This window comes from Periplaneta americana, chromosome 16 (assembly GCF_040183065.1).
Source record: "Periplaneta americana isolate PAMFEO1 chromosome 16, P.americana_PAMFEO1_priV1, whole genome shotgun sequence".
In the NCBI taxonomy this organism is placed as follows: Eukaryota; Metazoa; Arthropoda; class Insecta; order Blattodea; family Blattidae; genus Periplaneta; species Periplaneta americana.
The window spans coordinates 167,388,620-167,532,798 of NC_091132.1; the positions used below are offsets into that span (position 1 = coordinate 167,388,620).

Genomic DNA, 144,179 nt, shown 5'->3' on the forward strand with positions numbered 1-144,179 from the left:
GTTAAGAGGGCTCTTGAATCTCAGGAGGAACCAATTATATTTTACAACAGCACAACATAATCTGCTTGGCTCATTGCCAAATTTTTTGCATTGCATTTAATGCATATGTATTTTAACACGATTCAATTGAGCATAGTTAAAATTTGGATTATAAAATAATGGAATGTTAAGCTAATATATTATTATTGCATAATAAATGAATACACTCTCGTTATTCGTTAATTCTCTGAGATAAACATTATTTTAAGAAATACAGGAGACGAATATACACAATAGCCTAACAAGTTTCCTGTGGATAAGAAGCTATTTTAATCTTACCTGTCATCTATTCACTCTGAAGTTACTGTAATAACATTATAACATTATGTCCATATAGAAAAACTACACTTTCCAATGGTGAAATAATAATTAATTACACAAATCGATTAATTTAGCTTCCGATATTACTTCATACAAACCCAGAAACATTCTCTGTAGGCTATGATTCATAGCTTTCGATTGTTGTTGTCCAATGCCCCTTATAGACGAAGTCATTTGTTCTTTATTTCATTACACCGCCTTAGATGGCAATTATTTTAATTTTAAAACTCATTTAACTCATTAAATATCAGTCCTATCAAAATTTTTCAAAGAATAAAACTTATCGGAAATGAAGGTTAAACAAATTTTTGTTATGTAACAGTTTTCACAAAAATCAATAATAAGCGAGATATTTCGATTTATTTAATTCAGGTCCCTCTTATAACCCCCCTTTTAAATAATGCATTTTGAATGCCATATAACCCAAAATCTAAGTTACAACGAACTTAATTGATATTCCAGTTTTCATCGAAATCCGTTCAGCCATTATCGCGTGAAAAACTAACAAACATACAGACAGACAGACATACAAACAAAAATTTCAAAAAAAGCGATTTTCGGTTTCAGGGTTGTGAATTATATATGTTAGGTCCAATTATTTTTGGAAAATAAAAAATTACCAGAAAAATTTCGTCTACAGATTTATTATTAGTATTAGTATAGATTCAACCATCACTAACCGAGTGTATAAGATCTCGCGCTCAAGAGAGGTGGAGTTCGGGGTTTGAGATGGCTTACAAACCACAAGTAATTCTAAATAAGTTATTCAATATAGAGTATTGTGCACTACATAGAACTGTTACGTATTAATTATACATTACCATAGCTCACATAAATACGTAATTAAGCATGAAGAATATGTTATGTTACTGAATAATTAATACTTAATATGTGCCGCGTGTATATTTGTAAAATTACTCCTCTCTGGCTTTCATTCTTTCATAAAAAGCGCAACACAAAATCAGTCATGAAATTTCAGTACAGTACCTCCAAACAGCATTAAATTTAACTGCAGTACATACAGCCAATTATTAGTGTCGATATTATATAATTTTACGTGCGTAAGCATCTGTTTAGTCCTACCTTATATGCATTTTTGTGACCTGTCCTCGATTCACTCATGAGCTTCTGTAATGACATAAAGCCTACGTCACTCTAAAGGAACTACATTTTCCAATGCTGAAAGAATTATTTAAATCTATTAAATAGTTCCTAGAGATTGCCTCATACAAACACACAAACATTCTCTCTTTGTAATATATTTAGTATATTATAAACACAAATCATATCATATCCGTATATTAATCCGATTGTTGTCAAAGGACTCCAAGGCCACATTAAATAAATGCAGAGTCATTTGTTTTATCTTCATTACTCGTGTTTTAATCTGCCTGGCCATGATATAAAAAGCATTGTTATTTGAAAACTGAAATAGATCTCCACGTGATATTGCAGAAATCCTGGACGGAAATATTATGTACATCTTAGTAATATCTGTTCTATCAAAATTTTGCATAGAATAAAAGTTATAGGAAATGGTTTTTAAAGAAACTTTCATTATGTAATATTTTAATAAAAATCAATAATAAGTGAGATATTTCGATTTATTTAATTCAGGCCCACTTATAGCCCCGCTTTTATATACAGTATTTTAAATTATATATAGCCTCTACTCTTAGTAACAATGAACTTAATTTCTATTCCAATTTTCATATAAATCTGTTCAGCCGTTATCGCCTGAAAATGTAACAAACATCTAGCCTGACAGAGATAAAACAAAAATTAAAAAAAAAAAGCGATTTTTGGTTTCAGGATGGATAATTATACATGTTAACACCAATTACTTCTGGAAAATCGAAAATTACCATAAAAATGTTGGATACAGATTTATTAGTATAGATGAACGCTTATCTATTGCAATTATAAAAAGAATTGTATTGGTCAAAACTTTTTTGAGCAGTGTACACAATTCCGAGGAAACGGATAATGTAAAATTAAAACTAACACTTATTGCAAACGTCTAAATATAAAAAAACTGTATAGCCAATGTTATAAATATTTATTTTGTTAGAACATTTGGCAACCAACACTGAAGTTTAGGATTTAACAAATTTCTTAGAATTCAAAATTACAAATGTCAGACGTTGTTCTACAATATGAAGGGGTGAGAATGAGAAAGTCCCAAATCATACCTTTAATAAAATCATATACAGTGTGAATTCATGTCTTACACATGTGGAGAAACTATCAGTAAAATATTGTGAAAATTACTCCACTAATGAACGTAGCAATACGGAGGAAAAATAATGATAACGCAACTAATCGCACTGTACTCTTAAACATTTAATACTCGCTCTTATAAAATGCCAGTGTCAATTAGGACTATATCATTCTTATCAATTCACATATAATATGAAAAAAATATGTTATCAATCTTCTTCAGCTATCCTGTTTCGAAGAATAAATTCCGATGTATCTTTGCATGTGTGCATAAATTTTCCTCTCTCCATAGATAATTTATACATACAGTGCTGACAAATTATCTGTAGCCTGACTGTAGGCGTATATGCCTAATTAGGTTTGCTTTAAGTGTGAAAAATTTTCCACAGTAATCACACTTCTAAGTCCCTTCGTCTGTGTGAAAGAAAGAATGTGCTTTCAAATGTGAAGATTTGGAAAAACGATTTCTGCATTCATCGCATTTAAATGGTTTCTCACCTGTGGGTACGGGAATGATCATTCAGATTACCCGATATTGAGAAAGACATTGGACTGACATTACATGTGTATAGTTTCTCTATCATGTGACTCGTGACTGCAGCTTCAACGGCGCCACCTGTGTGAAACAATTTTCACATTGATCACATTTGAATGGCTTTCCCTCTGTGTGAATGTGGGAGTGATATTTTAGAATTGCGCATTTTGTGATAAAGATTTTCCACACATGTCGCATCTCAAATACTCTTCCCTCTATGTATGCGAGAGTGGTTTTTTAGAATCCCACTTCTCGAGAAACACGTTCCACAGACATTGCATTTGAATGGCTTCTCCCCTGTGTGAATGCGGAAGTGATATTTGAGGCTTCCAGATTGTTTGTAAGACTTTCCACACATGTCACATTTGAAGGGCGTCTCCCCTGTATGTGTGCGGGAGTGAATTTGTAGATTCCCTGATCCTGAGAAACACTTTCCACAGGCTTCGCATTTGAATGGCTTGTCACCGGTGTGAATGCGGGAGTGAACTTTTAGGTTTGCGGATTGTTTGAAAGATTTTCCACAAATGTCACATTTGAAGGGCCTCTCTCCGGTATGAATGTGGGAGTGATATTTCAGGCTTGCGGATTGTATAAAAGAGTTTCCACACATGTTACATTTGAATGGCCTCTCTCTAGTATGTATGCGGCAGTGAGTTTTTAGACTCCCTCTTCCAGCCAAATACTTTCCACAAACATCACATTTGAAAGGCCTCTCCCCAGTGTGAATGCTGGAGTGATATTTCAGGCTAGCGGAATTAGAGAAACATTTTCCACACAATTCGCATTCGAATGGCCTCTCCCCGGTGTGAATGCGGGTGTGATAATTTAGGCTTGCATACTGTGAGAAGCATTTTCCACACATTTCGCATTTGAAAGGCCTCTCGCCGGTGTGAATGCGGGAGTGATGTTTCAGGCTTGTCATCTGCGAGAAAGTTTTTCCACACAAGTCGCATTTGAAAGGCCTTTCCCCTGTATGCTTGCGAGAGTGAATTTTTAGAGTCGTTGATCCTGAGCAACACTTTCCACAGGCATCACATCTGAATGGTGTATCACCTGTGTGAATTCCGGAATGACTTTTAAGACTTGCCAATTGTGAGAAGGATTTTCCACATGGATCGCATTTCAAAGGTTTCTCCCCAGTGTGTATGAGGGAATGACTTTTTAAATCTCGCGATCTTGAGAAACACTTTCCACAGATATCGCATATCAGTGACTTTTTCAAGATATGAGTCTGTAAATGACGTTTCAGAGATTGAGCCGTTGCAAAAACCTCATTACAGATGCTACACTTATTAGACTCATGGCTTAAGTTACTAGCAAATGAACTGTCAAGGTTGTAGCTGCAACACTGTGTTAATTCGTCTTCATTACGAGAAATTACGTCGCATTCTGGTGATCGGCTCTTTTTAACATTACTTGCATTGCTGAAATGAAAATTTAACAGTCTTAACAACTGGTAAACTCAAAATAAATGGACATTCATATAAAGACAGAGAAATCGAATCAATCGTAATTGAATGCTAAGTATTAAAAGTATATTTCCGATTTTGACTCTTTGCTATATAGAATGAAATATAGAATTGGAGTGAGCCACAGAAACGATGATCATCGCATGCCACTCTGTTTGCGGTTCTGAATAGTAAGATTTACAATACTACAGTGGCTGTAAAACGGAATATAGTTGTACTTGAATGTAACATAAATGAATATAGCAATAAATAAGGAAATAAACGTCTGTCGCCAGGGCCACCGACAGAATTTATGGGCATTTATTCAATACAATACTGTACTCTGATCCCCATTGAGAAACGTAACAGTTACAAGTTACCAGTTATTCTAAACATAATAATTATTCGCAAAATAAATTTTTCTATGATAAATTATCGAGCTTCAATTAGTCAGGTAATCTTTTCGTACTTTGATTTTTATTTTAATTGTAAAATTAATACTAATTGCAATTTTTTTGTAATTGTAAATTCAATACTAATCGTAATTTTATTCTTCATACTACAGTTGGAATCTCCTGGTAGAGGGGCAGAGAAGGCCTGACGGCCTTATCTCTACCAGGTTAAATAAATAAATACTAATACTAATACTAAAAGATAACCCCATACACAGATACGAATCTAAAATATACACTTTTATTACATTGAAAACTTTTAGCAAATCTTCACTTTAGCACAATATATTATATTCATAAAACATTATTCCTAAACACCTGTAATTTCTAACTTGGAGTCCGACATCAACAAACAATTCTCCTTGACTCCAATGATGCAAAATCATCAATGATATCATCAAAATTTAAAGATCTAGCAAGATGGCCTCCAGATAAGGAGGTGAATGTTACTCAGTCGTTTTTGACACATTGTTGATATGAATACATTATTTATTTCCTTCATTTTGCTGAAGGATCTTCCAGCATCAGCAACTGTCACAGGAATTATATAGAATTTTTTAATGGCTATACAGATATTTGGAAATAAACTGTCTAGTTTTAATTCCCTCAGACTATTTAGAAGATTAATAGGTTTGAGTGGGGTTGGCCCTAAATTAGAGGCATGAGTTGCTTTAAATATCTCGACTCATCACTGATCTCTTTGTTAATGTCTTCATAATATTTTTCACGCAGTCTAGAACCCATATTAATATCTTCCAATTTTTTCTGTCTCTCCTTGTGCTTCTCAGCTCCTGACTTATGCCTGCCCTTATCCATTGTGCAGATAAGTATAACTGATAACACTAATGAACAGAATTTACTAGACAAGATCGACAACGAAAAGACGAAAGTATCGACACGAAATATACAATGTACTGAAAAGGAAACGTGATACTGCGACTTCAGTTTGGCAGTCATTAGCATATTGCGGTGGTAGTTAAAAAGGACAAGACAATAAATAATTGAACGTGTTTGGTACAAGCGACAGGAACATAGTTCAGGCAAATGGTGGGGCCTCTCGAGTGTCGTGTCAGTGAAAGTTAATGCGGCAAACTGATATTATATTATATAGAAGTCAAATATTTACATATGAACTGGTAATTTGTATTAATTGTACCATTGTTGAGTTAATATGTCAAATTTATGTAACAAATATTCTTACAAAATGTTATAGTACCCGTACGTATCTACAAATAATTATTAATGATAATAACAAGTAAATAGACTCACTTAATCAGACGGGCCCTTATTGCTCACGGGCCCATATGCATTTGTCTCCTTTGCCCCCCCTTCTCGGCGGCCCTGTCAGTCGCTATAAAATGTATTTAAAATTGAAGTAAGGGGAGCAGACAGTTATTTTTAAACTTTTTTTTTCCATTTTGTGTAAAATACTATTTCTTTGTATGTAGAGAGCTCATGGCTATAGCAACTCAACCTAATATAACCGGAATTTTGTCCCGTAGGAGTTCTTTTACATGCCAGTAGAGCTACTGACATGAGCCTGTAGCACTTAAGCACACTTAAATGTCATCGACCTGGTCCAAGATCGAACCCGCAACCTCGGGCAACAAGGCCAGTGCTATACCTAGTGTACCATTGTTGAGTTAATATGTCAAATTTATGTAACAAATATTCTTACAAAATGTTATAGTACCCGTACGTATCTACAAATAATTATTAATGATAATAACAAGTAAATAGACTCACTTAATCAGACGGGCCCTTATTGCTCACGGGCCCATATGCATTTGTCTCCTTTGCCCCCCCTTCTCGGCGGCCCTGTCTGTCGCTATAAAATGTATTTAAAATTGAAGTAAGGGGAGCAGACAGTTATTTTTAAACTTTTTTTTTCCATTTTGTGTAAAATACTATTTCTTTGTATGTAGAGAGCTCATGGCTATAGCAACTCAACCTAATATAACCGGAATTTTGTCCCGTAGGAGTTCTTTTACATGCCAGTAGAGCTACTGACATGAGCCTGTAGCACTTAAGCACACTTAAATGTCATCGACCTGGTCCAAGATCGAACCCGCAACCTCGGGCAACAAGGCCAGTGCTATACCTAGTGTACCAACAAGGGCAACTTTATAAAAATTAACCAGTCGGAAATGAAAAACGTTAATTTACGACAGGAACTACTAAAACTGTACTGAATATGAGGAAAAAAAAGAAATTTGAAATCTCAACCAGACATCGAAACATTGTCATGAAAACTTGAAAGTAACCAATTCGACCAAAATTAAGACCAGCATAGTTCTTTTCTGTCTTCATTATTTGCAAATTCATAAATGCCATTCATAGAGGCATATGAGACGTAACTGTCCTCAAGAGAACAAGTGTCTACCTGAAATCTATGCAATTGAATATATATATATATATATATATATATATATACCGTCGCGCAGGGTGACTTTGTGCCAGGGGGGTGACTTTGTGCCATTCGCGCATTTCATAAAAAACGTAAGGAAGTAGACTTTAAAACCTTGTCACGGTCTTAAAGAATACTTCCATACGTTTTTCGCGAATGGCACAAAGTCATCCTCATGGTACAAAGTCACCCCTCGCGACGGTATATATATATATATATATATATATATATATATAAATTTCGTTATATTATGCGACATGCCTCAGGATAATCCTTGAAGTTTAGGCACATAACTATTTGCCTGGTTTGTACTTAGAAAATGCTCCTTCAATCATATGAGTGAAACATTTATCATTAGTCATTTGATTTCAATAAGATACTCGCAAATTCTATACCTCATTTTTGTATTTCAGTACCAATTTTTTTAATTTTGGACAACCCTGGAACCCAAACTATTTACATTTCACACGATTTTCCTTTCAGAATTATGCATGTCATCTTAAGTTCTCTTGATGAAAAAAAAAAAATGTTAATTTTTATGACAGTCATGCGAGTTTTATTTTTCAAATTCGTTGAATTTACATGGAATGGCCCATTTATGCATTCTTCGAGGCAGCAGATATGTTGGGAACTGTGAGCCATAATTAGTGTAAATGTAAGTTCATGTATTGTGGGTCCCTATCACCACGGCATGGCGCGTCCTCACTTGCGGATAGAGGAGACGACCTCCAGATATGGAGGGTAGCTGTGAATATGTTGAATGAGCAGTCGCGGACAGCTGATGGGGGTTGGTATTCCAGCTTCGGGGTTGGACGAAGGGCTAACAACCCATCACCGTAAAAAGCAGGTTGTTATGAATCCTTCAAATATTGGGCGAATCCAGAAATGCATATAGACTGTTAGTTGGGAGGAGGGAGAGAAACAGACCTTTGGGAAGGCCGAGACGTAGATGGGAAGATAATATTAAAATGGATTTGAGGGAATGGGTTATGAAGATAGAGAAAGGATTAATCTTGCTCAGGATAGGGACCGATGGCGGGCTTACGTGAGGGCGGGAATTAACCTCCGGGTTCCTTAAAAGCCAGCAAGTAAGTAAGTTCAGTGTAATTTATGGAAAATTTTGGGTCTTTACCCTATCTGTAAGCATTAAAATTTGTAAGTGACAGGTTCATTCTTCTCTATATAGAAAAGTGGAGACATCTTCCAGGCAAAACACATTACAAAATGGAGTGTACGGGAATGTAAAACTTCTCAGCAGCAGAGTGGTGCAACACAGCCAAAAATCGTAATTAGTCAATTTTTCGAATTATCAGTTATATATGAGAGAATTTGTATATTGAGGTGTCGATATGGATAACCAAATCCATATATTAATAAAAACAGTATTATATAGCTACCCGAACATTTAAGCCCCCATACAATCATTAAAAGAAGCAGTAAAAGATCGAAAGAAGAACTGAAACATGCAAACTACACTCACCTCTCAAGCAAAACTTTATCCTCCTTTGAAGATATTTCTACTTTCTCTTCCTCATGAAGTCTGTTCAGATCGAATGAGTCTTCCTGGAAAGGTGACAAAATAATGAACATAGCTTTAACTGACCACACAGATGATCTGTTCTCTCAATATCAGAACTGAACCTCAATCCTAATGATTACGATACAATTTTTTTCAGTAATTTTATAATGACTTTTATATGGAATAGAAGTCTTTTCTCCAAACTGTTTCCATATTCTTCCTTCAAGTAAACTTCCTTACATTCAGGCTATTTGTATGTATTGAAAAGCAATCAATTACTTATATTCAAGTGTTAATAGTGTACGCAAGATTCAAAATGGATTATTAGAAAAAATTGGAATAAAGTTTTAAAATTCAAAATATGTGCACATGGTGTAGAAAGTGCCTGCAGTTTGCGGAACCACATCTTCTTACAATAATCCAGATAAACAAACAGGAAATTGAGATTTAAACATCACACATATTGCCAATTCATCATAACTGAAAGATTTATTTCTCCAAAAGCAAACTCTCTATCTCGATTTGTTCTTTTTGAAATAATATATCAATATATCACAACAAAATCTTCTTTCCTCCACACATGCGAAATATAATTTGACCGTTACTATCAAATATATCTAATATTGATTGTTCCATTGGATTCAGTAGATCCAGAATTCGAAATTTATCAAGATATGGAACTTGACGTATGTCGTCATTGTAGAAGAAGGTTGTAAGACATTTCAATGTAGATCAAAGTTCGTAAATGATGATTTTATAATGATGACGATGAAAATAATAATAATAATAATAATAATAATAATAATAATAATAATGGTGGTCGAGGTGACGGTGGTGGTGGTGGTGGTGGTAGTGGTGATATTGATGATGATAATGATGATAATAATAGTAATTATTTTATTATTATTATTATTATTATTATTATTATTATTATTATTATTTTTAAGTTCTATAATCTATGAAATCTCTTTGCTGCATAGTTTACAATATTGTCCCACTGTACCCTACAAACAAGAACAATTTTCCAGTTCTCATAATTTTTTAAAACTTATAGGTCTCTTTCAGATTTTCCAAATATCTAAACCAAGGCTGATTTTACAATTGGAAAACTCACCGAAATAAGGGTGTAGCCAACAGGTCTATAATACAGGTTTCACGAGAAAGGAAAATAATTTCAAGGGCAAATTTCCTTAGGTTTATATTTACTAGTAGAACCTTTTCACTAATCAAGCATAAAAGTTTATTCAGCTATTGAATGCAATTATTAATTTTTATAAATAAATGGTTCAAAATTACTTTTTTTTTTTTTTTACCCAAGTCACATATTTCATTAATTTGATGTTACAACCATTTTTCAGGGAAGGTCTTAAATTATCCCAATAAATTAGAAAAAAAAATCGGAATATGGGACATGCATTCTGACAAAAAGAATTGTGAGTTAACAGCAGCTGAGGTACTGAAAAATGTGCCATTCTGTCATATTTGTTTGTGACAGAATAAAACAACATCTTCATAATGTAACCTGAATTACTATTTTCCTGTAAACTAACTTGTTAGCAAAGTTCGATGACATTCAATCTTTTCCTGAATTTTAATAAATCTATATCATCATCGTCATCATCATCATCATCATCATCACCATCACCATCATGATCATCAGCCATACAGGTTTATAATATAAGCCCAGAATATCCACCGGCGTGGTTCAGTTGGTTAAGGCGCTTGCCTGCCAGTCTGAAGTTGCGTTCGGGCGCGGGTTCGATCCCCGCTCGGGCTGATTACCTGGTTGGGTTTTTTCCGAGATATTCCCCAACCATAATGTGAATGCAAGGTAATCTATGGCGAATCCTCGGCCTCATCTCGCCAAATAACATCTCGCTATCACAAGTCCCATGGACGCTAAATAACCTAGTAGTTGATACAGCGTCGTTAAATAACTAAAATAAAAGATAAATAAGCCCAGAAGGAGTGTTACGGTCGACGAAAGTTTTAATAAACCTATTTATGAGTCTAAATATCTGATTTGATAACTAGCATAGTAATTTCTACATCAATAGCAACAAACATTATTTATTGTAAAGTAGCAATAAAATTCTGTTGCTATGTTTCATTTTTTCTATGCATTCGAGATAATCCTTTCTGTAGCTGAACACAAATATGTATTTGCGCAATATTATTTGATTGTTCAAAAACGAGAGCAGATTATATTCAGAAATTATTACAAAAAATAATAAATAAAAGAAAGAAGGAAAATCAATTAATAATATTCCCAGATTGTCAATGACTCTCTGTTATACTTAAATCACACTAGCTATATCTGCATTATGATATTGAAAAACTTACATCAACTTCAGACTTCACCATAGGAAAGGTAATGGGCACAGGAGTACTTTCAACTTCAGACTTCACTATCGGAAAGCTAACAGGCTGTGGAGTGTCTTCATCTTCACATTTTATCATGCGAAAGCTAACAGGCTGTGGAGTTTCTTCAACTTCACATTTCATCATGCGAAAGCTAACAGGCTGTGGAGTGTCTTCAACTTCACATTTCATCATGCGAAAGCTAACAGGCTGTGGAGTGTCTTCAACTTTTACCTCAGATGTGAGATCATAACTGTGGTCCAAACATTCTGTTTTGATGCCTGGCACTTGCCGATGCGATAAATCTCCTTCCTACAAATCATGAAGATGTCATGAATAAATAATTTAGCCAAGTTCAAATTGACAGCATTCGTAACTGCTATCAATCAGGTTCTGCATGGCAATCACTGGCTAATTATTTCAACAAAGATAACAATTTAGAGACGAAACTTACAGGTAGAAGAGATAGGAGACTTTAGGGACATGTGGAATGGTAGATAATTAGCCAAGTCTTCCATTCTAAAAATAATTTACATGCTGTAATATGAGTAAAAGAATCTAACTCAGTATCTACGCTATGTGAGTAGACGTCTTTTCGAATTCAATATTTTATTACCGGCACTGAACACATAACCAAATTGGAATTATAAAAAACATAGCAAAAGAAACAAACATTGGAAATATCCAACCTCAAGGTTCTTCGTCATAGAGGAGGCAAAACCTACGGCTTTTAAAATCCCCACAGGAATAATGTGATATACGAGGCATTAAACCCAATTGACTTAAAGTAGATAACGATTATCACTGCTAATAAATAAGTGTAAGATCAATACAATTCATGATCTTTCTTTTAACCAGTGATACTAGTACCATTGTTATGGAAAAATAATTCGATTAATGCATGCTCAGCCTTGAACTTGGTTCTTGTTTTATATCTACATTTATCCTCTTTGGTTATTTTCTTATCCAGCAGCAATGGACGTCAATAATCAGATATCTACTAAGTATATGTCTAATTCCTTGCACATTGCAATTGGTAGAGAAACAAACAAAGTACATAGTGAGTCTTTTCAGTTTACCTCTGATAAAGTCGTATTCTCTTTTATTTCACATGTGTTATGTGGTTCTAAACCCAATAGGTCAACCACAGGTTCCATCTTGATCTCATCCATCACAACTGAAAGAAAAGTTACAGTAGGCTAACTGAAAGTGATTTACAGAAAGTGAGCTGTGCAGGAGAACGCATTACAACTTGGCATGATAATTCTCTGGTCAGCGAGAAAAGGCACGTAAGTCAAAAAGAATAATTTTTCAGAAGAGATTTTTTTTTTAATTTACTCTTTTTTTTTAGTAGGTTATTTTACGACGCTTTATCAACATCTGAGGTAAAATTTACTCTTATCTGAATATAAGTATAATAATGAAATTCATGTATGTTGGTTAAAGTAAAGCCCTTTTCAATTTAAAATACAAGAAATTTTATTATTTCAAAAATTATAAAAAAATACTAGACTTATGTGATTAGGTACAACACAAAAATCGAGTTTTTAACTTATGTGCCTTATCCCACCGACCAAAGAATTTTCATCCTAAATTAGTAAACATATCTCTACCTAGGGCAGGATATCATACAACAAATTCTGATGCAGAACTAATGGGTATTCATATCTCACTCCAACACCTACTGTACAGAATAGATAAATTTCAAAATGCTGTCATTCTCTCTGATTCTAAAGCAGCATTATATGCAATAAATTCATATAAAATGATGTCAATCCAAATTAAAGACTGCCACAAAATGATCCTACAACTTCAAAGACTACAGAAAAGAATTCAATTGCAATGGATACCTGCATATTGCGGAATTTGGAAATGGAACTGCTGACTTTCTTGCTATTCAGAATACAAATATAATCCTGCCTTTCACATCCATAAAAAACTAATTTAAAACATTTATAAAATCAAGCAAAACCAAGCACTATTTACCGAAGCCAAAGATAAAAAATGGAGCATTTTAATAAAAAAAAAAACAGAAATTATTAAAGAAATCCCACGTAAATCTGCAAAATTCAGACTGCTTACACAACACGATTATTTGGCCAAACACTTCAATAAAATAGGAATTTACACAAATCCAAATTGCCCCCTATGCAACAAAGAAGAAGATAAGACAGAAGATCATCCACAAACCTGTGAAGTTCTACCTGATGGATCCACCACAGAGAAATATTGGAGAGCAAGAACGCTAATGGCTTCATTGCCAAAGCCCGGCATTAGATAACAACAACAACATCTCTAACTAAGGGAGCAGAGGTTAATTGGAATATCCTGGTCTCCGATCGGGTCAAAAACCACGATAGAATTGATATTTAACTCTTGCGGTGAATTTCGGTGAAGTCCGAAAGGGTCTAATTAATCAAATCCAAGCTCCTCAGCTTCACGCTGGGATCTTTTTAAAATACGAAAGAGAGAGTGGTTAGCGGAAAGCTACAGCATTTACCTTTCCCAAGAAAAACTGCAAACAAGGCGAGATGAGTGTTTTCACAGTAAAAGATTCTGGACGTAAACTATCCCGCCATTCGGATATCCGGGAGGGGGATGCTGGGGAAGGACACATTATGAAGCAACCCAACACAGAGAAGAAAAGAAGATTGAGAATTGGACTGTGGAATGTAAGGACTCTTCTGCAGGCAGGTAAGTTGGAAAAATTGAAGCAAAAAAAGAAAATGAGAAGTAAAGTGGATGTGATGTGATGGGAATATCAGAATTAAAGATGGGAAAATAGTGGTGAATTGGTGAGTGATGAATTTAGATTGTTCTATTCAAATGGTGAGTGCAAAGGAAGTCATGGTGTTGGTGTATTACTGGGACCACATGTGAAAGATTAAGTGATATCAGTGCGTTATGTAGATGACCGGTTGATAATGGTAAGACTACTAAAGATGACAATGGACTTACGAGAGGACACGCTCTGTATATCACCGAATTAAATAAAATTGTGTGAGATAAAAGTACAAAAAGTACTGTTTAAAATCATACCTGGTATGGGTGGCCAATGACCCCTCGTTTTGAAAATATTGGCTATTGTTTGTGACATACTTCCATTAGGTGCTCAATAGGGAAGCATTAGACTGTGTAACAGCGTAGCCCATATGGTTGAATGCTGAGTTATTATCCAGGCAACCTCAGTTCGAATCTTAACTGATCCTATATTTTTCTTTTAATAATAATGATTAATATTGTGATCACAGTTATCTGCTTACATACCTATATCATATTTCTCAATGTATTGAATGCTTCAACATGTTTTAAACAAATTACTAATTAACTAACATTGTATTGTAAAGGATAAACAATCAAATACTGCTCACGTAGGAAGGTAAGATTTGTCACTGGTGTTTGTTCTATTTCTGTAGCAGCGTTTCTATTTCATTTTGTACCCGATTCATTACGATGTCATAAAAACATACATATTTCCTGCACCATGCACAGCAAATGAAAGAAGATTGTCCACAGTCACACACATTTTTCCACACTTCTGCTGCGAAACAGTTATCCTTCACATTCACAAACACTTCTCGTTCGTTTATCAATTGTGATGCATACCACGCATATTTCAACATGGCTTTGAATATAGGAACTGACAACTGAAAGTGAATTAAAATAATAATAATAATAATAATAATAATAATAATAATAATAATAATAATAATAATAATAATGATAATAATAATGATAATATCAAGTTTTAAAAATGAGAAGGCATTAGGATTCGAACTCGGGTTGCCTGGATGACAACTCAGCATCCAATCACATGAGCTAGGCCCTTACACAGACTAATGCTTCCCTATTAGGCACCTAACGGATGTCTGTCACAAACAATAGCCAATATTTCCAAAACGAGGGGTCATTGGCCACCCATACCAGGTATGACTTTAAACAGTGTGTCTTGTACTTTCATCTCACAAAATCTGATTTAATTCGGTGATATACAGAGCGTGTTATCTCCTTGTTAGTGCTAGTGCAAGTTTATATGCCACATAGTGGATTAGCAGGCGATGAAGTGGAAGAAAGCTATGACAAGATAGAAGAAATAATTGAGAAGAGGAGAGCATGCGTAATTATAATGGAAGACTGGAACGCAGTTGTAGGAGGACAAGATGGAAGAACAGTTGGAAAATATGGATTGCGAAAAAGAAATGATAGAGGAAAATATTTGGTGAATTTCTGTAAACGAAATGGTATGATTGTTGGAAATACATAATTTCAACAACATAAACGAAGGAGATATACATGGGAATACCCAAGAGACGAAAGGAGATAAGAGAGAGAGAGTGATAGACTATATCAGGCCTGCACAAGGTTTGCGCTCTCTGAGCCGGCTCACAGCTCATGAGTGGAATGCAGATATTAGCTGCGCTTTGAATAAGGGTGGACTGGAAGAAGGGCTGTGTTGTACAAAATGTAGTATTAAGAGTGTTCATGAAATGAATTCCCGTTCAGGGTTTGCAAAACTATCTTGGAGTATCATTAATTGCTAATTTCCTAGAAGACGGGCAAAATCCAACATGGCTGACGAAAACTACCAAAAACGTTCTGCCAACTATGAAGTCCAAATGTCACCAAACATTGCTCAATCAAAGATGAAAAACCAAATATATAATCATAATTTTAAGAAGAACAAGCCCTCCAAAGAAATGAAAATATATTTAATTTTTTTCCTTTGATTTTTTTGGCATTTCTTAGCATTCGAACTTCATAGTTGGTAGTACTTTTCTGGCAGTTTTCGTCCGCACTTTACCCCCAAAAATCACTAAAACACAAAACAAAACATAATAATTTATCATCTTATCAAATAAAATTCAATTCTCATCGACGTGTTCATCGACAACCACTTCACTTCCAGTATAAATGACACAGACTTTAAGGCAATCTAAACTTAAACCATGCAAGCAACAAAGAACTAAACCAACACTTTGTCGTACAGTCAACTGTTCATAAATAAACCACGTCTTTACACTGAATGAAATTCTCTTCGAACACTTATTACACCTTAACATCTACACAAAATTCAGTAAATAATTCCTTTAAACCGCAGAAAAACAGTTTTCTCCTCAACATTCAACACAATCCTTATTCACCAGCGAAAGAACTAACCCAAAATCGTCACAAAATGTAATAAATAACTTCAGAACACGGATTCCTTCCTTTCCCTCTTACTTAAAAATTCCAACCTTGTGCACACAAAATAAATTATTGGCGCTAAAAAGTGCCTTTTCATAAGCATGATGCGCATTCGACAAATCTACAATGTAACATCACTCACGTCAAACAACCAAAAACAACCGACGTCATTATCCATTCAAAATTAATGAAAATTCTAGAATAAATTACAACTATAAGCAATCAAATCGAAAGAAAATCATAAAATGACAAACTTTCAATACCTTTAGCCATCAGACACAACATAACACCACTCACGTCAAACAACCAAGAACAACTGATAACGTCATTAACCATTCAAAATTAACGAAAATTCTAGAACAAATGACAACTATAACCAATCAAATTAAAAGAAAATCACGGCGACACCTAGTATAAAAAACGTAGAACTAACATGTAAAAGTCATTAAAAGATCACTAACATTTAACTCTGAAATAAAAAAGTTGGTAATACTATATTCAAACCAAGTGCCCGTCTTCTATGAAATTACCCATTAATTAATAAAGAAATATTTATTTTACAGAAATAATATAAATTCTATAGCTACTTAAATGTACAATATCATTTTCTTAGATTTTTATTTATCAGTACATCAAACGGCTGTTGGCAGCTGACAGGAACAGTAGCCTACTGATCATAATGAAACATCAGTTACAGATGTTCGATGACTGCCTTTATTAAAAGTTGATTAGGCCTATAGAAAAAAGTTGCTCACAAATATAAATGTTGAGCCAAACACAGTAATTATTTTCACAGCCAGCCTGTGTAGTCGTGGATATTATTGCTAATGTTTAGTCTTGTAAAACTCAACCAGCCTAGTAGTATTACTCAAACGATCTATAGCCCTTAGGTCACATGGAGATCAGTAAGTTCGGGCTGTAAATCGTTAAATGTTAAATGTTATGTTCCGTCTTTTAGATTCCTCCATACTGTACTGTAGCAGTAGGTAAGCAACGTGAAACAGTTACTGAGAATAGGCCTACTCACTGCACTCCACTAGATAATTGAGTGGTCGTTTCCCTCTCCTCTACCCAGAGCAAGTCTATGTCATTCTGATGTATCTTCCTCTCCGTTTCGGCGAGCGGTGTGGACTATATACTGTTACAGGAAAGATTCCGAAATTGCTTAAAAATGCGAAGACTTTACCAGGAGCGGATATTAACTCCGATCACGTCCTACTGATAGGCGAAGTAGATATTCGTCTGAAGAAGGTAAGAGGAAGACAGGTGACGAAATAACTGAACATGGAAAAAACTGAAGAATGAACAAGACAGAAGAAAATTTGAAGCAAATTTTCAAGAGAAAGCCGCTACATTAGAATCCACATCTGAGAAGGGTAATGAGTACTGGACTCATTTAAAAAGTTGTATACAGAAACAGTAGAAGAAACAATAGGATACACAGAAGGTGTGAGAATTAAGAAATCTTGGAAAATGTTGGAGCAGACGGAGAAGAGGGGAAAAATGGAAAAATATCAACACAGTAGGAGGTACAAGAAACTAAACAACAAACTAAGAGCAACTGATAAAGCAAAAGAAGACTGGATGAAAGAGAAATGTTAAGAAATAGATAATCTAGAGAGAAAAAGAAGTAAAATGTTTGGACTTCACAAATAAGAACAGGAAATCCATGTGGTTGATGGAGGATGACATCGGAAATGAAATAAAAGAGAAACAACGAATACTATACAGATGGATGAAATATATAGAACTGTTATATGAGACAAGGAATCGTCCAGATGACTTGCCTATAGAAGACAAAGAAGCCGTATCAAAAGACGAAAAAGGAATTTCTATTTTAAACAAAAAGTTGAACTAGCACTTAAGGAAATGAAGAATGGGAAAGCAACAGGAGTTGATGTAATTCCCATTGAATTAGTGAAATGCTTGGGTGAAGACAAGAAGCAAATTCTATAATCATGCAACGAAATAAATCAGAAAGGCGAATGGCTTCAAGATTCTACAGAGACAGTGTTGATTCCAATACCGAAGAAAAATAATGCCAAGAAATGTAAGGAGTTCAGGACTATCAGTCTAATATCGCACTCGGCGAAGATTCTCTTGCGAATACTGAATAGAGATTTATATTCTAAGATGGAAGAACAGTTGAAGGAGAGCAGTTAGACTTCAGGAAGTGAAAAGTTATGAGAGATGCAATTAGACTGCTACAGACAATCGGTGAAAGAAACCTAGAGAAGAATAAAGAAGTGTATATATAGTCCCGTCGCTCTAATTTCCGGCAGCCAATCGCGTTGCAGGTCAGCTACATTTAAACGTGTGCGTCTTGTGGTTCGCTTATGAAGACGTTATTCATTTCTTAAGGCCGATAAATGCTTAATATAATCGCCCGCCATTTTGCCTCTTTTGTTGGCGTTCGCAGAAAGCACACGAAGACGTTATTTGCCGCTCAATTATTTGCTGAATTACAGTGCGTTTGATTTATTATCATAGGAGCTACGACATGATAATGTTTAACGGTGTGTTTTCAGAACATGGGGGGGGGGAGCGATAGTGGAGAAAGAAGAATAAAGTGCATGAGATTTGCTGATGATATGACGTTGTTAGCAGAAGAGGAACATTATGGAATGAAAATAAATGCAAATAAGACGAAGAGCATGGTCACAGTAAGAAAAATATTAATATTACTAGGCCAATCTTCGATATTCTTCACACTTTTCCTGAGCCTGACGTCTTATTTGCGTTTCGTTATGAGTTAGATGGGTTAAATAAGGGCATATCAAAGTTATATGAGCCCGAAGTATGTTACAAGATATGTGGGTTAGTTGAGGCGGTATCTACTTACGTGACGTGATGCCGAGGAATGTCAAAAGCTTTCAATAATTTAAGAACGATTCTTCTACGTGTAGCCCTTTGTGAGGAGGTATCGAACCTTAACTTATATTTATATACGATGCAATCCAAAAAAAAAAAAAAAAAACTCTAAAAAATACAAAATTAGAACTCACCTCTTCCACTACTGTATTTTAGCGAAACGAGTCCCCAACTGTCTCATCTACCGAAAGTGGAAATTCACACACGCGCCAACCATAGAGATCAATGATGCCGTGAATGTGATGGAAATTACTGCTCCTGCGATACTATCTATCGGCCACAGTGTAGTACATATGCATCGTTGCTTACGAGATTACACGTGTAATAACGTAAGCAACGATATGCATCCATAGATAGTTGATAACCACTATGATTGCTACTATCGCCTCATCACAGACAATGCGAAATAGTACCGGCACAGTCTATTGTTCCCAGTATCCTCAAAATTGAAGCTTCGTGACTGTATATACTAATATAGACTGTGTATCGCCATTCTAGCAGAGTTGCCGGATGTGGATACTAGTCGCTATTCTGGCGCCTTTTATGTTCCTTGTGGCGATGAAAATTTTCACTTAGCTATACGGCTACTTTTCTGGCGTCTTTAATGTATGTATGTATGTATGTATGTATGTATGTATGTATGTATGTATGTGTCTACGCACTTCACTTTGCGTGATTCGGTTTCCACATTAAAATTTAAAAAATTATGTAAGTAAAACATTCTTTTCACAAGACTGTGATCCATTTTACGTAGTATTCTTTATAATGTAAATATCCGTCAGTTCTTGTAGTTCCGTTCACTTTCAAAAGAAGGCAGAGCGTCCACAGTATAAGATACTGTGGAGTAACGTTCAAGATTGCGTAGAAAACTTCTCCAGGCTCTGGTACGAGAATCTAAAACGTGTATATGTGATTTACAATGATGTTTTTAATAACATAATTAAGTGGAATTAACGCATATTATAAATTGATTAAATATGTGGATTACATTACCAATTAAACTTTTATATATAATATATGTAATAATTATTGAAGATTCCTTTACAACATCCTGTATGTATTTTTCTGTTTCACAGATCTATGAAGGATGCAAAAAATTAAATGAAGGGATATGTAATATGTTCAAAGGTACAACATCTTCATGTACCTTGAAAAATACCCTCTTCTAATTTGGAACACATGGAATATAAGTGGGAATGTAGCTGTAAAAACTGAGTCCTATTTAAAAATATATTAGCCATCAGTGGCGGCTCGTGAACATTTGCATTGGGAGAGCTGCAGTAGATTTTTGTACATACAAATTTCACTTCTCGCGCTCTAGAGTGGAGTTCGGGGTTTGAGATGGCTTACAAACCACAAGTCACGCTAAGGATGTTGATTTGTCAATTATTCGATATGGAGTATTGTGCACTACACAGAACTGTTACCGTAGTTTCCCCTAACTATGGTCCACATTTGTCACATTTTTCTTTGTATATTCAATACTATTCATCCAGATTAAGTGAAATTTTGGCTTTGGAATCTTGTAAGTGTATATTAAATAAATATTGACGTATGTGTTTGAAATTATTTAATTACAAGTGTTAAAAAATAATAAGGATTGGTACATAGTTGTATTCTGAGTTGCCCAACTATGGTCCACTCATATATTCATGCTTGAAAGCATGAATGTACTATAGCTGGAGTTGTACATCAATACATTGAGTTTCTAATTTAAGGGTAGAAACATAATCTAGCACAGAAATATTAAAAATAAATGAAAAGTACATGGATTCTTTTTATTAGTACACATTGCATAAACACACAATAAACAAGTAAAATCTGAAAGTCATTTTCCTTCAATAATGAACAACTACACTCACCGGCAAAAATACCGGGCCACCTAAAGTTTCTCAATTTTTTTTATGAGGTGAGAATCAGAAAAGCCATTATGAAATGAAGAAAAAATTGCTTCCCAGAAAAAAAAAAAAACTCTTCTTTAGTAGCACTTGCGCTATTATTTTCAACGCCAAACAATGGATATAATTAAAAGGTGTAAAAACTTACAAATTGTTTCAATTTTCTTCCAAATGTGCAACGATGTTGCTGGAGCAATTCTGGGCCTTTAGCTGGTTCTTCTGGAATTCAGCCCACATTCATCCAGACGTCTGCTTACAGTTCTCTCACTCACGTTAACTTGTCTTATATTCTGGAAGGCTCTTCTGGTCCCAAGAACTGCAGCCACATAACGCTGACTATTCCCATGTTTTATCAATGCAACCATTTTGCTGAATCGATAGGACTTAGTGACATTTGTATACATTGAAGTACTCCAATAGTGCCTCAAGAGAGCTTACCAGTCTGTAGACTTCTTCAGCATAGCTTGAAATGAGTGCGAGAAGTTTAGACACAATATTGCAAGAAGAACGAATCTTCTTTTCAGATCATTGTTTGCTATTACGTATTCAGTATTACATTGTTACATATCATAAAATAAATCAATAACTACATGAACCTCAGCACACCTACAATTATTTAAAAAATCCTACAATTTCAAAAATTTTAAATAAAATGTAGTTGGCCCGATTTTGTTGCCGGTGAGTGTATATTAAAGAACAAAAGTACTGTATCAAAATAAACTAACACATTCTCAGCAAAATATTATGCACATAAATTAACTGATAATGTTTGTTTACCATACTGAGAACTACATTCAGTACGATTATTTCTCTCCTTTGAATCTCCACTTCTCTTGTAATTCTGAAATTGAAAACAGATCTCTCTTTTTCGAGACGCATATGGGATCTTCAATTTGTTTTATTATGTTTTCCTTTCTATAGAATAAAATGTCTTCCACTTCTCGCCACCTCAGTAACTGCCGCTTCTTACTATACATGAAACAACAGCTCCATTGTTCTGCACTTCCAAAACTTTCCCTGGCCACAATTCCTCCTCAAAAGTAACTACCATATAACTATGTGCCTTTAGCATTATTTTAAGATATTTCGTCTTCTTTTCCAGATCTGACTCACTGTCTGTAAATATGGAGAGTACACCAGAAACATCATAATCTGTATCCAATTCAATTTCATCGCTCTCATAGTCACTTGCAGGGAAGGTTGTGATCCTTCTAACCTGAAGTTTTCGTTTTACCGGACCACTATTCTTGTTAGTACCAGTGATGCTGGAACAGACTAATATGTTAAATGGTGTTTTAGAATATACTGCGATACCGTATAGGCAGAAGTAAACAATAAAATTGTTCACAGTTCATTAAAACAAAGATTTCAAAATGAAATACAAATATGGTCCACGAAAAATTCTGGTATATAGTTGAGGACTGACTTCTAGCCTTGGCTAAACATTTCATAGTCCTTAACCTCCGCCAGTCTAATTATAACGGGAAAGTAAACACTATATAGCAAGGTTTAATTGTACAAACAATAATATATCTATAATTAACCAGTTCTACAGAGGAGAGCTTAATAAAACAAACACAAACTGAATGATTTCGTGTCTTCCCACATTCAATAGAACGATGCACACTGACCTTGTTAAGCATCCATATCATTGCCACGTGTAATGGTAGATAGAAGCATCTATGGGGAACATAATTCCATCAAAGTGGAGCCTAAATGGCAAACACCGAACTCTTGGGGGACTAAGTAGTACATAATACGTTTTGGACAATAGTTGGGTGCCTGGATCATAGTTATGGGAAATTACGGTACCTATTAAGTATACATTACCGTAGCTCACACAAATACGTAATTAACATGAAAAATATATTATTTCTGAATAATTATTATGTGCCGCGTGTATATTTGTAAAACTATTCCATCTCTGGCTTTCATGCTTTCATAAAAAACGCAACACAAAACAGTCATAAAATTTCGATAAGGTACCTCCAAATTGCATTAAATTTAACTGCAATACATATAGCTAATTATTAGTGTCGATATGATATAGTTTTCTGTGCGTAAGCTTCTGTTTAATCCTACCTTATATGCATTTTTTGTGCCCATTCCTAAATTCACCCCACCATACTCGCTCTTGTAAAATGTTGTCTGTGTCAATTAGGACTATATTATTCTCACCCCTTCACATGCAATATGAAAGAAAAAATGTTACGAATCTTCTTGAGATATCCTGTTCCGAAGAATAAATTCTCATATATCTTTGGATGTGTGTATAAATTTTCCTCCCTCCGTCATTTATACATACAGTGCTTACAAATTATCTCTGGCCTGAGTGTAGGCTTATATAGCTTATTAGGTTTGCTTTAAGTATAAACATTTTCCACAGTAATCACACTTGAATGTCTTTTCGTCTGTGTGAACAAAACAATGAGCTTTAAGATGTGAAAAAAGAATTTCCGCATTCATCGCATTTAAATGGTTTCACACCCTTGTGTAAGGGAAAGATCATTCAGAATACCTTATATTGACAAAGACATTCCACTGACATCACATATGTACGGTTTTTCTATCATATGAATTGTGAGTGAAGATTTAAAGAAGCCACCTGTGTGAAACACTTTTCACATTGATCACTCTTGAATGGCTTTTCCCCTGTGTGAATGTGGGAGTAATACTGTATTTTAGGCTTGCCGTAGCGAGAAAGATTTTCCACACAGGTCGCAATTCAACGACTCTTCCCTGTATGTATGCCAGAGTAAATTTTTAGAATTCCTCTTCCTGAGAAACATTGTCCATAGACATTGCATTTGAATCACTTCTCCCCTTGTGAATGCGGGAGTGATATCTTAGGCTTCCAGATTGTCTGTAAGACTTTCCACACAAGTCACATTTGAAGGGCCTCTCTCCTGTATGTGTGCGGACGTGAATTTTTAGATTCCCCGTTCCTGAGAAACACCTTCCACAGGTATCGCACTTGAATGGCCTCTCACCTGTGTGAACGCGGGAGTGATATTTTAGGTTTGCGGATTGTTTGAAAGATTTTCCACACACGTAACATTTGAATGGCCTCTCGCCTGTATGCATTCGGGAGTGAATTTTCAGATAGCTTATTCCTGAGAAATACTTTCCACAGTCATCGCATTTGAATGGCGTCTCACCTGTGTGAATTTGGGAATGAATTTTAAGAGTTGTCAAGTGTGAGAAAGATTTTCCACACATGTCGCATTTGAACGGCCTCTCTCCTGTATGTATGTGGGAATGAATCTTTAGAATTCCTGCTCCTGAGAAACATTTCCCACAGACATCGCATTTGAATGGTCTCTCCCCAGTGTGAATGCGGGAGTGATATTTTAGGTTTGTGGATTGTGAAAAACTTTTTCCACACATGTCGCATTTGAATGGCCTCTCCCCGGTGTGAATGCGGGTGTGATATTTTAGGGTTGTTAACTGTGGGAAAGATTTTCCACACAAGTCACATTTGAATGGCCTCTCCCCTGTATGTATGCGAGAGTGAATTTTTAGAGTCTGTGCGCCTGAAAAACATTTTCCACAGGCATCACATTTGAATGGCCTCTCCCCGGTGTGAATATGGGAATGATATTTTAGGTTTGTTACCTGTGAAAAAGATCTTCCACACAAGTCACATTTGAATGGCCTCTCACCTGTATGTATGCGAGAGTGAATTTTTAGAGTCTTTGTTCCTGAGCAACACTTTCCACAGACATCACATTTGAATGGCGTCTCACCTGTGTGAATTCGGGAATGATTTTTAAGACTTGTCAAATTTGAGAAGGATTTTCCACACGGATCGCACTTCAAAGATTTCGCCCCTGTGTGTATGAGGGAGTGACTTTTTAAATCTCTCGGACTTGAGAAACACTTTCCACAGATAACGCATCTCAATGTCTTTTCGCCTGTCTTTAAAAGTTGGTCATTTTTTAGATGCCCAGATTCTCGTGAAGACTTTGCACGGACATCACACTGAATTGATATTTCCCCTGTGTGTAGGATAGCATGCCTCTTTAAATAACTCAGTTCAAGAAAATACTTTCCACAGATATCGCATTTCAAAGACTTTTTCAATGTATGAGTCTGAAAATGACGTTTGAGAGTTTGAGCTGTTTCAAAAACCTCATTACAGATGTTACACTTATTAGACTCACTGCTTAAGTCACAAGCAATTGAACTGTCAAGGTTGCTGCAACACTGTGTTAATTCGTCTTCATTACGAGGAATTACGTCGCATTCTGATGATCGAATCTTTCTAACATTACTGGCATTGCTGAAATGAAAATTTAACACTCTAAACAACTGATAAAATCAAAAGAAATCAGCATTCATATAAAGAGAGAGAAATCGAATAAATCGTAATTGAACGCTAAGTATTAAAAGTTTATTTATGCTCGACTATGCCGAAATGTAGTAATTATACACCTGGTAGTAGCCCTTTAATGCACCTCATTATAGTACACCTATTCATTATAGTTCAGTTGTTCAGCCAATGTGAAATCACCATTGTAGCTTTATAAAAGCGCACGTATAGATTATTCTCGGATATACAGTCGAAAGACAACTAGCAAAACATTACGGAGGCTGGAAATCTAATACTGTCGCAAATTATGTTCTGTTACTATAATAATTAGCGTTAATTGTAAATAATATTCAAATAAATTCAATTTGTCATCTCGTTTTTCAATTCTACATCAATTCCCAGGTTATATCAAGATTAATGTTCATGTTATTCTCTAGATTATATCAAGGTCAATGACATTCGTTCCTCGGAAAAAATCAATACATTCGCGTCTGCGCAAATCTCACAATTTGGAAGGTCAGTTCCGCTCCTCACTTCGATAATCATAACATGAATACTTATGAATAATATCAAGTTAGAAATATGGTCGAGCATAAAAAGTCGTATGAAACTTGCCTATAATGGTAATCAACCCATTTATGCCTACTGGGTCGTTAACGACCCAGTGATTATAATTTGTATAAAATATCCCGGTAGTGTTATGTTGTGACTTCTATAAATTAGGTTGGTAACTGAGAGTGTTGTCTTGAGTTATAAATATCTGAGTTTGATTAGTGTCGCACCATTCACATTTTATTTGAAACTATCTCTCAGCATGCGTAACTGACTAGAAGTCTGCAGCACATAGCTAATAATTTCTATTTGTTGGCATGGAATGAGGCTCATTGTGGAGCTTCTGAATAGGATTCTGAAACATCAAAATGTAAGTAATACAATATATCCTGATAGCATTGTAACAGTTATAGTAATATAGCAACAATAACAATAGTTTTTTAGGGTCGGTCGTTAACGACCCAGTGGGAAAATGAGAGGTACCATTTTGTTGCTTAGTAATATTTCAGTTTATATGATTCTTTTTCGTTAGTTATAGTTTATTTTTGTTCTGATAGACTAGGAAGGGACTGAAAACTCATGAAATAATATCTGAACTTGAAGCAACAGACACGAGGAGCATATCTGGAGAAATTGATGTGTATATTGCACCACCTGTACATGGAGAAAGCGATGGGGATTCTGGAGATGAGGAGTGTAATAATCCAGACTGCTTGACGAGGACATTGTTGGAAGCAGAAGCTGAGGTAAGGTTTTCAAATGAAACAAGAGATGATGAAAATGAATCCCCTGAGTCTACATTGGAGGCTACGGTATTGTTGGAAGTAGAAGCTGAGGTAGAGACTACAACTAAAACAAGAGGGGATAAAAACTATAATCCAAGATCTGTACTGAATACAAAATATATTCCGCAGTGAAAGAAGGGTCAGACCCTCCCTAATTTTCCACCAGTTTATAATCCTGTCCAGTCGAGTCATCCATTATCACTTTCTAAAGACAGTCATCCAGCTGAATATTTTGACAGTTGTTTCACTGTGTTTCGCGTGCATCCTATAGGAACAGCAGATTGGTACTCAGCCAAAGAAAAGAAGAGGATATCCATTACACAATCCACCTCATCAAGAAAAACAATAGTTTTAAGGGAGGTGTTGATCAGATGGATCAAAACATAGCAGCATACAGAATTGGAATAAGAGGGAAAAAATAGTATGTTCCAATTCTTTTGTGGATGTTTGATGTCGCCATGAATAATCCATGGAAACAGCAAGATCAAAAGGAATTTCCTAGGATAATTTGTCATTCAGACGGACAACTGTAATCGCTATGATCCAGAAATATGGAACACCAGTATCTTCACCGGGGCCCAGAAAGCTTCTGAATGTGGGAAATATGGTCGCAGGTCCAGCAAGTCGCAATGCTGGACACTTGCTGGCGGTTGGTCAGCCACATCGCTGATGCGCTGTCTGCAAAAACAAGACTACTAAAGGCTGTTCCAAACCTTCATGCCCGGCTCCGCTTCATGACAAGTGCGTCAGAGAGTTTCATACATAACGTGGTAATTATGTTTTTGGATAATATTGAGTCATTTATATTTTACTACACGTATTTTTATGACTAAACTTTATGTGAAAATTTACTTGTGCACTGTAAAATTATAAATATTACATGTAAAACATCAATAATATGTTGATTCAATAACACAAAGAAATAATATTCACAATTACTGTCGTTACATGTAGTAATTTAGATATAAATGGAAAGAATGATAAAATGTATATCAGATTTTCCCACTGGGTCGTTAACGACCCACCCTGAAAAAGGGCCTAAATGTAAAGATTCATCTGTGTTCGGTCATTTACAATTAAAAATGTATAAATACAAAACCTATGAGTGACATTCACAACATTTGGACAAAAATAAAGTTACGGGCATAAATGGGTTGAGACGCTCGTAAGAAAATTATGAAACTCGCTTGCGCTCGTTTCATAAACATACTCGCGTCTTAATTTACCATTATAGGCTCGTTGCATAATGTACTATTCCGGTTTTGACTCTTTGCTATATAGAATGAAATATAGAATTAGAATGAGCCACAGAGCTGATGATCATCGCCTGCCAGCCTGTTTGTGGTTCAGAATAGTAAGATTTACAACACTACAGTGGCTGTAAAACGGAATATACTTGCATCTAAATGTAACATAAATAAATGATATGGAAATAAACGTCTGTCACTATAATAGTACATTATGCAACGAGCCTATAGTGATAGTAATTAAGAAGCGAGTATGGATGTTTATGAAACGAGCGCAAGCGAGTTTATTAATTTTCATACCAGCTTCTTAATTACCATTATAGGCGAGTTTCATACGACTTTTTATGCTCGACTATGTTTCCAACTTGAAATTATTCAGATGTATACATTTTATTTGTATCTGACAAGATCGGAAGTGACCTTGTTCTAGGTCGTGAATTGTGAGATGTGCGCAGACGCCAAAGTATTGATTTTTTCCGAGGAACAATAATGTCATTGACCTTGATGTAATACCGTTAAACTTGATATAACCTTGATTATTGAATTCGACATTGAAAAACGAGATGACAAATTTAATTTATTTCAATATTATTAACAATTAACGCTAATTATTATAATAACAGAACATAACCTTCTGCGACAGTATTGGATTTCCAGCCCCCGTGTCTTTTCGCTAATTCTCTTCCGATTGCATATCCGAGAATAATCGATACTTGCGGTTTTATAACGGTACAAAGCCGACATGTCATTGGCTGAACACCTGTAAGGTGAGTAGTGGTTGGCTAAACACCTGTACTTTAATGAGTAAGTGTACTTTAATGACATGCATTAAAGGACTGCTACCAGGTGTATAATTACTACATTTCGGCATAGTCGAGCATAAAATGTGTTTAAAATTGAAGTAAGGGGAGAGGACGGTAATTTTTAAACTTTTTTTCCCCATTTCGTGTCAAATGCTATTTCTTTGTAGATAGAGAGATCATGGCTATATAGCAACTCAACCAAATGTAACCGGAATTTTGTCCCGTAGGAGTTCTTTTACATGCCAGTAGCATTTAAGCACACTTAAATTCATTGACTTAAATTCAGTGATCTAACCCGCAACCCCGGGTAACAAGGCCAGTGCCATACCTAGTGTACCAACAAGGCCAAATTTGTAAAAGTGAACCAGTCGGAGATGAAAATCGTAATTTACGACACAAACTAGTAAAACTGTACTGAATACTCTGAAAAAATATGAAATTTGAAATCTCAACCAGACATCGAAAATTACAGTCATTAAAACTTGAAGATAGCCATTTTGACGAAAATTAAGACCAGTGTATTTCTTTTCTGTCTTCATTAGTTGCAAATTCATATATGCCATTGATAGACGCATATGAGATGTAACTGTCCTCAAGAGAACAAGTGTCTACCTTAAATATATGCAATTGTGTGTGTGTGTGTATATATATATATATATATATATATATATATATATATATATATATATATATATTTATATTTATTTATTTATTTATATATATAAATTACCAAATTTCAGCATTTTTTCGTTATATTATTCGACAGCCCTCAGGATAATCCTTGAAGTTTAGGGACATAACTATTTGCCTGGGTTCTACTTAGAAAATCCTCCTTCAAATCATGAGTAAAACATTTATCATTAGTCATTTGATTTTAACAAGTTACTCGTATATTCTATACCTCACTTTTGTATTTCAGTATCAATTTTTTTAATTTTGGACAGCCCTGGAACCGAAACTATTTACATTTCACGTTTCCCTTTTAGAATTATGGATGTCATGTTAAGATCTCTTCATGAAAAAAAAAAATGTTAATTTTTATGACAGTCATGCAAGATTTATTTTTCAAATTCGTTGAGTTTACATGGAATGACCTATTTATGCATTCTTCGAGGCAGCAGATATGTTGGAACTGTGAGCCATAATTAGTGTAAATGTAAGTTCAGTGTAATTTATGGTAAATTATGATTTTTTACCCTATCCCTAAGTTTTAAATTTCATAGCGACAGTTTCATTCTTCTCTATATAGAAAAGTGGAGACCTCTTGCGGGCAAAAAAACATAACAAAATGGAGTGTACGGAAATGAAAAAACATCTCAATAGCAGAGTGGTAGAACACAGCCAAAAATCGTAAAAATTAGTCAATTTTTCGAATGATCAGATATATATGAAAGACCCTGCATAATGAGGTGTCGATATGGATAACCAAATCCATATATTAATAAAATAGTACATTATCCAACGAGCCTATAATGGTAGTAATTAAGGCGTGAGTATGTTTATGAAACGAGTGCAAGGAAGTTTCATAATTTTCATACGAGCGTCTTAATTACCATTATAGGCAAGTTTCATAAGACTTTATATGCTCGACCATATTTCTAACTTGAAATTATTCATAAGTATTCATGTTATTGTTATCTAAGTGAGGAGCGGAACTAACCTTGTGCAATAGCCTACCTCGTAAATTGTGAGATGTGCGCAGACGCGACAGTACTGATTTTTTCCGAGAAACAGATGTCGACGACCTTGATATAATCTGGAGAGTAAAGGAAACATTAATCTTGATATAACCTTGAAATTGAATTATACATTGAAAAACGAGATGAAAAATTGAATTTCTTTGAATATTATTTACAATTAACGCTAATGATTATAGTAACAGAGCTGACTTCATTTCAAATGTAGGTTATTTATTGTGCAATTGGTGAAATCGATACTTGCGCTTTCATATGGTGCTTTCTGATTGGCGGAACACCTGAACTATAATGAATAGGTGTACTTTGATGAGGTCCATTAAAGGGCTGCTACCAGGTGTATAATAACTACATTTCGGCATGGTCGAGCATAAACATAGCTACCCGAACATTTAAGTCCCCATACAATCATTAAAAGAAGCAGTAAAAGATCGAAAGAAGAACTGAAACATGCAAACTACACTCACCTATCAAGCAAAACTTTATCCTCCTTTGAAGATATTTCTACTTTCTCTTCCTCATGAAGTCTGTTCAGATCGAATGAATCTTCCTGGAAAGGTGAGCAAATAATGAACACAGCTTTAACTGACCACACAGATGATCTGTTTTTTCAATGTCAGAGCTGAACATCAATCCTAATGATTACCATATAATTTTTTTAGTAATTTTATAATGACTTTTATATGGAATAGAAGTCTTTTCTCCAAACTGTTTCCATTTTCTTCCTTCAAGTATACTTCCTTACATTCAGGCTATTTGTACATATGTATTAAAACGCATTGGAATCAAGTCTCAACATTGAAAATATGTGCACGTGGTGTAGAAAGTTCCTGCAGTTTGCGGAACCACATTTTCTTACAATATTCGAGATAAATAATCAGGAAATTGAGATATAGAAATCACACATATTGCCAATACATCATAATTGAAAGATTTATTTCTCCAAAAGCAAACTCCATCATAATTTGTTCTTCTTGACAAAATCTTATTTCTTCCACACATGCGAACTATAATCTCACCATTACTATCAAATATATCTAATATAGATTGTTGCATTGGGTTCAAAAGATTCAGAATTCGAAATTTATCAAAATATGGAAATTGACGTATGTCGTCATTGTAGAAGGTTGTAAGACATTTCAATGTAGATCAAAGTTCGTAAATGCTGATTTTATAATGATGATGATGAAAATAATACGAGGGGGATCCAGGAAATAACGACCGTTTTGTTGTAATAATTAAAAAAATATATATTTATTTGAAAAAACAAAGTCTGTTACATAACTGAAGCTTCCTTTACTTCTCTACATAATCACCACCTACATTTAAACATTTGTCGTATCTGTTCACTAGCTTTAGAATTCCCGTGTTATACTCCTCTGCCGCCAGTTCATTAAGCCAGGTGTTCACTGTCTTCTTCAACTCTTCATCACTTCCAAAACGCGTACCACCCACAAATTCTTTCAGCTTAGTGAAAAGGTGAAAATCGCTAGGAGCAAGGTCTGGACCATAGGGCGGACGATCAAAGATTTCCCAACCGAATTGATCCAGCAATTCTCGAGTTGAAGCAGCAGTGTGCGGGCGGGCACAGATTTTGTGGTAGCCAAGATGTTGCGACACAATTTCGCCAAGCAAAGAACGAGAAATGTCAGGAAAGGCAATATGCAGTTCGTCGAGTGATGTGCGCCTGTCTTGCAAGATTCTGTCGTTCACTTTAGTCTTCAGGTCTTCTGTGATGAGTGATGGGCGTCCGGGTCGAGTTTCATCGTGGACATTTGTTCGCCCATTGTTGAATATTTCGCACCATTTTCTCACATTTCTTTCATCCATTACAGTATCACCATACACTTCTTTCAATTGCCGGTAAATTTCTGCAGGTTTCAAATGTGGGGCATTCAAAAATACATTCACACTCCTCACCTCACAGTCGGCAGGATTATCAATCACGTCGTTCATTTTGAAGTAACACAAAATGCATAACGGCGACTTGTTGCAACCAGTACTCACAACATTATGAGAACACATGTTAAGGAAGCCAATTGACCTTCAAACAAGGAAGGGGAGTCAGCTGCGCGGCGTGTATGCGCGAACGGTCGTTATTTCCTGGATCCCCCTCGTAATAATAATAATAATAATAATAATAATAATAATAATAATAATAATAATAATAATAATAATAATGACAATGTTGATGGTGGTAGAGGTGACGGAGGTGGTGGCGAAATTGATGATGATGATGATGATTATAATTATAATAGTAATTATTATTATTATTATTATTATTACTTTTTTTTTTTAACTTCTATAAGCTATGAAATCTCTTCGCTGTTTAGTTTAGAATATAGTCCCACTGTACCCTACAATCAAGAACAATTTTCCAGTTCCCATAATTTTTTAAAACTTATAGGTCCTCTTTCAGATTTTCTAAATATCTAAACCAAGGCTGATTTTACAATTGGAAAACTCTGCGAAATAAGGGTGTAGCCAACAGGTCTATAATACAGGTTTCACGAGAAAGGAAAATAATTTCAAGGGCAAATTTCGTTAGGCTTATATTTACTAGCAGAACCTTTTGACTAATCAACGATACAAGGTTATTCAGCAACTGAATGCAATCATAATTTTTATAAATAAATGCTTCAAAATTACTTTTTCTACCCAAGTCACATATTTCATTAATTTGATGTTACAACCATTTTTCAGGGAAGGTCTTCAATTATCCCAATCAATTAGAAAAAAATTCGGAATACGGGACGTGCATTCTGATAAAAAGAATTGTGAGTCAACAGCAGCTGATGTACTGAAAAGTGTGTCATTCTCTCATATTTGTTTGTGACAGAACAAACCACCTTCATATTGTAAATTGAATTACTATTTTTCTATAAACTTACTTCTTAGCAAAGTTCGATGACATTCAATCTTTTCTTGACTTTTAATAAACCTATATCACCATCATCATCATCATCATCATCATCATCCATATAGGTTTATAATACAAGCCGAGAAGGACTGTTACGGTCGACGAAAGTTTTAATAAACCTATAGTCCGGGGATTGCATGATGATCTTGTCTAGTTTGTTTTCTGGCTCTACAAAGTAAAGTTTGTTTATCGCTGCTACACTAACTCTGCCACGGGCATAATTGAGGGATCTATGAAATTCTTTGCCGATTCTTCCCTTTTTTGCATTCTTGCACTATGTGAAGCAGATACGACATGATGGTCAACTTGAAAATTTTTAGTACATTTTATCTGAAATTGTAATAAACCTTACGATTAACTAGATACGATTTAAAAAAGGACATTGTAATTTAATTAATTATTTTGAAGTTTTGGAATGTTTAAATACCTGATTGATGACTAGCATAGTACTTTCTACATCAATAGCATCGAACATATATTGTAAAGTTCCAATAAAATCCTGTTCCTGTGTTTCATTTTTTCGAGGTAATTCTATCTGCAGCTCACCACAAATAAGTATTTGGTCAATATTATTTGATTTCATGTTCAAAAACGAGAGCAGATTAAGTTCAGAAACCATTGCAAAAATATAATAAATAAAAGGAAAGAAGGAAAGTCGATTAATAATATTCCCAGATTGCTAATGCCTCTGTTATACTTAAATCACACTAGCTATATCTGCATAATGATATTGAAACACTTACATCAACTTCAGACTTCACCATAGGATAGGTAACTGGCTGTGTAGTGTCTTCAACTTCACATTTCATCATAAGAAAGCTAGCAGGCTCTGGAGTGTCTTCAACTTTTACTCCAGAAGTGAGATCATAACTGTGGTCCACACATTCTGTTTTGATGCCTGGCAGTTGTAGATGCGATAAATTCCCTTCCTACAAAACATGAAGATGTCATGAATAAATTAATTTACCCAGGTTCAAGTTGACAGCATTGGTAACAGCTATCAATCAAGTTTTATATTGTAGTCAGTGGATAATTATTTCACCATAGGCAACAATTTAGAGAAGTAAATTACAGGTAGAAGAGATACGAGACTTTAGGGACATGTGGAATGATAGATATAAGCCAGGTGTTCCATTCTGAAAAGAATTTACGTGCTGTAATATGAGTAAAAGAATCTAACTGATTATCTACACCGTATGAGTAGACGTCTTCTCGAATTAATAATAAAAATAATAATAATAATAATAATAATAATAATAATAATAATAATAATAATAATAATAATAACAACAATTATAGTAGTAGTAGTAGTAGTAGTAGTAGTAGTAGTAGTAGTAGTAGTAGTAGTAGTAGTAGTAATAATAATAATAATAATAATTTAATTATTTTATTTGTCCAATGGCTAGTACATATTTACTATCATTGACTGGATAATAATAATAATAATAATAATAATAATAATACTAACAATAATAATAATAATAATAATAATAATAATAATAATAATAATAATAATAATAATAATAGTACTAAATAGTGCAGTACAAAGCATACAATGAATATAATATATTTAAGTACACACATTAAGAAAAATTATGATTATATATAGCTCAACTTATCACATTATAGATATACGAGTACCATTATCGGAACATTGGATATTTTATTACTGAAGACATAACCAAATTGGAATTATAAAAAACATAGCAAAAGAAACAAACATTGGAAATATCCAACCTCAAGGTTCTTCATCATAGAGGAGGCAAAACCTACGGCTTTTAAAATCCCCACAGGAATTATGTGATATATTCAAATTTAACCCTGTACACTTCTTCTTCGCCACAAAAATCATCACTAGAAATTCAATACTGTTGGAGAAGATCAAAGGAATAATATCTTTTGTACTACATATATTTAGAATACAATAATAGCATGGAATATTTTAAGCCACTATAACAAAAAGGATTCGGTAATTCTGCAGAAAACTTGGTCAATATGACGAATCTATCGAGAATCAGTGACTGGTTAAGGGGACACTCAACTATATTTTTGGAACATTTTTCCTATTTGACCAATCTTTTTCAAATTTGGAGAAAAAGTTTAATATACACATGGAAAGTAACATGCAAAATCTCAGCTCATTAGATCCAAAACTTTTCAATATAAAAAATATTTCAATGTTTAATCAATCATTAATTAAAATATCACCTTTAATTATAATGTTTTTATTTTTTTGGCTTTGTGCATTTGACTGTGACTTCTCAATGAATAGGGGAAGAACTCTGCGTATTGATTTAGTTCTGTCACGTAAATTACTGTAGAAATTTAATTTTTCATTTCTATGACACTTTTTCTCCAATTTTTAAGTTGAGTGTCCCTTTAAGTCTGTTTTTTTCAGGCGTTTGGTATGCCTAACAAAAAACATACCGGTATAAGCAAGACATACAAAAAAACCTGAACAAACCAGTCCTAAAGCCTCATCTCTGCTGATAAACATTTAACAACATGTTAAATATAACACGTTGAATTTGACAATTACATGGATACTACAAGTGCCAATTCACTTAACATGTTGACTGAGTATGTTGATGCTAACACTTTTAACATATTGGCATGTTTTCCAGCAATAATGGAAAACACGTCAAGTCAATTCACTTGCTCGGGCATCATCGATACAGTTCGGCAAAGTTCGTACTGTTTCCATAGCAACAACTGACTTCCGATTTTGTGACTCGTAATTAGCATAACTTCTTCATCAGTTATACACGATACTTGGTGTTGCCTGTAAGTTGCTAGAACTAATGGAATGGACGAAAGAAAATATATTAGAATAAAATTGATTAATGCATTAATGGAAACGTCTTGTTTCTGGGATGCCTCTGCAAAAGAATACAGTGGCAAAACAAAGAAAGCCGACTGTTTTAGAGAACTGGAATTATTATGTAACTTCTCGAGAACACAATAGAATGTTTTCGCACCCTCGTCTTACGCTAAACTTTAAGAGCTACGTTGACGTGATTAATGATGTATTTGACGACGTATGTTAACGTTCGTAAAACTTCGGAAAGAATCATTATACGTACGATATTTCACACTCCTTTAACATTGATCATGACGTAGCTCCTATGATAGTCGACCAATCAATCGCACTGTAATTTTTTTAAATGATAGCTCAATGTCTAAGGAAGACATAGAAAAAAATTCGAAAAGAATTTTTTTTTGGAAGAGTAAAATAGCAAGAGAAATATTGAGAAAGAATGGAAATTAGTTGTGGTTGCTACTAAAATCTTTACTGGTTTCCATGTTACGGCGAGTTAAACAAAGGAGTGTTTTCGCTTGGTGGAGTACTCACGACTGAATGTATTATCTGTTGGAGAGTCAACGAAAAATTCTTTCCTGAGCCTTCTTATACTTCAACCTGAATAATTTTTCCATGCTGAGCTGTTCTAACTTGTAAGTAGATGAATATCATCCAAAGTCGTAAATCTTAACATCGAATTACGCCTACGGTAAACTTCGTTCACGTCCACGTTATCTGCCAAGAGACAGCGTGTTACACTACTGAAATAATGTGAGGTGAATGGCTCTGATTGGTTCTTTCATCAATAAAGTTAGCTTAACGTTATCTTTTAGGTTATGGGGAGGGTGCGAAAACACTCTTCTGAAAAAAAAAAATCTCATCCTTGCGTTCCTTGAAATGGTTTGCATTTAAGGCGATGAATTTCATGATGGGAACAATAATAAAAAAATCTTCCTTCACAAGTGATAAGTTTAATCATATTAAGTCAGTCTTGCGATGGATACTAGTAACTGCGGGCGAGAGCTATTTTATGCCTGCTGGGCGCGCGCGGAGCTCTTTTACCTGTAAACATTGCTGAAGGATGTACAGATCTTAGAACACAGCGCATCATGACAGAACGGAAGCACTTGAAGCTTTGAAGGAAGAGTGGAAGGTACAATATTTATGCTTCGAACATGGTGATGAAGTCCAGTGTTTGTTGTGCAAAAAAATATATAAATATCATTTGCAAAAAAAAAGCAACATAAAACAGCATGAGACGAAACGCGAAAAAAATATAGGCATTATTCAGGAGAAGAGAGAAATAAATTCATTTCGGAATTGACATCGAAGGTAAATTAATTTACATTTGGGTTAGTAGAAAGTATCTAGATTCCTTTTATTTCTATATTTTAAATGTAATGTTGATTTTTATTTTAGTAGGTTATTTTACGACGCTGTATCAACATCTAGGTTATTTATAGTCCGAATGAAATGAAGGTGATAATGCTGGTGAAATGAGTCCGGAGTCCAGCACCGAAAGTTACCCAGCATTTCCTCATATTGGGTTGAGGGAAAACCCCGGAAAAAACCTAAACCAGGTAACTTGCCCCGACTGGGAATCGAACCCGGGCCGCCTGGTTTCGCGGCCAGACGCGCTAGCCGTAGTGTGGACTGTAAGTTTTAAAGTCATACATATCCCCTTAAATGATTGACCCCAAAAATTACGATAGCTCTCACTATCTTAATTTAATCAATTCCTTTTTTTCGTGTTAAGAGCATCTCACAAATCACTGTAAGAAAACTCATTACATAATCACGACTGGAGAGTAAGGACTACATTTTCACAATCACATAATCAATATACTATATTTCAATCAATATTGCCATTATTATATTTCCAACAAATACTCAAAAGTACTTAGAGATCACACACGTCGAGCAGGTAGACCCTATTAGTTTCTCCTAACCAATGAAGTGCAGTATTTACATAATAATTGCTTTTAACAACAAAACGGTTCACATACAATTAACTTTTCCTATTTCTCTTTTTGTTTCTAAAAAACCCTTCCCCTTGCGATTTGTTTATATATATGTACATGTATATTAAATAACTTAGTAATTAAATAATTGATGAACTAGTGGACTTACTCGTGTTAAATATGTAATATTTTTCCGGCTTACAGCTGTTTCAGTGCATCACGCACCATCATCAGAGCCTACTAGATCTCGGCGTCATCTCGAACTTCTCTGCCTGTCAGGAGGGTGTGTTTTATTGTTGGAATGTGTTGGATTGTGTAGTCGAATAGTGTGTGTGTACTGAAATTGATCTGTGTTCATCAATTATTTATATTCAAGTGTCAAAGGTGGTGTACGCAAGATTCAAAATGGATTAGTAATTAGCCCTATTACATAGCCAGAAATTTAGTAACGCAAGTTATTGTAATAATTACTGCCTTTATTCGCTGCATGTGCATGTACTGTACATCCCTGTTGTCTATGTTATGATGCCAATAAGTGGATGCGCTATGCACTCGCGATCAAGGTCGAGCTCTTCTACCGTGATTGGGAGCTAATATCGTCTCATCCCTGTATTAAGCCAAGAAACGCCGAGTTATTAAAAAGTGCAAGTGAAATGAAATTGCTGCTCATAATTGTGTCTTTCTTTGATTTAACAGGAAGTATTTTTACAGCACAGTCATTCCACGAAAAGTGGGAATTGTAGTTAAAAATATAAAATTTAGAAAGAAGTATTATTTCATACTACAAATAGTTTAAAACACATTAAATTTTAAGGTTCCACCTTGATTTTCTCAATTTTATAGAGGTAAAAGAAGTTTTAGGCATCTTTCTTGTAGGTACTTTTCATGTACCCAACACTGATTCCAAAATATGTGGGTTGGGCAGCCTATAGCATTCAATCTTATCAGCTGATATCAGCCATTTTTATTTTAAAGCATGGCATAAAGATTGTAGTTTCTTGAACTGATTGTTACATTTTCAAGGTATGTACCAAATTATATTTAAATGTTATTTGAAATTCAGTTAACCAATGTAGCATCCGTTACATGAAAATTGTCTTTTTTTACTATAACATTGTAAGTATTATTAGAAACAAAACCATAGCTCATGAAAGTAATTATACAGTTCCAACATTGCCTTTACATATATTTTTGCATTTCTAAAGTGAATTAAAAACATAATGGACTGTAACGGATTCTACATGACAACCTGTTTTCTTTTTTTTACGATTTTAGGCCTAATTTTCCACAGAATCATGGCAGATCACAGTAAATACAATAATCGTATGGCTAAGCTGAAATTTAGGGCTAAGAAGAAAGAAGATAAAAAAAATGGACTGAATATCTGAAGAAAGATCGAGATAGAAATATTGGTGGATTAAACCAAATTTCAATCCGAAAAATGTTGACATATTCTTCAATTAATCATATAGGGTGAATATTAGTAGCTATAAATATTGGAGAAAATATATTATTCATTTACTTTCTAATCTATTCAATACTAACTTTAACAATCATTACAATCGTTAGATCACATCAAATTTCATTTATTAATCAAACATTTTTAATAGGGAATGAAATATCCACAGTAAAAGTCCTAATATTCACCACTTTATTGTCATTAGGGGGATTAAAGTAAAAGGGACCAATTAAAGGTAAGGCGTCAGTCAGATAGAATATTGGATGATATGCTAAAACGGGCAAAGAGAGAAGCAATGAGGAAATATAGAAAAAAAAGAAAGCAGATGAAAATAAGACAATAGATGGGTCAAAACCAGAAAAGGCTTTTGGGTCTTACCAGTGTACCAGCACTTTAAGAAAAGCTGTAAAAAAAGTACAAAATGTACTCAGTCCTACCACTGAGTCCTTCAAAGAAAAGGGCATGCTGTGTATGGCTCCCAAATGAGGAAGTGATATGTTGTGGTGAGATATTGCCAACTCCTGATTTCAAGACTCAAGGACATAGAGCAATGCACGAGTTTCACAAAGACGTTAATGTTAATGAGAAACAAACTTGTAAATATTAATGAGACTGTAAATATAAATTAAAGATATTTTTAGTGTATGGTAGGCCTATAAGTTTATAACAAATTTAAGTGATAAGTACTTTTTTTTTTCGGAGAAATTGTAGAAATATTCCCAACATTTGATTTCAGGACTCAACAGCACAGCTTAAATGTAAGAGTTTCACAACGATGTTAATGTTATATTGAGAAGTAACCTTGAAAGTATTAATGAGACTAAAAACAGCTAATAATTCTTTGTACACAAAAATAAAACTCTTTTTAGTGTATGCTATATCTAACCAACAGTATTACATTGTTTTCCTATACATTTTTCCTTTAAACTTTATAATTTAATTTATTGTCAGAGTTCATTTATTTAATTTCAAATAGTAAATATTAAATTACTACACTTCAAAAATTAATTTTTTACTATCTTATACTTCATAAAAGACCCATAGCTACATATCAAAGTGACTTGTAGAATCCGTTACAATTGAATGTAGAATCCGTTACAGTGTATAAAATTCATTAATAAATTACCTTTTTATCATTTCTAAATAATTCTTGTAAAGAAATGAAGTGCAATTCTTCATATATAAACAAGAAAGAGATGAATTTGTTAACGTCATCCTAGAACCTGAACTTTCAGTGAGAATAATGGTAAGTCATGAATTTAACAGAGAGGCGGTAGCATCTGTTACAGCAGCTAAAAACAGTCAGTCCCCTTTATAACTAAGAACTGTAAAACAAAATTTTTCAGAATGAATGTTTGGCTTCCATATAATCAGAGAATTATAAAATATTTCTTAAAACTGAATTATTTTTTAGATGAAAAGGGATTTAAGGTGTCAACATGTAGAATCCGTTACAAATGGATTGGCTGAGCACTATACTCAAATCGTGTTCTGACATCTCCACACAGATTTTGAATTCAAATCAATCTTCAACTTTAAGCTCGTTTAGAATGTCTTCTGCATAGTGTCCCTTACTAAGATATTGCTGTACCAACATTCCCCTTTTCTTCCTTTTCAAGGCCTTGTAACAAGCAATAGAGGCAATAACAAAAGTTAAATCAACTTTATCTCAAGTCCATTGTCAGAGGTTTGAAAATAAGACACTAGGTACCTACATTAAAATCTCATAGAATATTTATGGTGGACTATTCAATTCAATTCAATTTATTAAGCCATTAAACAAACAGTGATAGGCTTCGTCACAATACAGAAGGGAGGCAAAAAACATACATTTGAAAATACACATATAATTGAAGACAGTAGAGTTTCATTAGAATGAAAACACAAAACATTTTGAAACTGTAAAATTAATGAAAACACTTCACTCTCAATGTAATATTTGTAACTAAAAGTAAATAACTTTATTTAAAAACAATTTCGTATGAATTTATGTTAAGGACCTCATCTACAGAGTAGAAAGGATTAATTAAAAGCAAATTATAAAATCTAGCTTTGAAACTATTGGTTGCTAACTTACAATATAGACTGGGAAGCTTATTATATAATTTTATCCCCATGACAGGAAAATTTGTACTAGTTTTATGTAATCTACAGTATGGAATATTAACTTGTTCATTATTCCTAATTTCATGATCATGTATATTGGCTATTCATGAGCAATTTTCTATATTTTGTCGAGTGTAAAGGACTAGGTCGTATATATATAAATTTATGACAGTTAATATCTGTGATTGTTTGAAAAGAGGTCGACAGTGTTCAAGATAGTTTGATTGACATAGAATTCTAATGTCTTTCTTTTGCAAAATCAAGACACTCTCAATTTTGCTACCATTTCCCCCAAAAAATTAAGGCATACGTAATTATCGACTGAAAGAATGAAAAGTAGGTACATCTTAAATAATTTTGAGAAACGCAAGTCACTAATTTCTTTAATAAATATATAACTCTTGATAATTTTGTGCATATATATTCGATATATTTTTCCCATGTCAAACTGGAGTCTATAAAAAGTCCTAGAAATTTGGTATAGTTTTGTATGTTGTCCTTTTTTATTACATGATTTAGGGCAAGAATGGGCATCGTGCCTCACTTGAGAATTTGTGCCTCACTGACCTTCACAGAGCTTATCGCTCTGAGTGACAACATCTACACAGTCCCCATTTCTCCCTCATGCAGATGCTAGGAGTGCGCAGGATCTATATCAGTTTCATAAGCAATATCAGTGGTGGCATAATGGCATTATCAAGGCAGTGTGTATGCATTAGAAAACCATTATTTCATGAGAAATGGGAGGAAGAGTTTTTTTGCTATTTAGAAGGGGAGAACATACGATGAATGTTATGCTCGAAAATCCTATTAGGCATTAATAAATTTAATATACAACGACATTACTCCTCATTTTTTTATTTTTATTTTATTGGGTTATTTTACGACGCTGTATCAACATCTCAGTTTATTTAGCGTCTGAACGAAATGAAGGTGATCATGCCAGCGAAATGTGTCTGGGATCCAGCACCGAAAGTTATCCAGCATTTGCTTGTATTGGGTTGAGGGAAAACCCCGGAAAAGACCTCAACCAGGTAACCTGCCCCGACCAGGATTCGACCCCGGGCCATCTGGTTTCGCGGCCAGACGTGCTGACCATTACTCCACAGGTGTGGACCCCCAGACAGTTTTTGAATTCAAATCAATCTTCAACTTTCAGCTCGTTTAGAATGTCTTCTGCATTGTGTCCCTTACTAATATGTTGCTGTACCAACATTCTCCCTTTTTTTAATTTTCAAGGCCTTGTAACAAGCAATAGAGGCAATAACAAATGTTAAATCATCTTCATTTCGGTCCATTGTCAGAGGTTTGAAAATAAGACACTAGGTACCTACATTAAAATCTCATACTATATTTATGGTGGACTACACAATGAATGTAAGTTTAACATGTTCAATCAACATGTTAACAGTAATCTGTAACATGTTAATATGTCAATGATCCTCAGTCATGTCACTGACGTCCTTCATGTTGACAAACGTTTACTACCGAATTACCATGGATTCTTTAGAAAAATCGAATACACACACAGCATAAATCCACATCTCCATTGTGCAATGTTTTTATAGCGATATCACTTCTAATTATATTCTCCATAAATACGTGTAAGATCAATACAATTCATGCTCTTCCTTTTAACCTGTGATACTAGTATGGAGACATAATTCGATTAATGCTTGGTTTGTTTTAAATCTACATTTACCCTGTTTGGTTATTTTCTTATCTAGCAGCATTGGACTTTAATAATAGAATCAGATGTCTACTCAGTATATGTCTAATTCCTTGCACATTGCAATTGATAAACAAACAAACAAAATACAAGTAATTTTTTTCAGTTTACCTGTGATAAAGTCGTATTCTCTTTTATTTCACATGTGTTATGTGGTTCTGAACCCAATAGGTCAACCTCAGGTTCCATCTTGATCTCATCCATCATAACTGAAAGATAAGTTACAATAGGCCAATTGAAAGTGATTTACAGAAATTGAGCTGTGCAGGAGAACGCATTACAAGTTGGCATGATAATTCTCTGGGCGGCGAGAAAAGGTACGTAAGTCAAAAAGAATAATTTTTCAGGAGAGATTTTCTTTTTAATTTACTCAACTGAATATAAGCATATATGCATAAGGGTGTAAATTATTTGTCTTATTTGAACTGTTGTATCAGTGAAGCGTGGTGATTCAGTGAAGTTATGGTTTTACAGTGCAGTGAATAGTTCCGATCAGTGATAATTTATAGCGTCAATGAAATGTGTTCTATAGTGTCAGTGAAATGTGTCATAGTGCCACTTCAGTGAGTGAGATGAGAGTAAAGTGAAAGACTATTGAAACTTATGTAGGGCCTATACATATGTAGGTTGTATTATAAAATTAGGTTATTTTATGTTTTATTATTAATTGTAATTTTTGTGTTAAATTGTATTGTGTGTTGTAATTTTATTGTGTATTGTTTATATTGTGTATACCACTACCACCAGGTGCTTGCCCACTTGCAGTGTAAATAAATACATATACATAATAATGAAATTCATATATGTTGGTTAAAGTAAGGCCCTTTTCAATTTTAAATACAAGAAATTTTATTATTTCAAAAATTAGAAAAAATATTACACTTATGTGAATAGGTACAACAGAAAAATCGACTTTTTAACTTGTGTGCCTTTTCCCGCCGACCAAAGAATTATCATCTACCTAGGGGGGCAAAGGTTAATTGGGATTTCCTGATCTCCGATCGGGTCAAGAACCCTGACAGAACTGATATTGAACCATTCTGGTGAATTTCGATGAAGTCCGGAGGGACTTATTAGTGAAATTCACGCTCCTCACCTCCACACTGGGATCTTTTTAAAATGGAAAAGAGAAAGTGGTTAACGAAAAGCAACGGGAAGCTACAGCATTTATCTTTCTCAAGAAAAACTGCAAACAAGGGATGATGTGTGTTTTCACAGTAAAAGATTTCGAATGTAAACTATCCCCGCATATGGAAGGGGATGCAAGGGAAGGACACATTATGAAGCAACCCAACAGAGAAGAAAAGAAGATTGAGGATTGGAACGTGGAATGTAAGGACTCTTCTGTAGGCAGGTAAGTTGGAAAAATTGGAGCAAAGAAATGAGAAGGAGCAAAGTGGATGTGATGGGAATATCAGAATTAAAGGTGGGAAAATAGTGGTGAATTGGTGAGTGACGAATTTAGGTTGTTTTATTCGAATGGTGAGTGGAAAGGAAGTGATAGTGTTGGTGTATTACTGGGACCACGTGTGAAAGATAAAGTGATATCAGTGCGTTATGTAGATGACCGGATGATAATGGTGAGACTACTAAGGAAGAAAATGGACTTAGCGCTAGTGCAAGTTTAAATTCCACATAGTGGATTAGCAGACGAGGAAGAGGAAGAAAGCTATGACAAGATAGAAGAAACAATTGAGGAGAAGAAGGGAGCATGTGTAATTATAATCGGCGACTGGAATGCAGAAGAACAGCTGGAAAATATGGACTGGGAAAAAGAAATGATAGAGGAGAATATTTGGTGAATTTCTGTAAAAGAAATGCAATGACTGTTGGAAATACATTATTCCAACAACATAAACGAAGAAGATACACATGGGCATACCCAAGGGACGAAAGGAGATAAGAGATACAGTGATAGACTATTATACTGGTAAAGGAAAGATTCGGAAATTGCTTAAAAAATGCAGAGACTCTACCAGGAGCGGATATTAACTCAGATCATGTCCTACTGATAAGCGAAGTAGATATTCGTCTAAAGAAGATATGAGGAAGACAGGTGACGAAATTGCACATGGAAGAACTGAAGAATGAACAGGACAGAAAAAAATTTGAAGCGAAATTTCAAGAAAAAGTGGCTACATTAGATTCCACACCTGGGAAGGGTAATGAGTACTGAACTCATTGAAAAAGTTGTATAGAGACAAGAGGAAAAAAATGGAAAAATATCAACACAGAAGGTACAAGAAACTACAGGGAACTCAACAACGAACTAAGAAGAGAAACTGATAAATTAAAAGAAGACTGGATGAAAGAGGAATGTGAAGAAATAGAGAATATAGAGAGAAAAGGTAGTAAAATGTTTGGATTTCACAAATAAGAACAGGATATCCATGTGGTTGATGGAGGACGACATCGGAAGTGATACAAGAGACAAACAACGAATGCTGAACAGATGGACGAAATATGTAGAAGAGTTATATGACACAAAAAATCTTCTAGATGACTTAGCTATAGAAGACGAAGAAGCCATATGAAAAGAAGAAAAAGGATTCTCTATTTTAAGACAATAAGTTGAACTAGCGCTTAAGGAAATGAAGAATGGGAATGGAACAGGAGTTGATGGAATCCCCATTGAATTAATGAAATGGATGGGTGAAGAGAAGAAGCAAATTCTATCATTATGCAACGAAATATATGAGAAAGGCGAATGGATTCAAGATTTTACAGAGACAGTGTTGATTCCTATACCGAAGAAAAATAATGCACAAGAAATGTAAGGAGTTCAGGACTATCAGTCTAATATCGTACTCGTCGAAGATTCTCTTGTGAATACTGAATACTTGAACAATTGAAGGAGAGCAGTTAGGCTTCAGGAAGGGAAAAGGTGCGAGAGATGCAATTAGACTGCTACAGAGAATAGGTGAAAGATACCTGGAGAAGAATAAAGAAGTGTATATAGCATTTGTGGAACTAGAGTGAATTGGGATAAACTGATAGGGATCCTAAAGAAAATTGTCGTGGATTGGAAAGAAACGAGCGAAAGTTAGGATAGGAGAAGAAATGTCAGAAGAAAATTAAATTGGAAGAGGAAGTATGTCAAGGATGTCCTTTATCAGCTAACCTGTTAAACATCTACTTGGAGGGTTTAGTAAACAACTGTTTTCAGAACATGGGGGGAGTGATAGTGGAGGAAGAAGAATAAAGTGCATAAGATTTACTATTGATATGGCGTTGTTAGCAAAGAGGAACAGTATGGGATAAAGATAAATGCAAATAAGACGAAGAACATGGTCACAGGAAGATAAATATTACTATTACTTGGCCAATCTTCGATAACGTTCACAATTTTCATGATCCTGACGTCTTATTTGCGTTTCGTTATGAGTTAAATAAGGGAATAGCAAAGTCACATGAGCCAGAAGTATGTTACAAGACATGTGGGCTAGTTGAGGCGATATCTACGTGGCGTGAAGCCGAGAAATGTCAAAAGCATTCAATAATTTAAGAATTTATTTTTATTTTATTGGGTTATTTTACGACGCTGTATCAACATCTAGGTTATTTAGCGTCTGAATGATATGAAGGCGATAATGCCGGTGAAATGAGTCCGGGGTCCAACACCGAAAGTTACCCAGCATTTGCTCGTATTGGGTTGAGGGAAAACCCCGGAAAAAACCTCAACAAGATAACTTGCCCCCACCGGGAGTCGAACCCGGGCCAACTGGTTTCGCGGCCAGACGCGCTGACCGTTACTTCACAGGTGTGGACTAATTTAAGAACGATTTTTCTCCTTGTAGCCCATTGTGCGGAGGTATCGAATCTTAACTTCAATTTATATACGATGCAATCCATAAATCTCTAAAAAATACAAAATTACAACTCACCTCTTCCACAACTGTACTTCAGCGAAACGAAACTCCAACTCACTCATCTACCGAATGTGGAAACAATTAACACCCAGCATCCACACAAAACTCCAACCATAGAGATCAATGCTGCCGTGAATGTAATGGCGTTTACTGCTTCTCACATACTATCGGCAACAGTCTAGTATAGAGTTGATCTTAAACTATATTTCCAAGCATCTGTGACAACTGTGACTGTGACAATTAAATATCTGTGACTTTTATCTGTGATTTTGTCACACCGATATTTTATATCGATAAGTAAGCACAATATGCATGAATTACACCGATATTTTGTCACATCGATAAAAATTAACAGGACATATTGAAGAGCAGTGCAATGTGAATACGAATTCTCTATACACGCCACTAGAGATGGGAAAAGTTATTTTCTCGTAACAGTTCCAACTGTTCCAGTTCCACGAAAATACTAGGTTTCAAATAACAGTTCCAAAATAACAGTACCACAATTGAATATATTATATAGCCTACGCCGAATTTCGTTCCACAGTATTGGGTCGAAACCCTCACCTCCAGTGTTTTCCCTTTGTGGCCTGACTCCATGTTGTTACCATAACAGATAAATTCTGTAGAATCAGAAATTAATTTTTACATTATATATATATATATAATTTAATTTAATTTGGAAACTGCACCAAAATAAAACACACCAGGAATGAACGAAACTCCTCCAGATTCATGTCCCTAAATTCAGTTCTGTCATTCTGTGAAGCGTTTGACACAATTTATTTATGTTAAAACCCTTTAGTCAAAGTAGTTTATGCAAACATTTGGGTAAAAAAGGCAAAAGTATAAGTCGAGGGCCATGAGAAAGTTCAGAAATCATACTGACAGTATTGACACCACGAAACCAGTTACGTTATATTTATGCACGACGCCAGTTCAGGATTAAAAGTTGGTATTGTCTTTGTCCCTGAAAATTGTTAAAAGTAGCCAGATCTAGTGACAAAGTCGCTAAATTGACAACACTGCAGCAACTGTTGTCATAATGTAGTTCCATACACGGCCGACTTGATGCTAGCTTCGCTTCGCGAAGGTATCATCAAGTCGGCCGTGTCCCATAACATCGAGTATATTGTAACATGTAACAGCAAGTATTTTGTATAACAGGTATAGTACTACTAGTATATAATGTAACAGTGGTATTTTGGAACAGGCCGTTACGTTATTTTATAGTCATAACTCATAATGCAGTTCCATAAAATCGAGTATTTTTTGTAACAGCAAGTATTTTGTATAACAGGAGTATTTAATGTAACAGTGTTATTTTGGAACAGGCCAGTGAGCATAGAGCTCAGTGGAAGAGCCACGTACTACTAGTACGTAATGTAACAGTGGTATTTAGGAACAGGCCAGAGAGCATAGAGCTCACTTCCCTGTATGTCATGTGATGCAGTACGATGTCATAATGAGTCGAGATGTGAATTCCTGGAAATGAAATCTTTTCTAATGCTAAATTGAATTCGTAGATCAGGTTTGTTCGAAGCAGGAAATGTAATGTAATTTTAAATTATTTGTAAATTGGTCACGAAATCGAAATGGATCCCAGTGGTAAATAAAACCTAACCTATTCTTCCTCTTCTGGTTAGCTGAAGGTCACAATAGTGTTCAATGTCTTCAAAAATGCATAAATAAAAGCTATAATCAATTCGGCCGCGCTAAAATTCATATTAATAATGTACCGTCATGAAGAATAATCTCATTGTAATGAAATATGAAAATTTACCGTTGTACTTTTTTTTTAACAAAAGAACTTCAATAATACAGTCATGTTTCAACAGACTTTAGTTTAATTTCAAGAATTGGTAATGAAACTAAAACTGTAAAGTATCTGGAAATAAAACATAACCTATATATTTTCATCTCCCTTGATAAAATTCACAATACAGTTACTATAATACAGGCATTATGTTATTTGATAGAATCCTATACTCAATTAACATCAGTTCCAAGATAATGTGTACATTTTTTAAAGACGATCTTCGTATCTTTACTATTTATCTTTTACTTTAGTTTCCAACATTTATTTCAGTACGACGAAAGGATTCCCAATTCTGCTTTCAAACAGTAGCGCCAACTTATATGGGCTCGTCGTGTTGTGAGATTTATTTAACTTACGGCTCGTCAAATGTTTGAGCCCACCCACTGTTTTCCAAAAGTTGGCGTCACTGCTTTCAATAGTACCAAACATGTTCCGTTCTGTGGAACAGGCGTTGTCATAATGTAGTTCCAAAGTGAAACGAATATTTGTAACCGCAAGTATTTCGTACTAGCTCAAAGCAACACTGTTATTTTGGAACATAGCGTTCCAAGGTGCTGTTACTTTTTGGAACAGTTTCAAACAAGGAACAGTTCCAAAATAACTGTTACGTTATTTTTTCCCCACCTCTACACGCCACATATCAGTGGTATATATGGGAAAATGCAACAAATAAGTTATGTACATGTACCATTAACAAATAAATACTAAGCTAACTCAACAGAAACATGTAAAAAGTTAACCTCATATACCAAGCAAGAGGTTATATCGTAGTTGACTGTAGATATAATTTTTAATGTAGTTGGGTATGGAGAAATTGAGGTTATGTGATTATCCTAATCGTTTTAAAAATTGATCCTGCATTAACATTATAATATTGAGTCAGAATAAAAATTAACGAAACATCAGTATTCCGAAAAACAATGGAAAATAATTACAAAACAAAACTCTTGTTCAGACAGGATTTTACACAAGATAAAGTATTGGTAACCAATGGTATTATTACTATTTAAATCGTGTAGTCATATAATTTATAATAAGATGGCGAAACTAGCGCTGAAGTAGTTTCGGCGAATTCGAATGTGAAAATCGTTGCATTTATAAGGATTTTTTTTTTTTTGTGGAGAGACAGTTTCTCGGGTTAAACTAGCGCTGAGGTAGTTTAGGTGATTTCGGAAGTGAAAATCGTTGAATTTGATTTTTTGTGGAGATGCAGTTGATCGTATATCCATGGCATAACAAAGCCTAAACTAACCAAACCTAACCTGTCACAGATTCGTATATGCAAAGTGTATATGCGGAGTGCGAAGGGAACTACCTCAACGCTAGTTTAGTCGTTGAACCTATATGTCTAGGCACAATAAAAGCTTAAACCAACCAAACCTGACCTGTCACAGATTCGTATATGAAAGGTGTATAAGGGGAATACGAAGGGAACTACTTCAAGGTTAGTTTAGCGAAATAAGTTGCCCATCATATTTGCCAGTTTTGTCTCGTTCGGTTTTAATTGAGTGGAAAATACTTACAAATTAATATAAATTGACAGTAAGCTTAATATGAAAATTTGAAGATCTCGGGGAATACATAAAATATTTATAAAACATATATACAGACTAAAATATGAAGAAGAAAAAAAATGTCAGATTCATGATTATATTATTATAATGCTGCTAATAACTTTGCAACACATCATCACTTTGAAAAAAATAATATTGAACAAAATATCACGAAAAAATAATCAAATACCACCGCCCGATTGCTGTTATTGTATCATGCGCATGTGCAAACCCACGACGTAGAGGAGAAAATATCAGTCACAGACGTTGCAACGGTGACAGAGTACTGAATACGGAGCAGATTTCGATAGCGATATTTTGTCACAGATATTTCGCGTCATCAGTCACAGATTTATCTGTGACAAAATATCGGTTTGTGACATATCGACCATCTCTAGTCTAGTACATACGGTCACGAAGGTCAATACGAAGTAAATATGCATCCGTAGATAGTTGCTAACCACAATGATCGCTACTATCGCCTCATCACAGACAATGCTGCACAGTCTATTGTTCCTAGTATCCTCAAAACTCAACCTCGTACCTATATACTAATATAGACTGTGTATCGGCATTCTAGCAGATTTGCCAGATGTGGCTACTTGTCGCCATTCTGGCGCCTTTTATGTTCCTTGTGGCGATGAAAGTTTTCACTTAGCGAAATGGATATTTTTCTAGCGTCTTTAATATGTGTCTGTGTGTCTACCCACTTCACTTTGCGTGATTGGGGTTCCACATTAAAATTATAAAAATAATGTAACTAAAACATACTTTTCACAGTACTGTGGTCCATTGTACGTAATATTCGTCAGAACGTAAATATCCGTCAGTTATTGTAGTTCCGTTCATTTTCAATAGAAGGCAGAGTAACGTTCAAGATTGCGTAGAAAACTTCTCCAGGCTCTGGTACGAGAATCTAAAACGAGTATATGTGGTTTACAATGATGTTTTTAATAACATAATTAAGTGGAATTAACGCATATAAATATACGGTATTACATTAATTGATTAAATATGTGGTTTATATTAGGCCTACCAATTAAAATTTTCGTTTAAAATAGACCTACATGAAATTTATTTCTAAACTTCGATAATTAATAGAAACGATTTTGAGCAGCAAGCCGTTAATTAATAATAGCGGGAATTCAGCGATGTACTCGGCCTATTAGCATTTAGCAGATTCTTTCATTTGGTACAAGGAGTGGGAGAACATGTTGGGCTAAAGATAATAATTATAGTTTAATTAAAATTATATATTCAAGCCTCAAAATCCGGTACCGTTTAGTCATAATTCAATATCACTACCATTTTAAAACAATGTACCATTATACTCACCTAATGCAGAAAATTAACAATTTCAAGGGCCTACAGTTAAACAAAAAATTCGAATGCAGCAATTTGTAAAGTATGTAATATATGTAAACAACAGAATACAGGTTGGACAAACAGCAAAATGCAAGCATCAAAGATATACACGATAGCTGAATAATGCCATTTAATGATACTGTATCTTTGTATTAAATAATATTAACAATAAAATAATTACACATTTATGAATGTATATAAATGGATATGTTCATAATTACAATGTAAGACTTTTTTAAGTTTATTACTCCTTTCACTATCAACTTCAGGGATAACTGGCTACTTTCTGCCGCCGTGTTGGTGTATAGCTGGCGACACTGATCTGGAATGATCTGATAACCCTGCGTTGTAGGTTACAACCTAGATCATATATATAGTATATATGATCTAGGCTAAGACGTAAGCATAGAGGAGTCACGCCGGGAATAACAGCATCGCGACTATAGTAATTGTGGACCTAGAAATGGTTTTGGACAGAGTGAATTGCAATAAACTGATAGGGATCCTAAAGAAAAATTGGCGTTGATTGGAAAGGGAGAACATTGTTCAGTAATCTTTATATGAAACGAGCGAAAGTCATGATAGGAGAAGAAATGTCAGAAGAAAATGAAACTGGAAGAGGAAGTATGTCAAGGATGTCCTTTATCACCTAACCTGTTAAACATCTACTTGGAGGCATTAGTACAGAATTGTTTTCAGAACATGGGGGGGAGTGATAGTGGAGAAAGAAGAATAAAGTGCATGAGATTTGCTGATGATATGACGTTGTTAGCAGAAGAGGAACATTATGGAATGAAAATAAATGCAAATAAGACGAAGAGCATGGTCACAGTAAGAAAAATATTAATATTACTAGGCCAATCTTCGATATCCTTCACACTTTTCATGAGCCTGACGTCTTATTTGCGTTTCGTTATGAGTTAGATGGGTTAAATAAGGGGATAGCAAAGTTACATGAGCCCGAAGTATGTTACAAGACATGTGGGTTAGTTGAGGCGGTATCTACTTACGTGACGTGATGCCGAGGAATGTCAAAAGCTTTCAATAATTTAAGAACGATTCTTCTACGTGTAGCCCTTTGTGAGGAGGTATCGAACCTTAACTTATATTTATATACGATGCAATCCAAAAAAAAACTCTAAAAAATACAAAATTAAAACTCACCTCTTCCACTACTGAATTTTAGCGAAACGAGTCCCCAACTGTCTCATCTACCGAAAGTGGAAATTCACACAAGCGCCAACGATAGAGATCAATGATGCCGTGAATGTGATGGAAATTACAACGAGCACAGAACACATTCTGTGCTCGTTGGAAATTACTGCTCCTGCGATACTATCTATCGGCCACAGTGTAGTACATATGCATCGTCGCTTACGAGATTACACGTGTAATAACGCAAGCAACGATATGCATCCATTGATAGTTGATAACCACTATGATTGCTACTATCGCCTCATCACAGACAATGCGAAATAGTACCGGCACAGTCTATTGTTCCCAGTATCCTCAAAATTGAAGCTTCGTGACTGTATATACTAATATAGACTGTGTATCGCCATTCTAGCAGAGTTGCCGGATGTGGATATTAGTCGCTATTCTGGCGCCTTTTATGTTCCTTGTGGCGATGAAAATTTTCACTTAGCTATACGGCTACTTTTCTGGCGTCTTTAATGTATGTATGTATGTGTCTACGCACTTCACTTTGCGTGATTCGGTTTCCACATTAAAATTATAAAAATTATGTAAGTAAAACATTCTTTCCACAAGACTGTGATCTATTTTACGTAGTATTCTTTATAATGTAAATATCCGTCAGTTCTTGTAGTTCCGTTCACTTTCAAAAGAAGGCAGAGCGTCCACAGTATAAGATACTGTGGAGTAACGTTCAAGATTGCGTAGAAAACTTCTCCAGGCTCTGGTACGAGAATCTAAAACGTGGATATGTGATTTACAATGATGTTTTTAATAACATAATTAAGTGGAATTAACGCATATTATAAATTGATTAAATATGTGCATTACATTACCAATTAAACTTTTATATATAATATATGTAATAATTATTGAAGATTCCTTTACAACTTCCTGTATGTATTTTCCTGTTTCACAGATCTATTAAGGATGCAAAAAATAAAATGAAGGGATATGTAATATGCTCAAAGGTACAACAGGTTCATGTACCTTGAAAAATACCCTCTTCTAATTTGGAATACATGGAATATAAGTGGGAATGTAGCTGTAAAAACTGACAGTCCTATTTAAAAATATATTAGCCATCAGTGGCTGCTCGTGAACATTTGCATTGGGAGAGCTGCAGTAGATTTTCGTACATACAAATTTCGCTTCTTGACACTATTGCTAATAAGTATAGGACAAAATTAAATGCATTACATATCGAAAAAACAAAACTTACTGCCTTAGTTCTGAGATATCTCTGGCATCAATTTCTAATTGCTAAAAAAAAAAACTAATACCATCGATTTCAGTCTGAATTTCAGATCGGTAGACACTTATCTTGCAATCTACCAGTTCATTCTGAATTGTCTTAGAATAACCTTAAACAGTGGCATGTTCCAAATGATTTTTGAGAGGCTCGTTTAGATTACTCACGAACTGTAGCAACCCACGAAACACACCAGGGTTTTTCGAATCGTTTTTTCATCATGTCCCCAAGGGGAAGTTCATATTTGCCACAAAATTTGATACAATAAATGTATTTTTTTAATTACTTTAATGATTTGTTCTCACTTCTTGATTATGTTTGAGAATGTTTGTTCTGTTCGTTTCTCTTAATTGCACAGCAATATTAGTTTTGCCTAACATTACCAATGAAACATCATTTTTCAGGTGAGACTGCGAAGATTCGTGCATTTTGCCTTTTAGGGGCAAATGTCCTAAATGTGTCACACCACTCCTAGTCCATGCAGCATCACCACCGAAGAGGAGGCAAGGAACCCAAAATACAGATTTTTTTTGTTTTGTTTTATCCACATAACCACAAATGCTTAGTGTAAATTTCATTGTTATACTTCCTTACATATATCCACTATTTCGGCTACATAAAGCTTGAGTAAGATTTAGGTCGGGTAACGGACGACCCTTTAATTTCACTTCATTATATCAATCTTCTCCGCAAGGAAAAGATGAGAAAAATTAAATTAATATTCTGTAATTCACACACATTCATGCTTGCAAATTTGCACTGGTTAAGTTACGGTACTAAGACTACACTTGAATACAATTGCTTACATAGTTATTACATTAATATCTAGACCACAAAACAACATGAAAGTAAATAATGAAAGTTGGATAAGTAATTTTTGTGTAAGAAACAGTTATAATAATAATAATAATAATAATAATAATAATAATAATAACAATAATACTAAATAATAATAGTAATAATAATAATAATGAGATAATTTTGATATTTATCTGTGATATATATAACCATTAAACATTGAGAAATCTGAAACAGCTACTATTGTTAACAAGAATTGTTAGAAAAATATTTCCTTAGCCTATTCTTAAATTGGTTTGATGTCTGACAGTCCCTGACATTATTCAGTAGAGAATTCCAAAGTCGAGGAACAGCCACATTGAAAGAAGTTGAACATGAGAATGTTCGGTGGGAGGGAATGGATAATATTGAGAAGTGTTGTAATCGTGTGTCTAGGTTATGATAGGTGGATAAATTTTGAAAACGAGACGCAAGATAAACAGGAGTGGAGAAATGTAATATGTGAAAGAGAAGGGAAAGACAGTGGATTTTCCTACGAATTGTAGGTTCCCTCCAAATCATAGGGATACCAAAGGGCAATGACTTCCTTTTTCCAACTCCTCAACTCTTCAACACAACTACGACATACTTTATGGGGGTACCAGGATTTGTCCTGGTCTCCAAACTTAATGCCAAAATATTGAAAGTAAGTGTTCTTTACAAAAGCTGTTATAGTCTGTCTTTGTTTTACTAACGTACCTATATGACCCGCATATATAGCAAAACAAATTTGGATCATTTACACAACCACGTTTCGACATTTTTATGAAATAACACTATTATGTTGTATTCTCGCAGAAAAATGAGAATTCACACACTTCACTTTTACACGACAACCACCAACACAAAACTGATCCTCTAATTTTTTTCAACTTTTAAAACGGGATAGGTTTATTATCTCTTATTATCTATTATTTAAGCTTGGTATTATGTTAGACCTAACAGGATCTCAATAGAATATATTTGTAAGAACAGAACGTTGTTACTTTCAGCTGTAAGAAGGTTCTGTCACCAAACGATACCATTTTAAATAAGGTGTTGTACTGCCGTATATTATTTAAAAAGGGTATCGATAACTGATGTACTGCTATAAGTACCTACCTAAGTTTTTAATTGGTTGTGGAGGCTCTTACATCTCAGGAAGAAAAACATTTTCCCAGCAGCGCAATATATTCAAGACTAATTTACAAACATGTTAAATGATTTATTCTTGTAACGAAAACAGACGCTCCCTGGACCAAATAGTCGTATTTTAATTATGTAATTACTTCATTGTTTGATGTGGTATTGTATGACGTTATGACTGAAATACCGGTACCTATCTTTTTGTTTTTTTCGACCATAACAGACCGAATATATAAGATCTCGCGCTCAAGAGTGGTGGAGTTCAGGGGTTTGAGATGGCCTACAAACCACAAGTCATGCTAAAAATGTTGATTGTCAATTGTTCAATATGGAGTATTGTGCACTACATAGAACTGTTAACGTAGTTTCCCCTAACTATGGTCCACATTTCACATTTTTCTTTGTATATTCAATACTATTCATCCAGATTAAGTGAAATTTTGGCTTTGGACTCTTGTAAGTGTATATTAAATAAATATTGACATATGTGATTGAAATTATTTAATTACACGTGTTAAAAAATAATAAAAATTGGTACATAGTTGTATTCTGAGTTGCCCAACTATGGTCCACTCATATATTCATGCTTGAAAGAATGAATGGACTATAGCTGGAGCTGTAAATCAATACATTGAGTTTCTAATTTAAGGGTAGAAACATAATCTAGCACAGAAATATTAAAAATAAATGAAAAGTACATGGATTCTTTTTATTAGTACACATTGCATAAACACACAATAAACAAGTGAAATCTGAAAGTCATTTTCCTACAATAATGAACAACTACACTCACCGGCAAAAATACCGGGCCACCTAAAGTTTCTCAATTTTTTTATGAGGTGAGAATCAGAAAAGCCATTATGAAATGAAGAAAACATTGCTTCCCAGAAAAAAAAAAACTCTTCTTTAGTATCACTTGCGCTATTATTTTCAACGCCAAACAATGGATATAATTAAAAGGTGTAAAAACTTACAAATTGTTTCAATTTTCTTCCAAATGTGCAACGATGTTGCTGGAGCAATTCTGGGCCTTTAGCTGGTTCTTCTAAAATTCAGCCCACATTCATCCAGACCTCTGCTTACAGTTCTCTTACTCACGTTAACTTGTCTCATTTTCTGGAAGGCTCTTCTGGTCCCAAGAACTGCAGCCACATAACACTGACTATTCCCATCTTCTATCAATGCACCCATTTTGCTGAATCGGTAGGACTTAGTGACATTTATATACAATGAAGTACTCCAATACTGCCTCAAGAGAGCTTACCAGTCTGTAGACTTCTTCAGCATAGCTTGAAATGAGTGCGAGAAGTTTAGACACAATATTGCAAGAAGAACGAATCTTCTTTTCAGAGCATTGTTTGCTATTATGTATTCAGTATTACATTGTTACGTATCATAAAATAAATCAATAACTACATGAACCTCAGCACACCTACAGTTATTTAAAAAATCCTATAATTTTCAAAAATTTTAAATAATATGTAGTTGGCCCGATTTTGTTGCCGGTCAGTGTATATTAAAGAACAAAAGTACGGTATCAAAATAAACTAACACATTCTTAGCAAAATATTATGCACATAAATTAACTGATAATGTTTGTTTACCATACTGAGAACTACATTCAGTACGATTATTTCTCTCCTTTGAATCTCCACTTCTCTTGTAATTCTGAAATTGAAAACAAATCTCTCTTTTTCGAGACGCATATGGGGTCTTCAATTTGTTTTATTATGTTTTCCTATCTATAGAATAAAATGTCTTCCATTTCTCGCCACCTCAGTAATTGCCGCTTCTTACTATACATGAAACAACAGCTCCATTGTTCTTCACTTCCAAAACTTTCCCTGGCCACAATTCCTCCTCAAAAGTAACTACCCTATAACTATGTGCCTTTAGCATTATTTTAAGATATTTCGTTTTCTTTTCCACAACTGACTCACTGTCTGTAAATATGGAGAGTACACCGGAAACATCATAATCTGTATCCAATTCAATTTCATCGCTCTCATAGTCACTTACAGGGACGGTTGTGATCCTTCTAACCTAAAGTTTTCGTTTTACCGGACCACTATTCGTGTTAGTACCATTGATGCTGGAACAGCCTTTCTTTATTTACTGGACTAAAATGTTAAATGGTGTTTTAGAATATACTGAGATACCGTATTTGCAGAAGTAAATAATAAAATTGTTCACATTTCATTAAAACAAAGATTTCAAAATGAAATACAACTATGGTCCACGAAAAATTGTGGTACATACTTGAGGACTGACTTCTAGCCTTGAGGTTAAACATTTCAGAGTCCTTAACCTCTGCCAGTCTAATTGTAACGTGAAAGTAAACACTATATAGCAAGGTTTAATTGTACAATCATATGTCTATAATTTACCAGTTCTACAGAGGAGAGCTTAATAAAACAGACAAACACAAACTGAATGATTTCGTGTCTTCTCACATTCAATAGAACGATGCACACTGACCTTGTTAAGCATCCATATCATTGCCACGTGTAATGGTAGATAGAAGCATCTATGGGGAACATAATTCCTCCACAGTGGCGCCTTAATGGCAACCACTGAACTCCTGGGGGACTAAGTAGTACATAATGCGTTTTGGACCATAGTTGGGTGCCTGGACCATAGTTATGGGAAATTACGGTACCTATTAAGTATACATTACCGTAGCTCACACAAATACGTAATTAAGCATGAAAAATATATTATTACTGAATAATTAATACTTAATATGTGCCGCGTGTGTATTTGTAAAATTATTCCATCTCTGGCTTTAATGCTTTCATAAAAAACGCAACACAAATCAGTCATATAATTTCTGTATAGTACCTCCAAATAGCATTAAATTTAACTGCAATACATATAGCTAATTATTAATGTCGATATAATATAAAGTTTTATGTGCGTAAGCTTCTGTTTAGTCCTACCTTATATGCATTTTTTGTGCCCCGTCCTCATTTCACTCCACCATACCCGCTCTTGTAAAATGTTGTCTGTGTCAATTAGGACTATATTATTCTCACCCCTTCACATGCAATATGAAAGAACAAATGGTATGTATCTTCTTCAGATATCCTGTTCCGAAGAATAAATTCAATATATCTTTGGATGTGTGTATAAATTTTCATCCCCCCCATAAGTAATTTATACATACAGTGCTTACAAATTATCTCTGGCCAGAGTGTAGGCGTATATGGCTCATTAGGTTTGCTTTAAGTGTAAACATTTTCCACAGTAATCACACTTGAAAGTATTTTCGTCTGTGTGAAGAAAAGAATGTGCTTTAAGATGTGAAAAAACGACTACCGCATTTAAATGGTTTTTCACATGTGTCTACGGGAAAGATCATTCAGATTACCCGATATAGAGAAAGACATTCCACTGACATCACATGTGTGCGGTTTTTCTATTATATGAAGCTTGAAGGAAGCCACCTGTGTGAAACACTTTTCACATTGATTAAATTTGAATAGCTTTTCCTCTGTGTGAATGTGGGAGTGAAATTTTAGAATTGCGGATTGTGAGAAAGATATTCCACACAGGTCGCATTTCAACGACTCTTCCCTCTATGTATGCGAGAGTAAATTTTTAGAATCCCTCTTCCTGAGAAACAATTTCCACAGACATTGCATTTGAATCACTTCTCCCCTTGTGAATGCGGGAGTGATATCTTAGGCTTCCAGACTGTCTATAAGACTTTCCACACAAGTCACATTTGAAGGGCCTCTCTCCTGTATGTGTGCGGACGTGAATTTTTAGATTCCCCGTTCCTGAGAAACACTTTCCACAGGCATCGCACTTGAATGGCCTCTCACCTGTGTGAATGCGGGAGTGATATTCTAGATTTGCGAATTGTTTGAAAGATTTTCCACACACGTAACATTTGAATGGCCTCTCGCCTGTATGCATTCGGGAGTGAATTTTCAGATAGCTTTTTCCTGAGAAACACTTTCCACAGGCATCGCATTTGAATGGTCTCTCCCCAGTGTGAATGCGGGAGTGATATTTTAGGTTTGCGGATTGTGAAAAACTTTTTCCACACATGTCGCATTTGAATGGCCTCTCCCCGGTATGAATGCGGGTGTGATGTTTTAGGGTTATTAACTGTGGGAAAGATTTTCCACACAAGTCACATTTGAATGGCCTCTCCCCTGTATGTATGCGGGAGTGAATTTTTAGAGTCTGTGCGCCTGAAAAACATTTTCCACAGGCATCACATTTGAATGGCCTCTCCCCGGTGTGAATGCGGGAATGATATTTTAGGTTTGTTAACTGTGAAAAAGATCTTCCACACAAGTCACATTTGAATGGCCTCTCCCCTGTATGAATGCGAGAGTGAATTTTTAGACGCCTTGTTCCTGAGCAACACTTTCCACAGACATCACATTTGAATGGCGTCTCACCTGTGTGAATTCGGGAATGATTTTTAAGACTTGTCAAATTTGTTTGAGAAGGATTGTCCACACGGATCGCAGTTGAAAGATTTCGCCCCTGTGTGTATGCGGGAGTGACTTTTTAAATCTCTCGGACTTGAGAAACACTTTCCACAGAGAACGCATCTCAATGTCTTTTCGCCTGTCTGTAAAAGTTCGTCATTTTTTAGATGCCCAGATCCTCGTGAAGACTTTGCACGCACATCACACTGAATTGATATTTCTCCTGTGTGTAGGATAGCATGCGTCTTTAAAGAACTTAGTTCAAGAAAGTACTTTCCACAGATATCGCATTTCAAAGACTTTTTCAATGTATGAGTCTGAAAATGACGTTTCAGAGTTTGAGCTGTTACAAAAACCTCATTACAGATCTTACACTTATTAGACTCACTGCTTAAGTCACAAGCAATTGAACTGTCAAGGTTGCTGCAACACTGTGTTAATTCCTCTTCATTACGAGGAATTACGTCGCATTCTGATGATCGAATCTTTCTAACATTACTGTCATTGCTGAAATGAAAATTTCACACACTAAACAACTGATAAAATCAAAATAAATAAGCATTCATATAAAGAGAGAGAAATCGAATGAATCGAAATTGAACACTAACTATTAAAAGTATATTTATGCTCGACCATGCCGAAATGTAGTAATTATACACCTGTTAGTAGCCTTTAATGCACCTCATTAAAGTACACCTATTCATTATAGTTCAGTTGTTCAGCCAATGAGAAATCACCATTGTAGCATTATACAGGCGCAAGTATCGATTATTCAATTTGTCATCTCGTTTTTCAATTCTAAATCAATTTGCAGGTTATATCAAGATTAAAGTTCATGTTATTCTCTACATTATATCAAGGTCAATGACATTCGTTCCTCGGAAAAAATCAATACTTTGCGTCTGCGCACATCTCACAATTTAAAAGGTCAGTTCTGCTCCTCACTTCGATAATCATAACATGAATATTTATGAATAATTTGAAGTTAGAAATAAGGTCGAGCATAAAAAGTCGTATGAAACTTGCCTATAATGGTAATTAAGACGCTCGTATGAAAATTATGAAACTCCCTTGCGCTCGTTTCATAAAAATACTCGCGTCTTAATTTACCATTATAGCCTCGTTGCATAATGTACTATTCCGGTTTTGATTCTTTGCTATATAGAATGAAATACAGAATTGCAATGAGCCACAGAGCTGATGATCATCGCCTGCTAGGCTGTTTGCGGTTCAGAATAGTAACATTTACAACACTACAGTGGCTGTAAAACAGAATAAAGTTGCACTTGAATGTAACATAAATAAATATAGCATTAAATAAATGATATGAAAATAAACGTCCGTCACTATAATAGTACATTATGCAACGAGCCTATAATGATAGTAATTAAGAAGCGAGTATTGATGTTTATGAAACGATTGCAAGTTGAGTTTCATCATTTTCATACGAGCTTCTCAATTACAATTATAGGCGAGTTTCATACGACTTTTTATCCTCGACCATATTTCTAACTTGAAATTATTCAGATGTATAAATTTTATTTGTATCTGACAAGGTCGGAAGTGACCTTGTTCTAGGTCGTGAAATGTGAGATGTGCGCAGACGCGAAAGTATTGATTTTTTCCGAGGAATAATAATATCATTGACCTTGATATAATCCCGTTAAACTTGATATAACCTTGATTATTGAATTCGACATTGAAAAACGAGATAAGAAATTGAATTTATTTGAATATTATTTACAATTAACGCTAATTATTATAGTAACAGAACATAACTTTCTGCGACAGTATTGGATTTCCAGCCTCCGTGACTTTTCGCTAATTCTCTTTCGATTGCATATCCGAGAATAAACGATACTTGCGGTTTTATAACGGTACAAAGCTGACATGTCATTCGCTGAACACCTGTAAGCTGAGTTGTGATTGGCTGAACACCTGTACTTTAATGAGTAGGTGTACTTTAATGACATGCATTAAAGGACTGCTACCAGGTGTATAATTACTACATTTCAGCATGGTCGAGCATAAAATGTATTTAAAATTGAAGTAAGGGGAGAGGACGGTAATTTTTAAATTTTTTTTCCAATTTCGTGTTAAATACTATTTCTCTGTATGTAGAGAGATCATGGCTATAGCAACTCAACCAAATATAACCGGAATTTTGTCCCGTAGGAGTTCTTTTACATGCCGGTAGAATTTAAGCGCACCTAATGTCATCGACCTGGTCCAAGATCGAATCGAACCCGCAACCTTGGGCAACAAGGCCAGTGCTATACCAAGTGTGCCAACAAGGCCAAATTTGTAAAAATGAACCAGTCGGACATCAAAATCATAATTTACGACACAAACTACTAAAACTGTACTGAATACTCTGAAAAAATATGAAATTTGAAATCTCAACCACACATCGAAAAATACAGTCATTAAAACATGAAGATAACCATTCTGACCAAAATTAAGCCCAGCGTATTTCTTTTCTGTCTTAATTATTTGCAAATGCATATATGCCATCAATAGACGCATATGAGATGTAACTGTCCTCAAGAGAACAAGTGTCTACCTTAAATCTATGCAATATAAATTCCCAAATTACAGCATTTTTTCGTTATATTATTCGACAGCCCTCAGGATAATCCTCGAAGTCTAGGGACATAACTATTTGCCTGGGTTCTACTTAGAAAATGCTGCTTCAAATCATATGAGTGAAACATTTATCATTAGTCATCTGATTTTAATAAGATACTCGTATAACCTATACCTCATTTTTGTAATTCGGTACCCATTATTTTAAATTTGGACAGCTCTGGAACCGAAACTATTTACATTTCACGATTTCCCTTTCTGAATTATGGATGTCATGTTAAGATCTCTTCATGAAAAAAAAAAAATGTTAATTTTTTGACAGTCACGCAAGATTTATTTTTCAAATTCGTTGAGTTTACATGGAATGACCCATTTATGCAGGCAGCAGATATGTTGGGAACTGTGAGCCATAATTAGTGTAAATGTAAGTTCAGTGTAATTTGTGGTAAATTATGGTTTTTTACCCTATCCCTAAGTTTTAAATTTCATAGCGACAGTTTCATTCTTCTCTATATAGAAAAGTGGAGACCTCTTGCGGGCAAAACACATAACAAAATGGAGTGTACGGAAATGAAAAAACTTCTCAGTAGCAGAGTGGTAGAACACAGCCAAAAATCGTAAAAATTAGTCACTTTTTCGAATGATCAGTTATATATGAAAGAATCTGTATACTGAGGTGTCGATATGGATAACCAAATCCATATATTAATAAAAACAGTATTATATAGCTACCCGAACATTTAAGTCCCCACACAATCATTAAAAGAAGCTGTCAAAGATTAAAAGAAGAACTGAAACATGCAAACTACACTCACCTATCAAGCAAAACTTTATCCTCCTTTGAAGATATTTCTACTTTCTCTTCCTCATGAAGTCTGTTCAGATCGAATGAGTCTTCCTGGAAAAGTGAGAAAATAATGAACACAGCTTTAACTGACCACACAGATGATCTGTTGTTTCAATGTCAGAGCTGAACATCAATCCTAATGATTAACATTCAATTTTTTTAGTAATTTTATAATGACTTTCATATGGAATAGAAGTCTTTTCTCCAAACTGTTTCCATTTTCTTCCTTCAAGTATACTTCGTTACATTGAGGCTATTTGTATGTATTAAAACGGATTGGAAACAAGTTTCAACATTGAAAACATGTGCACGTGGTGTAGAAAGTTCCTCCAGTTTGCGGAACCACATCATCTTACAATATTCGAGATAAATAAACAGGAAATTGAGATTTAAACATCACACGTATTGCCAATACTTCATAAATGAAAGATTTATTTCTCCAAAAGCAAACTCTATCACGATTTCTTCTTCTTGAAATAATATATCACAACAAAATCTTCTTTCCTCCACACATGCGAACTATAATCTGAGCGTTACTATCAAATATATCTAATATAGATTGTTGCATCGGGTTCAAAAATTCAGAATTCGAAATTTATAAAGATATGGAACTTGACGTATGTCGTCATTGTAGAAGATTGTAAGACATTTCAATGTAGATCAAAGTTCGTAAATGCTGATTTTATAATGATGATGATGAAAAGAATAATAATTTTAATAATAATAATAATAATAATAATAATAATAATAATAATAATAATATTAATAATAATAATATTAATAATAATAATAATAATAATAATATTAATAATAATAATAATGACAATGATGATAGTGGTCGAGGTGACGGTGGTGTGTTGATATTGATGATAATAGTAATAGTAATTATTATTATTATTATTATTTTTTTTTTATTTTTTTTTATTTTTTAAGTTCTATAAGCTATGAAATCTCTTCGCAGTTTAGTTTAGAATATAGTCCCACTGTACCCTACAATCACTTACAATTTTCCAGTTCTCATAATTTTTTAAAACTTATAGATCCTCTTTCAGATTTTCCAAATATCTAAACCAAGGCTGATTTCACAATTGGAAAACTCTGCCAAATAAGGGTGTAGCCAACAGGTCTATAATACAGGTTTTACGAGAAAGGAAAATAATTTCAAGGGCAAATTTCGTTAGGCTTATATTTACTAGTAGAAACTTTTGACTAATCAAGCATACAAGTTTATGCAGCAATTGAATGCAATCATAATTTATATAAATAAAGGCTTCAAAATTACTTTTTCTATCCAAGTCACATATTTCATTAATTTGATGTTACAACCATTTTTCAGGGAAGGTCTTCAATTATCCCAATCAATTAGAAAAAAATTCGGAATATGGGAAATGCATACTGATAAAAAGAATTGTGAGTCAACAGCAGCTGAGGTACTGAAAAGTGTGTCATTCTCTCATATTTGTTTGTGACACAACAAAACACGTTCATATTGTAAACTGAATGACTACTTTTCTATAAACTTACTTCTTAGCAAAGTTCGATGACATTCAATCTTTTCTTGACTTTTAATAAACCTATATCATCATCATCATCATCATCATCATCATCATCATCATCATCATCATCATCATCATCATCATCGTCATCGTCATCGTCATCGTCATCATCATCCATATAGGTTTATAATACAAACCGAGAAGGACTGTTACGGTCGACGAAAGTTTTAATAAACCCATAGTCCGGGTTCGCTTTATGAACCTGTCCAGTTTGTTTTCTGGCACTACAAAGTAAAGTTTGTTTATCGCCGCTACAATAATTTTCCCACGGGCACAATTGAGGGATCTGTGAAATTCTTTGCCGATTCTTTCCATTTTTACATTCTTGCACTATGTGAAGCAGATACAACATGCTGGTCAACTTGAAATTTTTTAGTACATTTTATCTGTAATTATAATAAACCTTACGATTAACTAAATACGATTTAAAGAGGGACATTGTAATTTAATTAATTATTTTAAAGTTTTGGGATGTTTAAATATTTGATTGGTGACTAGCATAGTACTTTCTACATCAATAGCATTGAATATATATTGTAAAGTTCCAATAAAATCCTGTTGCTGTGTTTTATTTTTTCGAGGTAATTCTTTCTGTAGCTCGCCACAAATATGTATTTGTGGAATATTATTTGATTTCATGATCAAAAACGAGAGCAGATTAAGTTCAGAAACCATTGCAAAAATATAATAAATAAAAGGAAAGAAGGAAAGTCGATTAATAATATTCCCAGATTGTTAATGCCTCTGTTATACTTAAATCACACTAGCTATATCTGCATTATGATATTGAAATACTTACATCAACTTCAGACTTCACCATAGGAAAGGTAACTGGCTGCGGAGTTTCTTCAACTTCACATTTCATCATGCGAAAGCTAACAGGCTCTGGAGTGTCTTCAACTTTTACCTCAGATGTGAGATCATAACTGTGGTCCACACATTCTGTTTTGATGCCTGCCACTTGCAGATGAGACAAATTCCCTTCCTACAAAACATGAAGGTATCATGAATAAATTAATTTAGGCAGGTTCAAGTTGACAACATTCGTAACAGCTATCAATCAGGTTTTGCATGGTAGTCAGTGGCTAATCCTTTTACCACAGGCGACAATTTAGAGTAGAAAATTACAGGTAGAAGAAATACGAGACTTTAGGGACATGTGGAATGATAGATAATAAGCCAGGTGTTCCATTCTGAAAAGAATTTACATGCTATAATATGAGTAAAATAATCTAACTCAGTATCTACACCATCTGTGCAGATGTCTTCTCGAATTGGATATTTTATTACTGAAGACATAACCAAATTGGAATTATAAAAAAATAGCAAAAGAAACAAACATTGGAAATATCCAATCTCAAGGTTCTTCATCCTAGAGAAGGCAAAACTTTCGGCTTTTAAAATCCCCACAGGAATAATGTGATATACGAGGCGTGTTCTTAAAGTAAGTTCCAAAAGGTTGTAGTAAGTAAAGAGGAAGATATTTACAAACCATTTTAGTTTCATTGTATTCCCCACACTTTAATTACTTCTCAACATAATCTCCACCATTATTGAGGCATTTATCGAGTCGTGGCACAAGTCTTTCTATCCCTCATTGTAGAATTCACCCGCCTGTGATGCGAACCACTCCTGCACTGCCGTTTTCATTTCATCGTCGCCATGATCTTCCGTGTTGATATGGCTTCTTTGAATTTCTTTTTCCTTGGTGATGCAGTGTGCCTCCATTCCATGGACTGCTGCTTCGATTCAGGTGTCATGTGAGACACCCAAGTCTCGTCACCTGTCACGATATGGGCAAGAAACTCATTGCCTTGCTCACTGTAACGTGTGAGAAAGCTCAATGCACTGGAAGCTCGTTTGGTTTTGTGTGCCTCGGTGAGCATCTTGGGTACCCATCATGAGCACAATTTTTGATATCATGATCCATCTGTCACAATATTGTAGAGAAAACTCTGCGACATTTGTGGAAAATTCAAGGAAAGCGAAGAAATTGTGAACCTCCTGACCTCATGAATTTTTTCATGGACAGCACGCACGAAATCGTCATTGATGAAAGATGGCCGACCGGTACGCTGCTCGTCATGCACAGAGACGCGGCTCTCGTTGAACTTTCTAACCCATCTCCTGATCATTCCATCACTAATGGCATCATCACCATACACCTCACAAAGTTGACGATGAATGTCAGCTGGTTTGATGTTTCTCGCATTCAAGAAACGAATAACAGACCGCATCTCACAGTCGGTGGGGTGCTCCATTACATTAAACATTTCAACTGATCACAACTAACCACACACGCGGACTGAAGCTCTGAAAATGCATGCACAGGTTGCCTGAGGACTGAAGAAGAAAACACGCATGCGCAAAGTAACGATTGCAGCGATGCGACGGCTGTAATTGAAAAACGGAACTTACTTTAAGAACACGCCTCGTATGTCAAATTTAACTCTTTACGTTTCTGTCCCATCCAAAAATCATCACTAGAAATTCAATGCTGTTGCAGATCAATGGAATAATATCTTTTGTAGTAGATATATTTAGAATATATTAATAGCATGAAATATTTTAAACCTCTGCTCAGGATAGGGATCAATGGCGGGCTTATGTGAGGGCGGCAACGAACCTGCGGGTTCCTTAAAATCCACTAAGTAGGCTAAGTATAATAAAAGGGATTCGGTAATTCTGCAGAAAATTCGGTTAATATGACGGATCTCATCGCGAATCAGTGACAGGTTAAGTCTGGCTTTTTCAGGCTTTTGGTATGCCTAACAAAAAACGTACCGGTATAAGCAAGACATACAAAAAATCCTGAACAAACCTCATCTCCGCTGATAAACATTTAACAACATGTTAAATATAACACGTTGAATTTGACAAGTACATGGATACTTTAAGTCCCAATTCACTTAACATGTTGACTGAGTACGTTGAAGTTAACACTTTTAACATGTTGGCATGTTTTCCAGCATAAATGGAAAACACGTCAAGTCAATTCACTTGCTCGTGCAGCTTCGATACAGTTCGGCAAAGTTCGTACTGTTTCCATAGCAACAACTGACTTTCGATTTTGTGACGCGTAATTAGGAACACCTCTTCATCAGTTTTACACGATCCTTGGTGTTGCCTGTAAGTTGCTAGAAGTAATGGAGTGGACGAAAGAAAATATATTAGAATAAAATTGATTAATGCACTGATGGAAACGTCTTGTTTCTGGGATGCCTCTGCAAAAGAATACAGAGGCAAAACAAAGAAGGCCGACTGTTTTAGAAAACTGGAATTATTATGTATCTTCTCGAGAACACAATAGAGTGATTTCGCACCCTCGTCTTACGCTAAACTTTAAAAGCTATGTTGACGTGAATAATGATGTATTTGACGATGTATGTTAACGTTCGTAAAACTTCGGAAAGAATCATTATACATACGATATTTCCCGCTCCTTTAACATAGATCATGTCGTAGCTCCTATGATAGTCGACCAATCAATCGCACTGTATTTTTTTTTAAATGATAGCTCAATGTCTAAGGAAGACATAGAAAAAATCGAAAAGAAAATCCTTTTCGGAACAATAAAAAAAAATATTAACTTCGATGTGGTATGTTCAGGTTACATAATTGAATGGTATATTTATCAAAGGGCCTAAGTTATTATTTTCTGAAAATGAGTTTGTTATGTAATAACTGCTCTTTGGGTGTAGATAGATCGATTTAGATATGAAGAGGGCTAAGTTTCACACTCTAAATCATTTGTAGAATTTATGACACAATTTTTATTCCAGACTTAATTTCAAAATTTCGGCTTATAAGCAGTTTTTCTTTAATTGCTAACAATTTAGTATTCAAGACTTATGGCCAGTTTTTCCAAGTAATGTTTAATGTGGCTTAACAAATGTTAAATTAACAGCTGGTTTATTTTTAACGTTTTGTTAAGATGTTTTCCATTTTTCCAACATAATTTTGTTTAAAATAACCAACACTTAACTTTAACTGTCGTTAATACTATTCTAACTACTCAACAGCAGTTGGTAATGATTTTGCATATATAAGACAACTTCTTATTGGCTGATATTACTATTTAAATTCTGTACTATGGAGTAAGTCATGAAACATGTGTAAAATCGTAACCTATTACAGTAGCCATGATTCATACAGTACAGAGAATTGATAAATGAAAGTTGCATTGACTGCTATTGAATAATAATAATTATTATGTATGGTTACATTTTATAATGCTAAATATGAATTTCTGTTTAGAAAATTCTCAGCATTATGACCACCAGGTGACAATAATTACACGAATGTGTGTATAGTCAACTGTACACAAAACCCCGAGGAGAATTCCGTATCATATAAAATTCTCTAATTTAGGTTCATGTATAAATTATATGTAATTTCGTCCTAAAGAAGCAATTGCTGCTGAAACATTTTATTATTTACTCACTGCGTATTTTGAAGCACTTTTGACATGAGCTATAGTTGAAGAGCTAGTAACATAGAATCTAGAGTTAATAGTAGTTAGTGAATTGGAACAAGTGGCCTATTTCAACTAGGTAACATACAACTGAGTTTTATTTTAAGACATGAAAGTGATTATTATAACTACATATCGGTACCTAAGAAATATTAGTAAATTAATACATAATGTGCATTCAAACATAACGAAACTTAATTGGTATATTAACTTTCATTTATTAGAGTTATATTATAGCTAGCGATAAGATAGGTTTGCACTGGCTTAAAGCAGAAGCGAAAGTGCTGGATTCTTGGAATTTATAATCGTTTTCTTTTCGATGGAAATTAATTTTTCCAGTAGGATAATCACCCCGTGCATACCGTCATAAACGTTCAAAGACGGTTCACGGAAAAGCATGAAAAAGAGGATTGACAAATATCGAGACATCCCACCTCAAAATCCAGATCAGTTCTGGAATCAAGTTCTGGTTACCTGGGAAGATTTCGCTAAGGACCAGAACTATTTCCGTGATCTGGTGGACTCAATGCCCCGAAAATGCCAAGCAGTGATAGACGCCGATGGCATGTGGACAATGTACTAGATCCACATGTGTATTTCTTTTATTTTTCTTTGATTTGTTTGCTTATCTTTGTTTTATTTCGGGAAGAAAATTGATCTCCCAAGAGTTTCTTAAATTCTCCTAGTGGAGCCAGAGTTGCGAAAGTTCCACTACACAAGATTATAAAAATGAAGAAAGGTAACATGTATAAAAATTTGTTACGTTAAAAAAAAAAAAAAAAAGTTATCGCCGAGAACCGAACACGGGCCCCTGGGATAGCAAGCCAACACGCTACTGACTACTCCATCTGGGTACGATGACGTAACCAGCGCGACGAGGTACATATAGCTGTTAGGCTTGAAGTCTACGGACACAGCTCACATACAAACGTAATCGTGTAAATATTTCAATGTTCAGTACTAGTTAATGTTTCATTTGGACTGATTTACTGAAGCTTGGTGAAACCGTCCCTTACTCTAAACATTCCTCAAAGAGAAACATAACATGTTACTTTCACAACTTTTGTCTGAACAGCTGTGGTGTTATCCGCCATGTTTAACTGTTTGTTAAATGAGTTAACGGCCTGAAATCCTACATTTAAAGTTAACAATCGGTTAAGAATCTGTTAAGCCAAACTGGTGTTGAACAAATGGAAAAACTGTATTTAACAAACTGTTGAAGGTTTAACAGTCGTTAAGTCTTCTAACAATACTTGGACAAACCGGCCATTAGGCTCTTTAAAAAATAACCCATTCATTTAGAGCTTCACTTTCAAAAGTTGATAAGGGTAAACTTATCTGTTTTTCACGTTAGATGGGGGGTCAGAGCAAGAGATATGTTGAGAAAGAATGGAAATTACTTGTGGTTGCTACTAAAATGTTTACTGGTTTCCGAGTTACGGCGAGTTAAACAAAGGAGTGTTTTCGCTTGGCGGAGTACTCACGACTCAATGTATTATCTGTTAGAAAGTCAACGAAAAATTCTTTCCTGAGTCTTCTTATACTTCAGCCTGAATAATTTGTCCAGGCTGAGCTGCTGTAAGTAGATGAATTTCATCCAAAGTGGTAAATCTCAAAAGAGACACCATGTCCTAACATCGAATTACGCCTACAGTAAACTTCGTTTACGTCCACGTTATCTGCCAAGAGATAGCGTCTTGCGCTATTGAAATAATGTAAGGTGAATGGCTCTGATTGGTTCTTTCATCAATAAAGTTAGCTGAACATTATCGTTTAGGATTTGGCGAGGGTGCAAATAATCTCTACTGAAAAAAAAATCTCATCCTTGCGTTCGCAGCATCTAAGAGCAGCATGGACCACATATAAATGCCGAAATGGTTTGCATTTAAGGCGATGAATTTCATGATGGGAATAAGAATAAAAAAAATCTTCCGTCACAAGTGATAAGTTTAATCAAATTAAGTCATACAGAATCTAAAAATTCTTGTAGATAATTACAAAGCCAAGAAACGCTGATTCATTAAAAAGCGCGAGTGAAGTGAAACTGCTGCTCATAATCGTGTCTTTCTTTGATTTAACAGGAAGTATTTTTTATGCTCGACCATGCCGAAATGTAGTAATTATACACCTCATTAAAGTACACCTATTCATTATAGTTCAGTTCTTCAGCCAATGTGAAATCACTATTGTACCATTATAAAACCGCAAGTATCGATTATTCTCGGGTATGCAACCGAAAGACAATTAACGAAACGTCACGGAGGCTGTAAATCCAATACTGTCGCAGAAGGTCATGTTCTGTTACTATAATAATTAGCGTTAATTGTAAATAATATTAAAATAAAATCAATTTGTCATCTCGTTTTTCAATTCTAAATCAATTTCCAGGTTATATCAATATTAATGTTCATGTTATTCTCTAGATTATATCAAGGTGAATGACATTCGTCCCTCGTAAAAAAATCAATACTTTCGCGTCTGCGCACATCTCACAATTTAGAAGGTCAGTTCTGCCATAGCCCTCTCCGATCCCATACTCTTTCAGCCTTGGCAGTTTCCCTTTCCAATATGGCAGTTTGGGTATTACAAGAACTTACAAATGTTGCCGCTTGGAGCGCTGAATACCGACTGTTGTTTTGTTGGCGCGGTGTAGAGTTTTGTACGGAAGCATGTTACCACGCGGATGTGCAGTTTTTTTTTTCGTGGTACCGAGTCTTTATTTTTTTTTCAGTGGTATTGTGAAATTGAATTTAAGTGATATTATTTCATTGTGTTGGTGAATGTAATGTTATGTGATTATTTTTAAATGTGTTGGCGAATTTAATCTTCCACAAGGTAAGCAATGATACTGGCAATGATACTGATTTATATAGGCCTAAATATTGTAGCTGTTATTAATCATCATGCAATGACGTTTAGTAATTTTTTTATATTCTTATAGTAGAACACCTCGATTAAATAAGAGGAGCTAGGAATCAAAACACGTTGTGTCCACAAATCAAAACTTTTCAGGAGAGTCGAAAAACAAAGCTTCTGATAAATTTAAAGTTTTGAAAGAAATAACATAATTAGAATCGTACACAAAATTAGGTGGCACTATTGCGCAAAATAAAAAAAAAATATCCAAGCGTAATATTTATATATGACGTTTTGAAAAATCATGGACTTAATTCGTTTTGTTCCGAAATTACGGACTGAAATGGTTTTGTTACAAGCATATATTCAAAACACTCATTTATGTGGATTTTTTTAAATTGTGGCCACATTCCTTTCCAAAGACTTTTATACAAATACAAAGTTAACTTTAAAGACAATTATTAAATTATGTTCACCTGTGTTAGCAAGCAACATAGGATGAAAATTTAATTTATTAAATTTAACTGTCATTGTTCAATTTAGTTCAGTCTAGATCATTGATAAGCGAGGTTCTTCTTCCATAAACTCACACTCCACTATTTCATCCTCCTCACACTGATCTTTGTTGCAACAACTTTTTATATCCAACAATTTTTCTGCTTTTATTTTATTGCTTAGTAGTACTAAGGCTGGGTCAATCCTCTCATTATTTTCAATGGCATGGTCTCCCTTAGGTAGTGACACTGGACATTTACTTAGATCACCCATTGTGTAAGTATACTCCAATTCCACATTGATGTAATGTTTGCTTCCTTTCATTATTTTCGTGAGTCTCTTTTCATATCACTTATACCAACTGGCTTTTTTACGTAGCCTAATCGCACAGATATCTGAAATTGTGAATATGCTACTACTTACTCAATATATGAACGACACTGACTGTACCGTAAATATCATGATATTCTTTTGTTTCCAAAATACCAAACATCCGGTTTGTTTGCAAAAAGGAATGCTCTCGCACAGAAAAAGTCATACATATTTCCATCACGGAATCTGGAGATTTATTCAACAACCACCAATACAAAGCATGGACAACATGTGCATTTCGATTTTGACCAGCGCAATCGTCGGAGAAGAGTCTCAGGAGGGAAATGTTTTTTTTTTTCTTTGAAATTATAATTTGTTAGGAAATGAGACAGAGCAGAGCTAACTTCAATCGCCCCTCTTTTTGCCTGGTTTTCTGTCCAGCAATAAAAAGTTGGGAAATGTGTTATCAATGACAGTAATGCACAAAGCATAGTAAGAAAGCTGTCGTGCGTAGTGTGCCTCCCCAATTGCTAGTTTCGTTTCGATGTTCCACTCTTCCGACGTTTTCGAGCTCCTGTAGAGTGCTCCCCAACTGGCGCACCTTCTTCCATGATTTTATAATATGCTTAGTGCTTAAACTCTAGTAGCCCTTTCGTGTAAATTCTTAGAAAATATTAAATCTTTCACTTATTTAGCAGAAGCTGTATTAGTTAACCCTTTGCCTACTCAAATCTTGTCAGGAACTTGATGCGCTCCCAAAGCATTGCCGTCTAGACATGACGTCTTGGAACCCTGCGACTTTTATTTACAGTTTTCTTTCAAGCTGTCAATTGCAGTTTTTTCAAGCTGTCTATTTAGAGGGTTGTTGTATGTTGTAAAACGATCTTTCTTGAAGAAGAGGAGTTATTTTCCTCTAAATATACGCGAAAGGTTTTCCAAAATTCGTAACTGTTTGAATAAAAGTGCACTGAAGTTCTGTCCTGCATCCCAAGTGGAATCGACAACGTTTAAGAAAGGGAGTCAGAATCGAGGTCTTGTAAGAGTTATTGGCAGTAAAGTGACATGACAGAAATGGTCTGTTTACAAAGCACAGCATTCACATGGTCAACATAAAGGGAAAAAGGGTAACAATGAATGGGAATAAACAGTGGTGAAACTGAAGTGCGTAATAGAGTACAATAACGTTATGTTGTGGGTTGGCCGTCAGGTCAGCGTCAGAATGAAGTCTTACATCCCTTCCCCATTATGGGAAAATACGTAAAAAAGACTACAGAAATGTTTCCTTCAATATAATATTTATGGTACCGGTACTTTTCAGCTTTTCAATGTCTACGTAATTGCATGTAAGACCGTGAAGGGAAGCATATCCAGGCAGGAAAGGATCTATACAAATCTTCGACTAGACCTGACAGGCATTTTATATAGAGTTAATCTTGCCTACTAACTGCAACTAACTCCAACTACTAACTTTAGTAACTGCAATGTTAGTGGAAGGGATGCTGGTGTTACGACGACAATATTACAACCAAACTGTTGGGCTCATTTCCCCCTCCCATCATATACCTACCACCCATACAAAAAGAAACCAGCAAGAACCTGCAAAGTTTTATTAAATCTCACAAGAAACAAGCGAAGTAACGTGGGAGTGCAAACAATGTTTTATACTGGAGTTTTTCGAAGCCTACCGTATTGTTCAAATTGTTACCAAATCATGAATATGATATCACAATTTTTAGTAAAAGACCCGTGTTTATTGTAAACGACCTCCACCTGCCTTTAAATGCCACTTACCGCACACCGCCAACTCAATGTCTGCGCGGGGGGATTTAAATAGAGTTTCCAGGCAATAAACCTATCCTTTTAAATCTTACTGCATGCACTTAAAGGTAGCAACAAGCAAACTTTAGAAAAGAGTCAACAATGAACATTTGTTAAAGACTGGTGTCGAATTAATTACGTTCATTCTGGTGTACTGCTTTCGTTAGAAGGTATCTTAAGTTCATGGACTTAACTCGGTCTGATCTATTCAGGATGATGGACAGAATACGTTCTGAATCAGAACTTCGATTTCAGGCTGACTTTAAACAGGCTAAAATTGTGAATTGCAACAAATGTCAAGTGTAGCATGATGAAGCGCCTCTAAAAGAACGCAAATTCGGAAAAAACGCATTTTAGATAAAATGTGGACTTAACGCGTTTTGATTCCGATGCTTAGAAACTAATGCCATTCAGTTCCTTGAAATAATACGAGTAATTTGCGACATGGGTTTTAGGACTATAACAATATTACATTATTAACGAAGTCTTATTTATGTTATTTTATTGCAGATGCCTAATTGTTGCGTACCGTTCTGTACAAATGAAAGGGGAAAAACGAAGGGGATAAGCTTCCATGAATTTCCTGTCGATGAAGATTTGAAAGACAAATGGTTAAAAGCAATTTCCAGAGATAAGTTTGTACCTAATTCATATTCAGATTCGTCCTTAGTCTGTAGCGAACATTTCACTATAAGTGATTATACACCGAATTTGAAAAGGAAAGTTCTCAAACGAGGTAGTGTTCCAAGTAAATTCCCTAATTATCCTGCACATAAAGTACCACCAGTTTTAAAACCAAGGCGTAGTATAGTCCGGCATAATTTGGAAGAAAATACTAAGAAGCATAAAAGGAGCAATAGTCCACAAGAGGAAGAAGATTTTATAGCTGATACCACGGAATATAAATCTACTGATGTTCAGACAGATGAGGATTTTGATTCTAAATTTAAAAGTCTAGAAAAGGAAAACAGAGCTTTGAAAACAAAGATTTGGCGTCTGAATCACAAACTTGCTCGCGTCGACCAAAATTTAAGAAAATTATCAGACCGGGCAGAGTATTTAGAAAATAACGAATACCATACGAATCTTGAGAGTATTCTGTCAGAAGAAAACCACTCTAAAAAAACGATTTTGCTGCATGATATAATTGTAAATTATAACAAAAAGACACCACGTTGGAGTGAGGAAACAGTAAAACAATGCGTCATATGGCAATACTGCTCACCTAAGGGCTATAAATATGCAAGGGAGTACATATTAACGCTTCCTAGTACTCGAACTCTCTCTCGTTTCGTTGGAGATGTATCACTAGAAACAGGAGTAACCCTATTAATAAAATCAAGACTTACTGCAGAAGCTAGTTCTTTGAAGAAGGCAGAATTGTTATGTAGTCTTGTAGTAGATGAAATGTCTATTAAGCAGCAACTCCAGTACGACAACAAATTGGATTCATTTTTCGGGGAACGTGATCATCTCCCTAGTCAAAAATCAAATGACAGTAATAATTCAGAGAAAGGAAAGGTTCCAGTGCTTGCTAATCGACTCTTATGCTTCATGATTTGTGGTTTATCTACGAAATATAGAATACCGGCAGGATACTTTTTCACAAAACAGCTTACTGGCTCGCAGTTATACATGCTGACAATGTCTGTCATACATCACATAGAAGAGTGTGGCTTTATTCTTCTCCATTTAGTTACGGATAACCATAAAACGAACGTCACTATGATGAAAAAATTTTCTGGGAGCAGAAGTTTAAAGACTGACGTACCCCACCCAGAAGATCCCAAGCGCTCTCTCTTTCTTGCTTTTGACCAATGTCATATTTTGAAAAATTTGAGATCCCTTTTTTTGGAAAGAATTATGTTCGATGGTCATGAAATTATAACTGGAGACTATGTAAAGAAATTGTATGAAATTCAGGAACTGCAAACAATCACAACTGTTCATTTTCTATCAAGGAAGCATGTAGACCCTACAAATTTCGAAAAAATGAATGTGAGAAGAGCCAAGGAAGTTTTTTCCGCCGAAGTAATAGCTGCTTTAAAATTTCTGAAAGATAATCCACATGTACATTCTAAAGCTGAGGCCTTTTCATCTTCTGGGGCGACAATAGCTTATATGGAGAACATTTTACGGTGGTTTACCCTCCACGATGTTAATAGCACAACACACCATAGTCGCATTAGAAATCCAGACAAAATGCACTATTTTTCTATTGACGATGAAAGATTGAACTGGTTGAAAAATGAGTTCCCTCTGTATTTGGAAAGCATAAAAAGGGAGAGTCAGAAATCTGAAAAACAATTTCTGACAAATGAAACTTTCGAAGCATTGGTCCTTACAACAGCTTCCACCGTAAAGTGTGTACGCTATTTGTTAAATGGTGGGTTTCATTTTGTCCTGACAAGATCTTTTAATTCAGATCCCATAGAATTATTTTTCAGTGGCTTACGTCAGACAGCAGGTGGCAACGATATGCTAGATTGCAGAGCAGTGACTTTTAGTATGAACAAGATTTTGAAAACTGGCTTAATTTCTATACCTTTTTCTACAAATGTTGATGTACAAAATAGGTCACTCTCTGTATGGAATAGTGACAGTTTTCCCAAGACCACAGCGACTGAGGAAAACAATGGCGCATCAAGTACACTGCCTAATCATGTGGTAAAAATTCTGACTGGCTTGGAAGAAACGCAACCTGAGTTATAATATTTAGTTTCTAAAATTAAAATTGATTGTGTTAATTTTTTATGCAATTGTCATTCTAGTCTTCAAAATTATTACAACTGGAACTATAATACGAGTAGTTTTAAAGTGTCTATAGAATTTCACCACGCAATTTTCATGAAACTAGGAAAAATATTACTTTTTATTTATTTACAGATCCCAACATAGAGAGTATCCGGCTTTCTTCAATAGCCTATGTTGGTGGATACGTGCTAAAAAAACTATTAGGTGATGTGAAGTGCAATTTATGCACAAATGTAATTGCTACGTCTTCTTGCAGTTCAGTTCTCATGGATTTAATATATAAGCGTGATGTTAGTGGAAACAGTTTATATTACCCCACACCTTCTTTTGTAAATGTGTTAGGTATTACTTTAGAATTTGTTGAGAATGCTGTGAGATACTTACCGTCGTGTGGTGTGAGGAAACAATTACAATCATATTTAATACCAGAACTAAATAAGTTTTTTACTGCTGCGTGTGAACACTGTGTGTGTAAATACTTTTTGCATTCAGTGTTAAAACGTGTGGCATTTGTTCAAACTGAGGCTTTTGAAAGACAGAAATATTTAAACGCAAAACCTCTTGGTCGCAAGGTCTTACGTTTATAGCAGCAGACCGCGACGAGGAACAGTCGGTGATCAGCGCCACAGTGGAGGAAAAGGAAACTACGTACTATAACATAGAGAGGTATGTATTGCCAAGGCTGGTAGAGCATAATAATACTGTATAGGAGCGGGCTATGGTTCTGCTCTTCACTTAGATAACCATAACATGAATACTTATGAATAATTTCAAGTTAGAAATATGGTCGAGCATAAAAAGTCGTATGAAACTTGCCTATAATGGTAATAAAGATGCCCGTATGAAAATTATGAAACTCGCTTGCGTTCGTTTCATAAACAAACATACTCGCGTCTTAATTACTGCCATTATAGGCTCGTTGCATAATGTACTATTACAGCACTATACTAAATTCGTGTTATGACATCCCCAGACAGTTTTTGAATTCAAATCAATTTTCAACTTTAAGCTCGTTTAGAATGTCTTCTGCATTGCGTCTCTTACTAAGATATTGCTGTACCAACATTCCCCTTTTCTTCCTTTTCAAGGCCTTGTAACAAGCAATGGAGGCAATAACAAAAGTTAAGTCATCTTCATCTCAGTCCATCGTCCGAGGTTTGAAAATAAGATATTAGGTACCTACATTAAAATCTCATAGAATGTTTATGGTGGACTATTCAATTCAATTCAATTCAATTTATTAAGCCATTAAACAAACAGTGATAGGCTTCGTCACAATACAGAAGGGAGGAAAAAAACATACATTTGAAAATAGACATATAATTGAAGACAGTAAAGGTTAATTAGAATGAAAACACAAAACATATTGAAACTGAAAATTAATGAAAATACTTCACTCTTAATGTAATATTTGTAACTAAATGTAAATAACTTTATTAAAAAACAATTTCGTATGAATTCATGTTAAGAAACTCATCTACAGAGTAGAAAGGATTAATTAAAAGCCAATTATAAAATCTAGCTTTGAAACTATCGGTTCGTAACTTATAATATTGACTGAGAAGCTTATTACATAACTTCATCCCCATGACAGAAAAATTTGTACTAGTTTCATGTAATCTACTGTACGGAATATTAATTCGTTCACTATTTCTAATTTCATGATCATGTATATTGGCTATTAATGAGTAAATTGTCTACATTTTGTCGAATGTAAAGGACTAGGTCATATATATATATATATATATATATATATATATATATATATATAAATTTATGACAGTTAATATCTGAAGAGTTCGCGGGAAAAACGATGAATGTCACAGTTTTCTTAAGGTTGATGTCATTATCTAATTCAATGGATCACTGCGAAATTTAATGCTGTTCTTATGAAAAATGGTAAAAAGGAGAATTATCACCACGAATACAGTAATCCTTTCCTTTATTTTCTATAGAAACAGCACTACATCTTGCAGTTATAGACACAATTAGATCATTATCTAATCCTTAAACAGAAATGTGACATTCATCGTTTTTCCCGCGAACTCTTCACTGTGATTGATTGAAAAGAGGTCGACAGTGTTCAAGATATTCGTAGTTTGATTGACATAGAATTCTAATGGCTTTCTTTTGCAAAATCAAGACACTCTCAATTTTGCTACCATTTCCCCAGAAAATTGCGGCATACCTAATTATCGACTGAAAGAACGAAAAGTAGGCACATCTTAAATAATTTTGAGAAACGCAAGTCACTAATTTCTTTAATAAATATATAACTCTTAATAATTTTGTGCATATATATTCGATATGTTTTTTCCATGTCAAACTAGAGTTTCAAAAAAGTCCTAGAAATTTGGTATAGTTTTGTATGTTGTCCTTTTTTATTACATGACTAGCCGTGCCCATGTGCTCTGCTGCACCTGTTAGAAATAAATAAAAAGTAATTATATAATAATTAAAATAGGACGTTTGATCCAGGGAACATTCGTGTTTCATAGAAGGATAAATCGTTTAATGTGTTATTTAATTTAAATTGTATTTAAGTAATAAAATGCGGTCATTTTGGTCCAGAGAGCAATAATTTGGTGCAATGACAATTCCTTTAACATGTTTCTTAGTAAATTGTTATTACATGCAACCATAGTTTAATGAAGATTGACATATCACTTAGTTTTAATGTGTATACTTTATATTACTTACTATATCTTTCAGAATTACTGTAATAACATTGTAGAATTATGTCCATCTAAAGAAACTACACTTTGCTATGGTGAAATAATGAATAAACAATTAATTAGCTTCCGATATTGCTTCATACAAACACAGAAACATTGTCTTAGGCTATGTTTAATAGCCTTCGATTGTTGTTGTCCAAGGCCCCTTATAGACGAAGTCATTTGTTTTTATTTCAGTACAGAGCCTTAGATGGTGTTGTTATTGTAATTTTAAAACTCATTTATCTCATTAAATATCAGTCCTATCAAAATTTTGTAAAGAATAAAACTTATCAGAAATTATCGTTAAAGAAACTTTTGTTATGTAACATTTTTCATGAACATCAATAATAAGAGAGATATGTCGATTTATTTAATTCAGGCCCCCTTATAAGCCCCTTTTATTAAAGTATTTTGAATGCCATGTAGCCTAAAATCTAAGTTACAACGAACTTAATTTATATTCCATTTTTCATATCAATCGGTTCAGCCATTATCGCGTGAAAAGGTAACAAACATCCAACCAGACAGAACAAAAAAAAAAAAAAAAAAAAAAAAGCGATTTTCGGTTTCAGGATGGTTAATTATGCATGTTAACACCAATTATTTTTGGAAAATCGAAAATTACGAGAAAAATTTTGGTTACAGGTTTATTATTAGTATAGATTTAGGGTAAAAGTTACGTTGTTAGTCTATTCTTGACTAAGCAAAAAACCATTAGATTCATACCATAAAGCCATGCAATGAAAGCAAGTTTAATATGTTTAACAGTGTGGACAAAGTGTTAAATTAAATTAGCATTAACATGTTCAATCAACATGTTAACACTAAACAGTTTGAATGTTTATCAATGATCTTCGATCATGTCACTGACGTCCTTCATAATGACAAACGTTTTCCACCGAATTACCACGGATTCTTTAGGAAAATCGAATACACATACAATATAAATCCACATCTCCATTGTGCAATGTTTTTGTACCAATATCACTTCTAATAATATTCTCCATAAATAAGAGTAAGAACAATACAATTCATGCTCTTCCTTTTAACCTGCGATACTAGTATCATTGTTATGGAATAATAATTCGATTAATGCTGGGTTTGTTTTAAATCTACATTTACCCTGTTTGGCTATTTACTTATCCAGCAGCATTGTACTTTAATAATAGAATCAGATATCTACTCAGTATATGGCTAATTCCTTGCACATTGCAATTAATAGACAACAAACAAAATACAAAGTAAGTCTTTTCAGTTTACCTCTGATAAAGTAGTATTCTCTTTTAATTCAGATGTGTTATGTGGTTCTAAGCCCAATAGGTCAACCACAGGTTCCATCTTGATCTCATCCATCATAACTGAAAGATAAGTTACAGTAGGCTAACTGAAAGTGATTTACAGAAACTGAGCTGTGCAGGAGAACGCATTACAAGTTGGCATGATAATTCTCTGGTCGGCGAGAAAAGGTACATAAGTCAAAAAGAATAATTTTTCACGAGAGATTTTCTTTTTAAATTACTCTTAACTGAATATAAGTATATATGCATAAGGGTGTAAATTATTTTTTCTTATTTGAACTGTTGTATCAGTGAAGCGAGGTCATTCAGTGAAGTTATGGTTTTACAGTGCAGTGAAGAGTTCCGATCAGTGATAATTTATAGCGTCAATGAAATGTGTTCAATAGTGTCAGTGAAATGCATCATAGTGCCACTACAGTGAGTGAGATGAGAGTAAAGTGAAAGACTATTGAAACATATGTAGGGTCTATACATATGTAGGTTGTATTATAAAATTAGGTTATTTTATGTTTTAATATTGATTGTAATTTTTGTGTTAAATTGCATTGTGTATTCTTATTGTATTGCGTATATAATTGTATTGTAATTTTATAGTGTATTGTTTATATTGTGTATACCACTGCTACCGGGTGCTTGCCCACTTGAAGTGTAAATAAATACATACATTAAATAATGAAATTCATGTATGTTGGTAAAAGTAAGGCCCTTTTCAATTTAAAATACAAGAAATTTTATTATTTCAAACATTAGAAAAAAATACTAGACTTATGTGATTAGGCACAACACAAAAATCGACTCTTTAACTTGTGTGCCTTTTCCCATCGACCAAAGAATTTTCATCTTAAATTAGTAAACATATCTCTACCTAGGGGGGCAAAGGTTAATTGGGATTTCCTGGTCTCCGATCGGGTCAAGAACCCTGAAAGAACTGATATTTAACCCTTGCGGTGAATTTCGGTGATGTCCGGAGGGCATAATTAGTCAAATACTCGCTCCTCACCTCCATGCTGGGATCTTTTTAAAATGCGAAAGAGAGAGAGGTTAGCGGAAAGCAAAGGGAAGCTATAGCATTTATCTTTCCCTAGAAAAACTGCAAACATGGCATGATGAGTGTTTTCACAGTAAGAGATTTCGAATGTAAACTATCCCCTGGATTAGCAGACGAGGAAGTGGAAGAAAGCTATGACAAGACAGAAGAAATAGTTGAAAAGAAGGGAGCATGCGTAATTATAATGGGCGACTGGAATGCAGTTGTAGGAGGACAAGATGGAAGATCAGTTGGAAAATATGAATAGGGAAAAAGAAATGATAGAGGAAAGTATTTGGTGAATTTCTGTAAAAGAAAAGGAATGACTGTTGGAAATACATTATTCCAACAACTTAAACGAAGAAGATACACATGGGCATACCCAAGGGACGAAAGGAGATAAGAGATACAGTGATAGACTATTATACTGGTACAGGAGAGATTCCGAAATTGCTTAAAAAATGCAGAGACTCTACCAGGAGCGGATATTAACTCAGATCATGTCCTACTGATAAGCGAAGTAGATATTCGTCTAAAGAAGATATGAGGAAGACAGGTGACGAAATTGCACATGGAAGAACTGAAGAACGAAAGCGAATTTTCAAGAAAAAGCGGCTACATTAGATTCCACACCTGGGAAGGGTAATGAGTACTGTATAGAAACAACAGCAGAAGAAACAATAGGATACACAGAAGGTGTGAAAATTAAGAAACCTTGGGTCACAGGAAAAATGTTGGAGCAGATTGAGAAGAGGGAAAAATAGCAACACAGAAGGTACAAGAAACTACAGGCAACTAAAGAATGAAGTAAGAAGAGAAACTGATAAAGCAAAAGAAGACTGGATGAAAGAGGAATGTGAAGAAATAGAGAATCTACAGAGAAAAGGTAGTAAAATGTTTGGATTTGACAAATTAAGAACAGTAAATCCTTGTGGTTGATGGAGGACGACATCGGTAATGATACAAGAGACAGACAACGAATACTAAACAGATGGACGAAATATGTAGAAGAGTTATAAGACACAAAAAATCTTCCAGATGACTTAGCTATAGAAGACGATGAAGCCATTTGAAAAGAAGAAAAATGATTCTCTATTTTAAGAGAAGTTGAACTAGCGCTTAAGGAAATGAAGAATGGGATAGCAACTGGAGTTGATGGAATCCCCAATGAATTACTGAAAAGCTTGGATGAAGACAAGAAGCAAATTCTATCATTATGCAACGAAATATATTAGAAAGGCGAATGGCTTCAAGATTTTACAGAGACAGTGTTGATTCCAATACCGAAGAAAAATAATGCCAAGAAATGCAAGGAGTTCAGGACTATCAGTCTAATATCGCACTCCGCGAAGATTCTTTTGCGAATACTGAATAGAGGTTTATATTCTAAGATGGAAGAACAGTTTAAGTAGAGCAGTTAGGCTCCAGGAAGTGAAAAAGTGCGAGAGATGCAATTAGACTGCTACAGACAATCGGTGAAAGATACCTAGAGAAGAATAAAGAAGCGTATATATAGTCCCGTCGCTCTAATTTCCGGCAGCCAATCGCGTTGCAGGTCAGCTACATTTAAACGTGTGCGTCTTGTGGTTCGCTTATGAAGACGTTATTCATTTCTTAATGCTCGATAAATGTTTAATATAATCGCCCGCCATTTTGCATCTTTCGTTGGCGTCCGCAGAAAGCACACGAAGAGGTTATTTGCCTCCTCAATTATTTGCTGAATTACAGTGCGTTTGATTTATTATCATAGGAGCTACGACATGATGTTTAACGGTGTGGTAGCTCGGCAACGAAAGAACAAAAATGGCGAATGATACTACCTACCTAGACGTTATAGGGCCATCACTTCCTAAGACGTAAGCAAAGAGGAGTCACGCCGGGAAAAACAGCATCGCGACTACAGTATTTGTGGACCTAGAAATGGTTTCGGACAGAGTGAATTGAAATAAACTGATAGGGATCCTAAAGAAAATTGGCGTGGATAGGAAAAGGAGAACATTGTTCAGTAATCTTTATATGAAACGAGCGAAAGTGAGGATAGGAGAAGAAATGTCACAAGAAAATGAAATTGGAAGAGGAAGTATATCAAGGATGTCCTTTATCAGCTAACCTGTTAAACATCTACTTGGAGGGTTTAGTAAAGAACTGTTTTCAGAACATGGGGGGAAGTGATAGTGGAGGAAGTAGAATATAGTGCATAAGATTTGGTGATGATATGACGTTGTTAGCAGAAGTGGAACATTATGGGATGAAGATAAATGCAAATAAGACGAAGAGCACGGTCACAGGAAGAAAAATATTACCATTACTAGGCCACGCTTCGATTTCCTTCACACTTTTCATGTGCCTGACGTCTTATTTGTGTTTCGTTATGAGTTAGAAGGGTTAAATAAGGGGACAGCAAAGTTACATGAACCCGAAGTATGTTAAAAGACATGTGGGTTAGTTGAGACGATATCTACTTACGTGACGGGAAGCCGAGGAATGTCAAAAACTTTCAATAATGTAAGAAAGATTTTCTCCATGTAGCCCATTGTGAGAAAGTATCGAATCTTAACTTCAATAAAATCTCTTAAAAATACAAAATTACAACTCACCTCTTCCACAACTATACTTCAGCAAAACTAGTCTCCAACTCTCTCAGCTATCGAAAGTGGAAACAATTAGCATCCAGTATCCAGTATCCAGTATCCACACGAAGCGCCAACCATAAAGATCAATGATGCCGTGAATGTGATGGAAATTACTGCTCCTGCTATATACACTACTTTATATCTATCGGCCACACTGCAGTGTTGAGAGGTCTCCGGAAATTTCCGGAGATCTTCGGAATTTTTTAACTTCCCGGAAAAATAGGAAATAATGTTGTAATCTCCGGATTTTTTAATGTGGGAAATTATTTACTTTTTTAGAAAAATCAATCTCTGGCATATATTAAAACTGATAGATGAACATTATACAGTTAAAGTTTTGTTAATATTTTATAACTTGACTATTAAAGTTTCCCTAAATATAAAATATGCAACACGTAAAATGAACATATCTGGTCTGGAGAAACATCTATGAGGAGAAGAAGGTGGTAACTACTAATCAAATTGGTGATTAAAAAAATTAAAGTAGAAATCTTTTTATTATAGGTTCATGTTTTGTAATAGAAGGTCAAAATAACATTTTATGTGATTTTCGAAAGTGCCTCCGGAAATTGTGGACAAATCTCCGGATTTTTTTCATTACAACCTCCGGAAATATTTTTTAAAGATCTGACAACACTGGACCACAGTGTAGTAAATATGCATCCATAGATTGTTGCTAACCACTATGATCACTACTATCGCATCACAGACAATGCGAAATAGTACCGGCAGAGTCTATTGTTCCTTGTACCCTCAAAACTCAAACTTCGTGACTGTATATACCTTCGAACGTGAAATATTTTAATGCTCGAAGATATATACTAATATAGACTGTGTATCGGCATTCTAGCAGACTCGCCATTCTGGCGCCTTTTATGTTCCTTGTGTCGAAGAAAATTTTTACTTAGCGATATGGCTACTTTTCTGGCGTCTTTAATGTATGTGTGTGTGTCTACCCACTTCACTTTGCGTGATTAGGGTTCCACATTAAATTTATAAAAATAATGTAACTAAAACATTCTTTTCACAAGACTGTGATCCATTGTACGTAATATTCGTCAGAACGTAAATTTCCGTCAGTCATTGTAGTTCCGTTCATTTTCAAAAGAAGGCAGAGTCACGTTCAAGATTACGTAGAAAACTTCTCCAGGTTCTGGTACGAGAATCTAAAACGAGTATATGTGATTTACAATGATGTTTTTAATAACATAATTAAGTGGAATTAACGCATATAAATATACGGTATTACATTAATTGATTAAATATGTGGTTTATATTAGGCCTAGTTTAAAATAGGCCTACATGAAATTTATTTCTAAACTTCGATAATCAATAGAAACGATGTTGAGCAGTAAGCCGTTAATTAATAATAGCGGGAATTCAGCGATTTACTCGGCCTATTAGCATTTAGCAGATTCTTTCATTTGGTAAAAGGAGTGGGAGAACAGCTTGGGCTAAAGATAATAATTGTAGTTTAATTAAAATTATATATTCAAGCCTCAAAATTCGGTACCGATATTTAGTCATAATTCAATATCACTACCATTTTAAAGCAATGTACCATTAGACTCACCTAATGCAGAAAATTAATAAATTCGGGCTGCCTTCAAGGGGCTACAGATTAAAAAAAATTCGAATGAAGCAATTTGTAAAGTGCAGTATGTAATATATGTAAACGACAGAAAACAGGTTGGACAAACGGCAAAATGCAAGTATCAAAGATGCACATCATAGCTGAATAATGCCATTTAATGATCCTGTACCTTTGTATTAAATAATATTAACAATAAAATAAGTACTCCAAAAATTTATGAATGTATATAAATGGTTATGTTCATAATTACAATGTAAAGATTTTTTTTTTAGTTTATTACTCCCTTCATTATCAACTTCAGGGATAATTGGTTACTTTCTGGCGCCTTGTTGGTGTATAGCTGGCGACACTGGTCAGGAATGATCTGACAACCCTGTACTGTAGGTTACAATCCTTTTGGTTTCTCGTCGTTTATTGCCCTGTATTGACTTGCCTTCAACGTTGGCAATGTTCAAACTGAAAATTATGGAATGGAAGTATAGTTTAAAATCTCGTATTTTCCACAAAATTCTCACAATATAGACTATTGATAATAATGCAATACTATTTAAACTTTACAAAAGACAGAAATAACTTCTCGCATAGAATCCTCATAAGTGAGACCAAAAAAGGCATCATGCATTAAAGCCAGGAGATAATGGGATATGGTGACCAGTGCCTTTGTTCCTCCATTGTATACATCATTGGCTAGTTACAGGTTACACTAATAAAAGTTCAGATCTTCCTTTGACACATCGTGAAGTGAGATGTCCGGCAGTACCAGTATTCCCTGATAATAAATTTACATATCAGCAAAAACCTCAATCAAAGCTATAAAGTGTTGTGATTAAATAATTATTTAGGAAAGTGTGACGCAAGCTTACTGCTGACGACAGAAGAAACTGGACTATACTCTGTGAACTTCAATGGAAAGCAGGATAAATATGAAACTTTTATATTTATGGATTACCTAAAGAATATGGGTTCCATTAATATAATTTTTTTCTTATGCAAAGCGTGAATTTTGAGGAATGCTTCTAACGAAAATTAATGCATTATAATATGAGAATGTTGTACCTTGAAACAGTTTTCACATTTTATATTCTTTTATTTTGGAAATGAAATTTTTTATAAGAAAAAATATTTGAAATAATTATTGAAGATTCCTTTACAACTTCCTGTATGTATTTTCCTGTTTCACAGATCTATTAAGGATACAAAAAATAAAATGAAGGGATATGTAATGTGTTCAAAGGTACAACAGGTTCATGTACCTTGAAAAAATACCCTCTTCTAATTTGGAACACATGGAATATAGGTGGGAATGTAGCTGTAAAAAGTGACAGTCCTATTTAAAAATATATCAGCAATCAGTGGGGGCTCGTGATCCTGTGGATTGGGAGAGCTGCAGTAGATTTTGGTACATACAAATTTCACTTCTTGACACTATTACTAATAAGTATAGGACAAAATTAAATGCACTACATATCAAAAAACCAAAACTTCGTGACTTAGTTGTGAGATATCTCAGGCATCATTTGCTAATCGCTAAAAAAAACTAATACCATCGACATCATTCTGAATTTCAGATCGGCAGACACTCATCTTGCAATACACCAGTTCATTCTGAATTGTCTTAGAATAACCTGAAACAGTGGCATGTTCCGAATGATTTTTGAAAGACTCGTTTAGATTACTCACGAAATGTAGCAACCCACGAAACACACCAGGGTTCTTCGAATCGTTTTTTCATCATGTCCCCTAAGGGGAAGTTCATACTGGCCACAAAATGTGATACAATCAGTGTATTTTTTTAATTAATTTCATGATTTTTTCTCACTTCTTGATTATGTTTGAAATGTTTGTTCTGTTCGTTTCACTTAATTGCACAGCAATATTAGTTTTGCCTGACATTGCCAAAGAAACAACATTTTTCAGGTGAGACTGCGAAGATTCGTGCATTTTGCTTTTTAGGGGCAAATGTCCTAAATGTGTCACACCACTCCTAGTCCATGCAGCATCACACTGAAGAGGACGCAAGGAAACCACAATACAGATTTTTTTTTTTGTTCACATCCACATAACCACAAATGCTTAGTGTAAATTTCATTGTTATACTTCCTTACATATATCCACTATTTCGGCTAGATGAAGCTTGAGTAAGAATTAATTTGGGTAATGGACGACCCTGTAATTTCACTTCATTATCATCAATCTTCTCCGCAAGCGAAAGATGAGAAAAATAAAATTGATATTCTGTAATTCACACAGACTCAAGCTTGCAAATTTACACTGGTTAAGTTACGGTACTAAGACTACACTTGAATACAATTGCTTACATAGTTATTACATTAATATCTAGATCACAAAACAACAAGAAAGTAAATAATGAAAGTTGGATAAGTAATTTTAGTGTGAGAAATAGTTATAATAATAATAATAACAATAATAATAGTAATAATAATAATGAGATAATTTTAGATTTATCTGTGATATATAAAACCATTAAACATTGAGAAACCTGAAACAGTTATTATTGTTAACTAGAATTGTTAGAAAAATATTTCGTTAGCCTATTCCTAAATAGGTTTGATGTTTGACAATCACTGACATTATTCAGTAGAGAATTCCAAAGTCGAGGAACCGCCACAGTGAAAGAAGATGAGTATGAGGATGTTCGGTAGGAGGGAATGGATAATATTGAAGAGTGTTGTAATCGTGTGTCTAGGTTATAATGGGTGGATAAATTTTGAAAAACAGACGCAAGATAGACAGGAGTGGAGAAATACAATATGTGAAAGAGAAGGGAAAGACAGTGGATTTTCCTACCATCTTCTAGACGGAGCCAGGACAACATTTTGAGGGATGGCGTTACATGATCAGCCCGGCGAATTGTAGGTTTCCTCCAAATCATTGGGATACCAAAGGGCAATGACTTCCTTTTTCCAACTCCTCAACTCAACACAACTACGACATCCTTTATGGGGGTACCAGGATTTGTCCTGGTCTCCAAACTTAATGCTAAAATATTGAAAGTAAGCGTTCTTTCCAAAAGCTGTTATAGTCTGTCTCTGCTTTACTAACGTACGTATATGACCCGCATATATAGCAAAACAAATTTAGATCATTTACACAACCACGTTTCGAGAATTTTATGAAATAACACTATTATGTTGTATTCTCGCAGAAAAATGAGAATACACGACAACGAACAACACAAAACTGAAACTCTAATTTTTTCTTCAACTTTTAAAAGGGGATAGGTTTTATCGCTTATTATCTATTATTTAAGCTTGGTATTATGTTAGACCTAACAGAATCTGAAATATAATATATTTGTAAGAACGGAAGGTTGTTACTCTCAGCTGGAAGAAGGCTTTGTCACCAAACGATACCATTTGAAATAAGGTGTTGTACTGATGTATATTGTCTAGAAAGGGGTGTCGATTACTGATGTACTGCTATAAGTACCTACCCAAGTTTTTAATTGGTTGTGGAGGCTCTTAAATCTCAGGAAGAGAAACTTTTCCAGCAGCGCAATATATTCAAGACTAATTTACAAACATGTTAAACGAATTATTCTTGCAACGAAAACGGACGCTGTGTGGAGCATATAGTCGTATTTTAGTTATGTAATTACTTCATTATGTCATGTGGTATTGTATGGCGTTATGACTGAAATACCTATGTTTTTGTTTTTATTGTAACACTAGCCATACTCGTGCGCTCCGCTGCACCCATTTGAAATAAATATACAAAAGTAATTACATAATTAAAATAGGACATTTGATCCAGGGAACATTCGTGTTTGATAGAAGGATAAATCGTTTAATATGTTAATTAATTTAAATTGTATTTAAATAATTAAAATGCGATCATTTTGGTCCAGAGAGCAATCATTTGGTGCAATGACAATTCCTTTAACATGTTTCTTAATTTTTATCACATGCAACCAGAGTTTAATGAACAGTGACATCATTTAGATTTAATGTATATACTTTATTTTACTTTCTATATGTTTCCATTGAATTATGGTAATAACTCAATTTGAACCCTTGTTTTCTACGTATTCAGTAAATGGCGCTTGGCCCACTAAGGTTCTGAACCCTTCAAATAACTTATATTATATTATATTGTATTATATTATATTATATTATATTATATTATATTATATTATATTATATTATATTATATTATATTATATTATATTATATTATATAAAACGTGAGTTGATAACGGATGTACCCCATAAGTAAGTTTTTAATTTGTTATGGGGACTCTTGAATCTCAGGAGAAACAAATTTTATTTTACAACAGCGCAACATAATCTGCTTGGCTCATTGCCAAATTGTTTTGCATTGCATTTAATGCTTATGTATTTTATGTATTTTAACACGATTCAATTGAGCATAATTAAAATTTGGATTATAAAATAATGGAGTGTTAAGCTAATATATTATTACTGCATACTAAATGGATACACTCTCGTTGTTCGTTAACTCTCTGAGACAAACATTATTTTTAGAAACACAGGAAACGAATATACAGAATAACCTATCAAGTTTCCTGTAGATAAGAAGCTATTTTAATCTTACCTGTCAACAATTCAATCAGAAGTTACTGTAATAACATTATAGCATTATGTCCATATATAGAAACTACACTTTCCAATGGTGAAATAATAATTAATTACACAAATCGGTTAATTTAGCTTCCGATATTACTCCATACAAACTCAGAAACATTCTCTGTAGGCTATGATTCATAGCTTTCGATTGTTGTTGGCCAATGCCCCTTATAGACGAAGTCAGTTGTTCTTTATTTCATTACACTGCCTTAGATGGCAGTTATTTTAATTTTAAAACTCATTTAACTCATTAAATATTAGTCCTATCAAAATTTTTCAAAGAATAAAACTTATCGGGAATGCTGTTTAAAGAAGGTTTTGTTATGTAACATTTTTCACAAAAATCAATAATAAGCGAGATATTTCGATTTATTTAATTCAGGTCCACCTTATAACACCCCTTTCAAATAATGTATTTTGAAATGCCATATAGCCTGAAATCTAACTTACAACGAACTTAATTTATATTCCAATTTTCATCGAAATCCGTTCAGCCATTATCGCGTGAAAAGGTAACAAACATACAGACAGACAGACAGACAAACATACAAACAAAAATTTCACAAAAGCGATTTTCGGTTTCAGGGTGGTTAATTATATATGTAAGGACGAATAATTTTTGGAAAATCGAAAATTACCAGAAAAATTTTGGATAGAGATTTATTAGTATAGATGAACGCTTATCTAATGCAATTATGAAAAAAATTGTATTGGTCAAAACTTTTTTGAGCAGTGTACACAATTCCGTGGAAACAGAGAATGTAAAATTAAAACTGACACTTATTACAAACGCCTTAATGTCAAAAAAATATATAGCCAATGTTATAAATATTTATTTTCTTCAAACATTTGGAAACGAACACCGAATTTTAGGATTTTACAAATTTTTTTACAATTTAAAATTACAATTGTACTTCAATATGAAGGGGTGAGAATTGATAGTCTCAAGTCAAACAAGTCTTTAACAAAAAGATATTCTGTGTGAATTCATTTCTTACACGTGTGGAGAAACTACCAGTAAAATATTGTGAAAATTACTCAAGAAATGGCGTAACTATACGCTGGAGTAATGATACCGCACCTAACAGTATTGGACTCTAAACATTTAATACAGTGGAACTCCAGAAATAGACACAGCAATGGTCCGTGTGCGAGACGAGGTACGAACGCTGTCTTTCTACGGAGTACTGCGGACATTGGTAACATTAGGGCTGTACAATGTTTTTATGGCGTGCGGATCGAAACATAAACAATTAACGTATATAATTTTAAATAATATATTATTGTAGTATATGTAAAATATATAACAAAACAAATCCGTGATAAAGTATAATATATACGTGAAACATCTGAAACATAAAACAAACTTGTGGAGGACAAACTCTCTAAATATATCTACATACGGGGCTTCCATTTCAAGACTTCTCACTCTAAATAACTAGTAATTTAAATAGAATTCAATTTAAACCGAAAAAAAAAACAGGTAAATCTAGATATCAAGGGGAAGTCTAAAACAAGGCTTAATTCCATTTTAGGTTTCACCTCCCAACCTCAGCCGCTCGCACTTTGAAATTTCAAATGAAACCCCTATATTTTTATCCTTAAATATGAAAGGGCATTCAATTGTCTATACCCACATTCATTAGTTCTCCCATCTATTCTTTTCTATCGTCGCCTGACAACCTGAATTTTTGTTATTGTTGATTAGAGCCGAAGGGAATAAAGCTACTAAAACTTATTGAGACTTTCTTGTAATAGTTGTGTTTGTGTATTAAATTATTTTAAAATGGTGTATACCTTCAAGAGAGAACATAAATAATCCCTATTGATTAAATTTAGGAAATATACAAAATAAGCTGTGTTTTTATCCTACAATCAACTGATAATAACAAAGCTTCTTATAATAACTACAGTATGCCCCGTAATTAGATGAATTTTGTTTTGTCTTATGCACTCTTCTAATCGAAATGTCAAATTCTTGAGGGATGGCTCTGATTGATTCACTTTTTTTTAAACCGTTCCAATATTTGTAATTTTTTCAAAATAAGCACACATTTTTTGTTCCCTGCCTTGCTGCCAACGTGTACGAGTATCTGCACACTACTGCACTGGTTCAACTGGTTAGCCCTGTGCAGCGGAGGACAGGATGCGTTGACTTACCTTGTATCGTGAAGTATACGAGGGTGAGCGTCTATTTGTGGAGTTCCACCATACTCGCTCTTGTAAAATTTTGTCTGTGTCAATTAGGACTATATTATTGTCACCCCTTCACATGCAATATGAAAGAAAAATGTTATGAATCTCCTTCAAGATAACCTGTTCCGAAGAATAAATTCTCATATATATTTGGATGTGTGTATAAATATTCCTCTCTCCATAAGTAATTTATATATAGAGTGCAATATCTCTGGCCCGAGTGTAGGCATATATGGCTCATTAGGTTTGCTGTAAGTGTAAACATTTTCCACAGTAATCACACTTGAAAGGCTTTTCGTCTGTGTGAAGAAAAGAATGTGCTATAAGATGTGAAAAAACGATTTCCGCATTCATCGCATTTAAATGGTTTCTCACCTGTGTGTACGGGAAAGATCATTCAGATTACCCGATATTGAGAAAGACATTCCACTGGCATCACATGTGTACGGTTTTTCTATCATATGAACTGTGAGTAAAGCTTTACAGAAGCCACCTGTGTGAAACAGTTTTCACATTGATCTCATATGAATGGCTTTTCCCCCGTGTGAATGTGGGTATAATACTGTATTTTAGGCTTCCGTATTGAGAGAAAGATTTTCCACATTCGTCGCATTTCAACAACTCTTCCCTGTATGTACGCGAGAGTGAATTTTTAGAATCCCTCTTCCTGAGAGACAGTTTCCACAGACATTGCATTTGAATGACATCTCCCCTTGTGAATGCGGGAGTGATATTTTAAGTTTCCAGGTTGTCTGTAAGACTTTCCACATATGTCACATTTGAAGGGCCTCTCCCCTGTATGTGTGCGGGAGTGAATTTTTAGATTCCTTCTTCCTGAGAAACACTTTCCACAGGCGTCGCATTTGAATGGCCTCTCACCGGTGTGAAAGCGGGAGTGATATTTTAAGCTTCCGGATTGTTTGAAAGATTTTCCACATATGTCACATTTGAAGGGCCTCTCACCTGTATGTGTGCGGATGTGAATGTTTAGATTCCCCGTTCCTGAGAAACACTTTCCACAGGCGTCGCATTTGAATGGCGTCTCACCAGTGTGAATGTGGGAGTGATATTTTAGGCTTGCGGATTGTTTGAAAGATTTTTCACAAATGTTGCATTTGAATGGCCTCTCTCCTGTATGTATGCGGGAGTGAATTTTTAGAACCCCTTCTCCAGCGAAACACTTTCCACACACATCGCATTTGAATGGCCTCTCCCCGGTGTGAATGCGGGAGTGATACTTCAGGCTTGCGGACAGTGAGAAACATTTTCCACACATGTCGCATTTGAATGGCCTCTCTCCGGTGTGAATGCGGGTGTGATATTTTAGGCTGGAGGACTGTGAGAAACATTTTCCACACATGTCGCATTTGAATGGCCTCTCCCCGGTGTGAATGCGGGAGTGATGTTTCAGGCTTGTCAACTGCGAGAAAGATTTTCCACACATGTCGCATTTGAAACGCCTTTCGCCTCTATGCATGCGAGAGTGAGTTTTTAAAGTCCTTGCTCCTGAGCAACACATTCCACACACATCACATTTGAATGGCGTCTCACCTGTGTCAATTGGGGATTGATTTTTAAGACTTGTCAATTGTGAGAAGGATTTTCCACAAGGATCGCATTTGAAAGGTTTCTCCCCAGTGTGTATGAGGGAATGACTTTTTAAATCTCGCGATCTTGAGAAACACTTTTCACAATTATCGCATTTCAGTGACTTTTTCAATGTATGAGTCTGTAAATGACGTTTCATAGATTGAGCCGTTGCAAAAACCTTATTACAGATGTTACACTTGTTAGACTCATGGCTTAAGTTACAAGGAATTGAACTGCCAAGGCTGTAGCTGCAACACTGTGTTAATTCGTCTTCATTATGAGAAATTACGTCGCATTCTGATGATCGACTCTTTTTAACATTACTGGCATTGCTGAAAGGAAAATTTAAAACTCAAAACAATTGATAAACTCAAAATAAATAAGCATTCATAAAAGACAAAGAAAACCAATCAATCGTAATTGAACGCTAAGTATAGATAGTAAAACGGAATAGAGTTGCACTTGAATGTAACATAAATAAATAAAGCATTAAATAAATGATATGAATATAAACGTCTGTCGCTATAAAATGTATTTAAAATTGAAGTAAGGGGTGAGGACGGTAATTTTTTAACTTTTTTTTCCCTCTTTTCGTGTAAAATATTTTTTTTTAATGTAGAGAGCTCATGGCTATAGCAACTCAACCAAATATAACCGGAATTTTGTCCCATAGGAGTTGTTTTACATCCCAGTAGAGCTACTGACATGAGCCTGTAACATTTAAGTATAGTTAAATGTCATCGACCTGGTCCAAGATCGAACCCGCAACCTTGTGCTATACCAAGTGGACCAACAAGGCCAAATTTATAAAAATGAACCAATCGGAGATGAAAAACGTAATTTACGACACAAAATAGTAAAACTGTACTGAAAACGAGGAAAAAATATGAAATTTGAAATGTCAACCAGACATCGAAAAATAGAGTTATGAAAACTTGAAAGTTACTATTTTGACCAAAATTAAGACCAGCATATTTCTTTTGTGACTTCATTATTTGGAAATTCATATATGCCATTGACAGACGCATATGGGATGTAACTGTCCTCAAGAGAACAAGTCTCTACCTTATATCTAAGCGATTGAAAAAAAAAAACTATATATATATATATATATATATATATATATATATAAATTACCAAATTTCAGCATTTTTTCGTTATATTATGCGACAGGCTCCAGGACAATCCTTGAAGAATAGGAACATAACTATTTGCCTGGTTTGTACTTAGAAAAAGCTCCTTCAAATGATAGAGTAAAATATTTATCATCAGCCATTTCATTTTAATAAGTTATATTCAATACCTCGTTTTTGTAGTTGAGTTCTAAATTAAAAAATTTTGGACAGCCCTGGAACCCAAACTACTTACATTTCACGATTTTCCTTTCAGAATTAAGAATGTCATGTTAAGATTAAGAACTCTTCATGAAAAAAAAATCATTGATTATAGTTCATGTTAACACTTTGTTTGTTAAAAACATCAAATTGTTTAGTCACACGTTAAAGAGTGTTAAAATTAAAAAAAAAAAAAAGGTATATACCTTGGACAGACTGCCCGTAAACTCCAGTTAAATACATAACATTAACATAGCACAATACCAATACTCACAAAATTGCAACTACATTCAGGAAACTAAAATACAAGATAGCATACAAAACAAATAAAACAACACAGAAATATCTAAATAATTACATTAAACATTCAAATAAATATAATTCAACTGGAGTTTACAAACTAAAATGCAATAGTTGCCCACATTTTTATATAGGACAGAGAGGAAGATCCTTTCAAACAAGATATAATGAGCATATTAAAGCTATTACCAAACCCTACATCGCATTAAATTACGCAGAACACATTATCAACAATAATCATGACTACAATAATATAGAAACAGATATGGAAATTTTACACATCACACCAAAAAGTTCACAGTTAAACATCTTAGAACAATACGAAATATATAAACATACCCACAACATATACTTAATACACAATTACAGTTCAATACCCACACATTATTCGATGTCATGATACGTTGTAACACACAAACAACCAGCCCCCACCATAAGAGCAACATACCCCCACCCCTACAAACGACATGCACATCGCAGAATTCAAGATCATCAGTAGTTCAAGAGACACTGATGAAGACGTAACATCACGTCGAAACAGGCTGTCTGTCCAAGGTATACCTTTTTTAAAAATTTTAACACTTTTTAAAGTGTGACTAAACACTTTTATGTTTAAAAAAATGTTAATTTTTATGACAGTCATGCAAGATTTATTTTTCAAATTCGTTGAGTTTACATGGAATGACCCATTTATGTATTCTTCGAGGCAGCAGATATGTTGCGAACTGTGAGCCATAATTAGTGTAAATGTAAATAAATTATGATTTTTTACCCTATCTCTAAGTTTTAAATTTCATAGCGACAGTTTCATTCATAGAAAAGTGGAGGCCTCTTGCGGGCAAAACACATAACAAAATGAAGTGTACGGCAATGAAAAAACTTCAGTAGCAGAGTAGTAGAACACAGCCAAAAATCGCAAAATTAGTCAGTTTTTTTAATGATCAGCTATATATGAAAGACTCTGCATACTGAGGTGTCGATATGGATAACCAAATCCATTAATAAAAACAGAATTATAAAGCTACCCGAACATTTAAGTCCCCATACAATCATTAAAAGAAGCTGTCAAGGATTGAAAGAAGAACTCAAACATGCAAACTACACTCACCTCTCTAGCAAAACTATATCTTCCCTTGCAGATATTTCTACTTTCTCTTCCTGATGAAGTCTGTTCAGATCGAATGAATCTTCCTGGAAAGGTGAGAAAATAATGAACACAGCTTTAACTGACCACACAGATGATCTGTTCTTTCAATGTCAGAGCTGAACCTCAATCCTAATGATTAACATTCAATTTTTTTTTAGTAATTTTATAATGACTTTTATATGGAATAGAAGTCTTTTCTCCAAACTGTTTCCATATTCTTCCTTCAAGTGTACTTCCTGACATTCAGGCTATTTGTATGTATTAAAACGCATTGGAATCAAGTTTCAACATTGCAAATATGAACACGTGGTGTAGAAAGATCCTGCAGTTTGCAGAACCACATCATCTTACAATATTCGAGATAAATAAACAGGAAATTGAGATTTAAACATCACACATATTGCCAATACATCAAAATTGAAAGATTTATTTCTCCAAAAGCAAACTCTCTATCACGATTTGTTCTTTTAGAATTAACATATCACAACAAAATCTTCTTTCCTCCACACATGCAAACTATAATCTGAGCGTTACTATCAAATATATCTAATATAGATTGTTCATTCGGATTCAGTAGATTCAGAATTCGAAATTAATCAAGATATGGAACTTGACTTATGTCGTCATTGTAGAAGGTCGTAAGTCATTTCAATGTAGATGAGAGTTCGTAAATGCTGATTTTATAATGTTGATGATGATGATGAACATAATAATAATAATAATAATAATAATAATAATAATATTGATGGTGGTCGAGGTTACGGTGGTGGTGCTGATATTGATGATGATGATAATAATAATAGTAATTATTACTATTATTATTTTTTTTTAAGTTCAATAAGCTACTCTACAATCAGGAACAATTTTCCCGTTCTCATAATTTTTTAAAACTTATAGGTCCTCTTTCAGATTTTCCAAATATCGAAACCAAGGCTGATTTTACAATTGGAAAACTCTCCGAAATAACGGTGAAGCCAACAGGTTTCCCGAGAAAAGAAAATAATTTCAAGGACAATTTCGTTAGGAATATATATGAGGGGCTCACAACCAGAGTGGACCAAATCCACCAGTGGTCAGTTTGTGGATTAATACAATCTCGGATGAAGAAAACTTAGCTTTATTCATTGCCGCAAGAAACAAAGTCCATAACTCATTTGTTACTCCACAGAGGACAGCATTTCCTATGGAAGGTGAAGGTTGCTAAGCGTGAGCCAGGAACTTTAAGACTTAGTATCTCAGAACTATTCCAGACGGACTTGTCTACTCTGGTTGTGAACCCCTCATCTACTAGTAGAACCACTTGACTAATCAAGGATAGAAGTTTATTCAGCTATTGGGTGCAATCACTAATTTTTATAGATAAATGCTAAAAAATTACTTTTTCTACGCAAGTCACATATTTCAGTAATTTCATGATACACCATTTCTTCCGGGAAGGTCTTCAATTATCCCAATAAATTAGAAAAAAATTCGGAATATGGGACATGCATTCTGACAAAAATAATTGTGAGTCAACAGCAACTGATGTACTGAAAAGTGTCTCATTCTCTCATATTTGTTTGTGACAGAACAAAACACCTTCATTATGTAAACTGAATTACTATTTTTCTATAAACTTACTTCTTAGCAAAGTTCGATGACATTCAATCTTTTCTTGACTTTTAATAAACCTATATCATCATCATTATCATCATCATCATCATCATCCTCCTCATCATCCATATAGGTTTATGATATAAGCTGAGAAGGACAATTACGGTCGACGAAAGTTTTAATAAACCTAAAGTCCGGGTTCGCATTATGATTCTGTCCAGTTTGTTGTCTGGCACTACAAAGTAAAGTTTGTTTATCGCCGCTACACTAACTTTCCCACGGGCATAATTGAGGGATCTATGAAATTACTTGCCGATTCTTCCCTTTTTTGCATTCTGGCACTATGTGAAGCATATACGACATGCTGGTCGACTTGAAATTTTTTAGCACATTTTATCTGAAATGGTAATAAACCTTACGATTAACTAGATACGATTTAAAAAGGGACATTGTAATTTAATTAATTATTTTAAAGTTTTGGAATGTTTAAATATCTGATTGATGACTAGCATAGTACTTTCTACATCAATAGCAACGAACATTTATTGTAAATTTGCAATAAAATCCTGTTGCTGTTTCATTTTATTCGAGGTAATTCTTTCTGCAGCTCGCCACAAATATGTATTTGCGGAATATTATTTGATTTCATGATCAAGAACGAGAGCAGATTAAGTTCAGAAACCATTGCAAAAAAATAATAAATAAAAGGAAAGAAGGAAAGTCGATTAATAATATTCCCAGATTGTTAATGCCTCTGTTATACTTAAATCACACTAGCTATATCTGCATAATGATATTGAAGCACTTACATCTGGCTGTGGAGTTTCTTCAACTTCACATTTCATCATAAGAAAGCTAGCAGGCTCTGGAGGATCTTCTACTTTTACCTCAGATGTGAGATCATAACTGTGGTCCACACATTCTGTTTTGATGCCTGGCAGTTGTAGATGTGATAAATTCCCTTCCTACAAAATATGAAGATGTCATGAATAAATTAATTTACCCAGGTTCAAGTTGACAGCATTGGTAACAGCTATCAATCAAGTTTTGTATTGAAGTCAGTGGACAATTATTTCACCATAGGCAACAATTTAGAGAAGAAAATTACAGGTAGAAGAGATACGAGACTTTAGGGACATGTGGAATGATAGGTAATAAGCCAGGTGTTCCATTCTGAAAAGAATTTACATGCTGTAATATGAGAAAAAGAATCTAACTCATTATCTACACCATGTGAGTAGACGTCTTCTCGAATTAATAATAATAATAATAATAATAATAATAATAATAATAATAATAATAGTAATAATAAAATAGTGCAGTACAAAGCATACATTGAATATAATATATTTAAGTACACACAGTAACAAAAATTATGATTATATATAGCTCTATTTATCACATTATAGATATACCATTATCGGAATATTGGATATTTTATTACTGAAGACATAACCAAATTGGAATTATAAAAAACATAGGAAAAGAAACAAACTTTGGAAATATCCAACCTCAAGGTTCTTCATCATAGAGGAGGCATAACCTACGGCTTTTAAAATCCCCACAGGAATTATGTGATATATTTCAAATTTAACCCTGTACGCTTCTTCTCTCCCACAAAAATCATCACTAGAAATTCAATACTGTTGGAGAAGATCAATGGAATAATATCTTTTGTACCACATATATTTAGAATACAATAATAGCATGGAATATTTTAAGCCACTATAATGATTCTGCAGAAAACTTGGTCAATATGATGGATCTCATCGAGAATCAGTGAAAGGTTAAGTCTGTTTTTTTCAGGCTTTTGGTATGCCTAACAAAAAACGTACCGGTATAAAAAAGACATACATAAAAACCTGAACAAACCAGTCCTAAAGCCTCATCTCCGCTGATAAACATTTAACAACATGTTAAATATAACACATTGAATTTGAAAAGTACATGGATGCTACAAGTCCCAATTCACTTAACATGTTGACTGAGTATGTTGAATCTAACACTTTTAACATGTTGGCATGTTTTCCAGCAGCAATGGAAAACATGTCAAGTCAATTCACTTGCTCGTGCAGCGTCGATACAGTTCGGCAAAGTTCGTACTGTTTCCATAGCAACAACTGACTTCCGATTTTGTGACGCGTAATTAGGATCACCTCTTCATCAGTTTTACACGATCCTTGGTGTAGTCTGTAAGTTGCTAGAACTAATGGAATGGACGAAAGAAAATATATTAGAATAAAATTGATTAATGCATTGATGAAAACGTCTTGTTTCAGGGATGCTTCTGCAAAAGAATACAGTGGCAAAACAAAGAAGGCCGACTGTTTTAGAGAACTGGAATTATTATGTAACTTCTCGAGAACACAATAGAGTGTTTTCGCACCCTCGTCTTACGCTAAACTTTAAAAGCTATGCTGACGTGAGTAATGACGTGTTTGACGTCATATGTTAATGTTCGTAAAACTTCGGAAAGAATCATTATACATACGATATTTCCCGCTCCTTTAACATAGATCATGTCGTAGCCCCTATGATTGTCGACCAATCAATCGCACTGTAATTTTTTTAAATGATAGCTCATTGTCTAAGGAAGACATAGAAAAAAATCGAAAAGTAAATCTTTTTTGGAATAATAAAAAAATATTAACTTCGATGTGGTATGTTCAGGTTAGATATTTGAATGGGTTATTTATGAAAGGACCTAAGTCATTATTTTGTGAAAATGAGTTTGTTATGTAATAACTGCTCTTTGGGTGTAGATACAGTAGCGTGCAAATTAATCCGAACAACGTAATTACTTATGCAAAAACACTCAAACAGGATAAAAAAAAGAATGTAAGACAAACCTCAGTACCGGTAATCTATGTGGCCTCCCTTGTTCCTAATAACAGCTCTGAGACGATTTGGCATGGATTCCACTAATTTCCCACAAATATTCATTTCTTCATCGCGAAACCATACACCAATGAGGGCAGAAATCATCTTCTCCTTTGTAGAACAATCCATTTTTTGCATTCTTCTTTTGCAAATTGGCCACAAGTTCTCAATGGGGTTGATGTCGGGTGAGTTGCCTGGCCAGGGGAGTACCTGAATATTCTTCTTGTTGAAGAATTCTGTAGTTTTTCGAGACGTATGGCATGGTGCCAGGTCTTGTTGGAACACAACTCTGCCATCCGGAAATGATTTTTGCAGCTGGGGTATGATTCTGGTTTCCAATAAGTGAATATATTTGTCAGAATTCATCATTCCCTTGATAGGTATTAATGCTCCAGGCCCTTCATGTGTAAAACAACCCCAAAACATTACTTTAGGGGGGTATTTGGGTGCTTGTTGGAGATGAGCTGCTGTTACTTTTTCGTATCCTTTCCATACGTAAGAAACACGGTGGCAGTGGACCTCGAAATGAGACTCATCGGAAAAAAGTATATTCCTCCAGTCACTCACTGTCCAGTGTTGATGTAATTTTGCCCACATTAAGCGTTTTTTGCTCATAACAGGGGTTAGCAGTTGCTTCTTAATAGGCTTACGAGCCCTTCATCCAGCTTCTAAAAGCCTACGCCGCACTGTTGTGACGAGAATATTCGCCCCAGTGGTAGCCATTAACTCGCGGGTTAAGTCGACAGCAGTTAGTCTAGGATTTAATTCATTTTTCCTGACAATTAAACGATCATCTGCAGTTGAAGTCTTCCTTTTCCGGCCACAGTTTCCTTTTTTCTGGGGTGTGATGGATCCAGTCTCCCTGTATCGTTTTATGATCGAATTAACAGTAGCAGCAATTTGCCTCTGTGTCATAGAAGAATGCTCTGCTAATGTTATAATTTTAGACCATTTTCGTGGAGTTGTATCCATTTGTGAAGACGACAGAATGTACACAGGATTGCAGTATTAAGTCTTCAACACAACTGAAATGCTTATAAGTACAAAACGACAGGCAAAATGTCACATATTATAAAAAAAAAATAATGACAGACCTTCAACAATGGAATTACACGTACTACAGATGTCAATTAAAGCGGTATGAGCAGCTGTGAGGCCAACAATGACAGAAAATGTAAAAATTTGTCGTGTTCGGATTAATTTGCACGCTACTGTAGATCGATTTAGATATGAAGAGGGCTAAGTTTCACACTCTAAATGATTTGTAGAATTTATGATACAATTTTTATTTCAGCCTTAATTTCAAAATTTCGGCTTATAAGCAGTTTAGTATTCAAGACTTAGGCCCTTTCAAAAATAACCCATTCATTTAGAGCTTCACATTCAAAAGTTGATAAGGGTAAACTTATCTGTTTTTCACGTTAGATGGGGGGTCAGAGCAAGAGATATGTTGAGAAAGAATGGAAATTACTTGTGGTTGCTACTAAAATTTTTACTGGTTTCCGAGTTACGGCGAGTTAAACAAAGAAGTGTTTTTACTTGGAGGAGTACTCACGACTCAATGTATTATCTGTTGGAAAGTCAACAAAAATTCTTTCCTGAGCCTTCTTATACTTCAGCCTGAATAATTTGTCCATGCTGAGCTGTTCTAAGTAGATGAATATCATCCAAAGTCGTAAACGAGATACCATGTCTTAACATCGAATTACGCCTACGGTTAACTTCGTTTACGTTCACGTTATCTGCCAAGAGATAGCGTCTTGCGCTAATGAAATAATGTAAGGTGAATGGCTCTGATTGGTTCTTCCATCAATAAAGTCAGCTTAACGTTATCGTTTAGGATATGGCGAGGGTGCGAAAACTTTCTACTGAAAAAAAAATCTCATCCTTTTGTTCGCAGTATCTGAGAGCAGTGTGGACCACAAATAAATGTTGAAATGATTTGCATAAAAGACGATGAATTTCATTATGGGAATGATAATAAAAAAAACATTCCTTCACAAGTAATAAGTTTAATCATACTAAGTCATACATAACCTAAAAATATCTTATAGATAATAACAGAAGCCAAGAAACGCTGAGTTATTAAAAATCGCGAGTGAAGTGAAATTGCTGCTCATAATTGAGTCTTTCTTTGATTTAACAGGAAGTATTTTTATAGCACTATACTAAAATCGTGTTCTGACATCCCCAGACAGTGTTTGAATTCAAATCAATCTTCAACTTTAAGCTCGTTTAGAATGTCTTCTGCATTGTGTCTCTTACTAAGATATTGCTGTACCAACATTCCCCTTTTTTTCCTTTTCAAGGCTTTGTACAAGCAATAGAGGGAATAACAAAAGTCAAATAATCTTCATCTCAGTCCATTGTCGAAGGTTTGAAAATAAGACACTAGGTACCTACATTAAAATCTCATAGAATGTTTATGATGGACTAATTAATTCAGTTTATTAAGACATTAAACATACAGTGATAGGCTTCGTCACAATACAGAAGGGAGGAAAAACAAAAACATACATTTGAAAATACACATATAATTGAAAACAGTAAAGTTCAATTAGAATGAAAACACAAAACATTTTGAAACTCTAAAATTAATGAAAACACTTCACTCTTAATGCAATATTTCTAACTAAAAGTAAATAACTTTGTTTATTAAAAAACAACTTCGTATGAATTTATGTTAAGAAACTCATCTACAGAGTAGAAAGGATTAATTAAAAGCCAATTATAAAATCTAGCTTTGAAACTATTGGTTGGTAACTTATAATATTGACTGCAAAGCTTATTATATAATTTCATCCCCATGACAGAAAAATTTGTACTAGTTTTATGTAATCTACAGTCTGTCCCGTTTTGGCTTTTAAGGAACCCGGAGGTTCATTGCCACCTTCACATGAGCCCGCCATTGGTCCCTATCCTGAGCAAGATTAATCCATTCTCTATCATCATATCCCACCTCTCTCAAATCCATTTTAATATTATCTTCCCATCTACGTCTCGGCCTCCCTAAAGGTCTTTTTCCCTCCGACCTCCCAACTAACACTCTATATGCATTTCTGGATTCGCCCACACGTGCTACATCTCGAACGTCTGGATTTAATGTTCGTAATTATGTCAGGTGAAGAATACAATGCGTGCAGTTCTGTGTTGTGTAACTTTCTCCATTCTCCTGTAACTTCATCCCTCTTAGCCCCAAATATTTTCCTAAGCACTTTATTCTCAAACACCGTTAACCTATGTTCCTCTCTCAAAGTGAGAGTCCAAGTTTCACAACCATAAAGAAGAACCAGTAATATAACTGTTTTATAAATTCTAACTTTCAGATTTTTTGACAGCAGACTGGATGATAAAAGCTTCTCAACCGAATAATAACAGGCATTTCCCATATTTATTCTGTGTTTAATTTCCTCCAGAATATACATTTTTATCTGTTACTGTTGCTCCAAGATATTTGAACTTCTCCACCTCTTCAAAAGATAATTTCCAATTTTTACATTTCCATTTCGTACAATATTCTCTTCACGAGAGATAATCATATACTTTGTCTTTTCGGGATTTACTTCCAAACCTATCTCTACTTGCTTCTAGAAAAAATTCCCGTGTTTTCTCTAATCGTTTGTGGATTTTCTCCTAACATATTCACGTCATCCGCATAGACAAGCAGCTGATGTAACCTATTCAATTCCAAACCCTCTCTGTTATCCTGGACTTTCCTAATGGCATACTATAGAGCAAAGTTAAAAAGTAAAGGTGATAGTGCATCTCCTTATTTAGCCCACAGTGAATTGGAAACGCATCTGACACAAACTGACCTATATGAACTCTGCTGGAAGTTTCACTGAGACACATTTTAATTAATCAAACTAGTTTCTTGATGTAATCTACAGTATAGAATATTAATTTGTTCACTATTTCTAATTTCATGATCATGAATATTTGCTATTAATGAGTAAATTGTCTATATTTTGTCGAGTGTAAAGGACTACGTCGTATATATATATATATATATATATATATATATAAATTTATGACAGTTAATATCTGTGATTGCTTGAAAAGCGGTCGACAATGTTCAAGATAGATTGATTGACATAGAATACTAATGCTTTCTTTTGAAAAATCAAGACACTCTGAATTTTGCTACCATTTCCCCAAAAAATTAAGGTATACCTAATTATCGATTGGAAGAACGAAAAGTAGGCACATCTTAAATAATTCTGAGAAACGCAAGTCACTAATTTCTTTAATAAATATGTAACTCTTGATAATTTTGTGCATATATATACTCGATATGTTTTTTCCCATGTTAAACTGGAGTCTATAAAAAGTCCTAGAAATTTGGTATAGTTATGTATGTTGTCCTTTTTTATTAGATGATTTAGGCTCATGGTGTTTGAGAATAAGGTGCTAAGGAAAATATTTGGGGCTAAGCGGGATGAAGTTACAGGAGAATGGAGAAAGTTACACAACACAGAACTGCACGCATTGTATTCTTCACCTGACATAATTACGAACATTAAATCCAGACGTTTTAAATGGGCAGGGCATGTAGCACATATGGGCGAATCCAGAAATGCATAAAGAGTGTTAGTTGGGAGGCTGGAGGGAAAAAAACCTTTAGGGAGGCCGAGACGTAGATGGGAAGATACTATTAAAATGGATATGAGGGAGGTGGGATATGATGATAGAGACTGGATTAATCTTGCTCAGAATAGAAACCTATGGCGGGCTTATGAGAGGGCGGCAATGAACCTCCGGGTTCCTTAAAAGCCAGTGAGTAAGTATGAGTAAGTAAACTCTTGATAATTTTGTGCATATATATTCGATATATTTTTCCCATGTTAAACTGGAGTCTATAAAAAGTCCTAGATATTTGGTATAGTTTTGTATGTTGTCCTTTTTTATTACGTGATTTAGGTTAAAAGTAATGTTGTTAGTCTTTACTTGATTAAGCAAAAATCCATCAGATTCAAACCATAAAGCCATGCAATGAAAGTAAGATTAACATGTTTAACAGTGTGGACAAAGTGTTAAATTAAATAAGCATTAATATGTTCAATCAACATGTTAACACTAAACATTCTGAATGTTTACCAGTAGAGACTAGGCTTAACTTGTCAATGTTCTTCGATCATGTCACTGTCGTCCTTTATATTGACAAACGTTTTCTACCGAATTTCCACGGATTCTTTAGCAAAATCGAATACTCAGAGTATAAATCCACATCTCCATTGTGCAATGTTTTTATAGCGATATCACTTATGCCAGAATATTACATCAAATGTGAGGCTATTTGGAGACGACTGCATTATCTATAGAAAGATTAGAAATAATTCAGATGTGGATGCTATTCAGACTTGAATAAAATTTATAACTGGGCATTAATGCATAGGGTGAAAATAAATGGTTCTAAAAGTAAATCTATAACATTTTGTAAAACCCGAGAGGAAACTAGTCTTAATTACGAATTCAGTGGTGTTGTAATTCCGCAAGAACAATGTTGTAAATACCTAGGAGTGTATTTAAACACCAAAGTTTCTTGGGGAGAGCATGTTGATAATGTTATGGGTAAAGCATGGAGGGCACTTCACTTTATTATGAGAATCTTGAGAAAGGCTAGCCCCAAATCGAGGGAAATAGCATATCTAATGTTAGTGCGACTATTAATGGAATACGGAACTACATGTTGGGATTCCTATAGAATATATCAGATAAATTCTTTAGAAAGAATCCAGTATAGGACAGCTAAATTTGTTAAAGGTAAAAGAGAAGATGGAAATGATACGATAAAAGACCTTAAATGGGAAATTTTGGAAAACAGACGTAGGAATAACATCATTGTATAGAGCACATCTAGGTCAGAAAGCATGGGTAGACATAACGGCTCGGTTAGAAAACCTAACGTACTATGGTAGGAATGATAATGATTTTAAAATCAAATGTAGGAAACAGAAAACGGATGTAGGTAAATTCTCATTTTTAAATAGAACTATAAATGACTGGAATGACCTACCTGCAGCGGTCTTTCAGGGCTGTCCTTCCTTAAGGAGATTCAAGAATGACTTAAAAAGTTGTGTATAAAGAGCAAATAAAAATTAAGGTGACATGTATTTATTTAGCCTGTCGAGTTACTTCCTTCGTTTGAATTGCAAATTATTTAAAAATAGTGTGACTAGAAATGTTCAGCTTAAATGTAGTTCTGTTTATAAGTATGCATAAGGGTGTAATTATTTGACTTATTTGAACTGTCGTATCAGTAAAGCGAGGTGACTCAGTGAAGTTATGGTTTTACAGTGCAGTGAATAGTTCCGATCAGTGATAATTTATAGCGTCAATGAAATGTGTTCTATAGTGTCAGTGAAATGTGTCCTAAAGTGTCAGTGAAATGCGTCATAGTGCCACTACAGTGAGTGAGATGAGAGTAAAGTGAAAGACTATTAAAACTTATGTAGGGCCTATACATATGTAGGTTGTATTGTGAAATTAGGTATTTTATGTTTTATTATTAATTGTAATTATTGTGTTAAGTTGTATTGAGTATTCTTATTGTATTGTGTATATAATTGCATTCTGTATTGTAAATTTTATTGTGTATTGTTTGTGATTTTATAGTGTATTGTTTATCATTTTATTATGTATTGTTCATATTGTGTACACCACTGCAACCGGGTGCTTGCCCACCTGCAGTGTAAATACATACATACATACATACATACATACATACATACATACATACATACATACATACATACATACATACATCACTTCTAATAATATTCAATATAAATAAGTGTAAGATCAATACAATTCATGCTCTTCCGTTTAACCTGCGAAACTAGTATCATTGTTATGGAAAAATATTTGGATTAATGCTTTGTTTGTTTTAAATCTACATTTACTCTGTTTGGTTATTTTCTTATCCAGCAGCATTGGACTTTAATAATAGAATCAGATAACTACTCAGTATATGGCTAATTCCTTGAACATTCCAATTGATAGACAAACAAACAAAATACAAAGTAAGTTTTATTCAGTTTACCTCTGATAAAGTCGTATTCTCTTTTAATTCAGATGTGTTATGTGGTTCTAAGCCCAATGGGTCAACCTCAGGCTCCATCTTGATCTCATCCATCATAACTGAAAGAAATGTTACAGTAGGCTAACTAAACGTGATTTACAAAAACTGAGCTGTGCAGGAGAACGCATTACAAGTTGGCATGATAATTCTCTGGTCGGCGAGAAAAGGCACATAAGTCAAAAAGAATAATTTTTCACGAGAGATTTTCTTTTTAATTTACTCTTAACTGAATATAAGTATATATGCATAAGGGTGTATATTATTTTTCTTATTTGAACTGTTGTATCAGTGATGCGTGGTGATTCAGTGAAGTTATGGTTTTACACTGCAGTGAATAGTTCTGATCAGTGAAAATTTATAGCGTCAATGAAATGCGTTCTACAGTGTCAATGAAATGTGTTATAGAGTGTCAGTGAAATGTGTCCTAAAGTGTCAGTGAAAGCGTCATAGTGCCACTACAGTGAGTGAGATGAGAGTAAAGTGAAAGACTACTGAAACTTATGTAGGGTCTAATTATATATATATATATATAGGTTGTATTGTAAAATTAGGTTATTTTATGTTTTATTATTAATTGTAATTTTTGTGTTAAATTGTATTGTGTATTCTTATTGTACTATGTATATAATTGTATTGTGTATTGTATAATTGTATTGTAATTTTATTGTGTATTGTTTATATTGTATATACCACTGCTACCGGGTGCTTGCCCACTTTCAGTGTAAATAAATACATACACATAATAATGTAATTCATGTATGTTGGTTAAAGTAAGGCCCTTTTCAATTTAAAATATAAGAAATTTTATTATTTCATAAATTATAAAAAATACTAGATATGTGATTAGGTACAACACAAAAATCGACTTTTTAACTTGTGTGCCTTTTCCCACCGACCAAAGAATTTTCATCTTAAATTAGTAAACATATCTCTAGCTAGGGGGGCAAAGGTTAATTGGGATTTCCTTGTCTCTGATCGGGTCAAGAACCCTGATAGAACTGATATTTAATCTTTGCGGTGAATTTCGGTGAAGTCTGGAGGGCCTAATTAGTCAAATACACGCTACTCACCTCCATGATGGGATATTTTTAAAATGCGAAAGAGAGAGAGGTTAGCGGAAAGCAACGGGAAGCTACAGCATTTATCTTTCCCTAGAAAAACTGCAAACAAGGCATGATGAGTGTTTTCACAGTAAAAGATTTCGAACGTAAACTATCCCCCCATTCAGATGTCCAGGAGGGGGATGCTGGGGATGGACAAATTATGAAGCAACTCAACAGAGAGAAGAAAAGAAGATTCAGGATTGGAACGTGGAATGTAAGGACTCTTCTGGAGGCAGGTAAGTTGGAAAAATTGAAGCAAACATATGAGAAAGAAGGAGCAAAGTGGATGTGATGGGAATATCAGAATTAAAGGTGCGAAAATAGTGGTGAATTGGTGAGTGACGAATTTAGGTTGTTTTATTCAAATGGTTAGTGCAAAGGAAGTCACAGTGCTGGTGTATTACTGAAAAAAGGCGAATGGCTTCAAGATTTTACAGAGACAGTGTTGATTCCAATACCGAAGAAAAATAATGCCAAGAAATGTAAGGCGTTCAGGATTATCAACAGTAATCTCACTAGACGTTTTGACTTATCTAGAGAAAATCAAAACTCGACTAGGATTTAATTGACTATTACACGATTAGAAGAAAGTATATAAGGATTAGAAGTAACGAAGTACTCCAATACGATAAAATATTAATTGACTTACGAAAATACAACTGTCTTCAAATGTATTATTGTACCATCTCAACATTATACAAATATTACGCTAGATGCATGCTAGATGGCAGTAGTAAGCAATGCCTTCTCGTCGAGAAGTTCTCGATCTATTATACACGATGGCAATGTTACTAGTCAAGAAGGCTTTGTTGATTCAGTTTCATTTTTATTAAAATGCAACATTCCACTTCAATTATCCGAATCCCAGTGATCAACGTCACTTGACAGATGATTTTCAATAAATCTTAATATTAAACAATCTCTGATACGTGACTATCCACAATATCATATAGCAGAAGCTATAACATAAACTAACTAACATACACAAGTGTTAGAAACGTTTTAATTAACGACGATGACATAAAAAATAAACATGAATAATTTTAAAAGGAATAATTATTGAATGTACAATTTTCAAATTTGAATGTGATTGGTGGTTCAATTGATGTTATATTGGACGTATGCGTAATAGAAGTGGAACTCGTTGATTTAGGCCTACATGGTGTATTCAACTTATTCAGAATTTCCGAATGAACAATTTTAAAAGGAATAATTATTGAATGTACAATTTTCAAATTTGAATATGGTTGGTGGTTCAATTGATGTTATATTGGACGTGTGCGTATTGGAAGTGGAACTCGTTGATTTAGGCCTACATCGTGTATTCAACTTATTCAGGATTTCCGAATGGTGCTCTTCATTTATTTGTAAATCGGATTTCAGAAGATGCAGAGGTATGATCAGTGATTTTTATTAATTCTTGTTCTTGAATGCCATGTGAGTCATATTTGAAACTGCTGTGCATCGACTGGAGTGGTTTGTAATTATATATATATATATATATATATATATATATATATATATATATATATATATACATACACATATTACGTCCAGACCAGCGCAGTTTCAAATGTTGGCAAACGAAGAAACAAATGCTAGGGGCGCGATAAAATTAAACAAATGCTAGGGAATGCGACAAAATTAAACAAATGCTAGGGACGCGATAAAATTGTGCGATAAGCAGCCATGATTGGTTGAAATACGTTCTTTCGTACCGTTTTAGTGGTCAAAAGTAGAATGAGGTAGTAAGAGTGTAATAGTCAGAATAATATCGCACTCGGCGAAGATTCTCTTGCGAATACTGAATAGAGATTTATGCGCGACCATGCCGAAATGTAGTAATTATACATCTGGTAGCAGTCCTTTAATACATGCCATTAAAGTACACCTATTCATTAAAGTTCAGGTTTTCGAATATTCTCGGATATGCAATCGAAAGACAACTAGCAAAACGTCACCCAGGCTGGAAACCCAATACTGTCGCAGAAGGTTACGTTCTGTTACTATAATAATAAGCGTTAATTGTAAATAACATTGAAATAAATTCAATTTATCATCTCGTTTTTCAATGTCCAATTAAATTTCAAGGTTATATCAAGTTTAATCTTTACCTTACTCTAGGTTATATCAAGGTCGTCGACATTCGTTGCCCGGAAAAAAATCAATACTTTCGCGTCTGCGCACATCTCACAATTTACGAGATTGCACAAGTTCAGTTCGCTCCCCAGTCACATAAGAATAACATGAATACTTATGAATAATTTCAAGTTAGACTTATGGTCGAGCATAAAAAGTCGTATGAAACTTGCCTATAATGGTAATTAAGACGCTCGTATGAAAATCATGAAACTCGTTGCACTCGTTTCATAAACATCCTCGCCTCTTAATTACTATCATCATAGGCTCTTTATATTCTAAGATGGAAGAACAGTTGAAGGAAAGCAGTTAGGCTTCAGGAGGGAAAAGGTGCGAGAGATGCAATTAGACTGCTACAGAGAATAGGTGAAAGATACCCAGTGAAGAATAAAGAAGTGTATATAGTATTTGTGGACCTAGAAAAGGTTTTGGACGGAGTGAATTGGAATAAACTGATACGGATCCTAAAGAAAATTGGCGAGGATTGGAAAGAGAGAACATTGTTCAATAATCTTTATATGAAACGCGAGCGAAAGTCAGGATAGGAGAAGAAATGTCACAAGAAAATGAAATTGGAAGAGGAAGTATGTCAAGGATGACCTTCATCACCTAACCTGTTAAACATCCAGGCCTACTTGGTGGATTTAGTAAAGAACTGTTTTCAGAACATGGGGGGAGTGACAGTGGAGGAAGAATAATAAAGTGCATAAGATTTGCTGATGATATGCTGTTGTTCGTAAGCGGAATCCAAGTCTCCATACGATGGCGGTAAGGTTAGCGCACTCCAGAAGGAATGCTGACAATAACAGAACAAACCACACGGGTGCTAGAAAAAAGCCGAGGGGCGATAAAAAGAGAAACCAGGTGTCAGAAAGTCATAGGGAAGAAAGTAGTGGTAAAGAATAAGGGTGCAAGTGTAAGTTGAAATCTAGTGAAAGCGTGGGGGGGGGGAATAAAAGAGGAATAGAAGAAGAAATAAATAGAAAGAAAGACAGAGACAGAAATAAGGTAGAGACGAACAGTAAAGAAAGTCCAGAACCTGCGACAGCTGAGGATTTAGCAGAGATATTTGATATGTTTAAAAAAAATGTGGGGATGAGATCAAAAACTACAAGTAAAGTGAAACTGGAAAAGATCGAGAAGTATAGGGGAGAGAGAAAGTGTATAAGCAGATGTGTACAATAAAATATAAATATTTATAGGAAGTGAGAATAATAACAATGGATTAGGGATTAGGTGTAAGCAGAATAGTGAGAAAGTGAAAGTGAGCGCAATTTGGAATGAGTGAAAATAGTGAGAAAGGGTTAAGAGAAGTGAACAAATGACAGCAAACTATTAGTACTAACATTTGAACGTTGGAAAAGTAAATGAATATAAGAGAAAGATAGGAGAAAAGATCAAAGAACGAATAGGACAAATAATTCAATATGATAATTTATAGAGAAAAATTGAAATTGAGATTTTAGTGAATAGTAGTTAGAGGAAAAAGGAGGTGTGAAAGGAGTATATAATATTAGATATACTTACTTACTTATTGGCATTTAAGGAACCCGGAGGTTCATTGCCGCCCTCACATAATCCCGCCATTGATCCCTAAACTGAGCAACATTATTCCAGTCTCTACCGCCATATCCCACCTCCCTCAAATCCATTTTAATATTATCTTCCCATCAACGTCTCGGCCTCCCCAAAGGTCTTTTTCCCTCTGCCTCCCAACCAACACTCTACATGCATTTCTGGAGTCGCCCATACGTGCTACATGCCCTGCCCATCTCAAACGTCTGGATTTAATGTTCCTAATTATGTCAGGTGAAGAATTCAATGCGTGTAGCTCTGCGTTGTGTAACTTTCTCCATTCTCCTGTAACTTCATCCCTTTTAGCCCCAAATATTTTCCTAAGAACCTTATTCTCAAACACCCTTAATATCTGTTCCTCTCTAAAAGTGAGAGTCCAAGCTTCACAACCATATAGAACAACCGGTAATATAACTGTTTTATAAATTCTAACTTTCAGATTTTTTGACAGCAGACTAGATGACAAAAACTTCTCAACCGAATAATAACACGCATTTCCCATATTTATTCTGCGTTTAATTTCCTCCTGAGCGTTATTTATATTTGTTACTGTTGCTCCAAGATATTTGAATTTTTCCACCTCTTTGAAGGATAAATCTCCAATTTTTATATTTCCATTTCGTACAATATTCTGGTCACGAGACATAATCATATACTTAGTCTTTTCGGGATTTACTTCCAACCCTATCGCTTTACTTGCTTCAAGTAGAATTTCCGTGTTTTCCCTAATCGTTTGTGGATTTTCTCCTAACATATTCACGTCATCCGCATAGACAAGAAGCTGATGTAACCCATTCAATTCCAAACCCTCTGTGTTATCCTGAACTTTCCCAATGGCATATTCTAGAGGAAAGTTAAAAAGTAGAGGTGACAATGCATCTCCCTGCTTCAGCCCGCAGTGAATTGGAAAAGCATCAGATAGAAACTGGCGTATACGGACTGTGCTGCAAGTTTCACTAAGACACATTTTAATTAATCGAACTAGTTTCTAGGGAATACCAAATTCAATAAGAATATCATATAAAACTTCTCTCTTAACTGAGTCATACGCCTTTTTGAAATCTATGAATAACTGTCCAATATCTGTCGAATACAAAAAATCTGATCAATAGTCGATCTATTACGCCTAAAACCACACTGATGATCCCCAATAATTTCATCTACATATGGAGATATAATATTAGATATATTAGGATTAATGAACAAGTAGAGAATAGCAAATGAAATGTAGGAGAAACACTGAAGGGGAGATTGACCAAGTAACAAAAAAGGTACATAGTGTAATTGGGAGTATTTGTGTAGACGTGTACTGCAAATAATGTGTTATTATAATATGTTAATGGTGGCACCGGATACAGAAATGTGAGGTACGCCATTACATGTAAAGAAGTGCTGTGACGAAATATATATCATATCATAACACATGGCGTTATTTGCAAAAGAGGAACACTATGGGATGAAAATAAATGCAAATAAGATGAAGAGCATGGTCACAGGAAGTAAAATATTACTATTACTAGGCCAATCTTCGATATCCTTCACACTTATCATGAGCCTGACGTCTTATTTGCGTTTCGTTATGAGTTAGATGGGTTAAATAAGGGGATAGCAAAGTTACATGAACCCGAAGTATGTTACAAGACATGTGGGTTAGTTGAGGCAACATCTACTCACGTGACGTGAAGCCGAGGAATGTCAAAAGCTATCAATAATTTAAGAACGAATATTCTCCGTGTAGCCCATTGTGAGGAGGTATCGAATCTTAACTTCAAATTATATACGATGCAATCCATAAAATCTCTTAAAAATACAAAATTACAACCCACCTCTTCCACAACTGTACTTCAACGAAACGAAACGAATCTCCAACTCTCTCACCTACCGAAAGTGGAAACAATTATCGTCCAGCATCCACACAAAGCCCCACGATAGAGATCTAAGCTGCCGTGAATGTGATAGGTAACTGGAGTTCACTGCTCCTCACATACTATCTATCGGCACCAACGAGTTGGAAAGAGAAAGTCTTCGAAAGAGAAAGTCTTCTCTTTCTAACTCGTTGATCGGCACCGTGGAGGGAGTAAAGGTTGACGCTCACTGGCACGAACCGACCGGAACGGAACGAACCGGAAATATTCTGCGAGAGACATATGCATATATTTTAAACGGCAAACGCTCACTTGTCCGAACGGAAGCAACCTGCTGCCGGTCCTGACGGAGAGGGTTCTCGCGACACGACCCTAGCGGAATTTCCGATGACGATCGTCAGCATTCGTATGTCTTCGCTGGTCTTCGGAGAAAAGTGTGTTGGCTGTTCTCAGTACTTTCCCACTCAACATCTGCTGGTGCGTTGTCCAGACAGATTATTCTTAAAATGGGTAATGAAAAGTTAATTTTAACAGTGCTAATCGCGCTTATGTGCTGATTGGCCTTCGAAATGTGATATTTCCCTTCATTATTTCAGATGCTAATAACAGATGAAGTTTTAAACATTTTTCTTCGCTCATACGAAAGTACTAATAAAACCATTACTCGATCTTTACACAAATGTGGGCAAAGATGGTTAAATTAATCAAAACACTTTTTTTATATTGTTATGACTAGAGCCCGGATTGTATGTAATTACATATTCCGTTCCTACATATATAGCTATAAGGAAAGCTAAAAGTCAGCGAATCGTATTAAATTTAAATTTAAATTTAAATATAGGCCTACAGAATAAAGAATATAATTACAAACAAACAAGACAAATAGAAATAAAATAATACAATCAATATAAAAAAGGAGATACAGTAGTATTAACAAAATCTGAGACCGAATGAGCAGCGCTTGTGTTCGGTCGCAGTTAAGTTATAATATTAATAGGCCTATAAGAGAATATAAAATAAAATAGGAAATAAAATTAAAATTATAGTTATAGAAATTATATAATACAATATTAATACAAGAGAAATATAGAAAAAAAATGAAAATAAATAAGTAAAATAAAATAGGAACTAAAATTAAATTACAGCGGCAATGGAATTATATAATATAATATTAACACTAGAAAATAATATCGCACGTGAAAAGTATATATATATATATATATATATATATATATATATATATATATATATACAGGGTGTTTAAAAAATACGGAGCATAATTTCAGGTATGTATTTCCCACATGTAGACAATCAAAATAGTTCATTACAACATGTGTCCGGAAATGCTTCATTTCCAACTTATGGCCTTCACAACATTGAAATTCACCGGAACGTTTTTCTTTCCGCAGGTCGATGCCGTCAAAGGAGACATTAAGAGGGCACTCTGACAGTTCATTCCGAGGCGAAGATTACATTCAGCGTTGTGTAGGTGTTAGACTGTGCGACATGTATTCAAATCAAGAGCTGGCAGAGATACACTTCATGTACGGTAAGGCGCACGGCAATGCTGCGCTGGCTCGTCGTTTGTACCAGGAGAGGTACCCACAGCGACAATGTCCAGATCGGAAGACATTTGTACGTCTCCATTACCGTCTGTGCGAGTATGGAAAATTTAACTCTCCTGGTTTGGGAAGGGGACGACCAAGATCTACAACTCCAGAAGTACAGGAGGAGATTCTGGAGGCTGTGAACATGACTCCTTCTATCAGCACACGAAGGGTAGCGTTGCAAGTCAATGTTCCTCATACGACTGTCTGGAGACTGTTGAAAGAGTATCAATTAATTGTATCCTTATCATTTGCAACGTGTACAGGCCCTGTCACCAGCAGATTACCCTGCACGAGTTAGGTTCTGTTAGTGGTTCTTGCAGCAGTGTGGTGTAAATCCGAACTTAGTATTATTTACAGATGAAGCACAGTTCACAAGAGATAGCATTACAAATTTCCACAATCAGCATGTATGGGCGTATGAAAACCCACGTGCAACTGTTCCATCTCATCACCAGGTGCGGTTCTCCCTCAACATGTGGGCCGGTATCATTGGTGATCGATTAGTTGGACCCCATGTACTTGTAAACAGACTTACGGGGCAGGCGTACACAAACTTCCTGGAAAACACCACACCTCATGTTTTAGAAGACACTCCACTGATCAATCGTCAACACATTCACTTCTTGCATGATGGCGCTCCTGCACACTTCAGTCGTACGGCTCGCCGGTACTTGGATCGAAGGTTTCCTGATCGATGGATAGGTAGAGGTGGCCCAATTGCTTGGCCTCCACGCTCACCTGATCTGAACCCTCTCGATTTCTACTTGTGGGGCCATTTAAAATCAATGGTTTATTCGTCTCCAGTGCCTGATTTGGAATCCTTTCGGAATCGAATTGTGGCATGTTCTGAGGACATACGCAATACTCCTGGAGTTTGGGATCGTGTTCGCAGGTCAATGAGACATCGATGTGAGATCTGTATTCAAGCAGGTGGACATTTTGAACATCTTCTGTAATGACGACCTGTGGAAAGAAAAACATTCCGGTGAATTTCAATGTTGTGAATGCCATAACTCGGAAATGAAGCATTTCCGGACATATGTTGTAATGAACTATTTTGATTGTCTACATGTGGGAAATACATACCTGAAATTATGCCCCGTATTTTTTAAACACTCTGTATATTTCAAAATTATAGAATACAAATATAATATAGGTTGATTAATTCATATACATAGGCTATAAATTTATTTAATCAAATTGAAGATATTAACACGTTTATAATTTTCTTGTTATATGTTAGTGGGTTACATGTTAGAACTTCTGGGTGTAATTTAGTTAAAGCATTGTACAACCGAGGGCCAAAATTAATGCTGTGCTTTAGACCAGCAGATGTGAGACATTTAGGTTCTATTAATGTTGAATTAATATTTCGTCTTGTGTCATAATTGTGTGTCTGTAATAGAAACTTATTACGATTTTTATGATAAAATTTTAACAGCGTATACTTATAAATTTGTTCAATATTAAATACATTAAATTCAGAATAAATTAATTTAGTTGGATAATCGAAACGTTTCTTCAAACAAATTTTAATTATTCGTTTTTGTAGTCAATTTAACGAACTAAGATTAATGTTTGTACTTCCACCCCAAACAATTATACCATATTGAATGATAGACTGAATAATGGCCAAATAAACATTTCGTAGAACTCTAATGGGTAAGTAGCATCGAAGATTAACGAAAGGGATCATTATTCCGAAGTTTTAAATTTTTTTACATATTTTGGTGCATAATAAATATTTTGGCATATATTATATATTTTTAAATATTTTGAAGGATATTGCATATTTTGAAAGAATATATACATTTTTTCACTAATTTTCTCTCTACGTAATGATTAAGTTATTTTTAAAATTGTTTATAAAGCTTTTCCCTTCGTCTCTAGTGCATAAATATAATTTGATAATTGAAAATAATAACGTATTCTGTCAAAAAATGGACATCTCTTTGCAATGCTAATAGTTTGTAGGCTATATCCCTTGAGAAGTAACGGTAAAGTAGGTACAAATACCAATGCGCATGGTAGTAGTGAAGGAAAGAATGAAAATTACCCTGTGGGTATGACCGTTTCGCACAAACACCCCCAATCAGTTGCTCTAAAAGAAAACAATACTTTTTTCTGTTTTTTTAAGAAACTTATTTTGACATCAGGTAATACAAGTAGCAAGCCTACTGCCATTCGCATCCAAGTTAAAAGACTGGATTTCAATTGACGGTTCCTTTACTAAAATGGTAAAATCGTGCAGTCCAAAGTGTGTGACAAACGCATTGGGTGCTCCATGAAGTCACAATTAGAACAGCATTTAAAAATTGGACTTCATGTGGGAAATAAAAAACGTTCTCCGTCGAAAAGAAACAAGTTCTTCTTACACAAGTGGTGCTGAAACATTCGTCCTCTACAAGTGAATTTAATAAAAATTTGTGCATGGCAATGGTTGCTGCAAACATACAGTGGTATAAACTTGGAGTTCCAAAGTTCCAAGCATTCCTACGCAAATACTGCAACTTCAATATTTCGCATGAATCAACACTCCGGAAAAAATATTTGAACTCCTGCTACACTGACACAATGGAAACGATTAGAGATGGACTTGATGATTCCTACGTATGGGTTGCCGTTGACGAGACGATCAAAAACCGCAGAAAATATGTAAAAATATTTAATTATTAATTGCGCCTCCAAACAATGAGGTTCAATCACATGTGCACCTGTAATTTTTTATTAGTGTGCAAAAATGCATCTAATAAAGCTTAGATTTTAAATTACCAACTTTTTTTTTATTTAAACATATTTATCTACATACTTCGTCCTTTTTAGCTTGATATTTATGTAGTCTACATAGTTCTCATTTTCACATTACATAAAATCCGGGCTCTAGTTATGGACCCATATTTTCTTTTTTTCTTCCTCATCAGCTAAAGACTCAGTAAAATAAAATAATCTTCGGAACTACTATCCCACTCCATGTTTAAACCAGACTACCTGTCGACTGCACCGGAATATTCCGAGCAGTGAGCGTCAGAGCTTCAGCGGAAGACAGACTGCTGTAGATATCTATTCCGGTCGGTTCGTGCCAGTGAGCGTCAACCTTAAGTCCCTCCACGATCGGCACAGTCTAGTATATACAGTGACGAAGCTCAATACGTAGTAAGTATGCATTCATGGATAGTTGCTAACCACTATGATCGCTACTATCGCCTCATCACAGTCAATGCGAAATAGTCAAAGAGTTTGTAATACTTACAAACTCTTTGGAAATATTGCTCCCAAAGACGTTATAATAGTATACTAGACTCACACAGAGCGCTGGTGTGCTGTCCAAAATTGAAACCAGTCTGCGCATGTTTACGCCGCCATGCTACTGGTAGAAATAGAGCGGTAAACACGATTGTCATACTTGTCCTTTGTTTTGTCTCGGGTGTTTTTAGTGAATAGTGTGAAAGTAATGGCAATATAATTTTGAAATATATATTATCGCCGCGGACTCATGTTTAACATGTCGGCATCATACAATAACGTACGGTGTGGTTTAAAAAATAATTTTGCCGACCGATTGTTGCTCTGTAGGTTTCACTCTAAGCGTCACGTTGTCACGTCTACTTTCTCGATAAGAATAAGCACTAGTTTGTTATATTGTTAAATGGCTATTATTATTATTATTTATACGAGTACGTTGGTTTTCTTAACTCTTAATAATAACTCTTTAATAATAATTTTTAATCACATACTTTAATGTTCGTCCTCAGCACAAGACATTGCAACCTCGGGTTTAGTCTATGTGGATTAGACAAGTAAGTGTCATTTAATAATAATTGAAGCAGCTTATTGGTTGCATTATTGAAATTGAGGCGAGTGATTGGAGCGGCGACACAAGAAATTGAAAACAATAAAACAATTAAATTTCAAAGACCTGCCGAACGCATGAGGCCGCTCAAAGACCTGCCGAATGTTAACCATGAGAGCGATAATACCATCCCTGTTTAATTTTCCAAGCTATTTGCAAAAGGTACGATATAATATTATCTCTGTTGTTACAATATCAATATCATTAAAAATCAAATATAATATTATCTCTGTTGTTACAATATCAATATCATTAAAATCAATCAGTAGTTTACGACAATAAAGAATATTTAATTGTTAGTACAGGTATATCAGACTGTAGAGAAATCCCACTGAGTGAATTATTTAGACTTACACATCAGATGTTAAAACATTAATGGAAAGATAACTTTTTGTTTTTATTATGTAAATGAATTTATCTGCAAGATAATAAACTTTCATTCAAGATCCATATATGCATAAATAAATATACAGATAATAAATAAATAAATAGCTATAATAGCTAAGCCTCCTTTGTGAATTTATGATTCAGAGTTCACCTATAAATAACTCTTTTACATTTTGCCGGATATATTTTATTAACAAAAGCAAGGAATGGCATCTTATTGATATTGCATATGTGCATAAAAAATATGTACCGTCACTCCGCAAGCAATGATAATATATCTATTTTATTTTTTTTTAAATAAAAATACAATATGTAAAAAATCCACACATAAAAAGTATGTGTTTTTTTTTATCTTGCATAAAGTGATTGTTTAGTTTTTAGGTCTTCACGTTACCTATTGTTTGCAATGTATTAGGTACCGATACTTTTTATAATTTAGCATTCCCTTTATTAATTGAAGAATGAATTCAATGTAATTTGGCTACCTTCGCATATTATATTTCGCCAGATTACCTATGTCATGTGGTCTAAAAGTACCGGTAATATAATTTATTTTTGATTCTCTAAAACTTAACAACAAGTCTATAGGCCTACTGATTATCGCATATTTATTTCACTTAGGAATTTGATTATAACAAGAACTTGTGTAATCAAGGTGCATATATTTATGTCTTGTGATCTAAGAGTTAATATGTTAATATAATTTTAAATTCTCTGAAACCTAACAATTTGCTGATTATCGTAAAATTATACAATCTAAGTTATAATGTGTATTGTGTAGGCCTATTTATGGATGTATCAGTATGTTTTCTATAAATTGCTGCATACGTATTTTCTTTTCTTTAATGTTCTAACACATATCAATGAAACTTTGAATATGTTTAATTCGTCCTAATTTTACGTTAAACGTCGAAAATGGCCATAATATGTCAATTTTAGATCATCACAGCGTTAAATTGCGTGATTTACGCACTGTTATTATTTGTCTGCTCTCCAACAATATGGCGGCAAGCGCAGCGTTCAATTTGCCCCGGTTTCCTCGTTTCGCGCAGCCGAGACTGTAGGGGCTTGTATTGCTCCTAGTATCCTCAAAACTCAAGCATCGTGACTGTATATACTAATATCAAAGAGTTTGTAATATATAACTAGAGACACCAACGGCGCTAGTTTCGCGTACAAAATTGAACCGCTGTTCGGCCGCCATTAAAGGCAGTTGATGCTTCGCCGGGAGTGCGAGCAGTTCGTGCTTATTGAGGAGTACGAATAAATATAAGTACACTTGAAGGGAAATAATTAGAAAATGGTGAAATACTGCGCCGCAAATAATTGTTCGAACATAGCTATTATTGTAGGATGCTCAGGAAAGCATTTATATCTTAATATTTGAAAGAATGTTCCAAATGCAGTTCCTCCTTTGAATGTGTTTACAGAATGTCGGAATATTTCTTGGATAAAGTTTTTCCAGAAACAAATTAATCAGGTTTACAAGGTTGGTTTCAACAATGTCTGTAACGGTTAGGTGCCATCATATTACAGTGGATTATAATAGCAGAGTGCATAAGAAAATCCTCAGACTATATCTGTCTAAAACTCATTTGTTTCACAATAAATGAATTAATAATGTAATTTCCGTATTGTACAGTATGTACTCCTAGTTTTTGGTTGTATTAAATGCAAAGAAATTAGTGAAAAAATAGCTGATGGCCTAGTTAGGCCTATTATTACCACTACTACTAGGTCTACTATGACTACTACTACTAGGCATACTATTACCACTACTACTAGGTCTATTATTACCACTACTACTAACTAGATCTCACTACTACTAGGCCTACTAATACCACCAAAACTAGGCCTATTATTACCACTACTACTAGGCCTACCATTACCACAAAAACTAGGCCTACTATTACCACTACTACTAGGCCTACTATTACCACTACTACTAGGTCTACTATTACCACTACTAGGCCTACTATTGTCATTACTACTAGGCCTACTATTACCACAAACACTAGACCTACTACTACTGCACCTACTATTACCATTACTACTAGGCCTACTATTACCACTACTACTAGGCCTACTATTACCACTACTCCTAGGCCTATTATTACCACTACTACTAGGCCTACTATTACCACTAGTACTAGGCCTACTATTACCACTACTACTAGGCCTATTATTACCACTACTACTAGGCCTACCATTACTACAAAAACTAGGCCTACTATTACCACTACTACTAGGCCTACTATTACCACTACTTCTAGGCCTACTATTACCGCTACTAATTGTATTAAAAAGTCTGTACTGGCCTCTAACTTGGTGGTCATCAACTACACAATGAATAGATTGTTTTATGATAAAATTTTTCTCATTATATTTTAAATCTGTTTCCAGAATTTTTATGATTTCATATTTCACCACTAAATATTTTCTAAGCACCATATACCTTCCTCTTCCTTTGCATGAAAGGACTGAAATATAGATCACTTGAAATATTACAGTAAATATCCATTATTATGTCCTTAAAAACAATACTAGTAATACTGAAAATTAATGCTGACATTGCCATTATTCACTATTTCACATACTTATTCCGAGTGTATATGGGTGATTTAATTTATTTTTTAGAATATCGCCAAAGATTAACCATTATAATACTTTAATAAATATAGCGCTCCTCTGCCATTCATGTTTATTTCATCACGACTCATCCTTTGTAAAAGATGTTTAAAAAAGTGTCTCTATCACCAGGCTACATCAATGTATTGTGGTACTGTTTTCGAATTTTGCGCCGCAAACACTCCCTTTAATGGCGGATGCTAGCCGATTCAATTTGTGACATTTTCTTGCCTGCCACTCACGGGTATGTGTCTCTAGTAAGTATTACAAACTCTTTGACTAATATAGACTGTGTATCGGCATTCTAGCAGAGTTGCCAGATGTGGCTACTTGTCGCCATTTTGGCGCCTTTTTATGTTCCTTGTGGCGATGAAAATTTTCACTTGGCGATATGGCTACTTTTGTGGCGTCTTTAATGTATGTGTGTGTGTGTCTACCCACTTCACTTTGCGTGATTCGGGTTCCACATTAAAATTATAAAAATAATGTAACCAAAACATTCTTTTCACAAGACTGTGATCCATTGTACGTAATATTCGTCAGTTATTGTAGTTCCGTTCATTTTCAAAAGAAGGCAGAGTAACGTTCAAGTTTGCGTAGAAAACTTCTCCACGCTCTGGTACGAGAATATACAACGTGTATATGTGATTTATAATGATGTTTTTAATAAGATAATTAAGTGTAATTAACGCATATAAATATACGGAATTACATTAATTGATTAAATATGTGGATTATATTACCAATTAAACTTTTTGTTTAAAATAGCCCTACATGTAATTTATTTCTAAACATCAATAATTAATAGAAACGATGTTGAGCAGTAAGCCGTTACTTAATACTACCGGGAATTCAGCGATTTACTCGCCCTATTACCATTTAGCAGATTCTTTCATTTGGTACGAGGAGGGGGAGAACAGCCTGGGCTAAAGATAATAACTGTAGTTTAATTAAAATTATATATTCTAGCCTCAAAATTCGATAACGGTATTTAGTCATAATTCAAAATCACTACAATTAAAAAAAAAAAAAAGTACCATTAGACTCACCTAATGCAGAAAATTAATATTATCAGGCTGGTTTCAAGGGGCTACAGATTTTAAGAAAAATTCAAATGAAGCAACTTGTAAAGTGTGTAATATATATAAACGACAGAATACAGGTTGGACAACCAGCAAAATGTAAAGTATCAAAGATACACATCATAGCTGAATAATGCCATTTAATGATCCTGTATCTTTGTATTAAATAATATTAACAATAAAATAATTACAAATGTATTAATGAATATAAATGGTTATGTTCATAATTACAATGTAAGGCTTTTTTTTAAGTTTATTACTCCTTTCACTATCAATTTCAGGGATAACTGGCTACTTTCTGGCCACTTGTTGGTGTATAGCTGGCGACATCGGTCTGGAATCACCTGACAACCCTGCGTTGTAGGTTACAATCGTTTTGATTTCTCGTCGTGTAAAGAGATACAGTAAAAAAGGGTTACATTTAAAACACATTCTTTATAGACCATCGGACCAGCTTACTTTACAATGCTCAGTAGTGCTGCAGCGATATCCATTAGTGATTATTGCCCTGCATTGACTTGCCTGCAATATTGGCAATGTTCAAACAGAAAATTATGGAATGGAATTGTACTTTAAAAACTCGTATTTTCCACAAAATTATCGCAAGTGTTGATAATAATGCAATACTATTTAAACTTTACAAAAGACTGAATTAAATTCTCGCATAGAAACCTCATAAGTGAGACCAAAAAGGCATCATTCATGAAAGCCAGGAGATCATGGGGTATGGTGACCAGTGCCTTTACTTCTCCATTGTATACATCACTGACTAGTTACAAATTACACTAATCAAGGTAATTATGCAGAACAACTACAGAAGCGATTTGGTTTTTTTTTGGTGGTCTGGTAGTGTTTAGTATTGAATTTCGTTTATTAGTACGTGTATATTATGCGTAGGTCACTTATGGTTGAGGTAGAGTAGATTTTTTTTAAATATGAAGTAGAATTGAACTAGGTTTTTTTTTTCTCGTGTTTAGAAGACTATGTTGTGAGTGCTTAACTTTTAATGCATTGTGATTTGATTGGCTGAAGTGTTGTGTGTTCTTATTGGGTGATGTGTCTTCCGGTATGATTGGATGGTTGTGGTTAATTCATAAAGCGTTGTGTGTTGTTATTGGCTGATGATTTTTCCGGTATGATTGGATGGTTGTGGTTAAGTGATAGCTGTATGTTACGAGCTAGAATTTCTATAAGTCGTTGGCTGTATGATTGTAGTTTTTCGTGTTGGTGCGTGTATTATTTTTCTCTTGTAGGTGGTCTATCGCTGTGAGTTGTAATGGATGTAGAATTTCGTTTTTTGTCTGTATAGAGTTGAGAGAGGAGGATATTGTAGACTATTTCGTGAATCACGGTATTATTAAGGATTGCATGATTTTCGAAGTGTGTTGCCATGAGTTGAGAGTAAGACGGATTTGAACTTCCGTTGCGGGAGATTATACCGGAAGTATGCGAAACGGAAGAAAGTTGGTCGTTCTGGTACCTTTCTGGCACGTAGTAAACTTAGTGTTGTGGACGTTTTTCGTTTGGTTGCGTCATTGGATATTTGGGAGATTTTTTTTTATTGGGTTATTTTACGACGCTGTATCAACATCTAGGTTATTTAGCGTCTGAATGATATGAAGGTGATAATGCCGGTGAAATGAGTCCGGGGTCCAGCACCGAAAGTTACCCAGCATTATTTGGGAGAATATATGTTAAACTGTAAATATCTAATGGAAGAGAGAATGTGTGCATTCTTTAGAGCAGCTGCAGCCCTGTATCCTACGAATTATTAAGGTAAGGTTCATCATATTTGACGAATTTGTGAAATTGTTTCAGTCTTTGTGTGGCTATTTTGGTTAGGTTAGGTTAGTTTAGATTATTGCTGCTTATATTTGTCCTCTTGACAAGGAGTGAAAATTAAGGTTTTTGATAAAAAAAATATTACATTAATTTTTTGCAGTTTACGTTGTTTTCCTACTTTTGTTATCAAGTGTTTTTGAAAAAGGGGGTTAAAATGTAGAGTTTTTTGAAAGAATAAAATTTAAAATCGCTTCTGTAGTTGTTATGCATAATTACCCTAATAAAAATTCAGATCTTCCTTTGACACATCGTGAAGTGAGATGTACGGCACTACCAGTGCTCCCTGATAATAGATTTACATATCAGCAAAAACCTCAATCAAAGCTATAAATTGGTATGATTAAATAATTATTTACGAAAGTGTGACGCAAGCTTACGGTGACCAGAGAAGAAACCGGACTGTCCTCTGTGAACGTCAATGGAAAGCAGGATAAATATGAAACTTTTATATCCATGGATTACCTAAAAAATTATGGGTTCCATTAATATGATAATATTCTCCATGTTGAAACTTTCGTACACTACTTTTAATACTTGAATATAAATAACTGATTAAATGGCGATCTTACTGGTGTTAATTACGTAAGCATGTGCGGCTAACAGCTGTTTCGGTGCTACTTAACACCATCCTCAGAGTCTACTACATCTCGGCGCTATCTCAACTTCGCTGCCTGTTGTGTGGATGCGTTCGTGTGATGAAGAGTTGTGTCAAATAGTGTGTGTGTTCTGAAATTGATCTGTGTGTTGAGAATTTGATTAGGGTGTGTTTTAATGTGTCTGTATATTTCATATTGTTCTAGTGTGTTAAGTTTTTGGTTTTTGGGTTGTATGTGTAGGATTTCCATGTCTGTATTTATGTTATTGTATGTATGGTTAGCATTAGTTATGTGTTCGGCATATGTAGATGTATTGTGTCCTCTGGTTATTGCTTCAATGTGTTCTTTGTATCCAGTTTGGAATGATCTGCCTGTCTGTCCAATGTAGACACAGTCGGAACTATTGCATGTGAGTTTGTATACGCCTGTGTGGTTGTATTTATTTGTTTGTGTGTTGAGATGTCTTTGTAGTGTGTTTTCTTTTCTGTGTGCTATGTTGTATTTCGGTTTTCTGAATGAGGATGCGATCTTGTGTTTTTTTGTTTTCGTATGTTAGTGTGATGTATTTTTGTGTTCTTGTGTTGAGATAGCGCCGAGATCTATTAGACTCTGAGGATGGTGTTAAGTAGCACCGAAACAGCTGTAAGCGGCACATGCTTACGTAATTAACACGAGTAAGATCACCATTTAATGGATAATATTTTCTAATGGAAAGCGTGAATTTTGAGGAATACTTCTAACAAAAATTAATGCATTATAATATAAGTAGGCGAGACTGTTGTACCTTGAAACACATTTCACATTTTATTTTGGAAAGTGATATTTTTTAAAAGAAAAAATATTTGAAATAATTATTGAAGATTCCTTTACAACTTCCTGTATGTATTTTCCTGTTTTACAGATTTATTAAGAATCCAAAAAATAAAATGAAGGGATAAGTATTGTGTTCAAAGGTACAACAGGTTCATGTACCTTGAAAAATGCCCTCTTCTAATTTGGAACACATGGAATATAGGTGGGAATATAGCTGGTAAAAACTGACAGTCATATTTAAAATGTATTTGCCATCATAAACAGAGCAGGCTTCTCTGATTGAGATTTTATTTCCTGGAGTAGAATAACTGCTTCAACGGCTTTCTTCAAGGCATACAGATCAAGTGGATGCCTCGTAACTGCAGACTTACTTCGTTACATGATCTTAAAATAAAATAAAAACCTATATTATAGTGTATCTTGGAACATGTTCCATGATACAAGATGTTTTGTGTTCCAAGGTACAACAGGGTGCACTTTTAAACGAATATGACTCCCAAAACAAGAGATTCGAATAAATTATGTGTTAGAAAACATATCAATGAACGAAATGTTACTTTTGGTCCTAAAAGTGTTTTGTCCACAGAACTCATACGTTGCAATAATTCAAACCGAAACTACGACAAAGGCTAATCAGCAGCTTTCTCTGTAATCTACTTCAGTTTGAGTTCTCTAGGTAGCAGCAAAATAAAAAAAAAAATGTACAAAGGTACACTATGCTGAAGATATAACAGTTTGTCCTGTAATAGCATATCACATCTAGTTTAAAATATCCCTTAACGCGATAATTTATGGTAAGTTTGGCATCTCTACTTGGCTACAAATTGAGAGCAGCCATCTTCGTTCATTTAGAAGACAAAAAAAGAAGACTGACCAATATGGCTACAAAACATTGTGTAATCAAAAATTTTTCAGAAATAAATGATGATACTTTACATATTCAATCATCCTCTGCTGTAAGCAATGAGTTCCAAAAGTACAGAGATACTGATAAAACGCAAATGTGGAAGAAATTTAGTGAAATTTTAGGAACGGGTGGTAAAGTACTGTATAAGAATTTCAACACTGGGCAATTTTTTAATGCACTAGAGAAAGAATACTGTAATAAAACACTGACTTTGCTGAAGATGGTGTTTTTAAAAATACTCAATTTAGTGTTGTTAGAACAGGGACTCTCTACCGTGAAGTTCCTGCTGGTGAGGAAAAAGTCATGATGACCAGAAAACCGGGAGAGTAAAGAGCAGTGACGAGATGATATAATGACTAGGGTTCTGGTGACGAAAATTCAGAATCCCAAATGAATGAGTATTATGTATTATACAGTAGAACTTATGTATCTGTAGTAATTTAGAGGTCGGATTGAACGGTTAATACAAAAAAAAAACGAATAATCCTTAACATCAAACATTGTCATATATGAAGTGCATAATACTTACTGTATATTTCGTAATTTCCACCGTGGTCCTTTATTTCAAATGGCTACACAATGGATCAAAAGTTCACTAATCTAAGGCCGTGTCTCAAAGCTACATTTTCAGCTGAAGTGAACTAGATTGACTAAATAGCCGGATGTGACGTCAGAAGTTATGATCAAAACAGCGTATTCCGAATCTCACCAGAGCAGTGGACCACAATGACGTCACGCTGCAGCGGAATAGGAACAAAACTGCTGGAAGGATCGATGGCTGTCATGGCGAATGTGTAAGTTGTTGTCTGTTCTACGCTAGCAAAATTTTGCGAAATTTCCGTACTGCCATCTCGTTCAAAGAAAAGAGATCATAAACAACTTATTTCTTGAACCGGTAGTAATAATTGGTCCGTTGACATGTTCGCTCATAAGCCATTAACATTGTTTTTACGTTGTGCTCATTAGAAACAATAGAGCAGAACTAAAGCAGAACACACCGTCATGACACAACAGTGCACGATGTTATTCGTCTGCTAATTCCCGTCCTATACAAGAACCAATCAGATTCACTGATGACGGCTGATGGAGACTGCCACCACCTCTGCAAGCTGATGGCACCAGTGCGACACCGGTGGAGCATCAATGACGTCATCGGTGGAATTCGGAACACCGTGATGCCATCAGATTGCTCACCGGTGAAATTCGGAATACGCTCATCGCTACATAGCTACAAAGTGCATAGCAATCAAGTCCGTAGTAGCTAGTCAACGAAAATGCTTGCTCGATTGTTGACTTGTTCACTAAACAAACATGGATACCTCATCAGCAATTGGGGTTATGAAATCTGAAAATGCTTTGGAAGTGAAATAATGTAAATATAATGTAGAATAACACGTTAACTTTGAACACTGACATTGTTAGTACCTTCTATACAATGTTTTAAATATTACTGTAATATATTAAGCCCTCATCTTTTCATATAATTCGTAATGAAACTGCATTAGGACACTGCCTTCTTAATTCAGTGCTGCACCGTGATGTCATGGTTTTTAGAAAAATAGTTTAAGAAGAAGGCCATGTTTCAAGCATACATGTCCAAAGCTCCCTAGTGTGTAGTTTACAAGTCACCTAGTTGCTAGTCACTAGTGTGTAGCATGGACTTGAGCTTTGAGACATGGCCTAAATGTCAGTGACAGAATTTAAGTGGTGGATGACTGCATGAAGATAGGAATAATGCAGGTTTCACATTATAGATTTACACAGCTTATACATTATCGTCTTTTCTTTCCCAAAAGAACGCAATTACTTCTATTTTCTTCACAGGCAGCACAATATATTTCTTTTGTCACCATGGAGGATATTTTGCATAGACATTATATCACAGTCTACTATATACAGTCGCGAAGCTCAATATGTAGTAAAAATGCAAACATGGATAGTTGCCCACCACTTGGATCGCTACTATCGCCTCATCATCGCAGATCTCCCTCCTAGCAGACGAGAAAATATGTTACACTTTCGTTGTCGTGTTCTTTTGGAAAAATAAACACCTTCCTTCCATTATTGAAATGTTAAATGCATAAAGTTAATTTATTATTTTAATGAAGTATATTAAATTCCACCATAAACTCGAAGATACCTGCAAGAAATAGGTTAATATTAGTTTTGTTTGTGCAAAACGAACTGAAATTTACTATAATCGTTTCAGTCATTCAAGATTATAGCGATAATTAACTATGAAACCAATAAATATTAATTTGCATTTCCCTTTACAATAATAATGAAAATATGAATTAATGGAGTAATTTAGGTGTACCGGTACTTGTAGTGTAGGCTTGCGTAGTTAACAAAGTGGGATGAGGTTAAGCAATAATAATCACACCAGAGTTGGAAATAAAACGTGATTAATAAATTTTATTGTAACAGATTTTTTCTATGTCTCTAGTAAAGTAACAAATAAAAATAACAACAGAATTAACAGCTATAATTAAAAACATATCCTTTGAAAACAAAAGTAGGCCTAAGCAATAATAATCCCACCAAAATTGAAAATAAAATGTGATCAATAAATTTCATTAAAACAAACTTAATTTTTCTAAGTCTCTAGTAAAATATTATTATTCCAATTATTGCATTTTAGCCATTAACATTTTCATTACAACTAATAACGAACATTTCACAAGCATCAATGTGAAATACGCAACGAGCTAGCACTCGATGGAAATACGACACAGTCTAAATCGACCGTGGACAGTCTATTGTTTCTAGTTGCTAACCGATTGGAGCGCTTTATCACGAGATTTGCAAAAAATCACCTCAAGCTTCGCGACTGTATATAGTAGACTGTGATTATACAGTATGGCTCGATCAGTACGACAGGGTTCACTGGTTCGAAATTGTGGGTCAATTTTTTTGAAAGCAAGTAGTGACTATATTCAAGTTGTAAAAACACTCCCTTCCACAAATAACCGTCTCTGTTGCTGGCAGCAGTACTATTCTTACTGCATAGGTCTGCTGTGTAATAGTGAATGCTTGTAATAACCCTCTCTAGATTACAATAGGTACTAAAATAATGTTATATTTTTTCTGTAGCAAGAAAAATAAAAAACGAGAAAAAGACAATCGCATAATCCACCGAACGGTTAATTGGGAGTTGGATAATAGGGGTTCTACCACAGTCTAGTATATACAGTCACGAAGTACAATGCGTAATAAATTTGCATCCCCAGATAGTTGCTAACCACTAGGATCGCTACTATCGTCTCATTAATGACAATACGAAGTAGTACCACAGTCTAGTATATAGTCACGAAGCTCAATACTTACTAAATATGCAAACATAGACAGTTGGAAATACGTATCCATAGATAGTTGCTCACCACCAGGATTGCTACTATCGCCTCATCACAGACCCTTTCCCCAGCAGACGATAAAATGTATTGTACTTTCGATATCGTATTCTTTTGAAAAAATTAACACCTTCCTTCCACTTTTGAAATATGAAACACATAAGGTTTATATATTATTTTCATAAAGCATATATTATATTTTATAAAGTCACCTTCCTGTATCTTTCGGAAGAAGGATAACTCTGACCTCTTTTTCTTACAACCTTGATATTCCTTAGATCCAACATAGATGTTTATCAGACTAGATCAGATATACATTCCTTCAACACTAGAAATAAAGGTAAATTAGATTACACAAGGTGCAGATTGAGTATGAGCTCAAATACCTGCTTTTTTAATAGCATAAATATATTTAATAAGTTACCATTGGAGGCGAGAAAGTTACCAATAAATAGGTTTAAGTCCTGCATACATAGATGGTTGATGAACAGACCTTTTTATTCAGTGACTGAATTCATGGAGTGTGATGTAAATATTGTATTTTAGAAATGTAACCCTTTCTTTATATTTTAATTTGTCTCTTTGTACTTTAATTATACCTTTTGTCCCTACATAAATGTGTTAACCTACAGCATACTCTGTTTATCTCTCAGTCTTCGTTTATTTGACTATGTATGTTTATTTGCTTATAATTATTTGTTTACTTGTCTATATTTATTTGTGCTAAGTTTGTTTGTACATGTGTGAGTGTATGTGTGCGTGTGTGTGTGTATTATCAAACCTGACGATATCATATCCAGGCCTTGTACACTGGTTTCTGACAAATATTATTATTATTATTATTATTATTATTATTATTATTATTATTATTATTATAGAACCACAAACGTCTCCTTGTCCCATATTATTATTCAAATTATTGTATTTAGTCATTTACAGTTATTACAACCGATAATGAACATTTTACAGTTATTTTGTACTGTGGTGTACACAACTTTTCCCAACAAAGCAAATACGGCACATTCAATGCCTTTTCGATCTAGACCAGGCCGTATATTTCGCAATATTTAATCGAAATAAAGGCAGGTATTACACATACGAACAACGTAATTTTCACACCATAAATAATATTACATCTTAACTCGCAAGTGAATTATGTCTGAAGACTCTCATAATCATTGTTTTAAATTTTATTAATGGAATTGCACTACATTTTAGAGAAACATATGTTACTGTTTATGTATTCCAACTAATTTATATGGTTGAAATGCCGCCCTTCGTGATCAGGGCAAGCGAGTTACATGATCTGCCTTACGGCCTGTATTAGATCACGATGGCTGTGGTACAGTCTATTGTTCCTAGTACTCACAGCGCTCCAAGCGGCTAGCAACTATCGCGACAAATGCAAAAAATCACCCCAAGCTTCGTGACTGTATATAGTAGACTGTGGTTAGTACCTGCACAGTTTGTTTCTAGCACTCTCAAAACTCAAGCTTCGTGACTATATACTAGACTAGACTGTGGTTCTACTGTATATACTTCCTATCTCTCCATAATTCACATAGACAGGGCTTACAAATTATCTCTGATCTGTGTGTAGGGCTATATGCTTTTTAAGGTTACCGATATGAGTGTAATTTTTCCCACAGAAATCACATTTGAAACGTGTTTCGAGTGGATGTCCCCGTCTATGTCTTTGCATACTTCCCAAATGGGAAAAAGTCTTTTCACAAACTTCACACTTAAATGCTCTCTGGCGTGAGTGTACCCGGATATGCTTTTTTAAATATTCCGATCGGGAGAAATACATTCCACAGACATCACACTTGTATGGAATATCAGCGCTATGTATGCGTGAATGTCTCTTTAAACAACTCGAATTTATGAAACACTTATCACACTGATCGCACTTGAATGGCCTCTCGCCGGTGTGAATGCGGGAATGATAATTTAGAGTTGCCACTTGTGAGAAACATCTTCCACACATATCGCATTTGAATGGCCTTTCTCCTGTGTGAATGCGAGAGTGATATTTCAGAGATCCTGATTGTGAAAAACACTTTCCACACAGATCGCATTTGAATGGCCTCTCCCCTGTGTGTATGCGGAAGTGCACTTTTATTTTTCCCGAACTTGAGAAACATTTTCCACAGATGTCGCATTTGAACGACTTTTTCAATGCATGATTCTGACGTTCCAGAGATTGCGGCGTTACGGAAATCTCGTTACTAATGTTACTCTTGATTGTCTCACAGCTTAAGTCACAAGCAATTGAACTCCGAAGGCTCTTGCTGCTACATCGTGTTAATTTCTGTTCATCACTAGCAATCCCGCCGCATTCTGATGACTCGTTCTCCGTAACATTATTGGCACTGCTAAAATAAAAAAAAAATTAACAGCCTAAGCAATAGTTGGAATGGTAAAATCGAAATTAATAAGCATTCATATGATGTAGAAGTAAACGTCTCTTGCTATAAAAGAAATGTCATTATCCAGAATGATTCACGAGGTTTTTACCATCACTTCCGGAGCTTATTTCCGAAGACATTCTGAGCAAAAAAGTGATACAAACATGTGTCCTAATCTCAATATTTTTAGTTACACTAAATTGAAGTTGTTAGTAAAATACCTTTTTTTGTTTAGTTTTAAGGGTAAAAGAATATTACAAACAGAAGTATCATTTCTTTAATAGTGCTCTCAAGCTAAAAATATGTTTTTAATTGCTTTGTACAGATTCTGTTTCACAATTTATAAATAAAAATTACATAATTATTACGCAATTTCCACAACAATTGTTACAAATCATACGACTTTCATTTCTTTAATAGTGCTCTCAAGCTAAAAATGTGTTGTTAATTGCTTTGTACAGATTTTGTTTCACAATTTATAAATAAAAATTACATAATTATTACGCAATTGCCACAACAATTATTACAAATCATACGACTTTATGAACGTGATTCTTTAGTTTAATTACGCATCCTAATGTACAGTCTTGAAGAATTTACGAGAATGGCGTGATTTGCAACAATCATTGTGCTAAATGCGTAAGAAAAATGTAATTTTGTAGTTACAAATGGAAAAAAAAAATCTGTATCAAGCAACTATGGAATTCACAACACATATTTAGCTTCAGGATACTAGCTAATTAAATAAGTGATACTCCTGAATAGTTCATTCCTGATCTGTAATATTCTTTGACTCTTAATATTAAAGAATAATGGTATTTTACGAACAACTTTAAATTAGTGTATCTCTGAAACTATTGAGGTTAGGACACATGTTTATTTGTTTATATGATATTTCTTACGCGGAATGTCTCCCAAAATAAGCTTCGGAAGTGACTATAAATCCTCGGGAGTCACCCTGTATACGTATGAATATTACATTACATACAAATACAAAACCATTACGTTCAGTACATAAATACATTACTACTAATATATACGTAAACGTTATACATGCATGCATACATATATGGATACCTCAAAACCTTATTGATCCAAATAACAATTTATTACTTCTGTGAAAAGAAAGGATATGTCTTGCTATAATCATTGAATGTTGTAATATTTCTTAATTATTATGCCATCTATTATTACATATTCCAAATTAATTGTCCACGTGTAAATTAGAACTGTAGTCCTTCTAATTTAAGAAAATAATTATGTCCCGAAAGAAGTTGGTACTTGGATCACTACTGCATTGACTATATCAACAAATTTTTTCACAATAAACTAGGATAGTATTTTAAAGAAATGTAATGAAGCTTTATTTTATGTGCAATTTTATTTCAAGAACCCTTCAGTACTCGAGTCCTTTCTTGCAACGTATTCAGTCGTGTGGGGGACAGTTGTCATCCAAGTTATATTCTTGCTTTAGAAAATGAAATGGAATATTTCTTTCAATAGGTATCAATGACTACATAAACGTCTTACTACGGAGTATACAAGATTATTTATAAAGAAATATAATAATAGTTTTGAAAGTGAATTATTTTATTTATAATTAATAGATAATTAATTATACATCTTATACATTAATTATGTGTAAATTTAAAATACTTTCTATGTTTACCTACAAAATTAACACTGGAAACACGTTTATAATACTTGTTTTCTTGTGAACATCTTTGTATACAATCATACCTGAATATCTTGTGTCATATTGTCCCATTTTCCTTGGATTATCCTTCCTTTATGACTACTTTGAAAATTCAAATCTCTTTAGTACTAACCAATTTGGCTTTAGAAAAAGGAAATCAACAAATGATGCAATTCAGCTTTTAATAACCGAAATTTTAAGAAATTTTGAAAATTAAGTCACAAGTTAATGCTGTTTTTTTGTGATCTCTTCAAAGCGTTCGATTGCGTTGATCACAATTTAATTTTACCAAAATTAGAATTTTATGGTATTCGAGGGAAAACACTAAATATTTTTAGAACCTATCTTCATGGCAGAAGGCAAATAGTCTCAATAGGTGAAAATAGATCAAGTCTCTCCAGTATACATTATGGTGTTCCACAAGGCTCAATAATTCGTCCACTGCTATTCTTAGTAGCAATAAATGACCTTCCTAAATTCATTAAAGCTATAACAATTATGTATGCTGATGACACTACATTCTTATGTTCTAGCTCTATTCTGATTGAATTACATGCTCTAACGAATCATATTCTATCACAGATGGCGTTATGATTTGAATTTAATGGTTTTTTGCTTAATCAAGAAAAGAGTGTCAACATAACTTTTACCCTAAATCATGTAATAAAAAAGGCCAACATACAAAACAATACCAAATTTCTAGGACTTTTTATAGATTCCAGTATAACACGGGAAAAACATATTGAATATATATGCACAAAATTATCAAGAGTTATATATTTATTAAAGAAATTAGTGACTTGCGTTTCTCAAAATTATTTAAGATGTGCCAACTTTTCGTTCTTTCATTCGATAATTAGGTATGCCTCAATTTTTTGGGGAAATGGTAGCAAAACTGAGAGTGTCTTGATTTTGCAAAAGAAAGCCATTAGAATTTTATGTCAATCAAACTATCTTGAACATTGTCGACCTCTTTTCAAACAATCACAGATATTAACTGTCATAAATTTATATATATACGACCTAGTCCTTTACACTCGACAAAATATAGACAGTTACTCACTAGTAGCCAATATACATCATTATGAAATTAGAAATAGTGAACAAGTTAATATTCCATACTACTGAAGCTTTCCTGGGGACGTGATAACTCAACATTTTTCTGTCATGGGGATGAAATTGTATAATAAGCTTCCCAGTCAATATTATAAGTTACCAACCCATATTTTTAAAGCTAGATTTTATAATTGGCTTTTAATTAATCCTTTGTACTCTGTAGATGAGTTTCTTAACATAAATTCATACGAAATTGTTTTTTAATAAATAAAGTTATTTACATTTACTTACAAATATTACATTATATGTGAAGTGTTTTCATTAATTTTAGAGTTTCAAAATGTTTTGTGTTTTCATTCTAATTAAACTTTACTGTTTTCAATTATATGTGTATTCTTAAATGTATGTTCTTTTTTTCCACCCTTCTGTATTGTGACGAAGCCTATCACTGTATGTTTAATGGCTTAATAAATTGAATTGAATTAATCTTTATTCCTGAATGCTTTTTGTAGACATGTCTTTACAGTACCTAGTTATTTACAAATAATTTACACAGATATTCCTCAAATAGTTGGCACATGTCCGTTTTGAACATTTCACAGAACATTCCAAGTCCTTTTGTCTCGAGACCTAGCACATTAGAAACAATGGCTCGTTGATCCATTCCTTTGTTCTCACACTGGCGTAGTGGATTCTTAAATTCCCAGTAATACTTAAGAACATCTAATCACTGAAGGAATTTGATAAATGTAGATCTACAATCCTTCGAAGTCCAATAAAAAAAATTATCCCTAAAGATATGATATATGATATATATTTCTTCACAGCACTTCTTTGCATGTAATGGTGTACCTCACATTTCTGCATCCGGTGCCACCATTAACATATTATTACAATAACACAGTATTTGTAGTCACGTCTACACAAATACTCCCAATTAAGCTATGCACCTTTTTTGTTACTTGGTCAATCTCCCCTTCAGTATTTCCCTACATTTCATTTTCTATTCTCTATTTGATCATTAATCCTAATATATCTAATATTATATACTCCTTTCACACGCCCCTTTTCCTCTAACTACTATTCACTAAAATGTCAATTTCAATTTTTCTCTATAAATTATCATATTGAATTACTTGCCTATTTGTTCTTTGACCTTTTATTCAATTACTGTTCCAACATTCAAATTTTAGTACTAATTTTGTGCTGACACTTGTTCATTTCTCTAAACCCTTTCTCACTATTTTCACTCATTTCTATTTGCGCTCACTTTCACTTTCACACTATTCTGCTTACACCTAATCCTTTGTCACTATTCACAGTTCCTATAATACTTATATTTTATTTTACACATCTGCTTATACCCTTTCTCTCTCCCCTATACTTCTCGATCTTTTCCAGTTTCACCATACTTGCACTTTTTTTATCACAACCCGTTTTTTTTTTACACATATCAAATATCTCTGCTAAATCCTCAACTGTCGCAAATTCTGACCTTTCTTTACTGTTCATCTCTGCCTTATTTCTGACTTTGTCTTTCTTTCTATTTATTTTTTCTTCTATTCCTCTTTTATTTCCCCCCCCCCCCATGCTTTCACTTTCACATACTAAATTTCCACTTACACTTGCACCCTTATTCTTCACACTACTTCCTTCCCTATCACTTCCTGACTCTTGGTTTCTCTTTTTATCACCCCTCGCGTTTTTTCTAGCCCCGTGTTGTTTGTTCCGTTATTGTTAGCATTCCTTCTGGAGTGCGCTAACCTTACCGCCATAGTATGGAGACTAGAAATCCGCTTACATTGCATGATCACGTTATTGTTTTCTTCTCCTTGCTGCGCCAACATCTTTACACTTCCTCGTAGGTCAGTATGTGGGTTCCTGAACTCATTACTATTCACTCCTGTTACCATGTGTTGATCTGAGACAATCACTTGTTCCGTCCTTGAAGTTGGGATGATTTTCTTCCACCCTTCCTGCTCCTTCCCTCGGTTTATATAGCTAACGTCGACTCTCTGTTGCCTACTCGTTGCTTCCCTCTGCAGAGTTGAAATATGTCCACTGTCCTCTTTCATTCTTCTCGTTAGTCCAAATTGTGGATGGTCTTCATTCCTCAGGCAAAACTCCAGATCATACCATTTTCCGTTCACTTTCAGTTTATCCTCGTACATCTTAGCAAAGTGACCCTTCGCCCTCGCTGCTTTCATATAAGGTAGTAGCTGTTTTCTTCTATTTCTTACTTCAAATGGCATATCTGTTTCCACTCTCACTCCTGAACCACAGAGCAGTCCTAGGTTATTCAGAATAGCTTCCCTTATTTTTGTATTCCTAAAGCTCAAGAAGATAGGTCTTTTGGTCCCGTTCCCTAACCTGTACGTATGGTCGACATGACTCAACTCGATATTAAAGATCACTTCACATAAATCTCTCACTTTCTCAAAGGTATCCATCTCTTTTTCCCGGCCCCTTTCTTCGACCCCGAAAATTATTAAGTTATTTTTTCCTCATCTTGAGATCGTAGTCATTCATCTTCTTCTTTAATTTGTTATTCTCTGCTATCAACTCTTCTATCTTTTCACTGATGTTTTCTACTTTTGGTCTTAAGTTTTCTAAACCCTGGTTCTTCATTTCTTCTTCTACTTGATTGAAGCCTGCATTGTTATTCCTTTCCTCTCTACTTGATTCACTTACTTTATCATTTCCTGATGTCTTTTTCTGTAACCACTGTTCCAGCTTCTCTTACTGTATTCTTCGCTTCTTCCTCAGGCCAATAGCCTTTATACTGTGTAAGCGAGTTGTGCACACGCGACTGCTCTCTCCGGCGTTCTGCTGTAAACTGCCCTTAAAGATATAGTATATAACTCACAAAAGTAGTAAGAAATACTTCCACAAACTTTGCTGAAACTGTAAAGTAAAATGTAGTGTGGTTGACAGTTGCCACCCAGAAGAATAAAAACTTAGCTAAGGAAGTTCTACGAGAAATTTCAAGACCGATACTAAAGAATGTTATTATGTGAGCTTGGTTTTGAAGGTATCTAAAGCCTTAAGGTTGCAAGCCTTTTCTGGGAAATCCAACAATGAAAAAAAACACGCTGGTTGACAGATGTCTCCCCCACACGATTACTGAAGGGCTAAAGATAGAAAACACTTTTAGGCATTAAAGCTTCAAGGCGAAAGTTACTTACAAAAGGTCCGTGTTCCTTTATTAATAAATTAGGCCTATTATGTTTTTGAATGGATACGAAGAAATTTAACAATTTCACTTTTGCAAATATTTTGTTTCATACAAAATTTTGTCAACCTTTGTTTTTCCTACTACCTGACATTGTTCTGTAAGGTGAAGAAAATTTTATTAATTTATTAATTTTGCTAATAATTGTAACATAAAATATAATATATACAGAAAAACTTTAGCTCGCCCCTGAAAGAATAGAACTCGTGCTCAGGGGCGGATTCCTGAATTGAAATTAATGAGTGTATAATACAATTTGTCTTATGTCTACTATGCAATTAGAATATATAGATTTAAATTTACAATGTTTCAATTTTTATAAAATCCATACCGGTACATAACTTTTTAAATTTAATACTAGAACTACTAGAATTGACAAGATTAGGATATTTAAATTAAATTTGTTATGTATTTTTTTATTTTATTGGGTTATTTTACGACGCTGTATCAACATCTTAGGTTATTTAGCGTCTGAATGATATGAAGGTGATAATGTCGGTGAAATGAGTGCGAGGTCCAGCACCGAAAGTTACCCAGCATTTGCTCAAATCGGGTTGAGGGAAAATCCGGAAAAAACCTCAACCAGGTAACTTGCCCCAACCGGGATTCGAACCCAGGCCACGTGGTTTCGCGGCCATGCGCTGACCGTTATTCCACAGGTGTGGACATTTGTTATATATCCTTGGGCCTAAATTACTACTATGATTAAATACTGTAGCAGTGTTCCATTTTGGTTCAAGCAATCTTAAAGAATTAATACCTTTTGTTCCATAACTATGAGAAAACAATTCAAAATTATTTCGATTTTTATGTATGAATTTTATTAATATAATATAATAAATTTGCCATATGTTAAGAACATTAGAGTGTAAAAATAATTTCTGAGATGGAAGTACTATTTCAGGCTCCTACAGTTGCTCTTCTCTGCACAAATTGTAGGGTGTTGAAAAAATTTTGGTGTACTTGTGCTATGTATTTTAACATCTTCCTCAGATCCGTCATCTTCTCATAACATATTCAATATTATTTCTGGTCTTGTTTTGGAAGATATTTGAGGCAATGACATGGGAAAGGTCGTAACTGCCAAAAATTCGAATTTTTAGGTTTTTCATTGAGAAGGTAGTAAATGGCCATGCCAATGGCACAGACAAGGTAGTATGTCCGTATGTAATGAAACGAAGTTGGAAACAACTAGATGTTGTAAGTTGTATATGCACAGCTGTTGGCGTGGAGAAGGTGGTAACTCCTTTTACAACATCAG

At 34.6% G+C, this 144,179-nt stretch overlaps 4 protein-coding genes across 8 annotated transcripts; all 4 read right to left on the minus strand.

Moving 5' to 3' along the window:
* Positions 1–2,400: 2,400 nt before the first annotated feature.
* On the minus strand, positions 2,401–20,809 carry LOC138691824 (zinc finger protein ZFP2-like). Of its 2 annotated transcripts, none has more exons than XM_069814311.1 (5): positions 19,492–20,809; positions 12,382–12,479; positions 11,537–11,614; positions 8,903–8,985; positions 2,401–4,539 (listed from the first exon to the last, which is right to left on the minus strand). In XM_069814311.1, exons 2-5 carry the CDS (start codon positions 12,472–12,474, stop codon positions 3,315–3,317), a joined length of 1,479 nt encoding a protein of 492 aa, XP_069670412.1. In that variant the 5' UTR covers positions 12,475–12,479; positions 19,492–20,809; the 3' UTR covers positions 2,401–3,314. The 2 variants fall into 2 exon arrangements, with proteins under 2 accessions (XP_069670412.1, XP_069670411.1); XM_069814310.1 differs by having other exon boundaries at positions 11,285–11,614.
* Positions 20,810–21,114: 305 nt separating this feature from the next.
* On the minus strand, positions 21,115–53,780 carry LOC138691823 (zinc finger protein 235-like). 3 transcript variants are annotated; one of them, XM_069814308.1, is made up of 5 exons: positions 53,394–53,780; positions 43,735–43,832; positions 34,312–34,497; positions 31,116–31,198; positions 21,115–25,537 (listed from the first exon to the last, which is right to left on the minus strand). In XM_069814308.1, exons 2-5 carry the CDS (start codon positions 43,828–43,830, stop codon positions 24,019–24,021), a joined length of 1,884 nt encoding a protein of 627 aa, XP_069670409.1. In that variant the 5' UTR covers positions 43,831–43,832; positions 53,394–53,780; the 3' UTR covers positions 21,115–24,018. The 3 variants fall into 3 exon arrangements, with proteins under 3 accessions (XP_069670409.1, XP_069670408.1, XP_069670410.1); XM_069814307.1 differs by lacking the exon at positions 53,394–53,780 and adding an exon at positions 47,508–48,337; XM_069814309.1 differs by lacking the exon at positions 43,735–43,832.
* A 69-nt stretch (positions 53,781–53,849) lies between these two features.
* LOC138691828 (zinc finger protein 714-like) lies at positions 53,850–86,505 on the minus strand. The gene is made up of 5 exons (XM_069814316.1): positions 86,423–86,505; positions 82,761–82,858; positions 66,874–67,059; positions 64,487–64,569; positions 53,850–61,592 (listed from the first exon to the last, which is right to left on the minus strand). The coding sequence occupies exons 2-5, from the start codon at positions 82,854–82,856 to the stop codon at positions 61,076–61,078; spliced, it is 882 nt and encodes a 293-aa protein (XP_069670417.1). The 5' UTR covers positions 82,857–82,858; positions 86,423–86,505; the 3' UTR covers positions 53,850–61,075.
* A 7,416-nt stretch (positions 86,506–93,921) lies between these two features.
* Positions 93,922–117,899, minus strand: LOC138691825 (zinc finger protein ZFP2-like). Of its 2 annotated transcripts, none has more exons than XM_069814312.1 (5): positions 117,423–117,899; positions 110,741–110,838; positions 101,628–101,783; positions 99,187–99,269; positions 93,922–96,776 (listed from the first exon to the last, which is right to left on the minus strand). In XM_069814312.1, exons 2-5 carry the CDS (start codon positions 110,834–110,836, stop codon positions 95,507–95,509), a joined length of 1,605 nt encoding a protein of 534 aa, XP_069670413.1. In that variant the 5' UTR covers positions 110,837–110,838; positions 117,423–117,899; the 3' UTR covers positions 93,922–95,506. The 2 variants fall into 2 exon arrangements, with proteins under 2 accessions (XP_069670413.1, XP_069670414.1); XM_069814313.1 differs by lacking the exon at positions 117,423–117,899 and adding an exon at positions 117,271–117,412.
* Between the last annotated feature and the right edge of the window lie 26,280 nt (positions 117,900–144,179).

Bases quoted from the DNA above. Each gene is read 5' to 3' on its own strand.
- LOC138691824 (XM_069814310.1), bottom strand. From the start codon at position 12,474: ATGGATGAGATCAAGATGGAACCTGTGGTTGACCTATTGGGTTTAGAA. The intron at 11,615-12,381 runs GTAAACTGAAAA...CATGATTTGTAG, and splicing joins AGAATACGACTTTATCAGAG to GAAGGAGATTTATCGCATCG. The intron at 4,540-8,902 runs GTGAGTGTAGTT...TTTTCATTTCAG, and splicing joins GATAAAGTTTTGCTTGAGAG to CAATGCAAGTAATGTTAAAA.
- LOC138691823 (XM_069814308.1), bottom strand. From the start codon at position 43,830: ATGATGGATGAGATCAAGATGGAACCTGAGGTTGACCTATTGGGTTCA. The intron at 34,498-43,734 runs GTAAACTGAAAA...CATGTTTTGTAG, and splicing joins AGAATACGACTTTATCACAG to GAAGGGAATTTATCGCATCT. The intron at 25,538-31,115 runs GTGAGTGTAGTT...TTTTCATTTCAG, and splicing joins GATAAAGTTTTGCTTGATAG to CAATGCCAGTAATGTTAGAA.
- LOC138691828 (XM_069814316.1), bottom strand. From the start codon at position 82,856: ATGATGGATGAGATCAAGATGGAACCTGTGGTTGACCTATTGGGCTTA. The intron at 64,570-66,873 runs GTAAGTATTTCA...TCACTTTTCCAG, and splicing joins TGGTGAAGTCTGAAGTTGAT to GAAGACTCATTCGATCTGAA. The intron at 61,593-64,486 runs GTGAGTGTAGTT...TTTTCATTTCAG, and splicing joins GATAAAGTTTTGCTTGATAG to CAATGACAGTAATGTTAGAA.
- LOC138691825 (XM_069814312.1), bottom strand. From the start codon at position 110,836: ATGATGGATGAGATCAAGATGGAGCCTGAGGTTGACCCATTGGGCTTA. The intron at 101,784-110,740 runs GTAAACTGAATA...CATATTTTGTAG, and splicing joins AGAATACGACTTTATCAGAG to GAAGGGAATTTATCACATCT. The intron at 96,777-99,186 runs GTGAGTGTAGTT...TTTTCCTTTCAG, and splicing joins GATATAGTTTTGCTAGAGAG to CAATGCCAGTAATGTTAAAA.